Source organism: Elaeis guineensis, chromosome 5 (genome assembly GCF_000442705.2).
Source record: "Elaeis guineensis isolate ETL-2024a chromosome 5, EG11, whole genome shotgun sequence".
Lineage (NCBI taxonomy): Eukaryota > Viridiplantae > Streptophyta > Magnoliopsida > Arecales > Arecaceae > Elaeis > Elaeis guineensis.
The window spans coordinates 108,551,845-108,696,023 of NC_025997.2; the positions used below are offsets into that span (position 1 = coordinate 108,551,845).

Genomic DNA, 144,179 nt, shown 5'->3' on the forward strand with positions numbered 1-144,179 from the left:
TACCATAATATCAAAAAAAGCAAGAGAGAATATTCTAAATATGTTGAAAGATATTACCGTAATATCATTGAAAATCTAAAACTCGCACAACTTTAGAGCACAACACTTTAAAGAATCTACATAGCTCTATTAAGACTGAGCTAAAATTTTTTGGCAATGATACACATAGAGCTAACGTACAGAAGTAGTTGCTGCATCATAATATGACAATCATGGCTCTTAAGTTCAGTTATTTTACACTTATTAAGATACACATGCCTTGATATATGAGATACATGCCCATCTTGCATCTTTATCCACTTCAACACTTTACAAAAAAAATTCTTTCTCCTTTGTGTTCATAATGTAGTATGCGGGAGGCAAAGAGAATTTTTTACCATCTTCAATTTGTTGTGGCTAAAGTGATCTATGTATATGATAAGTGGTATATTTTTATATTTATTTTAGATATTTTTGATAATTTATGGTGCTAACATCTTCTAAAAAACTTAATTTCATGAATAAATTAGATTTTCTCACAAAAATAAATAATTTTAAAAAATATGAAATTAGAACATATTTATAGAAAATAGATGTTGATCTAATTGAGCAATTTAAGTACCAAAATAATAAAAAAATTTTAAAAAATTTAATGCATATTTTTTTAAAAATTTTTCAGATAAAAATCAGAGCAAAAATTGAGTGAAGATACTTTTAAAAATAATTTTTATTACCTTCGATGCATGATGGACCGACCGCTCGATCCACAGAAGTAGGGGCACGGTGCATAAAACAATTTCATGGTCCACAGGTGCGGTTTACATGTGCGGTGGAAGAAATTTGTGCGATCCAACGGTCTAAATTCAAACTGAACCAGATTCGACGGTCCACATTCGTTGTCGGTTAAAAGAAGGAGATTTAAGCGCGATCTGATGGTCAAAAATCCATCTGATGGCTGATCCGATGGCTAGCATTCATCCTGACTTTGAATAAGAGATAAAAAATGCTGATCGACGGCCCAGATCTCATCTGAAGCACGATTGGATGGCTATGGTGGAATCCGACCCTGACAAGGAGATTAACATTGATTTTTGTGGTGATTTGGATGGTCCAAAGGCAATCCAACGGCCATAAATTAACATAACGATTATAATACATTTTCTAAGGGTTTTAAGACTCCTTTTGCTACCAAAAAAAGGTAAAAAATTCACCTATAAATAGTGGGTCCGAGAATAAGTCTTGAAAAGAGAAAAAAAATCAGTAGAAAGTTAAAAAAAATTAAAAAAAAATTAGATAGATTTAGAGATCCAAAAAAAAGAATAAGAGAAGTCGATTCGCTCTACGGAGTACGAAGAAAGAAGAAGAAGTCATCAACCATCTTTCCGACAAGACTGAGCTGATCAACTTCAGATTCTTATTGTAGTTTTATTTTTATTTTATTTTATCAAATTTTTTGTACTTGAATTTTAATTTCAATTAATGTAAATTTTATTTTCTTACACTTTAAATTTCTGTCTTTTATTTTTTACAAGTAGATGCTAGGATCTAGTTAGTAGATCTTAGTATCAATTTATTTTATATATTTTATATTTTTATTATTTATTTTTATTATAAGTAGGTGCTAGAATCTAAATAGTAGATCTTAGTACCGGATTTATTTTTTATATTTTTAATTTCTATTTTTTTGACTTAAATTACTTTCTTCAAAATTTTATTTTTTTTATAAAATCAAAGATTTTAAATCAAAATCTTACTTTCTCTGTGGATTTGACCCGACTGACTACTTTCTATATATTTTTAATTTTTCTTGAAGTTGAAATTAGATTGATAATCATGGTGTCCTAACGATAACATTATGATAATATCAATTTTTAGCGTCGTTACCGGGGAGGGCATCAATTTTAATATTTGATTTTTTTAATTTTTTTATGAATATAGCTTACTAACTTTTCTTATTTTTTTATCTTTTTGTAGAAAAAAGAGAAAAATTCAAAAAAAAGGAGATAGAAAGCTTCAAATTTTGCTTAATGAAATCAATCCTAATCCTAATTATTTTTTTGTATTAATTATTTTTTTTCAAATTAACCTAAAATTCATCCACATAAATCTAATAAAAATTGCATAACAAGAGTAGAAACTTAATTGTTAGAAGTATTCATCATCTTAGATTTTTTTTTGGTGATCACTGGAGACAAGATAAACTTTCAAGTTTGATTAATTTTATGCATCTAATTTAATTGCATAGAACTCCTTGTTTGAAATTGGTTGTGCATATTCATCTCAAATCAACTTAAGGACAACACTCATAAACAAGATAAGGTGGAAATTTTATCATCCTTTTTTAGTCCAAAAATAACCAACCAGCATCCCGCATTAACCCTAACCTAATTAAAATTCAGTAGACATTGGCCCTTAGGATCAATTGAATTCAGTTTGAGTATTGAGGTGAAGTCAAGTGCAAAGTAAGTTTGGACTCACCCCTAAAATTGATGTCTAAAGCAAGAGGTTACAAGGACTCAGCCTAAGTGGACAAGTGGTTATTTAATTAATTCCATTAGCTTATCTGACCGATCCAATTGGTGTCTAAAGTAAGCAACGGGGGGACCCCCACGACCCCACCTCTTACCTAGCTAGTTGAAGGAAGTGAGAACAAACCTAATTTGCATTTAGGCTAAGCCACTCTACATAAAATTGTTAGGTCTAAGAAATCCGTAGGTGTCTAGGTTTAATTATCTGCTAACTTGATTACAATTAACACTCAACTATAACTAATTCTTCTCACCTTTCATCTTTAGGTCTAAGATTTTTTTAAGGATCTCACCTTTAGAACTTCTCTCTTTCTTTCTCTTCTCTTTTTCTTTCTCCCTCTTCTTAAAAATAAAATTTAAAAAAAAACTAAACCACACATATTAGAGTTTGCACTGGTACATACATGGTATAATTTTTTCTGATCTAGTTGAACCTAATCTTGAAATTGAATGACTGATCCATATTAAACATGATAATCAAATGGCTAGAAATTCTAAAAACCAGCTAGGCAGATGAAGAAATATTTTATTCCTTCCACCTATAATCTATCGATATTTTCATCATTCTATGGGATTAAATATTCAGACTTTAGTCCTAAGATCGATTTGAACCTGATTGTCCAAAAATTTGATAAAGTCGACCTTCTTATAAATAAATGTCTAGCTCTAGATGTACAATCTCCTGCGCAATACACACCATCTCCCAATTATCAGGAGATTTGTTCTATCTGTGCTAGGCCAGCCCATCATGTGAGTGAATATCCTACGACTGCACAGTTTCCATCTTTAATCCAAGAACAAGTTCAAGCTGTTTAAAGTTACTCCAATCATGTCAATGACCCATTCTTAAATACATATAACCAAGATTGGAAGAACCATCCTAATTTTTCTTGAAGACTCCAATAGACTCAGGCTCAGACCCAAATTTTTTCTTTACAGAACTTTCAGAATAGACCCCAATACTAAAATTATGCTTATAATAGAGGTCAGTCTAGTCAGCTTACCTAGCCATCCTAATACAATCAGCCTCCATACCCACCTCCTCAACAAACCCCTCAAGCCGACGATAGGTTTAGCCAACTTTAACAAATGATTATGACCCAACAGTAATCTCTCACCAGGTTAAAAGCACAAATAGGTCAATTAGCTGAGTCTACCATAAGGAGAGAACTAGATCAATTGCCGAGCCAATCAATATCGAATTTTGAAAATAACCCACCCATCCACCAACCACCTGGATCTAGTCATCAATCCAATGTCTCATCTAAGAATCTTCAATTTGAAAATGATAATGTAATCTCTGAGCTTAGAAGTGATAGGATTCTTAAGGATCCATACTAAGATCAGGTGAAAGAGGCTAGTACTGATGCTAGTCAAAGTGTGAATTTAGAAGAGGAGGTTAGTATTGAGGCTAACCCAATAGAAGAATCTGAGTCCGAAATTGTTACTGATCTAAGTGATAAAGAAAAAAGAGCGGATGAGTTACCCAAGATATATAAACCAAGAATCTCATTTTCTTTAGTCCTAAAGGCTGATTCTTCCACTTTAAAATTATCACCTCCTCCATAACTGAAGTCATCTTTGATCACACCTAAGTATACATATTTAGAATCAGATGACATCCTTTCAGTGCCCATTGCATCAAACTCAACTTCTAATCCAAAAATTTAATTCACGAGCATTTTAGAAAAATAAATAGAAGAAATTCTCAACAAATAAGGATCTGTGAATGGATTTGTGATTATCTTCTTTATATTAGTAAGATGAAACTGACAAAAAAATAAAATTATGAAATATTTTTTGAAGATTGACAATAAAATATTAAAATTTATTGGAGGCCATTTTCATAAGATTGGCAATCCAAAATTATTAAAATTTGTCAATCCAATATTTGACATAGGATAGGTGAGAGAATTGGTATGGTCTGACTGAAGACAGTAAACTTAGCACTTTCTGAGAGGTAACCCAGCTTTAGCTTTTGCTTTCTTTTGCATTTTGTTAATCGAATCTTACTTAGTATCTTTTGTAAGGATCTGAAGACAATATTGACTAAGTTGGAGGAAGAACCAATTTTGAAAAGAATTTTAAATCAGGTGGTATCTCTTTTTTTTTTTTTTTTGCATACACCCTTCATTTTTTCTACTCTATTGAGGACAATGTCGATTAAGTTGGAGGAGAGAATAAAAATTTTTAAGTCCTCAAGTAAGTTAGCATTTATGCATCTAATTACACTTAAGAATCGAGTTAAACCAAATATTTTTTAAAAAAAATTGATATATAGACTAGAGAGTTTGTGAGATATTGAGGGATCAAATATTAAGAAAATCTAATAAAAAGTTAAGTTTAAAACTTAAATAATTTTTTTTGAGCATTTCTAGATTTTTTTACTAGTATTGCAGAAGAGTTTACTTCTTATAGGTTTGTGTAAGATAACTATATATTTCTTTTTATATATATATATATATATAAGAGTTTTCAAGTACTTCATACTGAGTAACTGGGCCTCTTTGCCTAAGCAAGCATTGAATTTTGCATCAAAAGATATGAAGGGCAAAGAAGCTTGTTGTAAAGCTAGTTTTAACTTATAGCCTATTTGATTCGAGCAAGTAGGTCTGAAGGGTATTCTATACCTAGTGCCCTAAAGCTATCTGATTTGAGAGTTATTAATTGAAAACTCGCTACATGGGTTAAACAGAAAGTTTAAAGGGTTAAGACACTTAATAGTAGTATAACTTAAAAAAAAAGAAATAAAGAGAGAGCAAAGTCTAAACATTGATCTCCTACTGAGTAACTGGGCCCCTTCGCCTAAGGAAGCATCATGGTTCACGTCAAAAAGTAGACAATGTGAAGATATTTTTTTTATAATAAATGAAGGATGGAAGTAACAATATACTTGTCCATATGAAGGTTAATGATTTAGAGATAAAGGTAGGAATAATTTAAAAAAATTTAGAAAATATTTAGTGTTCTTAGTTTAACTCTTATATTGATTAGTATTAATACCTCAATGATATACCTCACTCATACTCTACTGGATATTAGTGGCTCTTTTTAAAAATTATTTGATGAAATTCGAAATTTTAAGTTAAACGGTACTTAATTCTAAATTCTTTTTTTACTCGAAGACGAGCAAAGTTTAAGTTGGAGAGTATGATAAGTGGCATATTTTTATATTTATTTTGGATATTTTTAGTAATTTATGATATTAACAGCTTCTAAATAATCTAATTTCATGAATAAACTAGATTTTCTTATAAAAATAAATAATTTTAAAAAAATATAAAATTAAAATATATTTATAGAAAATAGATGTTGATCTAATTGAGTAATTTAAGTACCAAAATAATGAAATTTTTTTGAAAAATTTAATACATATTTTTTTTAAATTTTTTAGATAAAAATTAGAGTGAAAATTGAGTGAAAACACTCTTAAAAATAATTTTTATTACCTTCAGTGCACGATGGACCGATCGCTCGATCCACAGAAGCTGGGGCACGATCCACAGAATAGTTTTGCGATCCACAGGTGCGGTTCATAGGTGAGGTGGAAGAAATTTGTGTGATCCAATGGTCTAAATTTAAACTGAACCAAATCTGACGGTCCACATTCATTGCTGGTTAAAAGAAGGAGATTTGGGCATGATTCAATGGCCAAAAATCCATCCGATGGCTGATCCGACAGCTAGCATTCATCCCAACTTTGAATAGGAGATAAAGGATACTGATCGATGGCCCAAATCTCATTCGAAGCATGATCGGATGGCTGTGGTGGAATTCGACCCTGACAAGAAGATTAACGTTAATTTTTGGAGCGATCTGGACGGTCCAAAGGCAATCTGATGGTCAGAAATTAATGTAACGGTTATAATACATTTTCTAAGGGTTTTAGGACTCCTTTTGCTACCAAAAAAGGGTAAAAAATTCACTTATAAATAGAGAGTCCAGAAATAAGTCTTGAAAGAAGAAAAAATTAGTAGAAAGTCAAAAAAAATTAGAAAAAAAAATTAGATAAGTTTAGGGACCCAAGGGAAAGAAGAAGAGAAGTCAGTTCGCTCTACGGAGTACGATGGAAGGAGAGGTCATCAACCATCTTTCCAACGAAACTGGACTGATCAACTTTAGATCTTTATTATAGTTTTATTTTTATTTTATTTTATTAAATTTCTTGTACTTGAATTTTAATTTTAATTAATGCAAATTTTACTTTCTTACATTTGAAATTTCTATCTTTTATTTTTTACAAGTAGATGCTAGGATCTAGTTAGTAGATCTTAATACCAATTTATTTTATATACTTTAAATTTTTATTATTTATTTTTATTATAAGTAGATGCTTTGATCTAAATAGTAGATTTTAGTATCAGATTTATTTTTTGTACTTTTAATTTATATTTTCTGACTTAAATTACTTTCCTTAAAATTTTATTTTTTTTATAAAATTAAAGATTTTAAATCAAAATCCTGTCTTCTCTGTGAATTTGATCAGACTAACTATTTTTTATATATTTTTAATTTTTATTAAAATTGAAATTAGATTGATAATCACGATGTCCTAATGATAACATCACGATAATATTAATTTTTGACGTCGTTATTGGAGAGGGCATCAATTTTAATATTTGATTTCTTTGATTTTTTTATAAATATAGTTTACTGATTTTTTTATTTTTTTATCTTTTTATAAAAAAAATAAAAAAAAGAGATAGAAAGCTTCAAATTTTGCTTAGTGAGATCAATCATAACCCTAATTTTAACAATTTTTTTAATTTTAATTACTTTTTTTAAAATTAACCTAAAATTCATCCACATAAATTTAATAAAAATTGTATGACAAGAGTAGAAACTTAATTGTTAGAAGCATTCATCATCTTAGATTTTCTTTTGGTGATCGCTGGAGACAAGATAAACTTTCAAGTTTGATTAATTTCATGCATCTAATTTAGTTGCATAGAACTTTTTGTTTGAAATTGGTTGTGATTATTCATCTCAAATCAACTTAAGAGTAACACTCATAAATAAAATAAGGTAGAGATTTCATTACCCTTCCTTAGCCTAAAAACAACCAACCAGCATCCCGCATTAATCCTAACCTAATTAAAATTCAGTAAACACTAGCCCTTAGGATCAATTGAGTTCAGTTTGAGTATTGTGGTGAAGTCAAGTGCAAAGTAAGTTTAGACTCACCTCTAAAACTGGTGTCTAAGGTAAGAGGTTACAAAAGCTCAGCTTAAGTGGACTCATGGTTATTTAATTCGTTCCGTTAGCTTACCTGACCAATCCAATTGATGTCTAAGGCAAGCAGTGGAAGGACCCCCACGACCCCACCTCTTACCTGGCTAGTTGAAGGAAGTGAGAACAAACTCATTTTGCATTTAGGCTAATAAGCCACTCTACATAAAATTGTTAGGTCTAAGAAATCCGTAGGTGTCTAGATTTAATTATCTGCTAACTTGATTACAATTAGCACTCAACCATAACTAATTCTTCTCACCTTTCGTCTTTAGGTCTAGGGCTTTCTTAAGGATCTCACATTTAGAACTTTTCTCTTTCTTTCTCTACTCTTTTTCTTTCTCCCTCTTCTTAAAAATAAAATTTAAAAAAAAAACTGAACCACACATATTAGGGTTTGCACTGGGACATGCACGTTATAATTTTTTCTGATCTAGTTGAACCTAATCTTGAAATTGAACGATTGATCCATGTTAAACATGATAATCAAATGGCTAGAAATTCTAAAAACTATCTAGGCAGATGAAGAAATATTTTATTCCTTCCACCTATAATCTATCGATATTTTCATCATTCTGTGAAATCAAACATTCAGACTCTAGCCCTAAGATCGATTTGAACCTGATTGCCTAAAAATTAGATAAAGTCGATCTTCTTAATAGATAAATGCCTAGCCCTAGATCTACAATCTCTTGTACAATACACACCATCTCTCAATTATCAGGAGATTTATTCTATCTGTGCTAGCCCAGTCCATCATATAAGTGAATGTCCTATGACTGCATAGTTTCATCTTTCATTCAAGAACAAATTCAAGCTGCTCAAGGTTACTCCAATCCTGTCAATGACCCATTCTTAAATGCATATAACCAAGATTGAAAGAACCACCCCAATTTTTCTTGGAGACTTCAACAGACTCAGGCTCAGACCTAAATTTTTTCTATGCAGAACTTTTAGAATAGGTCCCAATATCAAAATTGTGCTTATAATAGAGGTCAGTCTAGTTAGCCTACTCAGCCATCCTATTACAATCAGCCTCCATACCCACCTCCTCAACAGACCCATCTAACCGACGATAGATTTAGCCAACTTCAACAAATGATTATAACCTAACAGTAATCTCTTGTCAGGCTAGAAGCACAAATAGGTCAATTAGCTGAGTCTATCATGAGGAGAGAACTAGGTCAATTCATGAACTAATCAATATCGAATTTTAAAAATAACCCACCCATCCACCAACCACCTAGACCTAGTCATCAATCCAATATCCCATCTAAGAATCTTTAATTTAAAAATGACAAAGTAATCTTTGAGCTTAGAAGTGATAGGATTCTTAAGGACCCATACCAAGACCAGGTGAAAGAGGCTAGTACTGATGCTAGCCAAAGTATGAATTTAAAAGAAGAGGTTAGTATTGAGGCTAACTCAATAGAAGAATCTGAGTTCAAAATTATTACTGATCTAAGTGATAAAGAGCAGAGAGTGGATGAGTTATCCGAGATATATGTTAGCCTATTTCGCAAGTGCACAAAATCACTCAAGTAATATAATGATAAATAAGAGATCATTTCCACGAGGACTGAGTTTAATTATCAAAAATGAATGCTAATTTTACTAATATCTAAACGATCGAAATTGAATGACAGTAGAAAATAAAATTAACTCTAAAGAACTCAATGAAAGCTGAATCAAAATTTGATTGATAAAGCACTAGGGTATATCTGATTTCACTTGGACCAATTATCAATTCCAGCTATTTCGATTAATAATCCAAATTTAATTATTAATGAAAGGATAAATAATCTTAAATTATTTAATAATCTCTTTCGAGTCTTATTAAATATACTAATTAAAATATATAATCTATCTTCTAATAGTAAAATAGATTTCAATTAGTTCAATAAGCACAGTGATTATTTTCAAGATCCCACAGGTCAAATCTTCTCCTTCCGCTCCAATTATTATTCCTATGATGTTTGTTATTAACTCCAATTTATAATCTTCTTTCTCAGTACCAATTATAAATTGAAATCAATCAAGTATCAAAGATAATAATACTTAAAAGCATTAAGTGCAAATAACAAACAGTTGCATTAACAAAGAAAATTAATACAAGATTCTGGAATTGAAATTGAATCCAAGCTACATCAGGTACCCTAGCTAGAAATTTAGCTTTTCATCATATCAAAATCAAACTCAAGTATACTTGAATAAAACTCTAAAATTATCCTAACAATGAGTTCTAGAAAATAAATTCAAAGTAAACAAGAGAAAGAATTAAAAATTCTGAAGAAATTGCAGAGCCGAATGAATTCTCTCTTTAAATCTTCCAGATACTCCAAACTCTCCTTGCTTGATTTCTAGCTTTCAAAGATGATTCTCTTCTCCTCTCTTGCTGGTGTTTTAGGATCCTTAAATAGGGCTAAGGCTAGGGTTAAGGTGGTATTTTTCCCATGATTTTATTCTATATATCATTCTTTCTATTTGGTATAGAATCTCTCCTCCTTTGGATAGGCTTTAAGCAACCACCAGCCATCTACTCCTTATGCTGCCCAAATTTTCTGATTTTATTCTGATTTCTATAGTAAAAGAAGGAAAGGAGGCATGGTTAATTAGAGGAGAAAAATTTCTTCCTTCTTCAACCTTCCTGGGTCCACAAAATCTGCAAAACAAAGTAAGGTTTCGGCTGCCCAAATAAAGTTTTTCAAGAATTGGTTCCAATTCTTTCTAAGTTTGCTCCTCATGCAGAATTAGTTTAGACTCTGATTTTTTTTCATTTAATTCTTTCCAAGATAGCTCTTTGTCACCTAAAATTGGTTGCCATATCAGATCTTTGTGCCAAGAAACACTAAGAAGAATCTGGGTGTATCGGGTGTTTCTTGTTGTGTCCAACATTGTTACCAACTTCAACCTACTGTAGCCACCTTATCTGGAATCCAAATTTAATTCTGTAAATTATGTTCCTTTTTTTCTTCTCTCAAAATTCTGTAGGATCTAATCTTGCTCAATTTGGAGTCCTGTAGCTTGCCTTTTAGGGGTCCTCACACCAAAATATCCAGAATTTAGATTGGTTGACTAGATGGGAGAGATTAACTGCTTGATTTATTTTCTGCACCTCTAATTTCTTTCCTGGCTGATGATACCAAAAAGGATAAGGTGTGGGGTCCATTGATATCTTGATTTGATTATTCTATTTTGAGATGGACTCTGATTTTGATGCATGACTTGATGACTCCGGATGACAAACCCTGCTGAATCGGACTCAACCAATTTCACTTAATTTGACCTTTAAAACATGGTTAAGCCCAATTAGGTGTGACCTGGCTCAATTACCTACAATTGACATAAAACATATCAAGTTCTTATATTTATTTAGTTAATTATTGTACCAATTTCATCAAAATCACTAAAAACTAATAATAATAATTACTATAAAAATACAATACATCAAATACCCCCAAACCTAAGTTTTTGGTTGTCCCCAAGCAAAAAAAAAATTCAAATAAAAAATGGAGAATCTAAAACAAAAATTAATCCTAAAAATTTTATTTAACATTAATATACTCAAAATCCATCTAGACACAAAGGAGTAATACCCAAATACCATGGCTTAACCACCTCAACCCAAAACCGAAAGGCAAACCCACAAGCTAACTATTCCAAACTCATTCATACTCAAACAAAATTACGCACAATCAATAGCTACCCTGCTTTCTTTAGGTTTTAATAAAATAATTTGGTTCAAACATCCAATCCTGAATGCAAAATCCTATCAGCCCATCTTCACTAGTGCAAACAACGTACTCAAGAGATCAATAGGATTTTTTCGGGTAAAAAAAATAGAAAGCAAGCAACAAGAATGATGGTTATGGTCACATAAGTGAAAATAAATTAACCACAATAAATCAGAGCATACTCAATTACTTATGCTTTACATCCCTTCCTTTATTTATTTTATTTTATACTTTTAGAACAGCCTATACACTTTGGCACTCTTCCTTAAGTCATCATTTGCCTTTTTATGTGAATACCGACATTGGCGATGAAGGCACCCGATTACTCAGTAAGTCATATACTCAAAGTACTTTGCATACTCATAATTCAAGTCACTGTTTGACGTAAAAGTAAACATGGGGCTCATGAATGCTCTTAGTTACTAGGCAACTTGAAACAGCGGAGTAGATCGTGCTTTTTTTTTTTTTGAATGAAAGAAAAACTAAAAATTTAGTATGCTCCAACCATTATAATCAATTTATTCTCAAAAAATATGAACAGTAGATATGAGATAGGTGTTGGGAATAGTATCCCAAAGTCAATTGTCAGCCTGTTGATGGTTGTACTCATTTTTTGTATTTGTACATAAATTATGAATTAATAAAAATTATTTTGACATTTTCAATCACAAAATGTTTCATCTTCTAATGAACTCCTATGTTGTGGTGAAGTCCTTAGGACTATTTAGACTCAACAAAAGAGGATTTATCATTTAGTCCTTAAATCTGTTCGCGACCAAATGCTACGTTGTTACTAAGGACGACAATGTTTATCAAGCATAGGTCGTTGTGTGCCATATAGGTTGGTTGTCTTCTTAACCAATGAGTGTGGAGATACTGGTATGGCATACAGGTGAGATGTAAGGGTACATCTGCACTGAACGTGACCAACTCTGGAGCTATTTTTGCTGTCAAAATTTGCTCCGATGGAATATGGGTATAAATATCCCTCTGACCTGAGACCGCCACGGTGACTTGCAAGCAACTCACTGCACTTAGGCACTGGACTACCTGAATTTTTAATTCAGTGACGGAAGGCTGTTGGATGTAGTCAAGTACTTGACTTATCAGTGCGTGTGTCAAGATGGGATTGACCACTTTAGTTTAGGAACTGTGTACAGTCGTATTTCAATTTTGTAAAATTTTGATCAGGATAGTCCTTGTGAGGAGTCACAGGACTGTTTGAGTTGAGCACGATTCGGATGATCTAATCAGGGTTGACAGTTTAACCCTGAGTCGTCCTAAACACAGGGGTCAAAAGGATGAATTATATAGTAACCATATTCATGTAGGTTCTGAGTGTTGTGATTGTGACTCTTCGATCTATCCAGACGTCGGGTACCATTGCTAGATGGTCACTTCGATTAGTACAGAAATTGGTTCCTGTGCTACCGGCTTAGGTTCGAACCTGCGAGGTCACACATATTAGAGATTCCTATCTGATCTGATGGCTGGTGTAGAATCCTATATGTTTGAGACTCAGTGATCAAGTCCAATTTGATCACTAATTAACTCAATTTGATTGAGTAATTATTTTTGGATCAAGTTCAATTGAATTGGATTCAGTTGGGTTTGACCCGATTAGGTTAAGAGTTGACCTAATCGTCGAGATGGTTTGGTCCCTGATTTGATCAAGGGTTGGGCTTAGTCAATTTTTGATTTGATTAAGATTTTATTGAGTCTAATTAAGCCTAATTAAGTTGGGTTTAAATTAGTCTAATTATACCTAACTTATTTGGTTCAATTAGGTTGGTTTAAATAATTAAATCACCTTGACCCAATCTCCATGCGCCACCTCACTTCCATTGCACCCATTTGAATTCATGAGAAGAAACTTCTTATAAATTTTTTCCTCACGCCAAGCCCTCTCCATGTCCCACTTTAATGTGCCATATGAATGTATAAGGATGATTGGTTGGCCATTCAAATTCAAAATAAAATTTGAATTTGAATGGGCAATCAATCTTTGCACCTTATCTCTTTTTTTACACCCGATTTATACATGAGAAAAGGTTTCTCATGAAATCACTTCATGCATAATTTAAGCCATGCCTCACACCTTTAGTGGATAAGGGATGAGTTGGTATCCATTTGAATTCAAAAATTTGATTTGAATTCAAATGTGCAATTACTCATCTTTATCCTTTCTTTTGGATAAGACGTTTGACGTTGTTATAAAAGGAGGTGAAGAGTGGGGTGTGCAAGAAGAAGAAGAAGAAGATTTTTTTGGAGAAAAATTTTGGGATGTGAGGAAGTCTTGTGTGTGAGAAGGAAGTCCATATCCTTCCAAGAGAAAAAGAAAAAAAAGAAAGAAAAGTGGGTGCAAGGTTTCCGGTGAGTTTCCTAGAGTTTTAGCCTGGGGTTCGGAAAGTGAAAAAGTGAGCTACGAATGTCGTGAGCCCATAAAATCTCAGAGAGATCTTCAACATCCTTTCAAGCACATCTGGTGATAATCCAGAATATTTGAAGAATCGACAGACATCGATCGAAGGAGTTCGATCAGCATCGACCGTCAAAAGGGCTCTACAACGAGCTAGCACTCGTGAAGAGTCGATTAGACCGGGAGCTTCGTGTGGATGATCTGCAGAGACCAGATACACTGTGTGACTACGTCGTTATGATCAGACTCTCTCGATGGTGATCAGATTGCGGCGATCTACTACCCGCACGAAGGTATTGTGTTCTGAACACATTACAGCAAAGTGTTTACTGTTCGAATTTGAATTTTAAATTTAAATGAATGCATGCTATATATCATATTTAGATCCTAATGTAGGATAAATTCATGTTAATTAATTAGATTAATTAATATTTTTCTACTGTAAAATTATAATTTTGAAAAAATTTTAAAATTACCATTTTACCCCTGCATTGAATTTACCCACAAATGGTATCAGAGCGGGTTTTTAGATATGATATATATATTTGCATGCATAGATTAAGTTATAATCTAAAAGTTTAAATTTGAAATTTGAAACTCAAAATTTGAAATTTGAATTTTGAAAGTTGTTCGAAATTCAAAATTTAAAAATTTAAAATTTGAATTTTGAATTTTGAATTTTGAAAGTTGTTCAAAATTCAAAAATTCAAAATTCAAAATTTAAAATTTGAATTTTAAAATTTGTAATTCGAAATTCAAAATTCAAAAATTTGAAATTTAAAATTTGGGTGAAATTTTAAATTTGAAATTCAAAAATTTGAAATTCAAAAATTTAAAATTTGAAATTTATTTAAAATTTGAAATTCAAAATTTAAAATTTGAAATTTAAATTTTGAAATTGATATATTTAGATATACTTGATCCAAGTAGCAAGTAATCGAATTGGGTTGGTTACCGTAGCCGTCCGGTCATAGGAGAAAAGTAGGGTTTAAGACCCTCTCCTTCCATTCGATGGGGTCTCCTATGGCGGTAGGGGTGCCGCTGCAATTATATCCCATGCAGATGAAGCAGCGAAAGGAATTAATTGTATAAGTTCCATTGTGAAATTTATCATGAATGTGTTAGATTAGATCTAAAGGAATATTCATGATTTATTTTGATTGAGTTATTTTCTGTTATGTAATTAGCAATAGGATTGCTATTTATGAAATATGCTGATCTATTTGTGAAATGAATCAACATATTTGGTGAACAGAAAATAAAACCTTTCAAATTTGAAAATTATTTTCGAAATGCCAAACCCTGACCCATCAGCCCAAATACTTAATTAAAAGAATTAAATATTGTCTAGTAGGTCTAGAATTGTGAATTAAAACCTAAGACAATTGCATAAACTTGTGGATCAATTGGTTAGATGGATTAGGTCCATAATTGGGTTAGACCTAAGGTTAGCTTAAAGAAATGGACTAAATTAGAGTAATTGATCAAATCTAATCAAAAGTTGAATTAGATTAGGTCAAGGATACTTTAGACTCAACTCCAATAGTTGTAGTTGAATGGGTCCATATCTTTAACTAGACCAAGATAGACTTAATTCATGGCTACGCGGTGGAACCCTATTTACTAAGTTGATCAAATTAAAACTAATAAACTGGTTGGTGTCTAAGGTAAGTTTGGCATTTTGATCAGTGATTTTTAAGCGGGAGCTACTCGCAGTGATTCGATCTCTGACGAGTTAATAGCTTATCCCCACCACTGATCTCACTTATCTGGCCAATCTGGTGAATTAGGTTTTGATTAGATCACTTGATGATTAGGGCTCACCCATGTCATTAGGTAAATCAGTTTGACTGATTTAGGTGCTCCTAATGCCAGCTTTAATTAATTTTTTTTTTAATCTGACTTGGTGAAGTCAGTGGGAGGATTGAAATTGGCTGGATATTTTCTTCTCATCTATTCTTTAATAAAATCCTCAAAAATTATTAGGTCCCTAAAAATGATTAAGTTATATTGATAACTAAGTCATAGCCTCCCTTTAAGTGAGTGATAATGAGTCCATTAGTTTAATAATCATTGGAGGCCCAAAGGCCTGGTGCTTATTGACTAATGGAATTATCATTCATAATATGATAATTTGATTTGAGTCTTTCTGATGGTGGTCAGGTTGGCCGGCCAAAGTCGGGCCTGATCATTTATTGGTCCGATTCACCAAATCAAATCATGTTAATGGTTGGACCTAACCAGATCTTTCCAGTAGAGGCCAAAGCCTACTGATTAGGTTCTGGGGCAAAATCAATTACTAGAAGTTGTTTAGAGAAACAACTGATTATGAACCTACCCATAGATGCACATAGGTTGACCAACCAAAGTTAGGCTCGTGTGTAGTCTGTGTGGATTCTAGTACCCACTAAGGAATTAAAGTAATTCCTCGAATTTGAGGTTGAGGCTACCAGTTCGTAAAAATACTGAGAGAAACTTTAGACTAAAGTCCAAGTCTTTAGTATTTATAATTTATGTACTAATAGAGGTCTGGTTTTTCTTTATGCAGCTATGGCCACTATCCTGTCGCTCCGATCATTATTAGATAATGACAAGCTCATGAGACCTAATTTCGACAGCTGGTATCGAAAATTAAAAATCATCCTTGAGCATGAGCGGATCCTCTATATAGTAACGGATCCGACACCTGAGGAGCCAGCCCCGAACGTTAGAGGGACGGTCCGAGACACTTATCAGAAGTGGTTCAATGATCGCACCACTATTCGGTGCATTATGCTGGCGGCAATGAATGATGAGTTCAGCCGTAGGTTCGAGAACGCCCAGCCACAGGAGATGCTTCAAATGTTGAACAACTTTTTTGGCACGCCTGACGATGTTGAAAGGCACAAAACTAGTTGTGCCATTTTCAATGCTCGGATGAGGGATGGAGCCTCAGTCACTGATCATGTACTGTACATGATCGAAATGATTGAGCGCCTAAGTAAACTGGACTTTCTCCTACACGAGCAGCTCGGTAAGGATGCGATCCTTAATTCATTACCCAAGTCCTTCCACCCCTTTCTTACTCATTTTTGGATGACAAAGCCTGCAGTGAACTACCACGGCTTGTTGGGATTGCTACAGAACTTTGAGAAGGATCACCAGCTCCATAAGGAGTTGGTGAATGTTGTGGGAGGGTCTTCTTCTAGTCGTCGATCCTTTAAGAAAGGGAAGAAGAAGAACAAGAAGAAGAAGAATAAGAAGGTGCAGCTGCATGCTGGGACGTCTGCACAAGGTCAGACCAAGAAGCACAAGCTCGACCAGAGCCAAGTGGAGTGCTTCTTTTGCAAGAAGCAGGGGCACTGGAAGAGGAACTATCCTCTATACTTTGCCTCTCTGGACCCAAACAGGCTGAAGAAGAAGCAAGGTACTTATATTATAACATCTTGCAACTTTTCTACTGTCTGGGTATTGGATACCGGAAGCCCTTATCATATTTGCAATTCGATGTAGGGTCTACAGGTCAGTAGGAGATTTGATGAAGGCGAGAGATTTCTGAACGTTGGAGATGGAAGCAAAGTTCCAGTTCTAGCATTAAGAATCATGAACCTTGTAATCAATTCTCAAAACGTAATTCTGAGTGAATGTCACTATTGTCCAAGTTTTTTATTAAATATTATTTTTGTAGGCCTTTTGGCTATGAACGGTTATCAATTTTTAATAAAAGAAAATGTTTGCAATATCATTTTGAATGGTGTTACAATGTTTGTTGGACAACTTAATAATGGAATTTACTTTCTATCACAACCTGTTAATGTGGTTCAAACCTCCGGTTAACGTCCTAGAATAGATAATGTGTCAGAAGTCTACCTTTAGCACTGTAGGCTAGGTCATATCAATAAGAACAGGATAAACAGATTGGCTTAAGAAAGAATTCTTGAAGTAGGTGATTGTGAATCACTTCCAACCTGTGAGTCCTGTCTTCTTGGTAAAATGACCAAATCACCTTTTACTGGAAAAGGTGAGTGAGCCCGTGAACTCTTGGGTCTGGTACATTCTGATGTATGTGGACCCATGAGCTCAAGTGCAAGAGGTGGATATTTATACTTCATAACCTTCACAGACGACCTATCGAGGTATGGGTATGTCTATTTAATGAAGCATAAGTCGGAGTCATTTGAAATGTTCAAACTATTCCGAAATGAGGTAGAAAAATAAACTGAAAAGTGTATTAAAACTCTTCGATCTGATCGAGGAGGTGAATTCCTTTTCAATGATTTTCTAACATATCTTGGGGAGAATGAGATTCTCTCTCAGTGGACTCCTCCTGGAACACCACAACATAATGGTGTATCTGAAAGGAGGAATTGGACCTTATTGGACATGGTTCGATCCATGATGGGGTTTGCTGGTCTGTCGATCTTCCTCTGGGGATATGCACTCGAATCGGCTTGTTACCTTCTAAATAGAGTTTCGAGTAAATCTGTAACCAAAATGCTATATGAGATATGGATAGGACGTAAGCCAGTACTCTCGCACCTTAGGGTTTGGGGGTGTCTAGCTTATGTTAAATATTTAATTACGGACAAGCTTGGACCTAGGTCTGACAAGTATAATTTTATAGGGTACCCAAAAGAGACCAAAGGGTATTACTTCCACCTAGCTGATGAGCAAAAAGTATTGGTCAGCCTTAAGGCAATCTTTTTGGAAAAAGAGTTCCTTGGTGAAGGGACTGTTGCCTCTAAGGTCAAACTTGACGAACTTCGGTAGATGGAAAAATCGACACAAGTTACTGAACCTGAATCGGATTTGGTTAGATCAGATCCGGAGCCCATTGTTCAAGCACCCTTAAGGCGATCTGATAGAGTACCACGTCAACCAGATAGATACTATGATTTCTTGGTCCGGGACGGCGATCCTATCGAACTTGATGAAAATGATGAGGATCCAATCACCTACATGGATGCAATGCAGAGACCTGACTCTGAGAAATGGCTAGAGGCCATGAAATTTGAAATAGAGTCCATGAAGGTCAACGATGTGTGGATATTGGTTGACCCACCCGAAGGAGTAAAATGCATAGGGTGTAAGTGGGTCTTTAAGAGGAAGAGGGGCGCAGACGGAAAGGTGAAAACCTATAAAGCCCGTCTGGTTGCCACGGGATATCGTCAATGTTATGGTATAGACTATGACGAGACATTTTCTCCTGTGGCAATGCTCAAATCTATTCGGATTATGCTTGCAATAGCTATCCATCTGGACTATGAAATCTGGCAGATGGATGTGAAGACAGCTTTCCTAAATGGAGAACTGGACGAAGAGGTGTATATGATAAAAACTGAAGGATTCACATCCACAGATGAGTCTAAGGTGTGCAGACTACAGAGGTCCATTTATGGACTTAAGCAGGCATCCCGGAGTTGGAACATACATTTTGATAGGACGATCAAGACGTATGGCTTCGTTAAGAACAGAGAAGAGCTCTACATTTATAAGTGGGCTAATGGTCCAGTAGTGGTATTTCTTGTATTGTATGTGGATGATATTCTATTAATCGAAAATGATGTCCCTACATCACAGGAAATAAAGATTTGGCTGTCGTCACAGTTCTCCATGAAGGATTTGGGAGAAGCTTCCTACATCCTAGGGATGAGGATCTATAGGGATAGATCTAAACGATTGCTTGGTTTATCTCAGTCCACGTACATTGATACTATGCTGAAGAGGTTCAGCATGGAGAATTTCAAGAAAGGCTATCTTCCGATAGGCCATGGAATTTCTCTCTCGAAGAGGGATTGTCCGACAACACCTCAAGAGAGAGAGCGTATGGGTAGGATTCCATATGCTTCGACAATGGGATCTATCATGTATGCCATGACATGTACACGATCAGATGTGGCATACTCACTAGGGGTAGTGAGTAGATACCAATCTGATCCAGGGGCGAATCACTGAAAGGTTGTTAAAACCATCCTGAAGTATTTAAGAAATACTAAGGACCAGTGGCTTGTTTATGATGAATCGGACTTGAGACTTATAGGATTTACAGACTCTAGTTTTCAGTCTGATCACGATGACAGCAAAAGTGTATCGGGATTTATTTTTATCCTTAACGGTGGAGCTATATGCTGGAAGAGTTCCAAGCAACACACAGTGGCTGATTCAGTTTAGGAGGCGGAGTATGTTGCTGCATCAGATGCTGCCAAAGAAGCGGTGTGGCTGAGGAAATTCATCACTAAGCTCGGAGTAGCACCCTCCCTTGTTGGTTCAGTTCTGCTCTATTGTGACAGCTCTGAAGCCATTGCCCAGGTGAAAGAACCCAAGGCACACCAGCGGACGAAGCATATTCTGTGCTGCTACCATCTCATCCGAAAAATTTTGGATCGAGGTGACGTCGACCTTCAGAAGATTGACGGAAAGTAGAACTTGGCTGACCCATTCACTAAAGCCATTGCAGTGAAGGAGTTCAACAACTACAAGTCGAAGATGGGTATTAGATACTGCACTGATTGGCTTTAGGCCAAGTGAGAGATTGTTGGGAATAGTGTCCCAAAGCCAATCATCAGCCTGTTGACGGTTGTGCTCATTTTTTATATTTATACATGAATTATGAATTAATAAAAATTATTTTGATATTTTTCATCATAAAATATTTCATCTTCTAATGAACTCCTATGTTGTGGTGAAGTCCTTAGGACTATTTAGACTCGACAAAGGAGGATTTGTCGTTTAGTCCTTAAATCTGTTCACGATCAAATGATACGTTGTTACTAAGGACGACAACGTTTATCAAGCATAGGTCGTTGTGTGCCATATAGGTTGGTTGTCCTCTTAATCAATGAGTGTGGAGACACTGGTATGGCATACAGGTGAGATGTAAGGGTACATCTGCACTGAATGTGACCAACTTCGGAGCTATTTATGCTGTCAAGATTTGCTCCGATGGAATATGGGTATAAATATTCCTCCGATCTGAGACCGCCACAGTGACTTGCAAGCAACTCATTGCACTTAGGCACTGGACTACCTGAATTTTTAATTCAGTGACGGAAGGCTGCTGGGTGTAGTTAAGTACTTGACTTATCGGTGCGTGTGTCAAGATGGGATTGACCACTCAATTTAGGAGCTGTGTACAGTCGTGTTTCAATTTAGCAAAACTTTGGCCAGGGTAGTCTTTGTGAGGAGTCACAGGACTGTTTGAGTTGAGCATGATTCGGATGATCTGATCAGGGTTGACAGTTTAACCTTGAGTCGTCCTAAACACAAGGGTCAAAAGGATGAATTATACAGTAACCATATTCATGTAGGTTTTGAGTGTTGCGATTGCGACTCTTCGACCTATCCGGACGTCGAGTACCATTACTAGATGGTCACTTCGATTAGTACAGAAATTGGTTCCTGTGCTATCGGCTTAGGTTCGAACCTGCGGAGTCACACACATTAGAGGTTCCTATCTGATCTGATGGCTGGTGTAGAATCCTACATGTTTGGAACTCAGTGATCAAGAATCAGGATTCTCTGATCACGAGTTCCACACATTATGGATATCGGGGTCAAGAGTCCCACTGGTTGGGACTTTTCGATCAGAGTTACATATCGATGAATTCTGATGCCCGATTGCCCATCGAATTTGCACAAAGTATTTATGAGAGGTTTTATTAGTGATTTGATCACTAATTAACTCAATTTGATTGAGTAATTATTTTTGGATCAAGTCCAATTGAATTGGATTCAGTTGGGTTTGACCCGATTAGGTTAAGAGTTGACCTAATCGTCGAGATGGTTTGGTCCCTGATTTGATCAAGGGTTGGGCTTAGTCAATTTCTGATTTGATTAAGATTTTATTGAGCCTAATTAGGTCTAATTAAGTTGGATTTAAATTAGTCTAATTGGACCTAACTTATTTGGTTCAATTAGGTTGGTTTAAATAATTAAACCACCTTGACCTAATCTCCATGCGCCACCTCACTTCCATTGCACCCATTTGAATTCATGAGAAGGAACTTCTCATGAATTTTTTTCTCACGCCAAGCCCTCTCCATGCCCCACTTTAATGTGCCATATGAATGGATAAGGATGATTGGTTGGCCATTCAAATTCAAAATAAAGTTTGAATTTGAATGGGCAATCAATCTTTGCACCTTATCCCTTTTTTTACGCCCCATTTATTATATAAGAAAAAGTTTCTCATGAAATTACTTCATGCACAATTTAAGCCATGCCTCACACCTTTAGTAGATAAGGGATGAGTTGGTATCCATTTGAATTCAAAAATTTGATTTGAATTCAAATGTGCAATTACTCATCTTTATCCTTTCTTTTGGATAAGACGTTTGACGTTGTTATAAAAGGAGGTGAAGAGTGGGGCGTGCAAGAAGAAGAAGAAGAAGATTTTTTTGGAGAAAAATTTTTGGGATGTGAGGAAGTCTTGTGCGTGAGAAGGAAGTCCATATCCTTCCAAGAGAAAAAGAAAAAAAAGAAAGAAAAGTGGGTGCAAGGTTTTCGATGAGTTCCCTAGAGTTTTAGCCTGGGGTTCGGGAAGTGAGAAAGTGAGCTACGAATGTCGTGAGCCCATAAAATCTCAGAGAGATCTTCAACATCCTCTCAAACACATCTGGTGATGATCCAGAATGTTTGAAGAATTGACAGACATCGATTGAAGGAGTTCGATCAGCATCGACCGTCAAAAGGGCTCTACAACGAGCTAGCACTCGTGAAGAGTCGATTAGATCGGGAGCTTCGTGTGGATGATCCGCAGAGACCAGATACACTGTGTGACTACGTTGCTATGATCAGACTCTCTCGATGGTGATCAGATTGCGATGATCTACTACCCGCACAAAGGTATTGTGTTCTGAACACATTACAGTAAAGTGTTTACTGTTCGAATTTGAATTTTAAATTTAAATGAATGCATACTATATATCATATTTAGATCCTAGTGTAGGATAAATTTATGTTAATTAATTAAATTAATTAATATTTTTTTGTTGTAAAATCATAATTTTGAAAAAGTTTTAAAATTATCATTTTACCCCTGCACTGAATTTACCCACAATAGGATGAAAAGAAAATACAAGGGATCAAAAAGGGTATGCCAAAGGAATGCCTATATCATTTCTCTCAAATAAATTATCTACATTTTATTTCAACAAATACAACAAAGCTCACAAATAGGATTGGCGAAGCAAAATAACTATCTCCTATACGAGATTTTATTTAAGTATTTACAAGTTTAAAACAGTCAATCCCTGAATTTGACTTCCAAATTTAAAGCTAAGATAGCCAAACAATAATACAAAGGTAAAATTATCTCCCTCTATATCCTTACAAGTGATCAATGAATCATCATTCTATTTTTTTTTTTTAATAAAGATAAAGATGCAAATATAATGGCAATCCTATGTTATTAATACGAAATGCTCATGCAAATGCACCCCCAAACCTGAATTGGATATTGTGCTCAATGATAAGATCATCATCACAATACATATTATAGCAAGGCATTCTTAAAGGTTAGGAGTACTCCCTTTTGTAGCATACCTATACACTTGTGCGAGTTTGCAACTCATCCTCAGTCATTTTATCTCTCTTGTCTTCTTCAATGTGCCTATAAAAAGTGAACAACGTCCATTCAAACCTTGAAAATATAGTGAGGATTAAAATTGACTCAAAAATAAAGAAAATAAAAAGAATTTTGCTTGGGTTGCCTCCCAAGAAGCGCTAGTTTATAATCGTTAGCTTGACTATCCCAATGCATTTTGTCAGTGATATGGAGGTTTTCGGTTGCTCAAATCCTCCATCTATGTATTCCTTCAACCTTTTCCCATTGACCTTGAAGGTCCTATCACCACTCTTTAGCTCAATAGCTCCATGTGGAAAAACTTGTATAATCTTAAATGGACCTGACAACCTAGACCGGAGCTTGCCTGAAAATAGCTTTAGGTGGGAGTTATACAGCAACACCTTTTGTCTTCCTTAGAATTCACGCCTCACAATATGCTTGTCATGCCATCTTTTCGTTCTCTCCTTGTAAATTCTTGCATTTTTATATGCATGGAGGCGGAACTCATCAAGTTCATTAAGCTGTAATGATCTTTTCTCCCCAGCAGCTTTCATATTGAAATTTAGCAACCTAGTTGCCCAGTAAGCTCGATGCTCTAGCTCCACAGGTAAATGGCATGCTTTTCCATAAACTAGATGATACGAGGACATCCCAATTGGCATTTTGAATGCTGTTCTATATGCCCATAATGCATCATCTAATTTTAGGGACCAGTCCTTTCTTGATGAGTTGACAGTAGTCTCCAATATTCTTTTAATTTCATGATTGGAGATCTCTACTTGTCCACTTGTTTGGGGATGATATGGTGTTCCTACACGATGAGTAACACCATATTTTGTCAATAGAAAATCCAAATAATGATTACAAAAATGCTTACCTCCATCCATGATGATAGCCTTTGGAATACCAAAGTGTGTGAATATGTATTTCTTTAAGAACTTGAGCATACTTTTGGCATCATTAGAGGGAAGTGCTACTGCTTCAATCCATTTGGATACATAATCCACCACCACCATGATGTATTGATTTGAATGAGAAGGTGGAAAAGGCCCCATGAAATCTAATCCCCACACATCGAACAGTTCTACTTCAAGGATATTGGTTAGTGGCATTTTCTGTCTAAAAAAAATATTTTCAGTTCTTTGACATCGGTCACAAGAAGAAACAAAAGCAATAGCATCTTTAAATATGTTAGGCCAATAAAAACCATACTGTAATACTTTTGCAGCTGTTTTGTTGGATCCAAAATGGCCTCCACACTCTAATGAATGGCAATGTTTTAAAATATTTTTAATTTCATCATCAGGCACATATTTCCTAATAAGCTGATCTAGACAATACTTATATAAATATGGATCCTCCCAAAAATAATATTTTGCATCATATAAATTTTTTTTTGCTGGTAATTAAATTCAGGAGGAATAATATCACATGTCTTAAAATTAACAATATCAGCATACCAGGGTGTACTAGATGTGAGTAATGCAAATAATTGCTCATCAGGGAATGACTTATTAATGGGTACCTCAGTGTTCTCAATTTCTTTACTTAACTCTAACCGAGACAAGTGATCTGCTACAAGATTTTCTGCTCCTTTCTTGTCGCTAATCTCCAAGTCAAATTCCTGCAATAAGAGCACCCAACGAATTAGTCTCGGTTTCGCATCCTTCTTTTCAAGTAAATATTTAATTGCTAAGTGATCAGTATAAACTATTATTTTTGCTCCTATAAGATATGGCCTAAATTTATCAAAAGCAAAAATAATAGTGAGCAACTCTTTCTCTATGGTGGCATAATTTAACTGTGCATCATTCAGTGTTCGACTCGTATAGTACACCACATGAAGTCTATTCTCCTTTCTTTGTCCCAAGACTGCTCCTATAGCATAGTCGCTTGCATCACACATGAGTTCAAATGGTAGATTCCAGTTAGGTGTAGTGATGATAGGAGCTGAGATTAATTCTCTCTTTAACCTGTTAAAAGTAACTAAACACTCATCAGTAAATTTAAAAGGCGCATCCTTGATCAATAATTTACAAAGAGGTTTGGTAATTTTAGAGAAGTCTTTTATAAATCTTCTATAGAAGCCAGCATGCCCTAAAAAACTCCTCACTCCTTTAACAGATGTTGGTGGTGGTAATTTCTCAATGACCTCCACCTTTGCTTTGTCTACTTCTATCCCTCTAGATGAAATCTTATGGCCTAAAACTACTCCTTCCTACACCATAAAATGACATTTCTCCCAGTTCAATACAAGATTAGTTTCTTCACAATGCTGTAGAACTTGGGAGAGGTTAGTCAAACACATATCAAAAGAAGGACCAAAAATTAAAAAATTATCCATAAAGATTTTAATGAATTTTTCAACCATATCAGAGAATATAGACATCATACATCTTTGAAAAGTTGTAGGTGCATTACATAACCCAAATGGCATTCTCCTATATGCAAATGTTCTATATGGACAAGTAAATATAGTTTTTTCTTGATCCTCAGGTACAATAGAAATTTGAAAATATCCTGAATAACCATCTAAAAAATAGTAGAAGGGATATCCAGACAATCTCTTAAGCATCTGGTCAATAAAAGGCAAAGAAAAATGGTCCTTTCGTGTGGCTTTGTTTAACTTCCTATAATCAATACACACACGCCAACCAGTGACTATTCTAGTGAGTATCAGCTCATTTTTATTATTTGTAATAACAGTCATCCCCCCTTTCTTAGGAACTACTTGAACAGGACTCATCCAATTACTATCAGAAATAGGATAGATAATTCCTGCATCAAGTAATTTCATTACTTCAGCTCTAACTACTTCCTTCATATTAGGATTTAACCTACGTTGATGCTCAATTGAAGCTTTGTAGTTTTCTTCCATTAAAATTTTATGCATGCATATACTGGGACTAATTCCCTTAATATCATCAATAGACCAGCCTAGTGCTTTCTTATGCTTTTTCAACACATGCAACAATTTTTTCTCTTGTTCAGCAGACAAATGAGCAGATATAATGACAGAAAAAATAGATGAGTCTCTCAAGAATGCATATCTTAAGTGAGAAGGGAGCTACTTAAGCTCAAGCTTGGGGTTTGGCTTAGCCTCTACTGAATCCTGTATTTTCTCAACATCATTTAATACATCAACATGCTCAATTAACTGTTCAAATTTATTTTTAACACCATCAATCAAGTCATATTCAGAATTGTCAGTTATTTCACTAACAAATTTATTAATCACATCTAATCTAAAATATTCATCATTCTCAAGAGGATATTTAGAAGAATTAAGCACGTTAAAAATTACCTCTTCTTGTCCCACTCTTAAAGTAAGCCTACCCTCATGGACATTTATAAGTGCCTTGCCTGTTGCAAGGAATGGACACCCCAATATCAACGGAACCTCTCTATCTTCCTCCATATCTAAGACAATGAAATCCACTGGAAAGATAAATTTATCCACCTTGACTAATACATCCTCCACTATGCCTTTAGGATATGTCACCGATCGATCAGCTAGTTGTAATGAAACACTGGTCGGTTTCACATCCCCTAGTCCAAGCTTCCTGAAAACAGATAAAGGCATTAAGTTAATGCTAGCACCTAAATCGCACAATACTTTAGTGAATTCAATATTGCCAATATTGCATGAAATTGTAAAGCTCCCTAGATCCTTTAATTTTGATGGCAACTTGTTCTGAATGATTGCACTGCACTCTTCGGTGAGCATGACTGTCTCATGGTCCTCTAGCCTTCTCTTTTTGGAAAGGATGTCCTTCAAGAATTTGGCATAGCTAGACATCTGAGCTAATGCCTCCGCAAATGAAATATTTATGTGTAGTTTCTTGAAGACCTCCAAAAACTTCAGAAAGTTCTTGTCATCCTTACTTTGCTTGAGCCTTTGAGGAAAAGGAACTGGTGGATTGTAGGGCTTTACTGGCTCTTCTTTTTTCTCTTTTAGCTTCTCTTTGACCGCAGTCTCTTCTTGAGTTTGTTCCTTTACTTGTTCTTTAACAGGCTCTTTCCCTTGTTGTTCTCCTAGTTGTTTTCCACTCCTCAAGATAATTGTCTTCATATGCTCCTTCGGGTTCGTTTCAGTATTGCTAGGAAATGACCCTTGAGTTCTGTTAGCTACCATGTTGGCCAACTGTCCCATTTGTATTTTCAAGTTTTTAATGGCAGCTTGCTGGTTTTGAAAGTTTGCCTTAGTTTCACCCATGAAATCAGTAGTGGCCTTGGTGAAAGTTGCAACCAATTCTTCCAGGTTAGACTTCTTTTCTTGCTGTGGAAAACTAGGTAGTCCTCTATTCTGATAATTCTGTTGTTGCTGTTGATTTTCTCAGAAAAAATTTGGATGGTTCTTCCAGGCAGGCGTGTAGGTGTTTGAGTATGGATTGTTCTGTTGTCTTTTTTGGTTTGCCACATATTGCACTTGTTCTTGTACTGGAGGCATGAATGAGCTGTCAATCGGGCAATCTCGAGTAGCATGTTGCCCAGTACACATCTCACAGGTCTGCACACGAGTATTAACAGCATTAATAGACAAATGATCTAATTTTTTGAAAAGAGTATCTACCTTTGCATTGAGTGCAGTAATAGCGTCTATCTCATGAACCCCAGCAGGTCTCCTCGCCATGTTTCTCTCATTGGGCCATTGGTAATTGTTGTTGGCCATTTCCTCCAAAAGATCATAGACCTCATCAAGCGACTTCTCCATCAATGAACCTCCAGCAGCAGCATCAATATTAATTCTGGTATGGTTGTTCAGCCCATTGTAGAAGGTTTGCACAACCAACCATTTAGGCAGCCCATGGTGTGGACACCTCCTAAGCAGATCCTTGAACCTTTCCCAGGCTTCATATAAGGTCTCCATGTCGAATTGCACGAAGGTTTGGATGTCAGTCCTCAACTTGGCAGTCTTAGTAGGTGGAAAGAATTTTGCCAAAAATTTTTGTGCTAAGTCATTCCAAGTGGTGATCGAGTCAGCAGGAAGAGACTGTAACCATGCTTTAGCCTTGTCTCTAAGTGAAAACAGGAACAATCTTAGCCGAATTGCATCATCTGACACTCCATTATGCTTAAGGGTATCACATATCTTCAAGAAGTTTGCAATGTGCGCATTAGGGTCATCATTAGGCAATCCTCCAAACTGAACTGCTGTTTGGATCATTTGGATCAAAGCAGGCTTGATCTCAAAGTTGTTTGCTTGCACAGGTGGTCTTGTGATGCTAGATGAAGCTCCATTCATGGTAGGCATGGCATAATCTCGCAGTGCCCTGGGGTTTGCCTCTCTAGCAACCTCATTATTTCCTACTAGGATTACTTCTCTCCTTGGATCTTCAGTCATTTCTGGATCTACTTTTGCCTCAGATTTCTTCCTTTCTCTGACAGCTTTAATGTTTTGTTTACAAGTGCGTTCAATTTCTTGACTTGAAATGGGGTTTGATTCAATTCTCACAAGTCGACCCAATTCTCTTTTTCAAGTTATAATTTTGAAAGATTATTATCCTCTTTTTTTTTTTTTTTTAAGAGAAGAGAGAAGAGGAAAGAGAGAGAAAAGAGTTCTAGAGATGAGTCCTAAAGAGTCCTAAATCTAGAGATGAAAGAGAAGAGTATTTTAATTAGGTTTAAATTTTAATGGCAATCAAGTTAGCACAAAATGGATTTTCTATCCTAGGATTAACCTAGATCTAGACAGCTCCTAACTGTTCCAAGATCGCCTTCAAGCACTCCAAGCCCAAAACTGACTAACTATCTCGGCCAGGTAAGTGTAAGATGTGGGAGGTCCCCTGCTTGTTGCTTTCCTTAGACACCAACTGAGTTGGTCAGGTCAGACAATGGAACCAATTGAAAACCACCTTCTTAAACCACTTGCCTTAGACACCGAGCAATTAATCAATTCAAATCCGGTCTAACTTTAGGGCTTTCTTGTCCTATTGAGCTCGAATATCCTAGGGCCAACGTTTAATTGATTTTAGATTAAGGTCTAGGTTATGCAGGATGAAGGATGTGATTTTTGGGCTAAGGAAGGATGATCAAATCCCCACCTTATCCGATTAATGGGTTAAGTGCCCTTAAAGTTAATTATGAAGATGCAATGCAAAGAAACAAGATGTCCAATCAAGTTTGAAATATATTTTTTTTATTTTTTTTAAATATCCAAGAAATAAAATATCTAGATTACTAGTAAAATCAACTATTCTTGATATTAAAGCACCGGTCCCCGGCAACGGCACCAAAAACTTGTTAGCCTATTTCGCAAGTGCACGAAATCGCTCAAGTAATATAATGATAAATAAGAGATCGTTCCCATGAGGACTGAGTTTAATTACCAAAAATGAATCATAATATCTTAGATCTTATTGGAAGAGCTATATTCAATGAATCATAATATCTTAGATATATTTAGGAGTACAACATTTAAGATTAGTGTTTGATTTGTAATGATATTAGGCTCTCTTGTGAAGTTCATAAACTAGAGATTAGTGCTTGATTTGTAAACCTTTTCACAAAAAAAAATATAATTTGTGATAGTACTATTGAACTAGAAGTTAAGGTGTCCCTCTGCATTATTGGGAATTTAGTCCATTTTTTTGGAACCAAAATATGAGGATGGTGATGGGCTGTAAGTAATATCACTATTCATCATTCTTATTAAAAGTATTGGTACAACATCTTAATTTGATTATATATAATAAAGTAATGCATAAAAAATAGACACTCTAGACTAACTATTATTATTCATCTACTTAAATATTAAAAGCTAATACGAGATTTCTTGATCCTCTGGCTCCACATCGTCAATACGTGAGTGTTAATACTTATTGGCTGGCTTTCAAGATATGCAGTAGGCCTTATTTATTCATTTAAGTATTGATATATACATATTCATACATATGTGCATGTGCATACATATGTATGTATGTGTATGCCTATCTATAAATAGGTGATTGGCACTTGCACATTCACACATGCACACACGAGTAATCTTTAAAGCTTATGCAAAATTTCTATCACAGATTGCCTATTGCAAGATCGAAATAAAACTCTTTGTAAAGATTATAGTTCTTATACATATAGTCTCTTCTTTTATTAGAGACTAAAGAACCTTTCATCTTCCATAAAATTTGAGCCACTCATAAGATTATTGGATGCTAATTTTGTTTTTATACAAGCATTTGCTATCCTAGGTTGCAGGCTCATCACAAGAATTTGGCATTGTGACTTCTGTCATAGCTCAATAATTTAGCCTAGAATATATATGAATCCTCTTGTATGTCAATGTTCATATATTCACTCTCTGCATATCTATTGTAGTTCCTTTTGAAGGTATTCTTAGAATTAATTTATCCATATCCATCATTAGTTCTTTTTTCCAGTCTTGTACAAGGTGTAAATCAAGTAAGATGCTTTTTTTTCCATCCTCTATTTTAATTTTTTTATAAATAAATATGAAAAGTTCATTGAGAGATGAAAGGAAGAATATGAGATCACTTATCAAGATTCAACATAATTTAGATGCTACTAATAGAAAATTAGCAATGATCCGTTGCCATAATGGTATAGTTATAGCCAAAAAAACCTCTCTACATGAAGTTGTATTATATGTAAATAAAAGTATTTTTTTTTCCTGACTAGAGTTTGCCTAGAATATGTCTGATTTTGCTTTATTCGATCTAATAAAGAACAAAATTATGAGCCTTCCATAAAAGTAAACTTTGATACCCAATTGACTTCAAATGTTACTTTTCTTGATAATCCATTATAAATTCCTAAGCACCCTCTATAGCTAACCATTATAGTGGTGATAGCGTTAGCCTCCCGTAAATTGAATATTTGATTACTTAACCCTTCTTGCTATAATTTATTGATCATCATTGCTTGAGTCACCCTCTTTCCGCACATCTCCAAAGTGTCTTACTAATTTTTATGTATTAGACCCATCTACGACCTTCTTCTTTATAAAATTCATATATATACCCAATCCATACACATGCAATGTGCAATCAACTCATCTATTTATCTGACTTGCTGATATACAGTAATAGAAGGAAATTAAGTTGAATTATAAAAATAATGAAGTTTTTTATCAAAAGGAAGGATAAATAGAGGTAGACAATATTCATGAACTGATTTATTTTATTTTTAAAAAATAATATAGGGAGCAAATATCATCAAGATTCTAATTACGAAAATCATTGTCAAAGATTTAAATTTTGACTATAGGGAGTATATTCTTTACCAAAACTCTATCCCAAACCAAACACTATTCAAATAATAAGATAGGAAATACTTAGATAACAATACAATTTTTAGGATCCGAGATGCTTTTAAGATCCATGCCTCCTAGGGTATTCCTTTTGTTTCTGAGCAATCAAACCTATATTTTATAGTAATTAAGTATATTTTACAAAGCCAAGGTCGATCATTAAAAATTAGATCAAAAGTTACCAATCAAATGATCTATCAACAAGAACCAAAATATAAAATGGCAAACAAACTAAGAAGTAGAACTCAATTTTTCCAATAAACTGAACACAGAAACTTGACAAAGATTATCTTTAGCTCTAAAAGTAATGGATAGCATTGACGGAGTTACAGCTTGAATGGTTTGATCTCCAGATATTATTATAAATACATTAAAAAAAAATGTAGAAATGGATTTAGAAAAGATATTATCTTGGAAAAATATTTTCCATGGTGGGCCATGCAACTTCACCGTCTATGTATCTATATTTTAAACCATATGCAAATTAAACATTCAAGTAGTCCACATAAATTGCAACCATATCTTTAGCTAAATATTTGATCATTTAAAATATTATGAAATCACAATGATTATCCTCTCTTAAATATTTGGATGTTATATATAGATATCATAAAGATTTTAGATCATTTATAATGACTCGTTGATTAAATGTTTTATCGTATCAGTCAGTCTTTTCTTTTTTTGGCAGGGAGAAAAACCTCCAAAAGAATGAAGTTCTTTGAGTGAAGCTACACTATAGAAATAGGTGGCATGTATTTTCCTCTATTTCTCCACATAAAATACAAGAGGATGGTGTTGCGAAGTGTTTGTTTCTGAGTATCCATATAATGAGAATTTGATTGCTGTAGATGAGGCAGCTGAAGATCTTGATTTTCTCTGGGAGGAAAAGGTGCCAATTCAGCTTTATGAAGTCAGAGTTAATCCCTCCATAGGCGAAGAAATGATAAGCTTCTCAAACAATGAAACATCTTCCATAGTCCCATTTCCTTCCACTCTATCACGATCATTAGAGATTCACTGTGGCTACTAAGTATGAAAGTTTTTGAAACTCCTCTTGTCCTTTTACACTGATAGGTTCTTTGTATATGCTCCTTTGGTCTTCAGCACTTATGTAATCTGCAATTGATTTCTCAGACATGGATGTTAGATCAAAAAGAGTTGGATAAGATTATTTAAAGGGCTATTCATCAATCCAATGATCGTGCCTGAAAGTCAATTGATTTTCATCTTTGACTCTAAAGGTGATAGGCTCACGACGTTGTCGTTGGGATATCATGATTATTAAATTAATTTTAATTTTTAAAAAAATTAAAAATACGTAGAAAGTAGTGAGTCAAATCGAATCTACAGAGAAGACGGTACTTTGATTTGAAATCTTTGATTTTATAAAAAAATAAAATTTTGAAAAAAATAAATTAAGTCGAAAAATAGAAATTAAAAGTGTAAAAAATAAATCAGGTACTAAAATCTACTATTTAGATCCGAACTTCTACTTGTAATAAAAATAAATTACAAAACTTCAAAGGGCATAAAAATAAATTGGTACTAAGATTTACTAACTGGATTTTAGTATTTACTTGCAATAAAAATAAAAGATAGAAATTTAAAGGTACAATAAAATATATTTTATATTAATTAAAATTAAAATTTAATTATAAAAAAATTAAAAAAAATAATAAATTAAAATAAAACTGTAACAAAAATCTAAAGTTGATCGGGACAGTCTCGTCAGGAAGATGGTTGACAACCTCTCTTTTTTTTTCGTATTGATTTCTCTTCTTCTTTCTCTCTGGATCGGATCTTTGAGATGGTGTAGGTGTCGAGATAGCGCAGGAATAAAACTCTCTTCTAAGCGCTTGCTGCCCCCTCTCTATGCCTCTCCCATTCTTGGATATATATATATATTTTTATGCTTAGGCCTCTTTTTATAGCCATCGGAGTCTCAATAGTCCCAAATGTAATCTATTTCTTAACTCCTCCCAAATTGGGGCTTCTATTTATTTTGAAACTCAAAGATTCTATTCTGTTGCATCGCGCGTCTCAGGCGCGTCAAGTCTCAGGCCGTTCTCAACGCTCGTTTGCCTCACATGAGGCTCGCCGAAGACCCATTTTCTTGTGTTCAAACCACATCACGCTCAGGCCGTGAAGACCACCTCTCGCTCGAACCTGGTTGCTCACGTCCCAGGTGCTCGGACCCACATGCATGAAGCCCATATTCAAATCAATTCCCAGTTTCCGCCTTCAAACACTCCCACGCCCACTTGCCTGAACCACTTTATTTCATTTAATCACTTGGATCACACCGCTTTTAATTCTCATACCTTTCTCTTTCTTTTTTATTTTTTTATTTTTTTTATTCATTGAATCCCTATCAGACACCCATAAATTATTACGTATTGTGCACCCAACAGATCTGAATTTGGATATGAGCTTCATCTGTATGTGTTGAAAGACTGTTGCTTGTTAATTTATGATTAATTTTTTATAATTAATTATTTATAAAAAATATAAAAAATATCAAATATAAAATAATATGACTTAAATATCAAAGATTTTAATATTTTTTATATTACATTTGATGTACTGATCATATCTTTCAATTTAAACTTTGCTCATCATCGAGTAAAGAAAGAATTTAGAGTTAAGTATCATTTAACTTAGAGTTTCAAATTTGAACAGGCAATTTTCAAAAAGACCACTGATATTTAGTAAAGCATGAGTAAGATATGTCATTGGAGTATTAGTACTAATCAATATGCGAGTTAAGTGAAGAATATTAAATCTTTTTAAAATTTTTTATAAATTATCCCTACCTTTATATCCAAATCATGAACTTTCATATGGGCAAGTGTATTGTCACTTCAATTCTTCATTTATTTAAAAAAAAATCTTCACATTGTCTACTTTTTAATGCAAACCACAATGCTTACTTAGGCAAAGGGATCCGGTTACTCAGTGAGAGACCAATATTTAGACTTTGTTATTTTTTTTTAATGTTGTATCGCTATAGAGTGTCTTAACCCCTTAAGCTTTTTGTCTGATTTATATAACGAGTTTTCTATCAATGACACCCGAACTAGATGACTTTAGGACACTAAGTATAGAATACCCCTCAGACTTACTTGCTCGAATCAAACAGGCTACAAGTTAAAACTGCCCTTCATACCTTTTGATGTGAAACTCAATACTTGCTTGGATAAAGAGGCCCGATTACTCAGCATGAAGTACTTAAAAACTTTTTTCTCTCTCTCTCTCTCTCTTTTTATATAAAGAAAAGTATAGTTATCCTGTATAAGCCCATAGGAAGTAAACTCTTCTTTGATGTTGGTCGAAAAATTTAAAAATGTTCAAAAAAAATTGTTTAAGTTCTAAACTTAATTTTTTATTGAGTTTTCTTAATACTTGATCTCTCGATATCTCACAAACTCTTTGGTTTGTGCATCAATTTTCTTTTTAAAAATACTTGGTTTAACTCAATTCTTAAGTGTAATCGATACTTAAATGCTAAATACTAACTTACTTGAGGATTTAATTTTTTTTATTATTATTTTCTTCCCCAACTGAATCGACATTGTCCTCAATAGAGTAAGAAAAATAAAGAGTACATCGAAACGAAAGAAAAGGAGAGATGTCACCTGAGCTAAAAGTTTTTTCAAAATTACTTCTGCCCCCAACTTAGCTTACATTATCTTCAAAATCCCTATAAAAGATACTAAGTAAGACTCGATTAACCTAAATAAAATATAAAAATATTAAAAAATAGAAGCTGGGTTGCCTCTCAGAAAGTACTAAGTTTACTGTCTTCAGTCAGATTAATACAGATTCTACCTCATCTACCTCGTATCGAATATTAGATTGATAAATTTGAATGATTTTGGATTACCAATCTCAGGAAGATGGCTTACAATTATTTTATTGATAAATTTTAATATTTTGTTGTTAATCTCCAGAAAGTAGTTCATGATCTTATTCTTAATTTTAGGAAGATAATTTACAAACCCATTCATAGATCCTTGTTTGTTGAGAATTTTTCTTATTTGTTCTTCTAAAATGCTCATAAATTGAGTTTTTGGATTAGGAGTTGAGTTCGATGCAATGGGTACCGAAAGGATATCACGTGATTCTAAATATATGTACTCAGATATGACCAAGGATGATTTCAGTTCTGGAGGAGATGATAATTTTAGAGTGGAAGAATTGACTTCTAGGGCTAAAGAAAATGAGACTCTTGATTTATATGTCTTGGATAACTCATCCGCTTTCTTCTTTCCTTTGTCTTTCTCACTTAGATTAGAACCAGCATCAGTATCAATTTCTGACTTAGGTTCTTCTACATGATTACTTTTAGTACTAACCTCTTCTTTTAAATTCATAATTTGGCTAGCATCAGTACTAGCCTCTCTCACATGATCTTGATATGGGTCTTTAAGAATTCTACCACTTCTAAGCTTAGAGATTATTTTGCCATTTTTAAATTAAGAATTTTTAGGTGGGATATTAGATTGATGACTAGATCCAGATGGTTGGTGGATGGATGGGTTATTTTTGAAATTTAGTATTAGTTAGCTCGATAATCGACCTAGTTTTCTCTTCATAGTAGACTCAGCTAACTGATCTATTTGTGCTTCTAGCTCGACGATGGATTGTTGTTGGATAATAATCATTTGTTGAATTTGGTTAAATCTATCGTCAGTTAGAGAGGTCTATTGAGGAGGTGGATATGAAAGCTAATTGTAATAGGATGGCTGGGTAGGCTGAGTAGGCTGACCTCTATTATAAGCATAGTTTTGGTATTGCGGCTTATTTTAAAAGTTATGTATAGATGGCATTTAGGTCTGAGCCTGAGTTTGTTAAGGTCTCTAAGAAAAATTATGACGATTCCTCCAATCTTGATTATATGTGTTTAAGAATAGGTCATTGATAGGTTTGGAGTAACCTTGAGCAGTTTGCACTTATTCTTGGATGAAAGGTGAAAACTGTGCAGCCATAGGATATTCACTCACATGATGGGCTGGGCTAGCACAACTAGAACAGATCTCGTGATAATTGAGAGGTGTTGTGTATTGCGCAGGAGATTGTTAATCTATGGCTAGGAATTTATCTATAAGGAGGTTGACTTTATCTAATTTTTGAGCTATCAGGTTCAAATCGTCCTTAAGACTGGAGTCTGAATATTTGATCTCATAGAATGATGAAAATATCGATGGGTTATAGGTAGAAGAAATAAAATATTTTTTTATTTGCCTAAGTGGTTCTCCTGGATTTTCAGCCATTTGATTATTAGTTTTAACATGGATCAGTTGTTCAATTTTAGAATTGAGTTCAACTAGGTCAGAAAAAAATCTTCTATTGTGCATAAACTAGTGCAAACTCTAATGTGTGTGGTTCAAATTTTTTTTTTTAAAAAAAAAAAGAGAAAAAGAAAAGAGAAGAGGAAGAGGAAGTAAGAAAAAGTTCTAAATGTGAGAACCTTACGAAAGCCCTGGATCTGAAGATGATAGATGAGAAGAATTAGTTGCGATTAATTGTTAATTGCAATCAAGTTAGCAAGTAATTAAACCTAGGATACCTACGGATTTCTTAGATCTAACAGTTCGATGTAGAGTGGCTTAGCTTAGATGTAAGTTGGGTATGTTTTCACTTCCTTCAACTAGCCAGGTAAGAGGTGGGGTTGTGGGGATCCCTCCATTGCTTGCCTTAAACACCAATTGGATTGATCAGGTAAGCTAATGGAACCAATTAAATAATCATGAGACAACTTAGACTTAGCCTTTGTAACTTCGTATTGAAGAAAAAATCGACTTTTTCCTTGTAGGATCTTCCAGATCTAATGAGATCTGGGACGAAATATTTCAAAAAAAAATTATCTTACAATATTTCAGATCTAAGATTTATTAGATCTAATTCCTGTTATCTGATATTAAATCTAAAATTAAATCTAAAGACATGAGGAATAGAGAAATACCTCTAGGATAACTAGATTACCATGCAGATGATCGCAGCAATGTCCGAGGTTCTAAAATAGCCATGCAGTCACCTGGCCTCTACTGGTATCCACTCGAGCAGGATCTGGATTATCTTCTTCTTGCAAATTTTTGCTCCAAAAATCAGATCTGGATCTGATCTGGAAGATCTTCTGAAGCTGGAGCAGCAGCTTCTCGACAAATCTCTGTAGCCTTCTAATCAGGAAGCCACCACGTCTTGGACAAGCACCAGATGGATGCCCAACCTCTTGAACGTGAAGAGGGGAAGGAAAGGAGCAGAGGGGGCATGGAGAAGTGGAGAGGATTTAGGCTTTTGCTGGTTATTGCACAGAGTCTCTCAACCCTAGGTGCAGACAGGGTTTAAATAGACCCTACTGCGCCACGCAGTGCCACATCATTCGATCAATCAAAAAATTTTATTTAATTTTGAAAAAATTTTGATTGATGGAGTGATGTCATCTGATCATATCAGATAAGAATCTCCACAATCCCTCCTACTGTTGGCACCAACACTGGATAAGCACAGTGAGATTTGCGCCCCACAGTCCAAGTTAATCAAGGGATCAGAGTCCTCATCTCATGGGACTCTATCCTTATTCACTTGGGGCGCATGTCCAATCTGAATATAGCACCCACTTTGAGGCCCAATTTAGCAGGTGGACACTCCATAAAAAATCTTCAATGACCTCTTGCCAAGTGGCTTTCAGTCCAAGGTCCATGGGTCAACGTTTGACCAATGTCCTAAAACGGAAATGGCAGGTGACAGGAATTAGCAGGTGTTATCTTAAATTCATCTTATGAATTAAGACAAATCTTTTCTGAGCTGGATTGACTCCAGTCAGACTATGAGAAACCTTCTCAAGGTTCTCTGGGTGAGTCAAATCATATTTGGCTCAGTCGAGATAGAAAAGATTACATGAGGAGAAAGTTAGGCTCAATCGTGTGCTAGCACGATTTTCTTGAACCTAATTGGATCTAATCCAAATCAATCGAACTGGACTAGCTTAATTGATGACATTCAGACCCTAACTCTTGTTTGTGTGACCCAGTTAGGTTCATTTCCGTATGGTAATAAGACATGTCGTGATCTCATCATCGACATCATCGAAACTCTTTTCGATGGACCAGAACTCTTCTGATTCAGATAATTAGAATGATCGATCATCAAGATCATTCTAATTGCTCTCAAAATTTATCAGTGATACCTAGCAGTATATGGTGGCAATCCATCAGAAATGAAGACGAACCTCTCGGTGCAGCTACCTGTGTGATTGAGTTCTTCTATCATGAGTCCTGACTGAATTAGGGTTAAGGTGAACTCATCAAACCCAACATCAGTCATATGAATCAATCGATTGATCTGAGTCTGATGTGAAATCCTAATAAAAAACTCTTTTCCATTATTTCACTCTGTCATGGCTATGGGCTTAAGGACTCGATCGTTTGATCATCATAGGACTACTCCTCTCATCTACCGAGGTTGATAGATCCCTTCTTGGTGCGATCTGGTTCCTACAATGAATATGCTACAGGCAACATACACCTCAGGATTTCGAATGGCTAGGAGATCGAGTTATGGTGTAGTCAAACTATAACACACTCAAGGTGAACTGTCAATGTACCTCAGGTCAAAGAACTAGACACACAGCTGCAGCATCGAGCTAGTCATCGACGAGGAGGTAGACTTCCTTATGACTGCTCGAGGTGGTCACGCTCAGTACTCTCGTTCTCAACGAATATCTGTACTCTCGCTCCGATGTCTCTACACCGTAGACTCAAGATACATCTACCTTAAGGAAGCGATTGTACACCAACCTTCCAGATCGATCACCATCCTCGTGATGATCCTATGGTCAGGAGCTGTTTATGAGTTAGTTATGTAAATTCATGCCTTAAATTTTCAACTCTTGAAAATATGAATTAACATTCCTACTAACTCAAAGGATGTATTACAGACATAATGTACATAATGTGATAGTAGAATAACCCTTTTATTCATTTATAGTCAAAAATATAAATTTGTCCTTATATTTGTACAGAAATGTGTCAGCCAATCTGGCATCTAGGGCACACAAGCAATGTGCGGATGAATTTTAGCATGGCTACGGACGAAAAGGTATCCTGATAGTCAATGTCTTCGTGCTGACTATAACCTTTCGCTATGAGCCTAGCTTTGAATGTCTCCACATTCCCATTTGGCACCTATCTTTCTCTTAAAGATCCATTTACATCTAATAGGTATAATATCTTCAGGTGGATCTACTAAGGTCCAGACTTGGTTTGAGTGCATCGAGTCAATTTCTGATCTCATTGCCTCTAACCATTTCTCGAAGTCGATATCTGATATCACTTCGTCATAGGTCTTGGGGTCATCACCATGAGTCCCATTTTTCGTGAGGAATATTTTCTCTACTTCCTCTTGTATAGTACCTAAGTACCTTTCAGGAGGATAAAAAATTCTAGTCGATCTACGAGGTGGAAGAGGTTGTGTTAGGACTGGTTCTAATTGATTTGGTTCCTCAGATTCTTTAGCTCGTTGCTCTTGTGAGATATTTTCCTTGAGCTTAATTATTCTTTCGATATCACCATCTTGAATAAACTATTTTTCAAAAAAAATTGTATGTCGATTCACAATCACATTGTGATCTTTCGGAATATAGAAATAGTATTCTAATGACTCTTTAGGATATCCTATGAACCGAGCTCTAAAAAACCTGAACTCTAACTTGTCTGCCTGCTGTCTTTTGATATTTGCTGGACAACCCCAAATTCTGAGATGACTCAGACTTAGCTTCTTACCATGCCATATTTCATACGGTGTGGTAGGAATGGTTTTAGAGGAAACCCTATTCAATACATATATTGCTGTCATGAGACAATATCCTCAAAAAAACTCAGGAAGCCGTGAAGATCATCATGGAACGGACCATATCTAATAGGGTCCGGTTCCTCCGTTCTGAAACTCCATTGAGTTATAGCGTTCCAGATGGAGTCCATTGAGAGACTATGCCATTATTCTTAAGATAGTCTAGAAACTCTTGACTAAGGTATTCACCTCCTCGATCTGATCGAAGAATCTTAATAGGCTTTCCTGTTTGTTTTTCTAACTCATGTCTGAATTCTTTGAACTTTTCAAAGACTTTAGACTTGTGTTTCATTAGAAACACATATCCGTACCTAGACATATCATCGGTGAAGGTAATGAAGTAGACATAGTTGTCTCTAGCCGGCACATCAAATGGGCCGCACACATCTGTATGTACTAGGGCAAGTAGGTCTGGGGCCCTTTTCCTATATCCTGTAAAAGGGAGCTTGATCATTTTGCCTTGAAGGCATGATTCATAAACTGAATATGACTCGAAAGTCAACAGACTCAATAGTCCAGATTTCTCCAATTTGTTAACTCTGTCTTCCGCTATATGACCTAGCCTTAGGTGCCACAGATACCTATCATTTAGACTATCTCTAGGCCTTTTAATTTTCATGGCATTCACATTTTGCTCGATATTAAATACAGATACATCAATATGTTGCTGATAGAAATCGTTAATGAGAAAATCATTTATAACTTTATTATTTTCATAAAATATGTTACAATGATCCTTATGAAAGCTAATCACATAGCCTTCTTGTGCTAAACATGAAACAGAAATCAAATTTCTGCTTGCTGCAGGCACATAATAACAATCTCTAAGAACTAAATTTAATCTTAATGGTAATCACAGAGGATAGGTTCTCACGACCACAGCAGCAACTCTTGCTCCATTCCCGATGTGTAGAATCATATCCCCATCCCTCAGCTTCCTGCTCTCCTCAAGACCCTGCATAAAAGTATATAAATGAGCACTAGAACCAGAGTCAAGTACCCAACTGGATGCAGAGAAAATCGTAAGATTAGATTTTATAATGAGCATTCCTCTAGAAGGACTATCCTTCTTGTTCTTCAGGGTGGCCAGGTACTGAGGACAGTTTTACTTCCAATGACCGTCTGAATTGCAGTGAAAATATTTTTTTTTTCAGCAGCCTTCTTCTTCGGTTCCATCTTCTTCTTCTTTCCATCTACCTTCTGCTTCTTCGCAGACTTCTTCTTCTTTCCAAAAGACTTTCTCTTGAAAGAAGTCCGCTCTACAATAAGGACTGAACTTTTTGAACCCTTCAAAGAAAGCTCAGCTGTAACCAATATATTCATTAACTCAGCCAAGGTACACTGCATCTTATGCATATGAAAGTTCATGATGAACTGACCATATGCATCAGATAAGGATTGAAGGATCACATCAATCTGAAAATCCCTATCTAAGATGACACCGAGCTTCTCAAGCTCCTCAAGGTCCTTGATCATTGACAAACAATGATCTTGAACTGACTGCCCATCACGCATTTTAGTTTTAAAAGGTCTTTGGCAGACTTGATACTTGGCTGCGTGACTTTGTTCACCAAACAACTCTTGTAGATGAGCCAACATTTGGCGGATAGTCATAATATTCTCATGCTGGCACTGCAAGCCATCAGATATGGCACCCAACATATAGTACCTAGCTTTGTTATCGTCATCCATCCACTTTTCCAGAGACGTTCTCTGTTCAGCAGTCGAATATGCTGGTATGGCAGGTGGGTCCGGGTCTAAGACATGAGTCAGTTTCTCAAAATTCAGAATAATTTTGTAGTTTCTCAATCAGTCCTTGAAATTAGGTCCAGTCAATCTGTGGGTGTCTAGTATTTTGGTCAGGAGGTTGGACGCAGACATGTTTCCTGTAGAGAGTCAAAAGTTTCTAGCTAGATTTTGTAATCAGACTTAACCAATTTATTTAGGAGTTTCATTTTTAAACAAATTAGACTCCCACTATTTTCTCAGATCCCTACACTCCCTAGGTAGAGATGTGAAAATCTTCATGATTAGTGATTTCTAATGGGTGGTGCGGTCTCACCGACTAGCTCACCACCTCACCTAACAGTAATTGGTGATGGGTCAACTGATAAGTAGACAACTCTTGTCCAATGATTCTCTAATCATGGTGCACCCAAAACTTGATCTCTAATTTATGAAGCTCACCGTGCCCGAAATATTGCTCCAATCCTTAGTTAAGTCAGACCCACCATTTGCACGAATTAGATTCTTGATTGGATCCCTCACCGTATCCGGAATATTGAGCACAACCCATCCTTTAATCCGTAGCATCCAATGCCTAATGGACATGGTTGCGTCTTTCCGGTGCAACTGAGCCACTATAACCAGCCGAGAACAATCAACCCCGGAAAGGGCCCGCACATCCACAATGGTGGAAGACCTTAGACTTAATATTTTCTTAGGAAGATTTGATTTAGGTTTCATTAAACTTGACTTGATATAGTCATAACAATTATGACTAACCTAGTGGCATGGGTTAGCTCAAATTGTTAGTCATCTCAAATTAGAACTGGGTCGACACATATGACCAGGTAAGTGAGACCGGTGGGAGGGATATGCCATTAACTTGACAAGAATGCATTCGAGTCGAGTAGCTCCCAATTAAAAACCAGTCGGTCGCATCTGTCTAACTTACCTTAGACACCAAATTATCAAACTAGAATCAATTGAGTTAGTCTATAATCTAGGCTCTAACCACTGAGCCAAATTAGGTCTTAACTTGATCGAGTCACATCTAAACGTGATTCGACCTTGACCTAGACTTAATTCTATTAGGCTGATCAATTATTAGCTTTCATGATCCCACCTAACCAACTTTTGATTCGGTTTGATCAACTGCTAGACCTAATTGAGCTACCCAAGCCCGAACTCAATTTTATGAAAATGGCTTAGATCTGAAATTCTCAATTTTAGATCTAATTTAATTTCATAAGCTTAATTCATTAATTAAGTCTTGGGTTCATAAACAAAATATATAAATAAATCTTAGAATTTCAGGATCTAGGGTTTTGCAGAAAAGTAAATTTTGATTTCTGAGTAAGGATGAATGCGCGGCACCCCTACACGCCATAAGAACACCCCATTTAATGAGAGGAGAGGGTCTTAAACCCTACTTTGTTCTTATGACCGGACGGCTATGAGGAATATCTTAATTAGAAATATTAATTTAACTATAAAACTAGTTAGATCTAAGTTACATATCACATATATAATTTTAGATCTAACTTATACATGCTTTGCATACATCTCATGTATTAAAATCTGATCTAATTAGCATGCTTTCAGATATGATACATCATATCTAACATCTAAAAAATAAAATTTAAATTAAACTATTCAATATAAAATCTATTCTAGACAGTTACTAGAACAATTCTACAACTAGTCTAGGCATGCAACAGATCAATCTTATATATTAATTAAAATTTTTATTTTTATTTTTTGATCTGAATATAATATTTATAATATCAAAAAAATAAAAAATAAATTAGATCTAATTTATATTTTAATCATATTAAAACATAAAACTATAAGACTGTTCATAGATCAAACTACTCCTAGTCTAGTCATGTATCTCATACATGTTAGATCTACTTAGATTTAATTTTAATTTTTTTTGATTTTAGATCCTATCATATCTAATGTGACATCTAAAATTTATTAATATCAGATAAATAAAAATAAAAATTAGATCTAAATTAGATCTGAAATAGAGCCATCAACCTGGCTCTGATACCAGTTGAAGGAAAAATCAGCTTTTTTCTTGTAGGATCTTTCAGATCTAATGAGATCTGAGGTAGAATATTTTAGATCTAAGATCTATTAGATCTAATTTCTGTTATCTCATATTAAATCTAAAATTAAATTTGAAAATATGAAGAATAGAGAAATACCTTTAGGGTAACTAGATTACTCTGTAGATGATCACAGCAATGCCTGAGGTTCTAAAATAGCCACACAGTCGTCTGGCCTCTATCGATATCCACTCGAGCAGGATCTGGATCGTCTTCTCCTCATGAATCTTTGCTCTAAAAATCAAATTTGGATCTGATCTGGAAGATCTTCAAAAAATTTTCTGAAGCTGGAGTAGCAGCTTCTCGATAAATCTCTGCAGCCTTCTAATCAGGAAGCCACCATGTCTTGGACAAGCACCAGATGGACGCCCAACCTCTTGGATGTTAAGAGGGGAGGGAAAGGAGCAGAGGGGGCATGGAGAAGTGAAGAGAATTTAGGCTTTTGCTGGTTATTTCACAGAGTCTCTCAACCCTAGGCGCAGACAGGGTTTAAATAGACCCTGCTGTGCCATGCAGTGCCACATCATTCAACCAATCAAAAAATTCTAATTAATTCTAAAAAAATTTTGATTGGTGGAGTGATATCATCTGATCATATCAGATAAAAATTTCTACAATCTCTCCTACTGTTGGTGCCAACACTGGATAAGCACAATGAGATTTGCGCCCCACAGTCCAAGTTAATCAAGGGATCAGAGTCCTTATCTCATGGGACTCTATCCTTATCCACTTGGGGTGCACGCCCAATTTGAATATGGCACCCACTTTGAGGCCCAATTAGGCAGGTGGACACTCCACAAAAAATCTCCAATGACCTCTTGCCAAGTGGCCTTCAGTCCAAGGTCCATGGGTCAACATTTGACCAATGTCCTAAAACAGAAATGGCAGGTGACAGGAATTAGCAGGTATTATCTTAAATTCATCTCATGAATTAAGATAAATTCTTTCTGAGTTGGATTGGCTCCAGTCAGACTGTGAGAAACCTTCTCAAAGTTCTCTGGGTGAGTCAAATCATATTTGGCTCAGTCGAGATAGAAAAAATTATACGAGGAGAAAGTTAGGCTCAATCGTGTGCTAGCACGATTTCTTTAAACCTAATTGGATCTAATCCAAATCAATCGAACTGGACTAGCTCAATTGATGACATTCAGACCCTAACTCTTATTTGTGTGATCCAGTTAGGTTCATTTCCGTATGGTAATGAGACATGTCGTGATCTCATCATCGACATCATCGAAATTTCTTTCGATGGATCAAAACTCTTCTGATTCAGATAATTAGAATGATCGATCATCAAGATCATTCTAATTGCTCTCAAAATCCATCAGTGATACCTAGCAGTATATGGTGGCAACCCATCAAAAATGAAGACGAACCTCTCGGTGCAGCTACCTGTGTGATTGAGTTCTTCTATCATGAGTCCCGACTGAATTAGGGTTAAGGTGAACTCATCAAACCCAACATCAGTCATATGAATCAATCGATTGATCCGAGTCCGATGTGAAACCTCAATGGAAAACTCTTTTCTATTATTTCACTCTGCCATGGCCATGGGCTTAAGGACTCGATCTTTCGATCATCATAGGACTACTCCTCTCATCTACCGAGGTTGATAGATCCCTTCTTGGTGTGATCTGGTTCCTACAATGAATATGCTACAGGCAACATACACCTCAGGGTTTCGAATGGCTAGGAGATCGAGTTATAATGTAGTCAAACTATAACACACTCAAGGTGAACTGTCGATATACCTTAGGTCGAAGAACTAGACACATAGCTGCAACATCGAACTAGTCATCGATGAGAAGGTAGACTTCCTTATGACTGCTTGAGGTGGTCACGCTCAGTACTCTCATTCTCAATGAATATCTGTACTCTCGCTCCAGTATCTCTACACCGTAGACTGAAGACACATTTAGCTTAAGGAAGCGATCGTACACCAACCTTTCGGATCGATCACCATCCTCATAATGATCCTATGATCAGGAGCTGTTTATGAGTTAATTATGTAAATTCATGCCTTAAATTTTCAACTCTTGAAAATATGAGTTAACATTCCTACTAACTCAAAGGATGTATCACAGACATAATGTATACAATGTGATAGTAGAATAACATTTTTATTCATTTATAGTCAAAATTACAAATTTGCCCTTACATTTGTACAGGAATGTGTCAGCCAATCTGGTATTTAGGGCACACATCTAACACTTATCTCAGACACCAGTTTTAGGGGTGAGTCTAAACTTATTTTGCACTTGAGTTTACCACAATACTCAAATTGAACTCAATTGATCCTAAGAGCCAACGTCTACTCAATTTTAATTAGGTTTGGATTTATGTAGAATGCTGGTTGGTTGTTTTTTGTGCTAAAGAAAGGTGATGAAATCTCCACCTTATCTTATTATTTGGTATTGTCTTAAGTTGTTTTGATATGAATACACACAACCAATTTCAAATAGAGAATTCTATGCAATTAAAGTAGATGCATGAAATTAATCAAACTTGAAAGCTTACTTTATCTCCAACGATCACCAAAAATAAATCTAAGATGATGAATGCTTCTAAATAATTAAGTTTCTACTCTTGTCATATGATTTTTATTAGGTTTATGTAGGTGAATTTAATGTTAATTTGAAAAAAATAGTAATTAATACTAAAAAAAAAGAAAGCAATTTAAGGTTAGGATTAATCTTATCAACTTGAAGCATTTTATCCTTCTTTTCTTCTCTTTTTCTTTTTATTTTTTCTATAAAAAAGATAAAAAAATCAAAAAAAGTTAGTAAACTATATTCACAAGAAAATTAAAGAAATTAAATGTTAAAATTGGTACATTCTCTGTTAATGACGCCAAAAATTGATAGATTTGTGATGTTGTCATTAGGACACCGTAATTATTAAATTAATTTTAATTTTTAAAAATTAAAAATATGTAAAAAGTAGTGAGTTGGATCGAATCCACAGAGAAGGCAGTACTTTGATTTGAAATCTTTAATTTTATAAAAAAATAAAATTAAAAAAAAATAATTTAAGTCAAAAAATAGAAATTAAAAGTGTAAAAAATAAATTAGGTACTAAGATCTACTATTTAGATCCTAGCTTCTACTTGCAATAAAAATAAATAACAGAAATTTAAAAAGCATAAAAATAAATTGATACTAAGATCTACTAACTAGATCTTAGCATCTACTTGCAATAAAAATAAAAGATAGAAATTTAAAAGTGCAATAAAATAAATTTTACATTAATTAAAATTAAAATTTAATTTCAAAAAATTTAAAAGAACAATAAATTAAAATAAAACTGTAACAAAGATCTAAAGTTAATCAATGCAGCTTCGTCGGAAAGATGGTTGACGATCTCTCCTTCTTTCTTCATACTTCATAGAGCGAACTGGCTTCTCTTCTTTTTCTTCTTTGGATCTGATCTTCGAGATGGTATAGATGTGGAGATGACATAGGAACAAAACTCACTTCTAAGCTCTTCTTTCTTGGAAGACTTCTTTGCAAGCCAAAGCTATACTTGCTGCCCCCTCTCTATGTCTCTTCTATTTTTGAATATTTTTTCTGTTATGCTTAGACCACTTTTTGTAGGCCTCGTAGTCCCTGTAGTCCCAAACATAACCTATTTCTTAACTCCTCACAGATTGGGACTTCTATTTGTTTTAAGACTCAGACTCTATTCCGTTGCATCGCACGTCTCAGGCGCATCAAATCTGAGGCCGTTCTCTATGCTCGTTTGCCTCGCATGAAGCCCGCCAAAGACCCATTTTCTCGTGTTCAAATCACATCGCTCTCAAGCCGTGAAGACCACCTCTCGCTCGAACCCAGTTGCTCACGTCCCAGGTGCTCGGACCCACATGCATGAAGCCCATATTCAAATCAATTCCCAGTTCCCACCTTCAAATACTCCCATGCCTACTTGCCTGAATCACTTTATTTCATTTAATCCCTTGAGTCCCACCACTATTAATTCTCATACTTTTTTCTTTCTCTATTTTTTTTTAAATTTTCTTTCATTCATTGAATTTTTTTCGGACACCCATGAATTATTGTGTCGTATATCTAATAGGTCTGAATTTGGACTTGAACTCAAGCTATATGTATTGAAGGATCATTGCTTAATGATTTATGATTAATTTTTTATAATTAATTATTTCAAAAAAATATAAAAAATATTAAATGTAAAATAATATGATTTAAATATTATGGATTTTAATATTTTTTATATTACATTTGATATACTGACCAAAAGACTACACCAGAAGAAAAAAAGGATTTCTTGCTTTGAAGATATTTCCCTAAGGGTGTGATGCATACCGCAGCTTCTCTTTGTGGTTGCCATTGGGACCTTGGTGGAGTAGTGGATTTTTTATATAAAAGTTCTCCATAGTTTGTTTGGTTTCATAAGAAAGTATTTCCACCGTCACCTCATCAGAAGGCGTTGGTTGAATCTTTTAAGATCAATTACACCCAGGCCTTCTAAGCTCTTAGGTCGACATACCTGTTCCCAGCTCAGTAAACAATATCCTCCATTGTAATTTTTTCCTCCTCTCCAGAGGAAGTCTTGTCATTCTTTTTAATCAATTTTTCCAATGACCTCCGAAGGCAACAGAAATGTGGACATCCAATAGATAGGTATTGATCCAAGAATAGCATTCACCTTAGCGTCCTATTATTGTTAGAATCTTACCCTTCCAAGTAGCTAGTATCTTTTAAATTTTCTTAATCAAAAAATTCTAGCATGTTACTCTTGGCTTACCTATATGGAGTGGAAGTCCTAGATAGGTGGTGTGTAGCTTTAAGTTGGTATATCCCAAAATCTTTACAAAGAGGCTGCACTCTACTTCAGATAATCCTAATCCATAAAGCAAACTTTTGTCAAAATTAATCTTCAAACTAGTGAGGAGTTCAAAGGAATATAGTAGAAGCTTAAGGTGGGTGGCTTGCTTTGGGTCAACTTTTCACAGAACAATAGTATTGTCTGTATATTGCAGACAGTGGATGCTTCTGGTGTTCTCAATTGCACCGATTCTCTTGATAAGATTATTCTTTGCTACCAACTTAAGGATTCATTCTAAAGTGTTCGTATGTGAATGAAGCGCAAAGGAGATGTTGGATCTCTCGCTTGAGTCCTCTTTTGGCTAGGATCCACTTGATTGGTTCTCCATTAAAAAGCAAGCAAATTTGGCCATGCTTAAAATATCATGGATTCAAGAACATCATTCGGCGCCAAAACCTCTATTGTTCATTAATGCTAGAAGAAAGTTTCCATCAACAGTGTCAGAGGCCTTTTCCTGTCAATCTTCAACAATAATCCCTTTTAATTCAATCTTTTGCTATGTGAAATGATTTTAGAGATACTAAGAAAGCAATCCAAAATTTGCCTACCCTTGCCAAATGCTGATGTGTCTCTGATATCGGTGTGTCCATGTACTTGGTTAATCTGATGCTAGGCACTTCAGGAAAAAAAATTCAAGATTCCATGAATTAGGATGATAGGCATATAATCACGAACATTCTTGCTTCCATGCTTTTTTTGGCACTAATGTTATGAAGTACAATTCAGCTTAGTGATTTTTGCTGAGTTTGGGTATTTCTGGAAGAAGAGCTCGACATCCTTTTTAATCTTTTTGATTGTCTCTCAATAGCATTGGTAGAAAGAAGTCGAAAAGCCATCGGACCCCGACGTTTTGTCCAGCCACACTTATTCACTGCATCTTTGATCTCCTTTGAATCAAACGATCTCTTCAGGTTTGATAGATCAGTGTTATTTGGATACAGGTTGTTCCAGTTTGTAGTTAGACATGGATTACCTGGGGTGCCAAAGATACCTTTGTGGTGTTGGATGAAGCTATTCTTTATCTATTCCAAATCATCTAGCATTTTTCCTTGGTGTTCTAGGATGGAGATAAGATTTTTCCTTCTTCATGCAGATGCCACTATATGAAAGTATCTAGTGTTTCTATCTCTAGATTTGATCCATTTAGTTTGTGATCATTATTTCTATATTTCCTTTTCTTGTCCAAGAAGTTTTCAAGTTCTTGTTTCAACTTATGGCTTTCATTGCTCTCATGCGATTTTAGAACCCTTGTCTCCTTAAGTGAATCAATATCTAGAATCTTTTGTTTAATGTTGCTCTTCTTTTGAAAGAAAGTACCGTTCTTCTGATGGTTCTACTCTTTTAGTTTGGAGAGAAGAAACCTCAAATTTCTAAGCAAATTTTAACTGGATCATTTGGGTAAGGGGCTGTATTCCAGTATTTTGTAACTTGTTCATCAAAACTTGGAATACCATACCAAAATTTTTCATCTTGAAAAGTTTCCAAGTTGATTGGTGTTCTTTGTACTTTAATACAATTGGAAAATGATCTAACATAGTTTTCAATAGAGGGGTGAGAGTAGATAATGGGTGCAGTTGCATCCACTCTAAGGAGACGAGAAATCGATAGAGCTTTTTTCCCTTTTTGATAAGATGGAGCATTCATACAATTCTAGTGCTAACATATCTAAAAAGATTAAAAAAACAAAATATCCCAGAGTGGTTCAGGAGCCACCCGCATATCCATCCAAAAAATATCCCTAGCTAGGATGCTCCACAACAAATGTTACCATTAATCAGCTACAATATTTGCCTCCTAGAAGCCATGCCTAATGTCGAGAGTTGTGCACCCTGTCAACAGCCTCAAGATATCCTATAGCAAAGAATGAGTGGTATTCCCCTTCGCATACCTCTTGATCTAAGTCACCACCATGGCTAAGTCTCTCTGAAGGACCAGGTTATTGGCTTGGAATGTCTGCTGTGCGTATGCAATCCTAGCCCAAGTTGCATAAAGCTCCAATTCTAATACCATGGGCTCAAAGAGGCGGCTTCCCCCAGCAGCACTAGTCTAGAATCAGACACACAGATCATAAAACTAGCATCTTCTCTCTCATCTCTATTGCCGCCATTGAAGTTGACCTTGAGGTAGATTGATTATGGGGGCTCATATGAAATAAAAATCATGCGGATAGCTGCATGAGCTAGGGGAGAGTTCAAGGTATTCAAGGTCCTTGAGATCATCTTTGTGATCATCGTTATCTGAATGAAGGCTCTCTCCAAAATGATCTCGCTGGGCACCTCTTGGACTCGAGCATTAGACTGTTCCTAAACAGCCAGATGTGGTAGGCGATATAAACAACTCAAATACTTGTCACTCTAGTCTCTTCAACCCCGGCACTCCACCTCAGAAACTCTACATAGGACTGCATTAGTACCTCGACTTGGGTGATCAGTCGAAGGGGCCCCATAAGCTACTAGACCTGTTTGGCTCTCGAATACAAGAAGAGGACATGCTCTATTATCTCATCTCTTAATTCACAACACGGGCTAATGGATTGAAGGTCCGTGCCTCTATTCCTCATAATAGACCTAGTGGGAAGGTGAGCCCAAGTGAACTTCTACAAAAATAGGCTCATCCTTAGGTGAACATCAGTCCAACAAATCCACCTAGCATCCAATTGCTTAGTGGGCTCTCCCCAAAACAAATGGTAGAGGTCGGCAGTCACCACTTTTTGGATGTAAGATAATGTCTAGACCCTTACATCATGACTGCTATGGATGGAAACCGTCAGAGAACGCGTATGCTCTCCAAGTTGCTCCCTGAAGAGGTGAGTCACTGTTGAGGGGCTCCAACCGCTACCGTTTAGATGAAATAAGTCACAAATCCTCATGGAGTCACCAACCTCAATACTGACAAAGGTCAGCCACTGACTTAGAAGAAGGTCAGCAATCCATGGATGCTGCAGGAGGTCCGCAGATTGAGTATCCCTCATGAGCCATTTCATCTAAACAATCACATCTAGGGCCTGCGCATAGATCTCTCTCCATGAGAAGAAGCAGCTTCGGCCAACTAAAATGTCGCTGCCCACAGACTGTGAGCTGTGCTTGACCCTTATCATCAAGCTCCATAGGCTATCAGGATGGAGAAGGAACCATGCTAAGCAATGCCTCTCATCTCACAACCAAAGACCGTATGTCGAGACCTCCATCCCTTATTGGCTAGCATGCCACGTCACAATCCATCAAGTGCACACCACCTCCTTACACAAATCGAGCTTTGTCAGAGAAGGTATTTCTCTATGATTCGACCATGTATATTATAGATGATTTAGCCTCATTTCTAGTAACTGCATCCTATCAAAGAATACGTTAAATTCCTTCGTCATTAAGGTGTTATTTGATAAACTTTTTCTATCTGATGGGGTCCGAATGAGGTTGAAATCCTGCGAACTACCCAAAAACTCCGCACTGATACCACTTCTTCTAAAAAGGATTCCTTTAGATGTGAGTATACTATTGATAAATGCATTAATTAGGATATAGAAGCATTAAATTTTTTAGTAATTGATCCATATTATGTTAAATTTGATACTTCTAATCTTCTTTTACAAAAATTATTATATATAGAAAAATATTTATAACTCAATTCATCTAGTTCAAAAATGCGCATGCGATATAGATTTAGAATGGTTCATAAATTTTTAGAACAAAGCAAGTGGAATCCATGAGGTGCACCAAAAACATGAAGCGGGACATGCATGACGATAATATAAAAATGAAGATCTTTTTTGGCATGGGCTTTGGCATGAATATTTAAAGAGAAGGGGAGCCCATGGTGCATTTAATGCATAAGGATGGCTTGGGCTTTTAAATGAATGGTTTTGGAGTTTTCTCCCAGGATATGGCACGACTTTTGGCATGGGACCTAGCAGCCTTTTGGCTGGTCTAAGCACAGGCAGGAAGACACACTTCATGCACTAGTTGGGCTTCTTCATGTGGAACCAAGAAGGGCTCCTAAGACACCAACGAGATGTGTTCTTCATGTGATGTGGGTGTAGGTGACCTGGATGCAGATAGATAGAAGGGTTAAGAGTTTTAAGAAGAAATAAAAAAAAAAAAAGAAAGAGAAAGGAATGGCTAGGATTATGGGTATTAAAATTTAAAAAGGAAAGAAAGAAATATGATAAAAATCTAGCAATCCATCCATCTCCTAGTCCTTATTCTTTTCATTAGTCTCACATCGAAAAAATATAAAAAATTGCTCCTTCCTAGCACCTATAAAAGGATCTCTATACCTCTCTATTGAAGACATATCTCTATCCACACCATAGCCCTTATAGAGGTCTGCATGACAAGCAGGAATACCCACCTTTTAGATTCTTTAGCCATCTTATTTTCATTTTCTTCCATCCTTCCAACACACGAGAAGGAGAGTTAGCTAAGGAGAGGTGTAAGAATTAGAAGAAGAGAAAGCTCTGCAGAGGAAGGCTGTAAGAGGATGTCCTAGTTTAGGTGATTCTTTTCTTTTGTTTATTTTTTATTTTGAATTAAACTCCAAGTCTCTTTAATGGCTTAGGAGTTGGGAGTTTATTGTAATCAAGATTTTAATATTTCAGTAATAAATCTTTTTTTTTAATTGAGTTAAATTTTATAATATTTAATTTCAGTATTAGGATAGTTTCATTTCCTTATATATTTTTTTTAATTTTTGTAATTACTTTTCAGCACTAGAACGCTTTTGATTTTGATATCTATGTGGATGGTTTTTATTTCTTAAAGAGATCACCCTTTTCATGAATCTCAACTTTTCCTCCTCTTTTGATTAATTTTGATGGGTTATAGTTGAGTTAAATCCTTTTATAGCTCATGCTGGAATCAATGATCAAAGATAGGTGGCTAAAGTAGAGAATCATCATCACCCTTTTCTTTGTGCAATAGGGGTTTGATAGATCATAGTTAGATTAAGTTCTTTCATGATCTATGCTTATTCTAGTACAAAGAAAGGTATGTAATTTAATTAGTGTATGGGAACAAATTTGATAGGCTATTATTTTCTAGCTATTCATAGCTTATGCTTAGTTGTATCATATACTAAGAAGGAAAGTTGAGTAAAAAAGAAAAATAAACCGAGTAGATACCTTAATCAAGGATCTAGTAGATTCAAAAATCTTAGATTTCTAGATATTGCCTTTTTACATTTTTTTTTTCTGTATCTTTAGTTTTTAATATAATTCATCACCTTCTTGTCAAAGCTTGCTTGAGCAACAATCTAACACAAACAAAAAAACATCCAATTCCTTATGGGATCGACCCGTACTCGTCGGAATGTGCTATATTGCACACCATGCGCTTGCGGTTATAATTTAAAATACATCAAATTTTTGTTACCATTGCGAAGAATTGGCATATTTTTAATTTATGTCTAAATTTTTGCTCTTCATGCTTTTTAGTTTTTAGTGTTTTTTATCTGTCTTCTCTATCTTGCTTTACATTAAGTTTTTGGTGTTTGAATCTCATTGAAATTTTTTTTCTATTTTTTTAAATACAAATTTAAAAAAAGGAGGAAACTAACACATCATAATACTTAACTAATATAGAGAAATAAATTAAAATTTAAAAAAAAATTCACTTTTGTTTGAACATCTTGCTTTATTTGTATTGCATATTCATAAAATACCTTAAGGGCACAATCCACTAACTAAAATAAGATAGAGATTTGATCACCCTTTCTTAGCCCAAAAACCACCACCCTTTATATTGCAATGACCTATGCCTTTAATTTAAAATCAATTAGACATCAGCCCTAAGGAACTCGAGCTTAATAGGATAAGGAAACCAAAAGGCTGGATCAGATTTGACTTTGACTAACTAATTAGTGTTTAGAAAAGTGGTTCAGGGACTCAATCTTGAAGAATGGTGGTTACTTAATTAGATACATTGTGAAAGTACGGAGAGCCTCTCACCAATCTTACATTTATCTGGCCAACTTAGTTTATGGATTTCAAAGTAGAAGTGCTTGAAGACAACCCTAACAGTTAGGAGCTATCTAGATCAAGGTGAAACCCTAGTTAAAATTTGCTTTTGTGTAACACTTGTTTGCACTTAACAATAAAATAATATATTCTTCACACCTATCTCTTAGATCAAGGATCCTCTAGGCTCTTATCTTTAGAATTCTCTCTCCTCATCCCTCTTTTCATTCTTTAAAATAAATAAATAAATAAAATAATCTGAAGAGAATTATTCTGATCTAGAACCCTTGATTGCATATCTGAATAATCAGAACAATCCGAGATGGATTTCGATAGTAGATTGGATGAGCTGTCTTATAGGTTAGATCATCTAACGATTATTAGACACTCTTTCTCTTCATTTTTTCTTCCTACACAATAAGTTTGCATGATATGTTTGAGCCCCACTCACTTTGTGAGTGAATGCCCAGCCGCACACCAATTTTATGAGTTTATTCATCAAGATCAAACCCAAATGGCCTATAGATCAGGAAAAGACCCATACTTTAACGCCTACAATCTAGGCTGGGGGGTTCAACCAAATTTTTCATGAAAACCACAATCAATAGTTACTCTGGTGACATAAGGACCAACATTCATGGATGCACCTTATTGTGATATACCTTATCCATAATATCAATTTTCTCCAACTAACTATGACCCAGCTTTTGAAGAGGTTTCAGCAAGCATTAGATAAGCTAGAACTCAGCTATCAGATCCTTCACTTCTTTATGCAATCCTTAAAAGAACTAGAGCAAATCAGGCAGCTAGCGATTGCATTAAATAAGAAGGAGAGAAGAGAGTTGCCTAGTCAGCTTGAGAGTGATCTTGAGGGACAGTACCAAGCTAGAAGTTTCAATGTCCCTATAATTTTTTTCTAAACAATCGATTATGACTCTCGAAAATGAAATGATCATAGAACAACCCTGCACAACCAAAAAGATCAACACAGATAATTTGATAAGATAGAAATATTTAGGAAAGAATCAAAATAGTGAGACGAACCAATTCCATCATCATCTTACCTACCTATGGTCTCATTCTTAAGTGCCCTAGAATCACCCATTCTTTTTAATGGGAAGGGAGGAGAAATTGATGAAATGATAGAATTAACTGAGACTTCCTAAGGACCACAAATAAATAACATAATAGAAGAAATTACACCCATAATTCTTCTTCAGGATTCTTTAAATCCTTATCTGGCTTATTTTAGGATGGACGATTTTGATGAAGATGGGTATATTACAGAAGTAAATGACCTAGTGGATATGTCCTATCTCAAAACCACCCCACTTGGGATTGAAAAATATAAGCCACCATCGAGCCCCCCAATAGCTTTCTTGTTAGAATCACCAACTACTCTAAAATTAAAGTCACTTCCTAACGCATCCACTGACACCCTTTCAGTGATTCCTAATCGGAAGCCCAACTTATAGGTGTTCTAAAAGTATATAAAAAAGCTAGCGAATGGGATATCTCTAAAATAAGGGATAATAATTTTAAGATTTTTATGACTCATTTCTTTATATTCGGCACTACTTTCGAGGACTACCTCCAAAATCTATCTATAGCATTAAAATGATGTATGGAGATAGACTTGATATTAATTTGGAAAAAGTGCCAGACTTTAGATCAAGAAGGGATTATGCCGTGACATAATATATCCGAGACAGGGATTGGGGTAGATCAGGCTATAGTTGAAGTAATTTCTAAACCACCACCCCAAATCTCGGCCCAATAAATATCATCCCTTCTTGACTTTAATATTTTTAGACCTTGATATATTGTGCTTGCCCAGTACACTCTATTGGTCCAGACTAATCATCGTAGAGCATTCCATGGATGTTTCACTACCATGATGACAAAGCCTCTTGATTGACCTTATCCTTTTGAAACCCTGAGGGGCATACCCAAGCTAGTTATAGGTGAGACTCCCTCATAGCATCCAGCTGAAGATGTTAAACTTAGCGCTTGTTGAGAGGCAATCCAATTTCTTAAGAGTAGTCTTGATAAAAATCTGGCTGAAGACGTTAAACTTAGCACTTATTAAGAGACAATCTAATTCACTATATTTTAATTTCTCTTTTCAGTTTATTTAGGTCTTACTTCAGTGAGGCTTATGTTGAATAAGTTGGAGGGGGAAAGAGCCAAATATGCATCCTCAAGGATATCTGAAGGACCCTGCTGAACCAAAAACACATAGAATCCGGTGTATTCTTTCCTTTTTATCTATTACATCTTTTATTTTCCTTACTCCATTGAGAATAATGTAGAATAAGTTAGGAGATGAGGGATAAACTTTGAACTTTACTTTGAACCTTTGAACTCATAAATATATTGATACCCATATACCTGACTATGCTTCAGATTTGAGTAACATTAGATATTTTAGCAGCATTTGATGCACACTTTAGATAGGTGGTGGAGTATCGAGGGACTGCATGTTAATAAAATTCTATAATGGGTTGAGTCTAGAATAAAATGAATTTCTAAGCATTTTTAACCTTCCCTATTAATATCTAAAGAGAGTCGACCTCTTATGGGTATGAGTGAGATATGTTGATGCATACAGATTCTTCTATATATTATAAAAAAATATCAATAAAATTGAAAAAAAAATTAAACATTGGTTTTCCATCGAGTAACTGGGTCTTGTTGCCTAAGTAAGCAATGATATACACATCAAAAAGTGGGCAATATGAAAAAAAAAAAACTTATTATACAGCCAAGTTGCAACCCATAGTTTATTTAACTCGAGTCAGTAAACCCGAGGGGTGTTTTACACCTAATACCCTAAAGCTAATTGATTTGAGAGTCATTGGCCTAACACTCATTGCAAGGGTTAAATAGAAAGCTTAAGTGGTGAAGGCATTGCATGGACTGTATTTTATAAAAAAAAATAATAAGTGAAGGAATGGATGTGCGAATGCAAAACCACTAGCCCATCTTAGAGTTAGACAATCCAAGGATAAAGGTAGAAGTAGGTCAAGAAAAAATTTTGAAAAATTTTATATTCTTTACTCAACTATTCTATCGGATAGCCTTAATATCCTAATGTCATTCTATGATAATTTTCTTGATGGATATCATTTACTTCTAAAATTATTTAAATAAATACTCATGTTGAAGAAAGCCAGTATTGGATATCAATATTTATTTTACTCGAGGATGAGTAAAGTTCAAGTTGGAAGGTGTGATAAATGTATTAATTAGGATATAGAAGCATTAAATAAATACTCATATCGAAAGAAATTGGTATTAGATATCAATATTTATTTTACTCGAGAATAAGTAAAGTTCAAGTTAGAGGGTGTGATAAATGTATTAATTAGGATATAGAAGCATTAAATTTCTTAGTAATTGATGTTGAAATTTTGTGTAGGGGCATGCATGTATGTTTTAATTTTTTTTTTTTAAACAATGCATCTTTTAATCTAAATCATGCATGCATGAAATATAGAATACAAAGATCTACTTCATATACTGAAATTCAACATATGTTGAATTTTATGCTGAAATTAAATATGTGATCAAATCACATATCTGTTTCACAATTTCTTTCTTTGAATCTAGATATGAAAGAGAGTAGGTTCTTCTTAGCCACAAAAGTATCCGACTTCTACATGTATCCACTCAGGATCAGTCTGGAATAGTTTTTTTTGGTATTGATCTTTATTCTACAAAAACAGTCACCCTACGAATGTAAACGAAGTCTGGATCGTGATCAACTCTTTAATCTTTTTCTTGATCTTTTTCTTATCTTCTTTTCTTGCTCTTTTTTTCTTGATTATGAAGCAACCAAGATCTAAAAATAAGCAAGTAAGGAGAGATGCCCAAACACCTTTTGGGCGTGGAGATGGAGGACGTCCAAGATCTTTGGGCATTAGAACCAAAGAGGAGAAGAGAGGGAGGCGTGGGACTTTGTGAGAGGCATGGGGTTTGCTAAAAATTTGATCATAAGAGCCTTAGAGAAGGCCCTTTTCAATAGGCAAAAGATTTGAATCCTATTCAAAATCAAATAACCCCTTAATACAAGTCCTACTTATATTAAGAATTCTTATAGCCTTAGATATTTGACCCCCTTTAGGAGATCCATTAGGCACCAACTATTGGAGCCTTTTCACTCACTTTTTCACATACCACATAGGGCTTAGAGGATGCCCCATACTGATCCTTCACATCCTCTTTTAAGTGGACACATCCAATTTGATCAAATCAAATGGCGCTCCAATGCAAACAATCAAGAAAATTGATTAAGGATTTGAATCCTTAATGCATATGATCAAAAATCCTAGGCACCCAATAATTAGAGCTTAATAAATCTAATTTATTATCGTTATTGATAAGTAATTAACTCGAATTAATCTTATCAAAATAAGTAATTTAAGTACAAAGAGAAAAATGAGTTCAACCATGTGCTAGCAAGGTTATCTTGAACCCAATAGGGTTTCTCTGAACCAATTGAGACTTCGTAAGTCCAATTACTTATTCCAGATATAATCCCTTTATTGTGTGATCTCATAGATTTAATTCTATCTGATAGTGAGATATACCATGATCTCTATCATAGTATTATGGAAATTTTTTTTAATGGGTCGGAACGATTTTATTCTAACTCATTAAGGATTGTCGACCCTGAGCAACCCTAGTGAGCTCTCATAATTTATCAGTGACACCTAGCAGTATGTAGTGACAACCCGATAGAACTAAAATAGAACCTCAAGATATAGTTCACATATAATTCAGTCCCTCTATCGTGAGTCCCAACTTGATGGCAGGTCATGGATAAATCGTCAAACCTCATCAGTAGTCATATAATAGATTCGATTTGCTGAAGTCCAATTATAATCTTCATGAAAACTCTTTTCCATCAATCACACTATTATGGCTACAGACTCTTAGACTGTCTCTTAAATTTTATAGGACTACTTCTCTCTATCAAAATCGATAGATTTTATCTAGATGCGCATCCTACTCCTACAGTAGACCAATTATCATCAACATCCACTACAAGATCTCAATAAAATCATATTTATGTGTCAGTCAAACTCCAACAGCCTCACTGTGAACAATCGTGCCATCATAAATTAAAAGACCAATCATACAATTATAGCATCATGATGATCACTGACGATCGAGTAAAAATCTAAGTGATCTCTTATATGGTCATGCTCAGTACTAGTTGTTCTCTAACAATTATCCATACTTGTTACTCAGTGTCTCTACACTGTAAATCAGAGACTCATCTACCTCGAAGAAAATGATCTGTACGTCGGTCTATCCAGATCGATCACCATCCTCATGATGATACTATGACTGGGAGCATTTAGAAATTAATTATATATGCTTCTAATTCTCAACACCTTGAGAATATGTATCGAAGTATTAGTTCCATGGATGATTCAAGGATATCACTCTTGAATGAACATCAAACTTTTTGTTTTATTGATCAAATCAATATATTAAGTATAAAATTATGTTTTAGACTTATTACAATGTGTCACCTATATTGACTTGTAGGACATACATCTAACAATCTCTCATTTGGACTAAAACTATTTGGCCACCAATTTAAGTTCTATCTTCTCAAGATGGGCTTCCATCTTTGGCTGGCTCAATTGCTTTGTTAGTGGGTCTGTCACATTATTTGTGAGGTCTACTCTTTGTACCTCAATATATTTTTTTCGAGATAGTCGCATATGATATGGAATTATCGCTCGATGTACTTTGATTTTTGATGAGATCTTGGTTCCTTAATAAGTGCTATGGCTCCATCATTGTCGCAATAAAGTGGTATGACATCCGATATCATAACCCCAAGCTACACGATAAACTTTTTGAACCAGAAGCCTTCTTTTGCAACATATGAAGCAGTGACATATTCAGCTTTTATGGTCGAATCCGCTATAACTGGTTGTTTGGAACTCTTCCAGTAGACTATGCCACCATTACATGCGAACATATATCCTGATGTAGACTTTCTATTATCAGGATCATACATAAAGTCTAAATCAATATATCCCTCGATTCACAACTTAGAATCTCCTCCAAAGATCAAGAACAAATTCTTAGTTCTTCTTAAATACTTAAGGATGTTCTTCACAGCTATCCAATACTCCTCATCTGGATTGGACTGATACCTGCTTGTGACACTCACAGTAAGGACAATATTAGGTTGTGTACATAGTATGTCATACATGAGGCTCCCTATAGCGAGGCATAAAGAATCCTACTCATGCTCTAAATTTTCTCAGAGTGGTCGTACACATTGTCTTGAAAAGATGAATACCATGCCTAAGAGGTAAGAGTCCTCTTTGAGATTTTTTCATGCTGAACCTCTTTAGTACTTTTTTTATGTACAACTTTTGTGATAGGCCTAGCATCCTTTTAGATCTATCCCTATAGATTTTTATTCTAAGAATATAGGATGTTTCTCCTGGATTTTTTATGGAGAATTTTTTGGATAACTATCTTTTGACTGAGGTCAGTATGAGAATATCATTTTCAATGAGAAGAATATCATCCACATATAATACGAAAAATATTATTGCACTCCTACTAACCCTTTTGTATACACAAATTTCTTCTTCATTGATAAAATCAAACGATTTGATCACTTCATCAAAATGAAGATTCTAATTCTGAGAAGCTTGCTTTAATCTGTATATAGATCTTTGCAGCTTGCAGACTCGATGATCATTATCATCAGATATGAAATTCAAAGGCTACTCCATATAGATATCTTCCTCAAGATATCCATTCAGAAAGATAATTTTTACATCCATCTGTTGGATTCTATAATCATAATAAGCTGTAATAGCAAGCAGAGTGTGGATGGATTTCAGCATGACAATGAGTGAGAAAGTTTTTTGATAGTCAATGCCTTCACACTGATTATAACTTTTTATCATAAGCCTTGTTTTATAGATCTCTACCTTACTATTGATACTTATTTTTTTTTATAAATCTATTTACACCCAATGAGTACTATATCCTCAGATGGATCCACTAAGGTCCATACTTGATTCGAGTGCATTGAGTCAATTTCTAACTTCATTGCATCTAATTATTTCTTGAAATCGATATCAGATATCATCTCATTAAAGATATTAAGATCATCACCATGATCCTTATCTCTCATAAAGAATTTTTTTTACTCCTCCGTAAGCATACCCATGTACCTTTCAGGAGGATGAGAGATTCTGCTAGATCTATGAGGTGGTGGAGAAACATCAACTGCTGGCTCATAAATAATGAGTTTCTAAGGATTTATAGCTCTTTGCTTTTTAAAGACCTTCTCTTTAAGCTCAACTAACCTCCCACTGCCACCATCCTGGATAAACTAGGATAAACTATTTTTTTAGAAATATGGCATTCCGACTCACAATCACATTGTGATCTTGTAGAAAGTAGTAGTATCCCATTGACTCTTTTGGATACCTAATAAAATAAGCTATTATAGATCTATCCTCTAATTTATCAGCCATCTGTCTCTTGATATTGGTCGGATATCCTCAAGTCTTAAGATAACCTAGACTCGACTTTTCACCATGTCATATCTCATACAGTGTGGTAGAAACAGATTTTGATAGAATCTTATTCAATAAATGAATTACAGTTAATAAGGCATGTCTCTAATGATATAAAGATAAATTAGTGAAGCTCATCATGGACTTGACCATATCTAATAGGATCCTATTCCTCCTTTCAGATATCCTGTTGAGCTGAGATATTCTAGGAGGAGTCCATTAAGAGACTATGCTGTTGTCCTTAAGATATCCTAAAAATTTTTTATTAAGCTATTCACCTCCTCGATTAGATCGAAGAATCTTAATGAGTTTGCCTATTCGTTTCTCTACTTCATTTATGAATTTCTTAAACTTTTCAAAGACTTCAGACTTGTATTTCATCAGATACACATATCGATAAAGGTGATGAAATAGCTAACTACCCCTGACCTGTACATCAAATAGCCCACACATGTCGATCTGTACAAGAACAAGTAACTCGATGGCTCTTTTCTCATGTCCCATAAAGGATAACTTGATCATTTTTTTCGAAGACAAGATTCACAAGTTGAGTATGACTTTAAATCGAAAGAGCCACGAATCCTATCCTTTTCTAATTTGTTTATCCCATCCTCTTCAGTATGGCCTAGTCTATGATGCCACAAGTACTTTTGGTTAATTTCATCTTTGAGTCTCATTTAACCTACGGCACTCACTACTTGCTTGTTTAGATTCACATGCACATCAATACGCAAGTGATAAAGACTATCAATTAAAAGATCATGTGCAACCAATTTATTTCACAAAAAAATAGAATAAAAAATTTGTTGAAATTAAAATCAAAACCATCTTGTATTAGCACAGACATAAAAATCAAATTTTGACTAGCTACAGAAATAAAATAATAGTATTTTAAATCTAATCTAAATTTTTATGATAATTGAAGAGGATAAGTGCCAACGATTTCTGCAGCAATTTTTACTCCATTGTCGATCCGAAGGATCATGTCATCTTTTCTTAACCTTCTACTTTCTGTTAGATCCTGTATTGAAGTACATATATGAGCACTCGAATCAGAGTCCAATACTCAACTAGAAGTAGAAGAAATCATAAGGTTAAATTCAACTACGAGCATACCTTCTGAAGGTTTGTCATCCTTTTTAGTCTTTAGACTCTCCAGGTAGAGTGGATAATTCATGTTTCAATGACCTTCAGCATCACAGTGAAAATATTTTTTCTTTGCTACAGCCTTCTTCAAAACATCCTTCTTTGGCTTGCTCTCTTTCTTTTGCTTCTTTGTGGATTTACTCTTCTTCTACAAAGTAGACTTTCTCTTGAATGAAGAAGTCTGCTCCACAGCGAGAATAGTATCCTTTGAAATCTTCAAGGTTCCCTCAGTAGTGACCAACATGTTGACCAGTTCGGATATAGTGCAATCTAGTTTGTTCATATAAAAATTTATAATAAATTTACTATATGAACTTGTAAGGGATTAAAAGATCAAATCCATCGGTAATTCCTTTTGCATATCAAGTTCGAGCTTCTTAAGTTCCTCAATGTCCTTAATCACTGTCATATAGTACTTATGGACTGACTATCCTTCGCGCATCGTCAGATTAAAGAGTCTCTTCGATACTTCGAAGCATACCGTGTGGCTCTACTCACCATATAACTCTTGTAGATGTGTGATCATAGCCCTGATAATGGGCATATGCTCATACTGGCTCTGTAACTTGTTTGACATAGAATCCAGCATATAGCACTTAATCCAACTGTCTTCATCCATCCACTTTTCATATGCTATTCTTTGCTCAGCAATAAGATGGTTTGCTGACATTAGTGGTTCCTGATCAAGTACATGATCTAATTTTTTTAGAAATTAGGATAATTTTGAGATTTTTAAGCCAGTTTTTATAATTAGTTTTGATCAAACGATTGGACTCAAGGATGCAGACTAGAAGATTTGAAGCTGATATGATTTAATTGTGAGAGTAGAGATTCAAGTTAGATTTTTATATTTTAAATTTATATTTATTTTAAAAATTTTAAGAAGCAAATAATAGCTCTCACTATTTTTTTTTATCTCTCCACTCTTCGGATGGAAAACAAAAATCCTAACGCGACAACTGGATTTTTAGTGGGTGCTGCAATCCCACTGATGCCATGTACCTCACCTAATAATTATTGGTAACATGCATACCAATGCAAGGATAAATCTTTATCCAGATACTTCTTTAAGCATATTACAATGACTTGATCTCTAAGTTATGTGGGCTCACCTAACAATTATTGACCACACTCCTTAGTTAAGTCCGACTCACCGTTCATAAGCAGGTGCAAAGCCATCGTTGGATCCCTCACTTAATAGTTATTGGGCCCAATCTCATCTTTATCTTAGAGCAACTCTTTGTTAATAGAATGGATACGTGTTCCTAGTGTAACTGAACCACTGTGATCAATCGAGAATAATCAACACCAGTACCATGCCCGCACATCTACAACGGTGGAAGATCTATAGACTTAATATTTATGGAGAGATTTAGATTTAGATCTCATCTAATCAGTCATCATATAATCGATCTAATTAACATGGACTAAATCAAACCATCAAGTAACCTTATTTAAGACTCAATTTTTCAAATTGATCAGATAAGTAAAGATTGGTGGGGGTCCCCCGTTGCTTTTTTTAGATATTAATAAATTAGCCAAATCAACAAACAGAATCAATTAAATAATCATCTTTCAATTACTTACTTTAGACACCAATAGGTTAATTGATCCAAATAGGTTAGTTTAAATGAATCAAGCTCAAATTATCGAGCTGAATTAGATCCTTAGATTAATCGATTCTACATATGAGATTTAATTGATTTGATCAACAATAATTATATGATCTTTAACTTAATTGATCTTAATCTTAATTAATATTTAACTCGATTTGATCAATTACTTAATCAAATTAGACTCATTATGTTCAAATCAAAAATCCTAGATGCAATCTAATTGTATGACCTAATTTTTGATTTATCCATGACCCAAATCGTCAAGCACAAACATAAATTTCAGATTTTAAAATTAAATTTTAGATCTAAATTCTTTGTATGATAGATAAGTTTTAAATCATGAAATTAATTTTTAAATTTAACATGCAAGCATATGTCTCATATATGTATATAAATTCAGATCTAAATAAAAATTCAGATCATAACATGATATCATATATCTCATATATAAATTATAAAATATATTAAAATTAATTTTTAGATCTAAATATATAATCATACATCTCATATATGAATCATAAATTAGATCAAATAATTTTTAAATTTATGCATGCATCTATATATCACATATACATGAACTAAAAATCGATCTAGAATAAATTTTAGATCTATGCATGTCTTCACATATCGAATATATGAATTAAAAAATAAATCTAAAATAAATTTTAAATTTAAATCAATCATCTATACATCTCATGTATCAAGAAAAATTAGATTTTAAAATTTTTTTTAAAAACATATATATCAATTTCATGTATATGAAACCCGTGACTTTGATATCACTGTTGAAATTTTGTGTAGGAGCATACATATATATTTTAAAAAAAAATTTTAAATAATATAGTAGAATAGATGATTAAAATATCTTTTCACCTAAATCTTGCATACATAAAATATAGAACATAAGGATCTACTTCATATGTTGAAATTGAAAACATGCTGAATTTTATGCTGAAATTAAATATGTGATCGAATCACAGATCTGTTTTATAATTTCTTTCTTCAAATTTAGATCTGAATGTTGCCCATATATGGAGCCCAAGAGAGGGGGGTGAATTGGTCTTTTTCTAAAAATTTTGTGATTAGTGCTCACAAGCAATCTGCTATACTTATAGAGTGAGATGAATTGATTATTAAAGAATAGAAAATCAACCATAATTAACTAATAAACAAGTATAGAGCACAAAGAAGAAAAAAAAAAATATGCAAACACCATAAACACAAGAGGTTTATAGTGGTTCGGTGCTAATCTTGCATCTACATCCACTCTCCAAATTCTTACTTGAAAATTTCAATCCACTAAAATGATCTCCAAAATACAACTTGTCGGATAACATCGACCTTTGCTATCTTAGTAAGAATACTTATTTCTCGGGTATAAACCAACTTACAAATACTCTGATTTCAAGTTTGGATCAACCTATCCAAGTTTTGGAATCCCTCCCCAAAACTCAAACTTAATGTACAACAATAAAAGATGGGTGTGCAGGAATTTCAACACAAACAGCTCCTTAAATGAGCACAATAAAAATAATAAAAGTATAATACTTAAGGAGTAGAAGCTTTTGCTGAACACTCTCAAATGATTGAAACTCTTGAATGCAACTGGAGAGTGGTTGGTGAGCTGATTGAATGCTTCTTTCCTCTCTTTTTAGGATTTTCTTTCTCTTTCACGGATTTGAACTTGCATGCTTGTTTCTTACTTGATTTCTCATCTCTAGAGAGCATTTATAGTCCTCATTTAGTCTTGAGAGTCTCTTAGTATCAGTTAAGAGCCATTGGAGTGGGTTTAATGTGTATTAAATGTATCAAAAATGGACTGAAAACTAGCTGTTACCAGTGTTCACCCAGAATGGATCGACCCATGGGATGCCTCACTGAAAATGGGTAGACCCATGAGTCATCTTATTTGGCCAGACAGAAAATCAGGCTCTCTGTTTTGATCTCAGGGTCTCAAGGGTTGACCCATGAGTCATCTCACTGCATGTCACAAGCCAAAATAAGTGTGTGCCGGCTACCCAATAAAAGGGGATGACCAGTTAGGTTGCCCCATTTTATTCCAACCTAATTTTTATGCATTTAAGATTCGAAACTTACCAGAACATTATCAAATACTCCTAAATAGATTTGAATGAATTTGATATTTTCAAGACTTCAAAAATATCTCCAACTTGTAGAAACTTCAACTTTGATACTCTTGAAGGAGCTTTACAAACTCAACATTTTTGGATTATCTAAAATAACACTAAAGTATCTTTCAAGGATAACAAACTCATTAGTAGTCTCCTCAAATAGTTTGTGACCATCAAAATCAATTCTTGAGATAATAATCTCTTTCTTTTTGGTGATGACAAAATATTTGAGTGTTCACAAAGAGAGATCTATAAAATTCAAAAGGTTGAGTTTTTAAAGTACTTGTGAGTTAAGAAAATCATGCCAAAGGTTAAACACAAGTTATAGAGTGTCATGAGTTTTACATTATCAGCAAGTTGTGATGTTTTAAATCATACGTTCTCATTTTTGCTGAAAATTGCTTGTGACATATTAAAGTTTTGCTAAAAATTATTTCTAACAGTAAAATTCTCTCATTTCTTATATGAAAATAACTATTTTAACTATTTTGAAAAAAATCTTCCCCTTTCTTATAAAAAGTAGCCATATTGAGAAAACTGTAAAAACTACTTCTTTCTTTTTTTTATTTTTGGTATCAAAGCAAAAATGATTTATAAAAAAAATTTTTCTTTCTCTCTTTCTTAGTTTTGGTATTAGAGCAAAAATGGACTACCTTCTCTTCCTTTTTGACATCATCAAAAATGGACTAGAGAGAGTTTATAAATAGTAAAAACTGAGAGAAGTAGGTTATGAGCTACGGTCCTAGAGCAGGTATCAGAGTAACTTTTCGTGTAATAGACATTCATTCACATATATTTGAGAAGTAATAAACATAAGTTAACCATTCAGATGATGATAATGGATCACCTTATACATTAAGTACAACAAAATAAGAGGTTACAAAAGTCAAGTGCATTCATACATTACAATGATCAAGTCACAATACATATCTATGATCATAAGATTCTTATACATTTAACCAAATACAACAACTAAAATAAAATACAACAACTGAGTAATATGAAAACTAAAACAGCTAATACAAAAGAAACTCGAGATCAGGGAGAATAGGCATCGAGCTCGAGATCAAAAGAAACTAAGGGAATAGAATCAGCCTCGGCCTTGACTGGATGGTCTGATCTGAGTAGAAGAGGTCAGAGGATGAAAGGCGATAGGCTGAATAAAGGTAGGCTCAGTGGATACGGATGATCGGGATTGAAGCTAAGTCATAATAGCATCTAACTGAGACAGGACTCCTCTCACTAAAACTCTGAGCCCCTTAAGATCAGAAGAAATAAAATTTCTTGAGTCTCTGATATCAACCCAGATCAGCTCAAGTGACGATCGGAGCAGGCCATGAAGTCTCTCTACCTCTCGAGTAAGATCAGCTAACTGAGGTGAAAAGCTGCTCAATGTGCTCGCTCCTATTGACAGCGAGTACAGGATCAGTCTGATCTTTCTCTCTATATCAAAGAGTCTGCCATTAAACCTAAGCATAGAGCTCTCCACACTCTTCAATCTGGAGCTCAAGTCAGTCAATAGTTGTACCAAGAAAGAAATGTGCGACACAACTGAGAGATCTGATGAGGAAGTAGAAAAGGAGCTCGACTGAAGAGGGTGATACTGCTGTTACTGCATCTGCTGAAGGATCTACTGCTGACACTGCTGAAGCTGCTGAAGGATCTGCTCCTGAAACTGCTGCTGCTGGATGGAAAGAATGTCTACTACCTGCTCAGCTAGCAATCCCATCTCGTCCTCTCCCAATCTAAGTGATGATAGCACGGCATGGCTCATAGACGGGGGTGCACTAACTGAAGGTCCTGCCTCAGGCTCCGATACAAAATGAACATCATGACTTGGCCCGGGCTCAGGTGGTGATGAGGGATCCTCCCCCTCAGTACGCTCCTCCTCTTTGACTGTAGCATCTGGACCCTTGGTCCAACGACCATCCACTCTAGTGAATCCCATACGTCAAAGAGAATAGTCATTGTAGGTGTCAGTGTTCAGCATCCGGCATATAGCCTCCCCCTCAAAGCTTACACCAGACTGTCTAAATATAACTGTCAGGGCCATTCTATAAGGCAAGGGAGCCTTGGATCTATTCAAGGCTTCCCTCATGGCATCAATTGTCATGAATAGGAGATTCAGAGGAGACTCAGAAACTACATGATGCATCAAACAAATATCCTGACCAGTCATCAAGCTATATCTTTTTCCTTTGGAGAAGAAAGTCCTAAAAATCATATGGTGGAGTAGTCTCATCTCCACACTCAAATTCTTAGCCTCAATTTTTTTGAATCCCTCAACATCATCTCTCCCTAAATTGGTCCTGAGCCCATCCTCTTTCTTTGGAAGCTCATCAAGATAACTTCCTTCACAGGGCATTTGAAGTAGTCTACCCAACCTAGGAGTATTTAGGATAATCTCAACATCCTTTACTACTGATCTTAGAATTCTATCAATAAATACTAGGTTTAAATAAAACTCCTTAATCAGATCAATGTATACAGGCTCAGACAGATTACAGAAGAATTTTCACTCTTGTTTGATTAATTTTTCACCAATTGAAAAACCATCTCTTCTCAAGAACTAAAAATCTACATTTCTCCTCAAGGCAACCTTTCTTGCAGAGAGAGGAATCTTACTTGGAGTCCTGGGAGGAGAGGCTGGAGCAGAAACTTGAGCCGTCCTCTTTCTTCTTTCTTCAGCTTCTAATAGCCTCGCAGACTTTCTTCTTTGGGGCAACCGCATCGGGAGCCATTGTTCCATTGAGGGCCAGAGAACCATTCAAGAGAGCAGTGGAGGGTGAAAGATAGATGGGAATGAAGAGGAGTAAGGAGTTTGTTTGGGATTTTTGAGATGAGGATTTAAGAGTTTGGTAGAGATCAAGAAAAAAAGAGAAGAATTTGGTCAAAGATAGATCGAGAGGAAGTATCTATCCAAGATTTTAAGGTAGAAACAAAAGACTTTTGGGTGGATAAAGGGTTGGATTTAGGAGAATGTGGTCGGTGGAGAGCTTGGAGTAAGATTTTGGTTTGGGAGGATGAGAGGAGGAAGAAGAATAGTGAATGAGTCAGCCCTTTTGGGTTTTAAGCAAAGAGCATGAAACCCATTTACCCGATCAATTGGGACGTCCCATGGATCATCCCATCCAGGATAGGTTCAGACAATGAGAAAGATAATTCAAAAAAAAATCCAAAGAAAAAATTTGGAAAGACTTGTATCGACTTGAGATGAACATGTAGAGTTCAGATAAATTTTGGTATGATTTTTGATGGAGGATTTCAACAAAAAAAAATTTGAGATCATATCTGAATAACTCTAATGATTTTTAATTGACTTGAAATTGATCAAAAAAAAGCAGATGCCATCCAAAATTAAGATGATGAAGTAAACAAATTTTGGATGGATTTTGAGAGAAGAATTATGATGAGAGATCAAGCAAAAAGATCTAAGATGTCAATTTTCTTCTAATTGCATAAAATCTATCTTCATTTAAAGCTTTAGTGAATATGTTAGCTAATTATTTTTTAATATTTATATATTCAAATGTTACATCATTGTTTTGAATATGTTCTCTTATAAAGTGATGTCTAATTTCAATATGTTTAGACCTAGAGTGTTGGATTGGGTTCTTAGTCAAATTAATGGTATTAGTATTATCACATCTTATGGGAATGTCTTTAAGTTTAATTTCAAAATCTATGAGCTGTTGCTTAATCCACAAGATTTTAGCACAGCAACTTCTGACTATAATGTACTCGACCTTGGCCGTAGACAATGCCATTGAATTTTGCTTATTGCTAAACCAAGAGATTAAGTTCACTCCTAGAAATTGACATGTTCCACTAGTACTTTTTCTATCTAATCTACATCCAATGAAATCTACATCTGAGTAACCTATTAAATCAATAGAAGATTACTTAAAAAATCAAAGTTCTAGATTTTGTATTCCTTTTAGATATTTAAAAATTCTTTTAATAGCATTTAAGTGAGATTTCTTAGGATTTGACTGAAATCTAGCACACATACATGCGCTGAATATTATATCAGGTCTACTGACAGTAAGATATAACAAAGAACCTATCATGCCTCTATAAAATTTTGAATCAACAATCTTGCCATGTTCATCCTTATCTAATTTAGAGAAAGGGATCATAAGAGTACTTATACTTTTGGAGCTCTCCATACCAAATATCTTTAGTAGTTCTCTTGTGTACTCACTTTGAGTGATAGAGATCCCTTCCTTCATTTGCTTGATCTGGAGTCTGAGAAAGAAAATGAGTTCTCCCATCATGCTCATCTCGAACTCCTTCTGTATAAGCTTGATAAATTTTTGACACAAAGCTTCATTAGTAGACCCAAATATAATGTCATTAACATATATTTATATAACTAGTATCTTTTCATCTTTTCTTTTTATAAAAAAAGTTGTATCTACTTTTTCTCTTAAAAAATTATTTTTTAATAAAAATTTATTTAATCTTTCATACTAAGCCTTAGGGACTTGTTCAAACTATACAAGGCTTTGTTTAATTTAAAGACATGATCTGGATATTTATGATTTTCAAAGTCTGGGGGTTACTCTACATATACCTCTTCAGCAATATAACTATTTAGAAAAGTACTCTTAACATCCATTTGAAATAATTTAAAATTTATGAAACATACATAAGCAAGTAGCATTCTTATAGCTTCTAATCTAGCAACAGATGCAAATATTTTATCAAAATCAATTTTTTCTTGTTGATTATATCCTTTAGCAACTAATCTTGCCTTATTTCTAATAACATTACAATCTTCATCTAATTTATTCCTATATACTCATTTTGTTTCGATTATTGGATGGTTTTTAGGTCTACAATAAGAGTCCATACATTGTTTTTTTCAAACTGGTTGAACTCTTTTTGCATAGCATTTATACAATTATGATCTAATTCAGCTTCTTCTATTGTCTAAGGTTCTAAGTGAGAGATAAAAGCTACATAATTACATACATCTCTAAGAGAGGATCGAGTTCTTAGTCCTTATGTCGGATCACCAATGATTAATTTCTTGAGATAATTATGGACATAGCTCTATTCTTTTGGAAGATTACTTGTACCTTGAGATTGTTCTTGAACGTTGTTGGGTATAAAATACCCACAGCCAAAACCCCCCGCGGAGTCGACGACGGAACAGCTCGGCTCCGCCTGGACTCCTACGGGAGCCGGGCTCCGCCTTCGACATCAACAGCAGCTCGGCTCCGCCCGGACTCCTACGGGAGCCGGGCTCCGCCTTCGACATCAACAGCAGCTCGGCTCCGCCCGGACTCCTACGGGAGCCGGGCTCCGCCTTCGACATCAACAGCAGCTCGGCTCTGCCCGGACTCCTACGGGAGTCGGGCTCCGCCTTCGACATCAACAGCAGCTCGACTCCGCCCGGACTCCTACGGGAGCCGGGCTCCGCCTTCGACATCAACAGCAGCTCGGCTCCGCCCAGACTCCTACGGGAGTCGGGCTCCGCCTTCGACATCAACAGCAGCACAGCTCCGCCCGGACTCCTACGGGAGCCGGGCTCCGCCTCCGACATCAGCTGCAGCACAGCTCCGCCCGGACTCCTACGGGAGCCAGGCTCCGCTCTCGATATCAACTGCTGGTAAGCTCCGTCCGGACTCCTACGGGAGTCGGACTTCACCTCTACCTTTGACTGCTGGTAAGCTCCGTCCGGACTCCTGCGGGAGCCGGACTTCACCTCTAACTTTGATTGCAGAGGGCTCCGCCCGAACTCCTATGAGAGCCGGGTTCCGCCCGCAACTTCAACTTCGAGACAGCTCCGCCCGGACTCCTACGGGAGCCGGGCTCCGCCTCCGACAACAGCTGCAGCACAGCTCCGCCCGGACTCCTACGGGAGCCGAGCTCTGCCTCCGACATCGACTGCAGCACAGCTCCACCCGGACTCCTACGGGAGCCGGGCTCCGCCTCCGACATCAGCTGCAGCACAGATCCGCCCGGACTCCTACGGGAGCCAGGCTCCGCTCTCGGTATCAACTGCTGGTAAGCTCCGTCTGGACTCCTACGGGAGCCGGACTTCACCTCTACCTTTGACTGCTGGTAAGCTCCGTCCGGACTCCTGCGGGAGCCGGACTTCACCTCTAACTTTGATTACAGAGGACTCCGCCCGAACTCCTACGGGAGCCGGGTTCCGCCCGCAACTTCAACTCCGAGACAGCTCCGCCCGGACTCCTACGGGAGCCGGGCTCCGCCTCCGACAACAGCTGCAGCACAGCTCCGCCCGGACTCCTACGGGAGCCGGGCTCCGCCTCCGACATCGACTTAGCTCCACCCGGACTCCTACGGGAGCCGGGCTCCGCCTCCGACATCGACTGCAGCACAGCTCCGCCCGGACTCCTACGGGAGCCGGGCTCCGCCTCCGACATCAGCTGTAGCACAGCTCCGCCCGGACTCCTACGGGAGCCAGGCTCCGCTCTCGGTATCAACTGCTGGTAAGCTCCGTCCGGACTCCTACGGGAGCCGGACTTCACCTCTACCTTTGACTGCTGGTAAGCTCCGTCCGGACTCCTGCGGGAGCCGGACTTCACCTCTAACTTTGATTGCAGAGAACTCCGCCCGGACTCCTACGGGAGCCGGGTTCTGCCCGCAACTTCAACTCCGAGAGGGCTCCGCCCGGACTCCTATGGGAGCCGGGCTCCGCCTCCGACATCAGCTGCAGCACAGCTCCGCCCGGACTCCTACGGGAGCCGGGCTCCGCCTCCGGCATCCCCTACAGCACGGCTCCGCCCGGGCTCTCACGGAAGTCAGACTCCGCCCACGACCCCGGCCGCCAGGAGGACCCCTCCCGGACCTCTACAGAGGCCGGGCTCTGACCGTCGTCGAGCTTCAATCAACAGATCCGCACCCCCTGGCAGGCCACGATGACGGCCACGACCCTGCTCCACTTCCTGCGACGGATTCCGCGCAGCTCCATCATTCCCTGACAAGCCGCAGTAACCGTCGCCGCCCTGCCCCACTTCCTGTGGTGGATTCCGCACAGCTCCACTACCCCCTGGCAGGCCACGATAACGGCCACAAACCTGCTCCACCTCCTGCGACGGATACCGGGCGATTCTCCCATCCGCTGGCAAGTCACGACAACGGGTGCTGCTCCACTCCCTGCAACTGATTCCATATGGCGAGCTGCGGTGATGGCCATGATTCCGCTCCACTACCACTCGCAATAAATTCCCCTGACCACGGGCGGCCCACGACCAGACGGTTACAGGTGTCGCCATCAATCCATTGCCCCCTCCGCCTATAAAAAGGGGACTCAGATACGTTATTCTTTAAGCTCATTTTTTCTATCTCAAAACTCTGCCAAATTCTCCGTTCGAGCACTCCATTCTTGTTGAGGTAGAGAACTGACTTGAGCATCGGAGGGTCTTGCCGGAGCAACCCCACCTCTGGTTTAGACTTCCATTGCAGGTCCCGGCGGCGACCGTGGCTTCCCCGACTCCAGTTTCTCCGGCGCAAGCAGATTTTTGCACCGTTCGAGCACTCCATTCTTGTTGAGGCAGAGAACTGACTTGAGCGTCGGAGGGTCTTGCCGGAGCAACCCCACCTCCGGTTTAGACTTCCCTTGCAGGTCCCGACGGCGACCGTGGCTTCCCCGACTCCAGTTTCTCCGGCGCAAGTAGATTTTTGCACCAACAGGATTGGCGCTAGAGGAAGGGCCTGTGTCTTCGCAGCACCCTTGTTCTTGAAGGAGTGTTCAACGGAGCCGCCTCCGACCGTCTCTCCGTCACCCACTCCTAATCTTCCCCCGCGAGATCAGCACTCGATGCCTCCACGCAAGGCGTCCACCCGGCGGTCCACGGCCTTCGCGGCCAGATCTCAGGCTCCAGCCTCCCCTCCAGTTTCTCAGCCTCCTCCTCCTCCCCCTCCGACGGCGGCAGTCGGCACGGAGCAATTTGACTTGCTGGTGCAGCAGGTCAAGGGCCTCGTCGAAGCCGTACAAGCGATGCAGCAGCAGCAACCGCAGGCGTCGACGCATCCGGAGGGGGCGTCTCCGAAATGCCAGAACCCGACGGCGGGGCGGGCCACCTGGGCCAGCCGCCCCGTCCTTCCCAGGAAGGCGAATCCGAGGGTAGAGAGCCCTCAGTCGGATCACGACTCCATCTCTGAAAGATCCCTACCCCCGTTCTGCCAAAGGACCCTCGAGACTCGAAGTCGAGAGGATTTCCTGGACCGGAGGCTCCAAGAGATGAATCGGTGGATCGAAGAACTCCGCCACGCGCCTCCCGCTTATGGTGAGGATATTTGCACTGACCCTCCCTTCTCCCAAATGATTATGCAGGAACCGATCCCGCCAAACTTCAAGCTTCCCCAGTTCGAAAGCTACGACGGGACGTCGGACCCGGTTGATCATCTGGAGGCCTTCCGAACGATGATGCTGCTTCACGGCGCTCCTGACGCCATCTTGTGTCGGGCTTTCCCGTCTACTTTGAAGGGAGCAGCAAGGAACTGGTACTCGGCTCTGAAGCCGGGTACCATATTTTCCTTCAATCAAATGAGCCACCAATTTGTGGCCCATTTTGTCAGCAGCCGGCATCTCCGGAAGGGTTCGGAGTCCCTCATCAACATCAAGCAGAGGGAGGGGGAGTCCATACGGGCCTACGTCAACCGCTTCAACATCACGACGTTGGAGGTCCGGAACTTGGACCAGTCAGTTGCCATGGCCGCCCTGAAAGGTGGCCTTCAGAAGAATGATCTTTTGTACTCCCTGGAGAAGAAGTACCCCAGGGATTTTGCTGATTTACTGGCTCGGGCTGAAGGATACGCCCGAGCGGAAGAAGCCTTCAGAATGAAGGACGAAGAGACGGCAAGGGAGCGTCAGGCGGGAGATTCGAGTAAGCCCGCAGTTGAGAAGAGGCCAAAGGAAGCCCGGCCTCGCTCCCGATCCCCTCCTGGACATAAGCGCGCCCATACTCCACCCCGGGCACGCAGGCAGAGAAGCCCGGACGGCAGGCTCCGGAGGGGTTCCCCACCAGGGAAATTCCGCAACTACGCCCTCCTCAACGCCTCGAAGGCCCAGGTACTGATGGAGGTCAGGGAGCAGCTCCCTAGGCCGGAGAGGATGCGCACACACCCCGGGAAGCGCAACCCCAACAAGTTCTGCCTCTACCACTGCGACCACGGCCACGACACCGAAGAATGCATCCAGCTCCAGGACGAGATCGAGGAGCTCATCCGGCGAGGTCGACTCGACAGATTCATCCGCCGCAGGCCTGAGGGTAGAGGAGACCGGCCAAGAGCCCTCCCACCGCCTGAACCGCAGAAAAGGGAGGAGCAGCCCGGGGACCGGCCTCCCATCGGGACCATCGACTCCATCGCCGGAGGACCTCAAGGAGGAGCGAGAAAACTGTAAATGTATCACTTACTATTTTGCCTTAAATCTTCTTTTCTTTCTGCCTAACGTGCCCCTCCCACCTAGCGTGGATGTATTATGACTAGACATGATCCCTCCAAAAATGCAGCCATGCCAGGAACAGGAGGAGAACCTCGTCCTGGCATGAGCAAAGTCAAAGGCCCGATTCTTTTAGACCGGATGGGGGGAGAGGCCTTACAACGCCCTAATGTGCCCCCACGGCCATGCCAGGAGCAGGAGGAGAACCTCGTCCTGGCATGAGCAAAGTCAAAGGCCCGGTTCTTTTAGATCGGATGGGGGGAGAGGCCTTACAACGCCCTAATGTGCCCCCACAGCCCTGTTAGGGACAGGAGGAAAACCTCGCCCTAACTTGAGCAAAGTCAAAGGCCCGATTCTTTTAGATCGGATGGGGGGAGAGGCCTTACAACACCCTAATGTACCCCCACAGCCCTGTTAGGGACAGGAGGAAAACCTCGCCCTAACTTGAGCAAAGTCAAAGGCCCGGTTCTTTTAGACCGGATGGGGGGAGAGGCCTTGCAACGTCCTAATGTGCCCCCACAGCCATGTCAGGAACAGGAGGAGAACCTCGTCCTGACATGAGCAAAGTTGAAGATCCGGTTCTTGTAGACCGGATGGGGGAGAGGCCTCACAGTGCCCTAACGTGCCCCCACAAGCCAAGCTGGTAACGAGGAGGACCTCACACCGGCCCGAGCAAAATGAAAGGCCCGGACTCCTACGGGAGCCGGGTCCCAGCGACAAAGAAGGCTCCACCCGGACTCCTACGGGAGCCGGGTCCCAGCGACAAAGAAGACTTTCGCCCGGACTCCTATGGGAGCCGGGTTCCAACGACAAAAAAGATTTCGCCCGGACTCCTACGGGGGCCGGGTTCCGTTTGCGACGCCAAGGAAGACTTCACCCGGACTCCTACGGGAGCCGGACTCCATCGCCGACATCAGCTACAGGACAACCCCGCCCGGACTTCTACGGAAGCCGGACTTTGCCTAGGACTTTGATTGCAGGAAAATGAAAGCTTTGCCCTGGCCCCTACGAGAACCAAGCTACTCCAACTTCAGGAGGACTTCTCCGCTCGGACTCCCAAGGGAGCCGGACTCAGCTCCGACTTCAACAGAGAAAAAAAAACCCAAGCAAAAAGGAAAGCAAACAGTGCCCGAAGGCAACGGAACCCTGGACCCCCAAATTCAAGCCCCAGGGGGAACTTCGGGCCCGAAGGGCCCCAAGCGAGCCTGCAGCCGTCGACGGAACGACAATTGGATATCTTCGAACGGCGTAAAAGCCAAAAAGTAGCTCGGCAAACGACAACCCCACATGAACTGAAGAGGTCGCCGACGACCTTGGGACGACGTTATACAGACGAAGAGAAGGAAAGGAAGATAAAGAAATTCGACAGACAATTACTTAATGCGAGATGCAGACGAGGTACCAAAATCTCTTTTCATTTAACAAGAGTATACGTTACAGGATCCGGTGGGTCAGGGAAAAAGAAAAAGAAGATACACATCATCGCAAGTCTTGCAAGCACGGTTCGGGCAGGACGAACCGGAGGCCGCTCCGAGCTACGAACTCCTCTCTCCGTCTCTATCCTTCTCAGTCGCGTTCTCCAGTGCGTGTAGCAGCTCTCGCCCCATCTCGCCTCATTCTGTTTCCGAAGTCCCAACCTTAGCAGGAAAGGGGTGGGATAGATCTCCGGAGGTGGTAAGGGCAACGGCGGCAGTAGCGAAGACCTGTTTCAAGAAGAACCGGAGTCACCTCGGAAGCGGTAGCGACGCCAGAGATGTGCCTCATCTCCGAATGCACCACGACAGCCGCCCCCCAAGATGCTCCGGCAAGGTCGGCATGCGCTACTTCCACCGTCCCCGCAACAAGTTCTACTGCCCCGCCATCGACGCCGACCGCCTCTGGTCTCTCGGCCCCGACGGCGTCAAGGATCCCGTCATGGCTTATGACGACTGCTCTACCGTTATCACCCCACCTTGCTACTTCGAAATTCGTGGGCAGAATAGCTTCACCAACAGCCCCCGTTATTAAACCCCTGTTGTTGAAGGAATTCTTCCTTGGGCCCCCTTTAAAACGACAGAGATTCTCACTGGCAGCCATTCTCCTCCTCGCCTTCCTCCAAGCCCTAAACATTCCCTCAAGAACAGCTTCCGGGGTAGAGGACATGGCGTGGAGACCCTCAGAGAAGAATTGGGGGGCTGAAGGAGGCAAGGAATGGTGCGAGGGAAACAAGACTCTCAGACGAAAGAAAAGCGCCAGGATGAAGCCATGAAAGGACTGAGGGGTTTAAATAGCCGACGGATCCTGGTGCAGTTATGGCGACGAGTATTCCTGGGCCAGCTGGTGTGTGCCGCGTGTCGCGCTTATCCGCTTCATTGCTATCGAGGGTTGACCGCTCGCAAATTCCCGCGGCATGGCGCTTGGGATCGCGGTTCAACGGGGGTTTCGAAAAGACTCTTCGTCGAGAAGCGGGCTATGACGTACACGCATTAAATGCCAAAATATCTGGAGGCGGCGGTGCACTGGAATCGAAGGGACGGTTTCGGCTGTACCCACCTCGCTCTCTGTACTTCCTTCGTTTGAAATTCAAACTAGGAAGTAGGGGGACTAGTGTTGGATATAAAATACCCACAGCCGAAACCCCCCGCGGAGTCGACGACGGAACAGCTCGGCTCCGCCCGGACTCCTATGGGAGTCGGGCTCCACCTTCGACATCAACAGCAGCTCGGCTCCGCTCGGACTCCTACGGGAGCCGGGCTCCGCCTTCGACATCAACAGCAGCTCGGCTCCGCCCGGACTCCTACGGGAGCCGGGCTCCGCCTTCGACATCAACAGCAGCTCGGCTCCGCTCGGCTCCGCCCGGACTCCTACGGGAGCCGGGCTCCACCTTCGACATCAACAGCAGCTCGGCTCCACCCGAACTCCTACGGGAGCCGGGCTCCGCCTTCGACATCAACAGCAGCTCGGCTCCGCCCGGACTCCTACGGGAGCCAGGCTCCGCCTTCGACATCAACAGCAGCACAGCTCCGCCCGGACTCCTACGGGAGCCGGGCTCCGCCTCCGACATCAGCTGCAGCACAGCTCCGCCCGGACTCCTACGGGAGCCAGGCTCCGCTCTCGGTATCAACTGCTGGTAAGCTCCGTCCGGACTCCTACGGGAGCCGGACTTCACCTCTACCTTTGACTGCTGGTAAGCTCCGTCTGGACTCCTGCGGGAGCCGGACTTCACCTCTAACTTTGATTGCAGAGAACTCCGCCCGGACTCCTACGGGAGCCGGGTTCCGCCCGCAACTTCAACTCCGAGAGGGCTCCGCCCGGACTCCTACGGGAGCCGGGCTCCGCCTCCGACATCAGTTGCAGCACAGCTCCGCCCGGACTCCTACGGGAGCCGGGCTCCGCCTCCGGCATCCCCTACAGCACGGCTCCGCCCGGGCTCCCACGGAAGTCAGACTCCGCCCACGACCCCGGCCGCCAGGAGGACCCCTCCCGGACCTCTACAGAGGCCGGGCTCCGACCGTCGCCGAGCTTCAATCAACAGATCCGCACCCCCTGGCAGGCCACGATGACGGCCACGACCCTGCTCCACTTCCTGCGACGGATTCCGCGTAGCTCCATCATTCCCTGACAAGCCGCAGTAACCATCGCCGCCCTGCCCCACTTCCTGTGGTGAATTTCGCACAGCTCCACTACCCCCTGGCAGGCCACGATAACGGCCACGAACCTGCTCCACCTCCTGCGACGGATACCGGGCGATTCTCCCATCCGCTGGCAAGTCACGACAACGGGTGCTGCTCCACTCCCTGCAACTGATTCCACGTGGCGAGCTGCGGTGATGGCCACGATTCCGCTCCACTACCACTCACAATAAATTCTCCTGACCACGGGCGGCCCACGACCAGACGGTTACAGGTGTCGCCATCAATCCGTTGCCCCCTCCGTCTATAAAAGGGGGACTCAGATACGTTATTCTTTAAGCTCATTTTTCCTATCTCAAAACTCTGTCAAATTCTTCGTTCGAGCACTCCATTCTTGTTGAGGTAGAGAACTGACTTGAGCGTCGGAGGGTCTTGCCGGAGCAACCCCACCTCCGGTTTAGACTTCCCTTACAGGTCCCGGCGGCGACCGTGGCTTCCCCGACTCCAGTTTCTCCGGCGCAAGCAGATTTTTGCACCGTTCGAGCACTCCATTCTTGTTGAGGCAGAGAACTGACTTGAGCGTCGGAGGGTCTTGCCGGAGCAACCCCACCTCCGGTTTAGACTTCCCTTGCAGGTCCCGACGGCGACCGTGGCTTCCCCGACTCCAGTTTCTCCGGCGCAAGCAGATTTTTGCACCAACAAACATTTTGATCATTGATGCTCTCATCCTCATATTTTTCTTTCAACTAATTTTTGTTTTGCTCATTTGATTCATTGATGGTGAGCTCTTTCATTCTTTTTTCTATGATACCTGCATCATCAACATCCTCTCTCTTTTTTGATAAAAAATTATTAGTTTCATCAAAAACTACATAAATTGATTCTTTCACTACTAGTATTTTTTTATTGAAAACTCTAAAAGCTTTGCTTGAAGTGGAATAGCCAAGAAAGATAGCTTCATCAAATTTAGCATCAAATTTATCTAAGCGATCTTTGTCATTATTTAAAACAAAGCAACGGCAACCAAAAATATGAAAGTATCCTATATTAGATTTTCTACCTTTTCATAATTCATAAGGTATTTTCTTTAAAATTGATCTTATTAAAGCATGGTTTAAGATGTAACATGCTGTGTTGATTGCTTCTGTTTAAAAATATTTTGGGAGCTTGCTCTCACATAGTATGGTACTGGCCATTTCTTCAAGAATTTTATTTTTTTCTTTCTACTACCTCATTTTGTTGAAGTATTCTAGGTGCTAAAAAATTATGATCTATACCTTTTTCATCACAAAATTTTTCAAAATCTTTATTTTCAAATTCGGTGCCATGATTACTATGAATTGAAACAATTAGTAAATCTTTTTCATTTGAAATTTTTCTACAAAACTTAGAAAATATTGAAAATACTTCATCTTTAGATGCTAAAAAAAGATTCAAGTGAATCATGATAAATCATCGATAATCATAAAACTGTATCTTTTATCTCCTAGGCTAGTTTTCCTTATCAGATCAAACAAATCCATATGTAAAAGTTCTAATGGTTTAGAGGTTGAAACAATATTCTTAGGTTTGAAAGAAACTCTTATTTGTTTACCTGATTGGTATGCATCACAAATTTTATCTTTGTCAAAACTTATTTTTGGCAAGCCATAAACCAAATCTTTTTTAATAATTTTAGATAGTGTATGCATACTAATATACGTAAGCCTACGATACCAAAGCCAACTAGTCTCATTGATTTTAGCATTCATGGCCATAAAATATTGCATATTTTATATAGAAAGATTATCCAAATCTACCATGTAAACATTGCCATGTCTATGTCCAATGAACCTAGAGCTATCATCAAAAGGACTACTTATAATACACATAGATGATTCAAAAACTATTTTATAACCTTTATCACATAATTGACTAATACTTAAAAGGTTATGCTTAAGACCATCTGCAAGCAAAATATTTTCAATACAAGTGAAGGGAGTGATACTAATATTACCTATGTCGATGATCTTTTTTTTGTCATTATCTCCAAAGATGACTATCCCTCCATTTTTAGCTTCCAATGTGATGAATTGAGACTCATCACTGGTCATGTATCTTGAGCATCCACTATCAAGATACCATTTTTACTTTGTTGCTTAGGATGCAAGACATACCTACATACATAAAATCAAGTTTTAACTTTAGGTACCCAAGCTAACTTGGATCCTTTAGGGTTAGTCACAATGGTTCCTTTTGGAATTCATATTTTCTTAACATTTGTATCAGTAAATTTGTTTGACAAGCATGCATAAGCTTTATGACCTACCATGCTGATAAGTGACATATTTTTGCATTTATTATAGGTATTTTTAGTAATTTATGGTGCTAACATCTTCTAAAAAATCTAATTTCATAAATAAATTAGATTTTCTTACAAAATAGATAATTTTAAAAAAATATAAAATTAAAGTATATTTATAAAAAAATAGATGTTGATTTAATTGAGAATTTAAGCACCAAAATAATGAAGAATTTTTGAAAAATTTAATACATATATTTTTTTTATTTTTTTGGATAAAAATCAGAGTGAAAATCAAGTGAAAATATCTTAAAAAATAATTTTTATTACCTTCGGTGCATGGTGGACTGGCCGCTCTGTCCACAGAGTCAGGGGTGCGGTCTACAGAACAGTTTCGCGGTCCACAGGTGTGGTTCATAGGTGAGGTGGAAGAAATTTGCATGATCCAACAGTCCAAATTCAAACTGAACCAAATCCGATAGTCCACATTAGTTGTCAATTAAAAGGAGATTTGAGCACGATCCGACAGTCAAAAATTCATCCGATGGCTAATCCGACGGCTAGCATTCATCCTGACTTTGAATAGAAGATAAAGGGTGCTGATCGACAGCCCAGATCTCATTCGAAGCATGATCGGATGGTCAGAATCATATCCGAACATAATAAGGAGAAAACAACTGTCTTTTGGACTGATCTGGATGGTCCAAATGCAATCCGACGGTCAGAAATTAATTCTAAGGGTATATTATGATTTCTAAGGATTTTAGAACTCTTTTTGTGATCAGAAAAAGGTGAAAAATCCACCTATAAATAGGAGATCTGGAAATAAGTCTCAAGGAGAAGAAAAAATCAACAGAAACTTAAGAAAAAATTAAAAAAAATTAGATAGTTTTAAGGACCCAAGGAGAAGAAGAAGAGAAGCCAGTTTGCTCTACGGAGTAAGAAAGAAGAAGAAGAGACCATTAACCATCTTTCCGATGAGACTAGATTGATCAACTTCAGATCTTTATTACAGTTTTATTTTTATTTTATTATTCTTTTAAATTTTTTATACTTGAATTTTAATTTCAATTAATACAAAATTTATTTTTTTGCACTTTAAATTTTTGTTATTTATTTTTTTACAAGTAGATACTAGGATCTAGTTAGTAGATCTTAGTACTAATTTATTTTTTATATTTTAAATTTTTATTATTTATTTTTATTATAAGTAGAAGCTAGGATCTAAATAGTAGATCTTAGTATTCAATTTATTTTTTATACTTTTAATTTCTATTTTTTGACTTAAATTACTTTCTTCAAAATTTTATTTTTTTTATAAAATTAAAGATTTCAAATTAAAATTCTGTCTTCTCTATGGATTTGATCCAACTCGCTACTTTCTATGTATTTTTAATTTTTATTGAAGTCAAAATTAAATTGATAATCACGGTGTCCTAACGACAACATCATGATCATATCAATTTTTGACGTCGTTGTCAGGGAAGGCATTAATTTTTATGTTTGATTTTTTTGATTTTCTTGTGAATATAACTTACTAACTTTTTTAATTTTTTTTATCTTTTTATAAAAAAAATTAAAAAGAGATAGAAAGCTTCCAATTTGGTGAGATCATTCCTAACCCTAACTATTTTTTTTAGTATTAATTATTTTTTTTAAATTAACCTAAAATTTACCCACATAAACTTAATAAAAATTGCATGACAAAAATAGAAACTTAATTGTTAGAAGTATTCATCATCTTAGATTTTCTTTTGGTGATCGCTGGAGACAAGGTAAGCTTTCAAGTTGGATTAATTTCATGCATCTAATTTAGCTACATAGAATCCCTTGTTTGAAATTGATGGTGCATATTCATCTCAAATAAATTTAAGGGCAACACCCATAATAAGATAAGGTCAAAATTTTATCACCCTTTTTTAGCCCAAAGACAACCAACCAGCATCCCGCATTAACCCAAACCTAACTAAAATCAAGTAAACATTGGCCCCTAGGATCAATTGAGTTTAGCTTGAGATTGTGGTGAAGTCAAGCGCAAAGTAAGTTTGGACTTATCCCTAAAACTAGTATCTAAGGCAAGAGGTTACAAAGGCTCAGCCTAAGTGGACTCGTGGTTATTTAATTGATTCCGTTAGCTTACCTGGCCAATCTAATTAGTGTCTAAGACAAGCAATGGAGGGACCCCCACGACCCTACTTCTTATCTGGCTAGTTGAAAGAAGTGCGAACATACCCAATTTGCATCTAAGCTAAGCCACTCTACATCAAACTATTAGGTCTAAGAAATTCGTAGATATCTAGGTTTAATTGTTTGCTAACTTGATTATAATTAACACTCAACCATAACTAATTCTTCTCATCTTTCATCTTTAGGTCTAGGTTTTTCTTAAGGATCTCACCTTTAGAACTTTTCTCCTTCTTTCTTTTTCTTCATTAAAAAAAAAAACTCAATCACATATTAGGGTTTGCACTGATACATGCATGGTATAATTTTTTTTATTCTGACATAGTTGAACTCAATTCTGAAATTGAACGGCTGATCCATGTTACACCTAATAATCAATTGACTGAAAATTCTGAGAACCACCTAGGCAGATGAAAAAATATTTTATTCCTTCCATCTATAACCCATCGATGTTTTCATCATTCTATGGGATCAAATATTCAAATTCTAGTCTTAAGGTTGATTTGAACTTGTTAGCCTAAAAATTAGATAAGTCGATCTTCTTATAAATAAATACCTAGTCCTAGGTCTACAATCTCCTATGCAATACACACCACCTCCCAATTATCAGGAGATTTATTCTATCTGTGCTAGCCCAGCCCATCATGTTAGTGAATGTCCTACGGTTGCACAATTTTCACTTTTCATCTAAGAACAAGTTCAAGCTGCTCAAGGTTACTCTAATCCTGTCAATGACCCATTTTTAAATGTATATAACTAAGCTTGGAGGAACCACTCTAATTTTTCTTGGAGACCCCAACAGACTCAGGCGAAGATCCAAATTTTTTCTATGCAAAACTTTTAGAATAGGCCTCAATATCAAAATTATGCTTATAATAGAGGTCAGTCTAGTCAACCTACTCAACCATCCTATTACAATCAACCGTCATACCCACCTCCTTAATAGACCAATCTAACCGACGATAGATTCAACCAACTCCAACAAATGATTATGATCTAACAGCAATCTCTCATCAGGCTAGAAATACAAATAAGTCAATTAGCTGAATCTTCTATGAGGAGAGAACTAGGTCAATTATCGAGCCAACAAATATCAAATTTTGAAAACAACCCAACCACCTAGACCTAGTCAACAATTCAATGTCTCATTTAAGAATCTCCAATTTAAAAATGATAAAGTAATCTCTGAGCTTAAAAGTGATAGGATTCTTAAGGACCCATATCAAGTCCAGGTGAGTGAGGCTAGTACTGATGCTAGTCAAAGTGTGAATTTAGAAGAGGAGGTTAGTACTGAGGCTAACCCAATAGAAGAACCTGAGCTCAAAATTGTTATTCATCTAAGTGAAAAGGATAAAGAAAAGAAGAGAGCAGATGAGTTATCCGAGATATATTCACCAAAAGTCCCATTCCCTTCAGCCCTGAAGCCGATTCTTCTACTCTAGAATCATCACCTCCTTCAGAATTGAAGTCATCTTTGATTACACCTGAGTACATATGTTTAGAATCAACTGACACCCTTTCAGCACCCATTACTTCAAACTCAACTCCTAACCCAAAAATTCAATTCATGAGCATTTTAGAAGAACAAATAGGAGAAATTCTCAACAAACAAAGATCTTTGAATGGGTTTGTGAATTATCTTACTACAATTAAGAATAGGGATGTGCAATACGTTCTGAAGATTGCAACAAAATATTGAAATTTATTATATGCCATCTTCCTGAGATTGGCAATCCAAAACTATTAAAATTTGTCAATCCACTATTTGATACAGGGTAGGTGAAAGAATCGACATAGTCTGACTGAAGATAGTAAACTTAACGCTTTCTGAGAGGCAATCCAATTTCTAGTTTTTGCTTTTTTTAATATTTTTTTAGGTTAGTCAAGTCTTACTTTGTATCTTTTGTAGAGATCTGAAGATAATTTTGACTAAATTGGGGGAGAATCAATTTTGAAAAGACTTCTGGATCAGATGACATCTCTTCTTTTCTTTCTCTTTACATACACCCTTCATTTTTTTTACTCTATTGAGGACCATGTCGATTAAGTTGGGGGGAGAATAAAAATTTTTATTTAAGTCCTTAAGTAAGTTAGTATTTAGCGTTTAAGCACCTGATTACTTAAGAATCGAGTTAAACTAAATTTTTTTAAAAGAAAATTGATGCACAGATCAGAGAGTTTGTGAGATATTGAGGGATCAAGTATTAAGAAAACTCAATAAAGAGATAAGTTTAGAACTTAAATAATTTTCTTTGAGTATTTTTAAATTTTTCTACCAACATCAAAGAAGAGTTTACTTCTTATGGACTTGTGTAGAGTAACTATATATTTCTTCATATATATATATATAAAATTTTCAAGTACTTCATACTAAGTAACCGGGCTTTTTTGTCTAAGCAAGCAATGAGTTTCCCATCAAAAGGTATGAAGGGCAAGGAAGCTTGTTGTAAAGCTAGTTTTAACTCATATTCTGTTTGATTCGAGCAAGTAAATCTGAGGGGTATTCTATATCTAATGTCCTAGAGCCATCTGGTTTGGGAGTCATTGATTGAAAACTCGTTACATGGATCAAACAGAAAGCTTAAGAGGCTAAGATATTCAATAGCAGTACTACGTTAAAAAAAAATCAATAAATAAAGGATGAAAGTAACAATATACTTGTCCATATGAAGGTTAATGATTTGAAGATAAAGGTAGAAATAATTTAAAAAAATTTAGAAAAGATTTAGTATTCTTAGTTTAATTCTCATATTGATTAGTATTAATACTCCAACAACATACCTCACTCACGCTTTACTGAATATCAATAGTTTTTTTAAAAATTATTTGATAAAATTCAAAATTTTAAGTTAAATGGTACTTAATTCTAAATTTTTTCTTTACTCGAGGATGAGCAAAGTTCAAATTAAAAGGTATGATAAGTGACATATTTTTGTATTTATTATAGATATTTTTGATAATTTATGGTGCTAACATCTTTTAAAAAAATTAATTTCATAAATAAATTAGATTTTCTTACAAAAAATAGATAATTTTAAAAAAATATAAAATTAGAGCATATTTATAAAAAATAAATATTAATTTAATTGAGAATTTAAGCACCAAAATAATAAAAAAAATTTAAAAAATTTAATACATAATTTTTCTTATTTTTCAGACAAAAATCAAAGTGAAAATCAAGTGAAAATATCCTAAAAAATAATTTTTATTACTTTCGATGCATGGTGGACCGACCGCTCAGTCCACAGAGTCAGGGGCATGGTCTATAGAATAGTTTCACGATCCACAGGTGCAGTTCACAAGCATGACAGAAGAAATTTGCATGATCCAACGATCCAAATTCAAACTGAACCAAATCTGACAGTCTACATTCGTTACCGATTAAAAGAAAAAGATTTGAGCATGATCCGACGGTCAAAAATCCATTCAATGGCTGATCCGACGGCTAGCATTCATCTCGACTTTGAATAAGAGATAAATGATGCTGATCGACGGCCTAGATCTCATCCAAAGTGCAATCGGATGGTCAGAATCGTATCCGAACATAATAAGGAGAAAACAGCTGTCTTTTGGGCTGATCTGGGTGGTCCAAAGGCAATCCGATGGTCAGAAATTAATTCTAAGGGTATATTATGATTTCTAAGGGTTTTAGGACTCCTTTTGTGATCAGAAAAAGATGAAAAATCCATCTATAAATAGGAGATCCGGGAATAAGTTTTGAAGAGATGAAAAAATCAGTAGAAATTTAAGAAAAAATTAGAAAAAAATTAGATAATTTTAGGGACCCAAGGGAGAGAAGAAGAGGAGCCGGTTTGCTCTATAGAGTACGAAGGAAAAAGAAGAGATCATCAACCATCTTTTTGATGAGACTGGATCGATCAACTTCAGATCTTTATTATAATTCTATTTTTATTTTATTATTATTTTAATTTTTTTATACTTGAATTTTAATTTTAATTAATATAAAATTTATTTTTTTTTGCACTTTAAATTTTTGTTATTTATTTTTTTTGTAAGTAAATGTTAGGATCTAGTTAGTAGATCTTAGTATCAATTTATTTTCTATACTTTAAATTCTTGTTATTTATTTTTATTGTAAGTAAAATCTAGGATCTAAATAGTAGATCTTAGTATCCGATTTATTTTTTACACTTTTAATTTCTATTTTCTGACTTAAATTGCTTTCTTCAAAATTTTATTTTTTTATAAAATCAAAGATTTCAAATCAAAATTCTACCTTCTCTGTGGATTCAACCTGAGTCGTTACTTTCTATGTATTTTTAATTTTTATTGAAGTCAAAATTAGATTGATAATCACGATGTCCTAATGACAACATCACGATCATATCAATTTTTGCTCCCATGCCACATGTAAAACAAGTAACATTTGTTAATTTGTTCATAGATGCATTTACAAAAATATTTTACAGAAATTTTTATTTTCTAAGAGTATTATAGCCAAGTCCAGCTTTATCATATACTGCCCTTTGCTTGTCAGTAATCATTTGTAGTTTATTTGAGCTTAGGATAAATTTATCAACTATTGATTTCAATTTGGTTACTTCTTCTTTGAGATTCTGATTTTTCTTTACAAGAATTTTACTTATGCTTGAAATTTCTTCTTTTTCTTTTAATAGAGTTTGATATGTTATTTCTAATTCTTTATTTTTGTTAGATATTTCTTTCTTTTCTTTAAATAATACTTGATTTTTTAAATTCAGATCTTTATTTTTCTATCCTAATTTTCTTAAATCATTCAATAGTTCATGAAATGCTTCTTGCAGTTCATCAGAAAAAAATTTATTTAGAGTTTTAGGGGTTACTTCATTTTCATGTGTCATAAGATATAGGTTGGCTTCTTCATGGGATTCTTCTTCTAAAGTGGAGTTATCACTGTCGCTTCACATAGCCATCATTGCCTTTTTCTTCTTGAACTTCTTTGAACCCTTCTTGAGCTGGAGACAGTCCGATCTAAAATGGTACAGCTTCTTACATTCATAACAGATGACGAACTGTTCTTTCTTATTTTTTTTTATTGACTCTCCCTTAACTGGTAGTCTTCTCTTGATCTCTTGTCTTCTTTTCTTCATAAATCATCTGAATTTTCTTGTGATTAATGCTAAGTCCTCATCATCTTCACTAAATTTTGATTTTTCTGAGTCTTCTTCTTCTTGAGCTATTGATTTGAGAGCAATTATCTTCTTTCTTCTGGTTTCTTCTTCAGAATGTTGCTTCATGGTCAGCTCGTGGGTCATGAGAGATCCAAGTAGCTCCTCCAAAAGTAAAATATTTAAGTTCTTGGCTTCTTGAATCGTCGTGATCTTTACCTCCCACGATCTTGGTAGAGACCTAAGCACTTTTCTTACAAGATCACCATTAGAATAATATTTTTTAAAATTTTTTAGATCATTTATGATATCAGTGAAATGAGTAAATATTTGTGTTATAGACTTATCAGGTTTCATTTTAAATAATTCATAATTATACACAAGCATGTTAATTTTAGACTCCTTTACTTGATTTGTACCCTCATGAGTAACTTCTAATCTATCTCAAATTTCTTTGGCTGAATTACAAGTAAAAATATGGTTAAATTCATTTGCATCTAAGGCACAATATAAGATATTTATGGTTTTAGCATTGAACTGAGCCATTTTCTTATCAAATTTATCCCATTCACCTTTCGACTTAGGAAGGAACACACCATCAATCAACTTTGTGAGTGTGTGAGGTCCATTTACTATGATACTTAACATATCATAATCAAGTACTTAGATAAATATTTTCATCCGAGCTTTTCAATAGGTGCAGTTGGATCCATTGAAAAATGGAGGTCGGTTTGTGGATTGTCCCTCGGCTAGAGATGTGCCAAATTGGGCTGCCATAGATCTTTGGCTCTTGGGGGTTAAATCAAAAAAGAGTTAGAGCACTGGACTCTGATACTATTTGTTGCCCAGATATGGAGCCCAAGAGAGGAGGTGAATTGGCTTTTTTTTAAAAGTTTGGTAATTAGTGTTCACAAGCAATGTGTTATGCTTGTAGAGTGAGATGAATTGATTATCAAAGAAAAAAAATCAACCATAATTAACTAATAAACAAGTATAGAGCACAAAGAAGAAAAGAAAATATGTAAGTACAACAAACACAAGAGATTTATAGTGGTTCGGTGCTAACCTTGCACCTACATCCACTCCCCAGGTCTCTACTTGAAAATTTCAATCCACTAAAAGGATCTTCAAAATATAACTCATCGGATAATACCGATCCTTGCTATCCTAGCAAGAACATTTATTTTTTGGGTACAAGCCAACCCACAAATACTTCGATTTCAAGTTCGGATCAACCTATTCAAGTTTTGGAATCCTCCCAAAATTCAAACTTAATGTACAACAGTAAAAGATGAGTGTACTGAAATTTTAGCACAAACAGCTGCTTAAATGAGCACAATAAAAATAATAAAAGTATAATACTCAAGGAGTAGAAGCCTTTGCTAAATACTCTCAAATGATTGAAATACTTGAATGCTGCTGGAGAGTAGTTGGTGAGCTGATTGAATACTTCTTTCCTCTCTTTCTAGGATTTTCTTTCTCTTTCACGGATTTGAACTTGAATGCTTATTTCTTACTTGATTTTTCACCTCTAGAGAGTATTTATAGTCCTCATTTAGTCTTAAGAGTGTCTTAGTATCGGTTAAGAGCCATTGGAGTATGTTTAATATGCATTAAATGCATCAAAAATAGGCTGAAAACTAGCTGTTACGAGTATTCATCCAAAATGGGTCGATCCATAGGACGTCTCACTGAGAATGGATAGACCCATGAGTCACCTCATTTGGCCAAACAGAAAATCAAGCTCTCTATTTGTGTCTTAAGGTCTCAGGGGTCGACCCATGGATCGTCCCACTGCGTGCCACAAGCTAAAACAGGCACGTGCCGGCTACCCAATAAAAGGAGATGACCCAGTTGGATCGTCCCATTTTGTTTCAACCCAATTTTTCATATATTTAAGGTCTGAAACTTATCAGAACACTACCAAATACTCTTAAATAGATTTGAATGAATTTGACACTTCTAAAAGGCTTCAAAAATATCTTCAACTTGCAGAAACTTTAACTTTGGCACTCTTGAAGGAGCTTTACAAATTCAACATTTTTGGATTATCTGAAATAATACCAAAGTATCTTCCAAGGATAATACACTCATTAGTAGTCCCCTCAAATAATTTGTGACCATCAAAATCAATTCTTGGGATAACACTGAAAGAGAGTAGGTTCTTTCTTAGCTATACAAGTATCCAATCTCTACAGATATCCATTCAGGATCAATCTGAAATAGTCTTCTTTGGTGTTGATCTTTCTTCTTTAAAAATAATCACCGTATGAATTTGAACGAAGTCTGGATCGTGATTAACTCTTTGATTTTTTTTTTTTTTTTGCTCGCTTTTTCTTGATTATGAAGCAACTAAGATCTAAAAATCAGCAAGCAAGGAGGGATGCCCAAATACCTTTTGGGCATGGAGATGGAGGACGTCGAAAATCTTTGGGCATTGGAACCAAAGAGGAGAAGAGAGGGAGGCATGGGGACTTTGTCAGAGGTATGAGATTTGCTGAACATCTGATCATAAGAGCCTTAGAGAAGAGTCCTTTAAATAGGCAAAAAGCTTGAATTCTATTGAAAATCAAATAGCCCTTTAATATATGTCCTACTTGCATTAGAAATTCTTATAGCCTTAGATATTTGATCCTCTTTAGGAGATCCATTAGGCGCCAACTATTGAAGCCTTTTCACCTATTTTTTCACATGCTACAATGGGGCTTAGGGGATGCCCCATGCTGGTCCTTCATGTCCTCTTTCAAATGGGCATGCCCAACTTGATCAAATCAAGTGGTGCCCCAATGCAAATAATTAAGAAAATTGACTAAGGATTTGAACCCTTAATGCATATGATCCAAAATCTTAGGCACCCAACAATTGGAGCTCAATAAATCTAATTTATTAAGATTATTAGTAGGTAATTAACTTGAATTAATCTTATCAAAATAAATAATTCAAGTATAAAGAGCAAAATATGTTCAATCATGTGCTAGCAAGGTTATCCTGAATCCAATAGGATTTTTCTAAATCCAATTGAGAATTCATAAGCTTAATTACTTATTCTAGATATAATCTCTTTGTTGTATGATCTCATAGGTTCAATTCTATCTGGTAGTGAGATACAACATAATCTCTATCATAGTATCATTAAAACTCTTTTCAATAGGTCTGAACGATTTCACTCTAACTAATCAAAGATTGTCGATCCTGAGCAATCCTAGTGAGCTCTCACAATCCACCAGTGACACCTAGCAGTATGTAATGGCAATTCAGTAGAACCGAAATAGAACCTCAAGGTGTAGTTCATATATGATTTATTCCATCAATCGTGAGTTCTGACTTGATGGCAGATTATGGATAAATCATCAAACCTCATCATCTATTACATGATAGATTCAATTAGCTCAAGTCTAATTATGATCTTCATGTAAATTCTTTTCTATCAATCATATTGCTGTGGCCATAGACTCTCGAATTTAGTCTTTTAAATACCATAGAACTACTCTCTATCAAGGTCGATAGAGTCCATCTAGATGTGTATTCTACTCCTACAGTGGACCAACTATTACTAACATCTACTATAAGATCTTAATGAAACTATGTTTATGTGTCAGTCAAACTTCAGTAACTTTACTGCGAGCGATCATACCATTTCACGTCAAAAGATCAGTTACATAACTATAGCATCGAGATAATCACTGACGATCGAGTAAAAATTCAAGTGATCTCTCATATGGCCATGCTCAGTACTAGTTATTCTTTAATAACTTTTCATACTTGTTGCTCAATCTCTATACTATAGATCAGAAACTCATCTACCCCGAAGGAAGTGATCTATATGTCGGTCTATCCGAATCGATCACTATCCTTATGATGATACTATAATTAAAAATATTTAAGAATTAATTATACATACCTCTAATTCTCAATATTTTGAGAATATGTATCGAAGTATTAATTTTATGGATGATTCAAGTACACATCACTCTTGAATAAAAATCAAACTTACTCTTTTATTGATCAAATCAATGTATTAAGTATAAAATTATGTCCAAGATTTATTACAATGTGTCAGCCATATTACCTTCTAGGACATACATCTAACAATTGATCCACATTATGTTGAATTTGATACTTCTTATCTTATTTTGTAAAAATTATTATATATAAAAAAATATTCATAAATTAATTCATCTAGTCTAAAGATGCGCATATGATGCAAGTTCAAAGTGGTTCATAGATTTTTAAAATAAAGCAAGTGGAATCCACGAGGTGCACTAAAAGCATGAAGTGGGACATGCATGGTGATTATATAAAGATGAAGGTCTTCTTTGGCATGGTTTTGGCATGAATATTTAAAGAGAAGGGGGGCCATGGTGTATTTAATGCATAAGGATGGCTTGGACTTTTAAACAAATGGGTTTCGGAGTTTTCTTCCAAAAGATAGAATGATTTTTGGCATGGAACCCAATGGCCTTTTGGCTGGTCTACATGCGAGCAGGAAGACGTGCTTCATGCATTGGCCGGGCTTCTTCACGCAGAACCAAGAAAGGCTCCTGAGATGCGGACGAGATGCATTTCTTCACACGATGTGGGTGAAAGTGACCTAGATGTGGATAGACAGAAGGTTAAGAGTTTTAAAAAGAAATAAAAAAAGAGAAAGAGAAAGGAATGAGTGAGATTTTGGGTATTAAATTTAAAAAGAAAAGAAAAAAATGTTAGAAAAATCTAGCCATCCATCCATCTCCTAACCTTTATTCTTTTTATTAGTCCCACATCAAAAAAATATGAAAAACTCCTCCCTCTTAACACCTATAAAATAATCCTATACCTCTCTATTGAAGACATATCTCTCTCCACACCATAGCTCTTATAGAGATCTATGTGACAGACGAAAATACCCATCTTTTAGGTTCTTTAGCCACTTTATTTTCACTTTCTTCCATCCTTCCAATACATGAGAAGGAGAGTCAGCTAGGGGGAGGTGCAAAAATCAGAAAGAGAGAAAGCTCTACAGAGGAAGGCTATAAGAGAAGGTCCTAGTTTAGATTTCTTTTGTTTATTTTAAGTTTTGAAACCAACTCCAAGTCTCTTTAATGACTTAGGAGTTGAAAGTTTATTGTAATCAGGATTTTAATATTTCAGCAAATTTTTTTTTCTTTTATACGAGTTAAATTCTGCAATATTTAATTTCAGCATTAGGATAGTTTTATTTTTTTATATTTTTATATTTTTGTAATTACTTTTCAGTACTAGAATCTTTTTGATTTTGATAACTATGTGGATGATTTTTATTTCTTAAAGAGATCACCTCTTCCATGAATCTCAACTTTTCCTCCTCTTTTGATCAATCTTAATGGATTATAGTTGAGTTAAATCCCTTCATAATCCATGCTTGAATCAATGATCAAATATAGGTAGCTAAAGTAGAGAATCATCATCACCCTTTCTTTTGTACAACAAGAATTTAATAGATCATAGTTAGGTTAAGTCCTTTCATGATCTATGCTTATTCTAGTACAAGAAAAAGTATGTAATTTAATTAGTGTATGAGAATAAATTTGATAGGCTATTATTTTTTAGTTACTCATAGCCTATGCTTGGTTATGTCATGTACTAAGAAGGGAGGTTGAGTAAAAAAAAAAATCAACCCAGTAGATATCTAAATCAAGGATCTAGTGGATTCAAATACTCTAAATTTCTAGATATTATCTTTCTATATTTATTTTCTTTTTTGTATCTTTAGTTTTTAATATAAATCATCACCTTCTTGTTAAAGATCGTCTGAGGAACAATCTAACACAAATAAAAAAGTTTTCAATTCTTCGTGAGATCGATCTGTACTCGTCAGAACGTGCTACATTGCATACCGTGCGCTTGCAGTTATAATTTAAAATACATCAACTATCAGGCCATAAACATTTGTAGGTAGCTAGGCTTGCTTCCTTCGGTCTTGGATGAGAGAATGAAGGGTGCAGGCGGAGAAAGTGCCTTTATGAAATCAAGATTCTGTTATCATCAAAGAGCTCCACTCAGTGAAAAGTCCTCCAATAGATCCAATAGCTTCCACCTTTAGCCAGAAGTAAATGTATTTTCTGCAAGATGATGTGATGATTTATTATAAATTTGCCTTACTTTGGTTTCTTGGAAACCGACTACATCACACCTTGCATGGCGTACTCTGTGGCGTATGATCCACCTTTTGGATGCTCTTCCTATACCTTTAGCATTCTAAGTCAATATTGAGATTGTTTTTCATAGCACCTCAAAATCCAATATGGGATAAAGAAGACACGCAAGCTCTCTTTTTTATTAAGAACTAAGGTAGCGATTACACTAATAGTTATAAGTTCCAATTTTTCCATAAGTGATAGAAAAATATTAACATTAAGCCAAAATGGGACCATGATAACATCCAAAATGCATTGTGGTCCCAACTTCAAATGGTCAACTGCTGTCCCAGCATCCCAAACAATATTACAATGGAAATATAGCTGGTTCCTCATCATTTCGATAGTCAAAATGGAGCCTTGTGCTTGTACCATGTTATCTCTTCACTTTATGAGGTAGTGGTAGTGGGTCGTGCCATGCATTTGCTTAGTTTAAGACCCCTTAGCTTAAGTATTGCAATCTTGTTAGTAGGATTGAATAGAATTCCACATTTTTATCTAATGCTCCATATTTCTTTAGCTTTTATTGCATTGATCAAAAGGGCATCATCATGGTAGAGTGTCTCTTTTCCTAGGCCAAGGGGCTTTAGCTTCTTTAATCAGAGCCTAGCATTTCATTTGGTATTTGAAGGAGAGCTACCAAGCAGTTGGGATCTTGGGTAGGTCGTCGTTGTTGCTCGGGCATTGAGTAGTTAGAGAGCCATTGGCCATAGTCTTCTATTTCATTTTGTTAGTCACTTGCATTAGTAGGCAAAGGAGCAGGAAGATGAGAAAGGATGGATTTAAAGTCCTTATTGATCGAGATCAGATGATGTGATTGAGACTCAGAGCGACCCATGAGTATAAGTGTAGTCTTTGCCAATGACTTTACCTCAAAAGGTAAATAGTTGACGGTGAATGGAAGAAGTTTGACTTTTAAATTCAAAAGTAGGATAAGTTGGATTATGTGAGCCAAGAAAGCATTCAAGATGTAGTGGTTGTGAGGCTGTTTAATCTAGTCGAGTAAGATCTTGGTTGGGTTTGGGTCAATCACTTCAGACACGAGTGGAACAAGCTGGTCAGTGCTTCAGACTAGAGTGGTTGAGCGCACCTAAGTGTGGTTCCTTCTCCTTCCCTCATCATTAGGGTTCCACCGATTCATGGATTGACTATCTTTCGATCCAGCTAGGCAATGTTCCCAGGCATCATTGGAAGGGAGTGTCTTCCTTGATCATTTTAGAATTTTCATTCATCATTGTCATCTTCCAAGTCATCTTGGGATTCTGACTTCATCAAAATATGATATTTGCTCTACAACAAAGTTCACAATGATAGGAACAGTATAAGTGTAAGGCCCAACCGTTACCTCAACCTTCTTCGGTATGTGATCGAATTCTTCACAATAGAACATGACATCAAACCCCATCAACTCCTCCCACCGAAGACTAGTTCGACTTGCTCTATGGAGTGTGCCGAAACTAGATATAACATGGCCACAGCATCTACCATCCCACAAAATAATGAGAGGTCTTTGAGTGTAGCATCGATCTTATATTTGAGCTCAGGTTGCACCCTTCCCTTGTTTTGATTCCGATGATTCACAATCATCATGTAACCATCTCCTCGGATGTGCCTTTAAGCCATAAGAGCTTGAACTATCTGATGATCTGGACAAGAGATGAAGAACTCACTTTGAGAGAGTTGCCTTGCCATCCATGAGCTGATATTTTTTTTTGATATTGCAAACAAGTGTAATAGAAACATCATCCACCTTAATGTGTTTGCTGAATGTCTCGATGTAGGCAGCATGATTTATGTACTTGGAGATGCTAACCATCTCTTCTGTGTAGGCCAAGAAAACTTCTGATGCTGGGTTGGATGCTGTGGAGGGGTGTTGTGAGTTAGATTTTGCATGTTTATGGTTAGCAATTTTTGAGTCATTTTCTAGTGAGATTTAGGGTGGTGGGGAGTTTTACAAGTCTTTATATTGTGACCAAAATGCAGACAATAAAAGCAACAAATGGGATTATGATAGTCTCATTTGAAATATCCGATTGACTCGAATAGGAAGGAAGTGTCCTTTTTAAAGGCCTTCGAGGAATAAGAGGAGCATTGAAGGGCATTGGCATGAGACAACTTAAGCTACTTGTATTATACATCCCATCTGAGAGGGATAGAGTGGCCTAGCTATATTTTCTGTGACAATAATGAAGTTTGTGGTATGGATCATCTGGCGATATCGATGTATGATGATTTTTTATTACAATCTACTTCTACCAAAATGTACCATCAGTGAGGTCACTGGCTACTTGCAGTGACTTTTATCCACTCCACACCACTTATTGGACAAGATGGTTTCAAAAAATGAAGATGGGGAGTGGATATCTAGGCACCTTAGAGGAATGGGTTAAAAATTTTGTAGATCGTGGACTCAGTTATTCAGTAAGTAGGAGTCGCTGACGGTGCAATGGGTATAGTCAGGATGGTTGTTGATGTCTATAAGGAAGTTGCACTTTCTATATGTGGGGTGGTGGCTAGATAGGAATGGGCAAGGTGGGGTAGAGGTTGTGGGATCTGATTAGGGGAGGTGGCATAGAGAGGGGTTGCTAAAGGAGGTTTTCTTCGACAAGCACCGTTTGCATCTATCTCAAGGATGGTAGGAGGTTTGCCAAGGCCTCCAATCGGAATGGCATTAGTTTTGGTCAGTGGTGATTGCTGATGAGGGTAGGAAGGGTTAGGCTCTTAGGAAGGAGGGGCTCTCATAGGAGGAAGGGTGATAAGAGGGGCTCTTATGGGATAGGTTAATGGGCAAGCTTAAAAGCTTTTAATAAGTTTGAAATCAATTTAAGCTTGAAACAAGCTTGGTTCTAGCTTGGACTATAAGTTAATTCAAGCATTGTTCAAGCACCAATTAATATTTAACTAATTCAAGAACTTAAGTTAATTCAAGCATTGTTCAAGCTCGAATTAATATTTAACTAATTTAAGATAAATAAAACATATCAATTATAATTTTTAATTTAATAATCCATGATCTATTATATGTATTGCTGCTTCTCTGACTGCGGTGATGTGGCATGGGTGGTGCGATGAGGCAGCAGCCAAGCTAGAGTAGGGGATGCCAGATGTAACATTCGGATATCTACAAGAAGAATCTATATGTCGGAGAGATCGATGGGGGTTTCTCTAGTGGAGGATCCTTCGATGTTTAAATCAGTACAGTCAGAGAGAGAGAATAGTAGGAGGTGAGTGGTGAAAGTGAGTGAGAGAGGAAACCCCCTGTGATGTTGGCTTTGGCCCCCTTTTATAAGGGAAGGCCTATTAGGTGCCAGGTTGTCACTCACCAGAGAAGTGGCCGTCGAAGGACCAGAGATAGTAGATGTTAGCCAATTTTGACAAGATCAATCTTTCACTAATGAAAAAGGCTACCAACACCGTTAGTCGTTAGATCGGTATGCCCCACATGCAAAAGGACTGGGATGGAGATCGAGTAGGGTTGGTGGTCACTTAACGATGCTAATCTCGCTGAGCTATCAATCTCATCTAAGTGGTTGGATCGGAGGCGAAGATGGGTATTTGATATCGATCTGATTGACTTTAGTCCAAGTAGGAGTTGTTGAAAAATATATCCTAAAACTAATCATTTAGATTGTAGATGATTGTACTCCATACATATATATAAATTATAAATTGATAAATATTATCTGACAGATTCATCATAAGAAATATATCTTCCTAAACAGAACTCATATATTATGATAAATTCCTTAGAGCTACTTTCAAAATGATAAAGGAAGATTTATCGTGTGGTTCTTAAATCCAGCTCACGACCAAATGATATAATTGTTACAAGGACGATAATTGTATCGAGTGTAGATCATTGTATGCCATATTAGTTGGTTGTCCTCTTAACCAAGACATGTGGTGACAAGGGTATGGCATACAGATAAAATATAGAAGTACATTTCATAGCGTGACCACCTCCGAAGCACTCTACTGTCAAAGATTGCTCTGATGGGATATGGGTATAAGTGTTCCTCTGACTTGAGGCTGCCTCGGTGACTTGCAAGCAACTCACTGTGCTTTGGTGCCAGACTATCCAAATTTTTAATTTGATAATAGAAGATTTTTGGATACAGTCAAGTACTCGTGAAGTCTGAGTGCGAGTCAAGATGAGATTGATCGCTTCAAGTAAAATTGAAGATGATGCATCACTATGTTTCAATTCAGCAAAATTTTGACCAAAGTAGTCCTAGTGAGGAGTCACAAAATTTTTGAGGTTGAGACACAATATGGACCACTCATCTTGGATTGATAGTTTAACCCTTAGTTGTCTTTGAGCATCGAGTGTCAAAGAGATGAATTATACGATAACTATATCCACGTAGGTTTTAGAGTGTTGGTGGACATACATTTAGCCTATTCGGATGTCGGATCCCATTGCTAGATGGTTATATTGATTGATACAGAAATTATTCTTATGCTATCGATTTAGGTTCGAACCTATGGGGTCACACACATAGAAGTACTTGTTTGATCAAATGATTGATCGATAATTATGAATCGTTGAAGGGTCTAATTATCAATATGATTGATAATTAATCTCGTGTAAATATTATAATAAATTATTTACTAATGGTTGGTAAATTAGAAGAATAATTAATTAATAATTTGATTGTTATTGATTCAATCTGATTGAGCAATGAAGATTGGATTAGATGTAATTAAATTGGATTCAGTTAGGTTTGCTTTAGATTGATTGGATGCAGTCTTATTGGATAACAGAACTTGTTTCAATTGATCTTAGAGATAAAAAATTAAATTTTAAGTTGAATAGGATTTAATTTAATTTGATTTGAATTTGATTGGATCAAATCCTATTGGATAATAGGTTTGATAGTCAAGTCCTATTATCAAAAGCTTCCCTGATATCTATTAAGATGAGAACAATCGATCTCTAGATTTATGAGGTCTTAATCTAACTAATTCTCTAATTAGATTGGAGTCTAATTGGTTACATAATTGAGCTAGGACCTAATTAGTTAGTTTTTTATAACTAATTTCTAAATTAGTTAGGATTGGGTCCAAGAATTAGTTAGAGTTAGAACAAGATTAATGAATCCTATTTGGACCAGGACTGAACCAACCCAAAACCCATCTATTTAAGAGATCCCATGCCCCACCTCTTCCCAACATGAAATCTCATACTCCATCTAATATATGCCGTGCCTCTCTCCTCTCTTGCTTGAAATAAGAGGGCATTCCCCTTCTTCATGTTGCCAAAAGAAAAGAGGGGGCGTCCAAGAGTTGGACGCCCTAGAAGCTCCACACACCAAGCCCCTCTTCTCCTCTCTTCTTGAAGAAATTTTAGGAGACTTGATCACTGATTCTTAGGTATCAAAGAGAGGCTCCTCTGCTAATTTTATAGTAGTAAACTAGAAAAGAAAAATTTTTTCTAATGAGATGAAGAGAAGGAAGAAGAAAGATCTTCTTTCTAGTGCGCAGCTTTGGAGAAGGAGTTCTTCTGCTGAATTTTTTTTATTTTTTTAAGACTAAAATTAAATTGGATCTGATTTTTAATATTAGAATTTAGATAAAAAAATATCAAAAAAATTTGGTTGGGCATTGGAGATTCCTAGGGCTCTAGATCAAAGAGAAAAAATGGGAAGAAGAGAGAAGAACGGTTCTTCTCTTGGGTCTCTTTTTTGGGTTCTTCTAAAGCTTAAAATTTTATATAATTTTCTATATGAAAAATCAGATTAGATCTAATTTTTATCATAACAAATTAGAAAAAAAAAGTTCTTCTTAAAGGTGTGAAAGAAAAAGAGAAAGATTCTCTCTTATGCGTAGGAGAATTGAGAAGAAAAGATTTTTCTCTTAATCTCTATCATAGAGATTTGATGCGTGGATCCAGAAAAAAAAGAAGAGGATCACCTTATTCTTCATTTTTTTCATGTTTCTCTTGGATCAGTCAATAGCATGGTATCTTTACAAGCTAGCACTTCCAGAGAGATCGATCAGCACAAGAATTTTATATAGATATCCTTAGAGATCGGACGTATATGCAGCTACTGAGCATCATGAAGAATCAACTATTATGAATTTTGGATGAGGTGATTTGCTATCCGCACTTAGGTATGAAATTTTGAACTCAATTCATATTTAGATATGATCTAAATATAATTTAGATATTATCTAATTTGATATAGATGTGATCTATGTTTGCTAAATTTTAGATTTTAAATTTACATACATGCATGTTAATTCATATCATAGATCCAGTTTGATTATTTTAGATTTAATTTATACATATATTATAGATTAAATATTTAATCTATGTATATTTTACTATAAAATTTTAAAAATACATACACAAAACTACCACGCTTCCCTTCAGAAGGATGATAAGAGGGGCTCTTATGGGATAGGTTGATGGAGAAGCTTAGAAGCTTTTAAAAAGCTTGAAATCAATTTAAGCTTGAAACAAGCTTGGTTCTAGCTTGAACTATAAGTTAATTCAAGCATTGTTCAAGCTCAAATTAATATTTAACTAATTCAAGAACTTAAGTTAATTCAAGCATTGTTCAAGCTCGAATTAATATTTAACTAATTCAAGATAAATAAAGCATACCAATTATAATTTTTAATTTAACAATCCATGATCTATTGTATGTGTTGCTGCTTCTCTCTGACTGTGATGATATGGCATGGGTGGTGCGATGAGGCGGCTGTCAGGCTAGAGCAGAGGATGTTGGATGTGACCTCTGGATATCTGCAAGAAAAGTCTACATGCTGGAGAGATCGATGGACGGTTCTCTGATGGAGGATCCTTCGATGCTTAAGTCAGCACAGTCGGAGAGAAAAAATACTAGAAGGTGAGTGGCGAAAGCGAGTGAGAGAGGAAACCTCCTGTGATGTTGGCTTTGGCCTCCTTTTATAAAGGAAGGCCTGTTAGGTGCCAGGTCACCACTTACCAGAGAAGTGGCCGTCGAAGGACCAGAGATAGTGGATGTTAGTCAGTTCTGACAAGATCTGTCTTTCACTAATGGAAAAAGACTATCAACACCATCAGTCGTTAGATCGGTATGCCCCACATGCAAGAAGACTGGGGTGGGGACCGAGTAGGGTTGGTGGTCACCCGACGATGTTAATCTTGCTGAGCTGTTGATCTCATCCAAGTGGTCAGATCGGAGGCGAAGCTTATGGGGCTGCCGAAGGGGCTGCATGATGTCACTCGGGCTATGCGATCTCTATGGCCAGGTTATGTTGCCATACATTTGCCATATCATTGAGAAATTGCCATGTCATCGGATGGATGAAATGTGGTTCAACACTTGTCCCCCACTTTTCTGTTTGATGGATTCATTCTTGAAAGTAGTTCATTGATCGATCTTTGAGGCGGTGTGTCGAAGCATGGCTCCCTATCGTTGGGATGGCCTTTTGGTCAATGCTTGTGGTCGTCGGATGCTCATGGGTCTGACAACCATTCATCACTCACAGTGGTGCCCTCGAGGTTGAATTAGGGTTGGACTATCCCTTCGATCACTATCTTGAGGGTGGCTGTGGAGCACATCATGACTGGTTGTTGTCAGCACCGAGCTGGATTCTTCCACCTTGGATCTTGTCGAGGTGATCTCAGATTTTGTCAAAAATTTTTCAAGAGACATCGGGGTCATCGGGTGACGCCCCAAACTCTTTGAAGTTGGCTTCCAAAAATCCTCTGATGTGAGTCATTGTTGTCTTAGTTGAGGTCCATCTAATCTGAAGGCTTTCAGTAGGTGGACTTGAGATATCCTTAGGATAAGTTTGGGGGATCCTAACAGTTGGCATCATCTCGATCAAGGTCAGCTCATGAGTTCGCTCATCAGGAACCCAAGTGCCAGTCCACAGGGCACCTCAAAACTTTATCTATCATAATGGCAAATGGAACTTTTCGAGCGAATAAGCTTGTTCCAGATCAACCCTGCATTGCCATCTGGTAGATCGAAGCAGGTCTCGAAGCATTTTGTAGTCATTGGATTTTCGTTAAGGTTATCATACTCTGCATTGATAGTTGTCTAATGTTTTCGGAGCATTCCTGATGGGTGAAGTCCTTTGTCTCATCTTTCGACTAGTGACACCCCTTGGTGTTGCAGCCATGATCGTGGTGGAAGTGGTAGGACTTTTGGATCCTCCCAGCTCGCAAGCACCCTCACTCATATATGTGAAACTTTGCATTCGAATCTCTTGAGGGTTCGGGCGCATGAAGCTGGAAGAAGCTTGGTCATCGAAATTATGTGGAGGATTCTTCTCCCTCCTTTATTTGAGGGCGATCTTCTCCTCCTTTCGGAGCTCCGTGATTATGGTTGCGGGACCATTCTTCCTCCCTTCCTCTTCCTTATGATATATTTTGCCTTCCTCGACCTGGGCATTCTTTTGAGCTCGGGCTAAGAGGTTGGTTTAATCTTTCAAGAAGTTCTCATTGGGGGAGAAAACTAGGTGCTCATCTTCAAGTCCTAGCTGCTCTATCACCATGGCGATGGACTCATCATGGTTTGGGACCTCAAGTGCGGCATTGTTAAAATACACAACGTGGTCTCTTGACGGCTCGCCTTCTCTCTATCATATAGAGGGGAGGGGCCATCATCAATCTTTGGTTGCGATCTCTGACAGATAAAGCGTGTGACATCAATGGCTTCGTCGGAGCTTCGGTAACTCCCATCATGCTGTATAGGTCAGTCACTTCACGGGCATTGACTTGAACTGTCTGACCTCCCGGATGAGCCCCAAGAGTCTCGAAAAGTCATTTCTGAAAAGCTATTTTCGTCGAATCCCAAGGACATTAAGCATTCACTACTGTGTGCCTTGGAAATGATGGTCCTATAGTGGCGTACGATTCAGATTTCTGGTTGGCAATCGAGGCAATCTCTGCGATCATTTCCTTCTTGACACCTACTGCTAATTGACAAGAGTTGTTGGGGAGTGCTCAATCTCAGCCCCCTTTATATAGGGGATGCTTTGCCGCCTTGGGATGAAGATTTGTGTGTGGTCCTCCATGGTGTGATAAAGCGGTCCCTCCCATCATTAGCGAGTAGCGGACGTCTCCTTCTTAATCAGGGGAGCCAGTTCTTTTGGTCAGGCTGCCGCCAGTTGGTTCAAGAGAAGGACATTGTTACACGGACTTTAGCTTAACTTGAGAGGTATTGAAAATTTTTTATCGCACTAGAGAAGGACTCAGACCTATGATTATCAGGGGTTGCTCCTACGCAGCACTCGAAGGAGAGGTCTTTGGCCTTTCTATAGGGCCACTCCTCTCTCATCGTAAAGATGGCCTCTTCCATAGTCTCGATGGGGCATCCAATGGACAAACATGTCTCTCTGAGCTTGTCCCAGAGGATGATTGAAAGATATATGCTCCCAAGAAGGATGGCCATCCGACTGCTGAAGCGCCCTTTTTAGATCAGATCTAAACTGCTATTAAGGATCTATGACATAAAAAATTTATATATAAAGTATGATATAAAATAGAAAAGTGCATCGATCACATCGATACCCTGAATTTGATCTAACCTTTAGATCATATTGGATGAGTTCAAAACTCATCACTTTTTCACGGATCTCCACTACTAGTAGGTGTGGTACGAAGCTCTCGCTGATGTCGAGCAGTCGCATAGATCATCAGCCTCTATAGATTGTCCACTCAAAGTTCTGATCGGATCTTCCTTTGTGGGAGTGCTAGCTCGCGTCGAAGGCTCTGGATGGCTGATCTAAGCTCCTTTCTTTAGATCTTCCAGACTCTTTCGAATCAGAAGATAAAATTTTATGAGGAGATGGTGGTGTGGAAGATTGGACAAGACTCACTCTTGTATTTTCTTCTCATAAAATCTAAAGTTGAAATCCTAAAACCCACAGCTCACGCCCGAGAGGAAGAATACTTCCTCTGTTTTGCACGCACAGAAGCCCAACCCACTCTCGACTTTTCACATCTCCACTCTCAAATTTCTCATGCCAAAAATCACTCTTAATCTCACACAAAACTAATCTTCTTTTAAGGTTGGCGTCCCATGGAAGATAAGGATAAGAAAGAGGTAGTTTCGGTTCAAATTCAAACATTGGTTGATCCTTATCACCAATTCAAATCAAATTTGAATTAAATTTTGAATCAAACTTTATCTTTTTCTTATAAACTCAGAGAGAGGTCAATCAATATCAAAATAGTATAAAAAATCTCACACAAAAATACTTTATGCGTGGAGAAAGGTGGTGGCATGAAGAGGAGAGTCCAACTCAATTTGGACTCTCAGTTTTCATTCAAATTCAAACCCATTTGAACTCAAATTTAAACTAACCAATTTTTAATTCAAAAAGAATCAGATGAAAATATAGAAAAAGCTTCTATATATGAGAAAAATTACATAAAAATATTTCTCACGTGAAGAATAAGAGGATGCAAAGAATGAAGGTATAGGAGATTTAAATTTGAATTATTTTCTCATCCAATTAGATTCTTAACCCAACTAAATTAGGTTAAACTCAATTGTACCACTAAATCTAATCTAATTAGATAGTAAATAATTTTAATTAAATTTTAATCAAATAAAAAATTAATCAAGCTCAAGTCCTGGTCATATCAAGAATCGAACATCTTTAGCGATTTGATCATCTTATAACCTAATTTGGTCAAACCAAATTGAAGCCAATTCAATTAGATTTGATCTAAAACTCAATGCTCAATCAAATTAAGTTAATTAGTAATCTAATTACTAATCAATCTTTTTATAATTCATCAATAATTAGTGAATTGATTTATTATAATTTTTGCATAGGGTTAATCATCAATCGAATTGACTATTTTATCTTATAACGATTCTTAATCAACTATATGATTAGTCAGAAATTTTTTTTGAGTGTGATCTTATAGGTTCGAATCTAAGTCGGTAGTATAAGAATAATCTTTTTATACCAATCAAAGTGACCACCTAGCAATGATACCCGACATCCAGATAGATCAAAAGATTGCAAAGCATTATTCAAGAATCTATTGGCATATGGTTACCGTATAATTTATCCCTTTGATCTAAATGCTCAAGGTGACCTAGAGTTTAACTGTCAACCCTGGTATGGTCATTTATATTGTATTTTAATTTTTAAAATTTTTTACATGGATTACTCCGATCAAGATTTTACTGAATTGAAATACACTGATACATTAACTCCTACTTATTCAGAGGGATTAATTCCATCTTGACTTACACACCGACTTCGCAAGTACTTGACTGTGCTAAAAAATCTTTCATCACTGAATTAAAAATTCAGATAGTCCAGCATCAAAGCACAGTAAGTTGCTTGTAAGTCACCATGATGATCTCAGATCGAAGGGACACTTATACCCATATCCTTTGTGAGCTCTCTTGACAGTAGAGTGCTCAATAATTGATCACGTTAAGTGAGATATACTCTTATGTCTCACTTGCATGTCATGCCGGTGTCTCCATACTCTTTAGTTAAGAGGATAACCAACATACATGGCACACAATGATCTATACTTGATATGGCTATTGTCCTAATAATAGTATATCATTTAGTCATGAACTTAAGATTTAAGGATTAAACGATATATCCTCCTATATCGAATCAAATAGTCCTAAGGACTCATCACATAACAGGAGTTCAAAATAAGATGTACACAGTGATAAAAAAAAATTAAATAATATTTATTAATTAAACTATTCATATATAATTACAATAATAAGCTCAACCATCAACAGACTGACAATTGATTTTGGAACACAATTTCCAACAACTCTCACTTAGACTAAAGCCAATCGATATAGTATCGTATACCCATCTTTGATTTATAGTTTTCGAACTTCTTGACATCGAGAACTTTAGTAAATGGATCGGTCAGATTTTTCTTTCCATCGATCTTTTGAAACTCGACATCACCTCGATCCATGATCTCCCAGACCAGATGATAGCAGCACAGAATGTGCTTGATCTGCTGATATGACTTCGATCCCTTTGCTTGAGCAATGGCGCTAGTATTGTCGCAGTACAATAAGACGGAGCCATTAAGAGAGGGTGCCACTTTGAACTCATTGATGAATTTTTGTAACTACATAGCTTCCTTTGCAACATCGGATGCCGCGATATATTTCACCTCGCAAGTAGAGTCGGCCATAGTGTGTTGCTTAAAATTTTTTCAGCAGATTACTCCATCATTTAGGATATAAATATATCCCGACATGCTCTTGCTATCATCATGATCCGACTGAAAACTGAAGACTGTAAACTCCATAAATTTTAAGTCAGATTCTCCATAGATAAGCCACTCATCCTTAGTATTTCTCAAATACTTAAGGATGGTCTTTACGACCTTCCAGTGATTCTTACCTGGATCGGACTGATATCTACTCACTACTCCTAGTGAGTATGTCACGTCTGGTCGCGTACATGTCATGACGTACATAATAGATCCCACTATCGAAGTATATAAAATTCTACTCATACATTCTCTCTCTTGAAGAGTTGTCGGACAATCACTCTTCGAGAGAAAATTTTTTTGGCCTATCAGAAGATAGCCTTTCTTAAAATTTTTCATGCTGAACCTTTTCAGCACAGTATCAATGTATGTCGATTGAGATAATTCAAGCAACCTTTTAGATCTATCTCTATAGATCTTCATCCTAAGGATGAAGGATGCTTCTCCCAAGTCTTTCATGAAGAACTATGATGACAACCAAACTTTTATTTCCTGTAATGCAGGGATGTCATTCTCGATTAAGAGCATATCATCGATATACAAAACAAAAAAATACTATCACAAAGTTATTAACCCACTTGTATATGCAGGATTTTTCTTCATTCTTAATGAAGCCATACGTTTTGATCACTTTATCAAAATACATGTTCCAACTCCGAGATGACTGCTTAAATCTATAGATGGACCTTTGAAGCTTGCACACCTTAGACTCATCTGTAGATATGAAACCTTCAAGTTATATCATATACACCTCTTCTTCTAGCTCTCCATTTAGAAAGACTGTTTTCACATCCATTTATCAGATTTTATAGTCCAGATGTGCTACTATCGCAAGCATGATCTGAATGGACTTGAGCATTGCCATAGGAAAAAACATCTTGTCATAGTCCATAATATATTGTTGACGGTAACCCTTGACAACCAGACAAACTTTATAAGTCTCCACCTTTCCGTCTGTGTCCTTCTTTCTTTTGAAGATCTACTTACACCCTATGGATTTTATTCCTTCAGGTGGGTCAACCAATATCCATACATTATTGACTTTCATGGACTCCATTTTGGATTTCATAGCTTTCAGTCACTTATCAGAGTCAGATCTCTGCATCGCATCTATATAGGTGATCGGATCCTCATTGTTCTCATCGAGTTCAATTGGATCTCCATTCTGAATTAAGAAACTATAGTATCTATCTGGTTGACGCGGTACTCTACCGGATCTTCTTAAAGATGTTCCTATAATAGATTTCAAATTTGATTTAATCAAGTCCGACTCTATGAGTTTACTAGATTGTGTCGGTTCTTCTACCAATCAAACTTCATCAAGTTCAATCTTTGAGGCATTAGTTCCTTCACCAAGGAACTCTTTTTTTAAAAAGACTGTTCTATACTGTTCGTCAGCAAGGTAGAAGTAATATCCCTTGATCTTTTTTGGATATCCTACAAATAGATATTTGTCAGACCTAGGTCCAAGCTTGTCAGTTTTCAAATATTTGACATAAGCCGAACATCTCCAAATCCTAAGGTGAGAGAGTGTTGGCTTACGTCCTGTCCATATCTCATATGGTGTTTTACTTACAAACTTACTCAGAACTTTATTTAAAATATAACAAGCTGACTCGAGTGCATATTTTCAAAAGAAGATTGGCAGACTTGTAAAGTCCATCATGGACCGAACCATGTCTAACAGGATTCGATTTTTTCTTTTCGATACACCATTATACTGTGGTGTTCCAGGAGGAGTCTATTATGAGAGAATTTCTTTCTTTTCTAAGTATGTCAGAAATTCACTGGAGAGGTATTCTCCTCTTTGATCGGATCGAAGAGTTTTAATACTCTTTTTAGTTTATTTTTTTACTTCATTATGAAATCGTTTGAATATTTCAAATGATTTTGATTTATGTGTCATTAAGTAGACGTGCCCATACCTCGATAGATCATCTGTAAATGTAATGAAATAATAATATCTATCTCTGACACTAGTATTCATTGATCCACATACATCAGTATGTATCAGACCTAGAACTTCACTGGCTCGCTCACCTTTTCCAATAAAAGGTGACTTGATTATTTTTTTCAAGAAGACAAGACTCACAGGTTGGGAGTAATTCACAATCACTGATTTCGAAGATTCTCTCTTGTGTCAACCTGTTTATTCTGTTCTTGTTAACATGACCTAACCTACAATGCCAAAGATAGATATCGGAGACATCACTAATTCTAGAGTATTTGCTAGACGTGTACATTACACTAACAGATTGTGACAATATGTAAATATCATTGTTCAGCTATCCATTCATCATATTAATATCATTCATAATGATATTAAAATTATTTTTTTTATTGAAATTTCATAACCGTACATGGTCAAAAGACCTACAGAAATAATATTCAATAAAAAAGAAGGATAAAAGTGACATTCATTTAGAATAATTACATTAGACTTGAATACAAGCTTAATAGTCCCTATGCTAGAACTGGAACTGATCTTCCATCTCCAACATTAAGAAACCTTTCACCTTCTTCCTATTGACTTGCCGATCCTACAACGAATTATAAATATTAAAAAGACTTTCAATATCTAATACCCAGATAATAGAATCATAAATTGAGAAATTACAAGGTGTTATCATATAATTACCTTATCCAGCAACAACTTGCTTCTTTCTTGACTTGTTCGGATCCAGGGAGGCAATGTATTGAGGACAATTCCTCTTCCAGTTCTCCTACTTCTTGCAGTAGAAGTATTTTACTTGACTCTAGTTGGATTTGGGTTTCTTGGTCTGATAGGGCTTGGCTTCCCCAGCACTTTGTACTTTTTTTTTGTTCTTCTTGTTCTTCTTCTCTTTCTTAAAGGATCGATGTTTAGAAGAAGACCCTCTAACAATATTCACCGACTCCTTGTGGAGCTGGTGATCCTTCTCAAAGTACTGCAGCAAACCATGGTAGTTAACTGCAGATTTTGTTATTCAAAAATGAGTAAGAAAAGGAAGGTAAGACTTGGGCAAAGAGTTCAGAATAGCATCTTTTCCTAACTGCTCATGCAAGAAAAAGCTGAGCTTGTTTAGGTGCTCAATCATCTCGATCATGTATAATACATGATTAGTGACTGATGTTCCTTTTCTCATTCGAGCGTTGAAGATGGCACAACTAGTCTTATACCTCTCAACGTCATCGGGTGTGCCAAAGGACTCGTTCAATATTTGCAACATATTCTATGGCAGAGCATTCTCAAAATAATAGCTGAACTCATCATTCATTGCCGCTAGCATAATATAACGAACCATAGTTCGATCGTTGAGCCACTTCTGATAAGTGTCTTTGACCGTGCTACGTGCATTCAAAGCTGGCTCCTCGGGTACCGGATCTGTCAATACATATAAGATTCGTTCGTGCTCTAGAATAATTTTGAGCTTTCGATACTAGCTATCGAAATTTGGTCTCATCAATTTATCACTATCTAATAGTGATCGGAGTGACAAAGTGATGGCTATAACTACAAAAAAAAAACCAGAACCCAATTAGTATATAAATTGATTAAGCCTAAAGATATGGATTTTAGTCTAAAAATTCTTTCACTATTTTATTCGAAATAATAGTCTCTACCTTCAATTTGAAAAATTACACTAATTTTTTAGTGGATACTAGAATCTACATGGACTGTACATGGGTCTGAGTGTGGCTCGACCAACCCTTGTGCACCCATGGATAGGTTCTTAATTAATTATTTCATCAAATAATTTTTAGTATTCAATTTTGCCCTAAACACCTCTTCAGTAGGCGTGTGGCGCCTCCACTGAAAGTTCTGGTTAGATCCAACCATTAACATGCTAGAATTTAGTACATTTAACAAACAAGTAACCAGACATGTGACATCTCCAATGATCATCTAAACTATTGAACTCATTATCATCCAACTTAATGGGAGGCTGTGATCTAGTTATCACCATAAATATTTTATTTTTAGGGACCTAACAATTTTAGAGAATTTAATTAGTTGAATTGAGAGAAGAGAAAAGACTTGACCAGTTAATCTTAAACCTCCCACTGACTTCACCAAGTCAGATTAAAGAAAATTAGGCAAAAGCTGGTCCAGCCAACCAGTCATAAATCCTCCCACTAACTTTACCAAGTCATGAAGAGGACTCAAGACAAGTTGAACTAAGGGCACCAAAATTAGTCATACTGATTTCTTAGTTAGTATGGGTCAATTTCAATCATTAAGTAATCTAACCAAAACATGATTTACCATGTTGGCCAGGTAAGTAAGATCAATAGGAGGGATATGCCATTAACTCGACATAGACTCAATCTATGCGAGTAGCTCCCAATTAATGACCATCGATCAAAGATGCCATACTTACTTTAGACACTAACTGGTTAGTCATTTTCAATTTGATCAACTTATAGATTTGGATTCGACCACAGAGCTATGATCAAAGTCTATATTGGTCTAATCAAAGATAGAGACTTGACCAACTACAACTATTGAAATTGATCAAGAGAAAAAATTGATCGATTCAGAATTAACTTTTAATTAGATTTGATAAATTACTAACATGATCCATTATCAATGATTTTTAACCCTAGGTCTAATTCAGTTAAATGGACTTGACTCGAGCTAACCCATTAACCCATGAATTATGAAATTAATGCCTTAGATATTTGATTCTCAAATCTAGATCGCTTAATTCTCAATTAAGTTTTGGACTGATATGGGTTCGAATTCAGTGTTTGAAAATAATTTTTAATTTTATAAAATATTTTTTACAATCAATCATCTAATGATCAAGATTCTAATTTTAGATCTAATATATATTATTTCAGATCTAAAATAAAATTTTAAATTTTTTTTTATTGTTTATCATCATGAAAAAGATCGTGCAGCACCCTATCGCCATAGGAGATCCCATCGAATTGATAAATAGGATTGTGAAATCCTGATTTCTTCTATGATTGGACGGCTATGAGGATCTATCCAATCAGATTACTATACTACTTAGATTTAAAATTAATTATTTAGATCTAATCTAAATAATTAAAATCAGATTATATATAAAAAGTTCATGTCATAAGAAATCTGACTCTGATACCATCTGAAGGAAAAATGGATAGTTCAAAGCATATATTTTTAAAATTTTATCACAGAATAATAAAAGATTAAATATTTTAATCTTTTAAATATATCTTAGATCAAATCTAAACTATCATTAAAGATCTATGATATAAAAAATTTATATATAAAATATGATATAAAATAAAAAACTACATCGATCACATCAATATCCTGAATCTGATCTAACCTTTAAATCATATTGGTTGAGTTCAGAACTCATCACTTTTTTATGGATCGATGATCTTCACTGCTGGTAAGTATGGTACAAAGCTCTCACTGATGCCGAGCAGTCGCACAGATCGTCCGACCTCTACAGATCATCCACTCAAAGCCCTGATCAGATCTTCCTTCGTGGGAGTGCTAGCTCACGTCGAGGGCTCTGGATGGCTGATCCAAGCTCCTTTCTTTGGATCTCCTGAACTTTTTTAGATCAGAAGATGAAGCTTTACAAGGAGGTGATGGTGTGAAAGATTGGACAAGACTCACTCTTGTATTTTCTTCTCACAAAATCCAGAGTTGAAACTCTAGAACCCATAGCTCACACCTGAGAGGAAGAACACTTCCTCCGTTTCTCATGCACGAAAGCCCAACCCACTCTCAACTTTTCACATCTTTACTCTTAGGTTTCTCATGCCAAAAATTATTCTTAATCTTACACAAAATTGATCCCCTTTTAAGGTTGGCATCCCATGGAAGATAAGGATAAGAAAGAGGTAGTTTCGGTTCAAATTCAAACATTGGTTGATCCTTATCACCGATTCAAACCAAATTTAAATTAAATTTTGAACCAAACTTTATCTTCATCTTATAAACTCAAAGAGAGATTGACCAACATCAGAATGGTGCAAAAAATCTCACACAAAAATACTTTATGCATGGAAAAAAATGGTAGCGTGAAGAGGAGAGTCCAACTCAATTTGGACTCTAGATTTTTATTCAAATTCAAATCCATTTGAACTCAAATTTAAACTAACTAATTTATAATTAAAAAAAAATTAGATGAAGATGTAAAAAAAGCTTTTGAGTATGAAAAAAATTATATAAAAATATTTTTCACGTGAAGAATAAGAGGGTGCAGAGAAAGGAGGTGCAAGAGATTCGAATTCGAATTATTTTTTCATTCAATTAGATTCTTAACCCAATTAAATTAGGATAAACCCAATTGAACCACTAAATTTAATCTAATTAAATAATAAATAATTTTAATTAAATTTTAATTAAATCAAAAATTAATCGAGCTTAAATCCTGATCATATCAGGAATTGAACATCCTTAGCGATTTGATCATCTCATAACCTAATCGGATCAAACCAAATTGAATCCAATTCAATTAGATTTGATCCAAAACTCAATTCTCAATCAAATTGAGTTAATTAATAATCTAATTACTAATCAATCCTCTTATAATTCATCAATAATTAGTGAATTAATTTATTATAATTTTTGTATGGGGTTAATCATCAATCGAATTGATTGTTTTATCCTAGAACGATTCTTAATCATTGATCAGCTATATGATCAGTCAGAAATTTTTTTTGAGTGTGACCCCATAGGTTTAAACCTAAGATGATAGTATAAGAATAATCTTTCTATACCAATCAAAGTGACTATCTAGCAATGATACCCGATGTCTGGATAGACCGAAAGATTGTAAAGTATCATTCAAGAACCTATTGACATATGGTTATCGTATAATTCATCCTTTTGACTCAAATGCTCAAGGTGACCTAAGATTTAACTGTCAACTTTGATATGGTCATCCATATTATATTTTAATTTTTAAAATCCATCATATGGATTATCCCGATCAAAGTTTTACTGAATTAAAATATACTGATATATTAACTCCTACTTATTCGAAGAGATTAATTTCATCTTGACTCACACACCGACTTCGTAAGTACTTAACTGTACCCAAAAAGTTTTCATCATTGAATTAAAAATTCAGATAGTCCGACATCAAAGCACAGTGAGTGCTTGCAAGTCATCGTGTTGATCTCAGATCGGAGGAACACTTATACCCATATCCTTCGTGAGCTACTCTTAACAGTAAAGTGCTCAGTTATTGATCACGTTCAATGAGATGTACTCCTACGTCTCATTTGCATACCATGCCAGTATCTTCACACTCCTTGGTTAAAAGAACAACCAACGTACATGGCACACAATGACCTATACTTGATATAGCTATCATCCTAATAATAGTATATCATTTGATCGTGAACTTAAGGTTTAAGAACTAAATGATATATCCTCTTATATCGAATCAAATAGTCCTAAAGACTTTATTGCATACAGGAGTTCAAAATAAGATATATATAATGATAAAAAAATTAAATAATATTTATTAATTTAATAATTCATATACAATTATAATAATAAGCTCAACCGTCAACAGGCTGACGATTGATTTTGGGACATAATTCCCGACACGATCTTCATTGATGGGAGGATCCTCACACGGGAACCCTTACTGGCCTATTGGCATGGCTCGAACTAGTCGATGTGATTTGCCAACAAAGTTATCGGTGTTGCTCCTCTTTATGGTTTCCTTTTTATTATCATTTTTGTAATAGAAATCTAGCTTGCAAGGAATGAAGATTCTTTTCTCTTCTTCCCTTCATCTTGTGTCTTCCTTTTGACTCTCACGTGGTTGCGATCGTTATGCCTTGCTCGGTGTTTGGGAGGTCCTCAACTAGCTTATCTGTGGGTGGCTTGCTCGTGTGTAAGCTTAGGATGATATTGTTTCATGTTGGTGATGTATTTTTTTGACTTGCCTACCGACGAGGGGTTGCATCAGACTTAGATTGGGGATGACCTTTACCGTTGACGATGCTCTCTCTCAACTCACCCCCAGACGAGCAGGAGCATCGGACTAAAGTCAAAGACGGTCCTTGCTATCAATGATGCTCTCACTTCACTCACCTATGGGCGAGTAGGGGCATCGAACTGAAGTCGGAGATGATCTTCACGGTCGATGATGTTCTCACTTCACTCACCCATAAACAAGTAGGGGCATCAGATCGAAGTCAGAGATAATTTTTGCGATCGACGATGTTCTCGCTTCACTCACCTGTGGATGAGTTGGGCCATCAGATCAAAGTTGAAGATGATCTTTAAGATCGATGATGCTCTCACTTCACTCGACTACGGGCGAGCAGGGGCATCAGACCGAAGTCGAAGATGATCCTTGCGGTTGAAGATGCTCTCACTTCACTCACTTACAGATGAGTAGGGACATCGAATCGAAGTTAGAGACAATCCTCATGATCGCCAATGTTCTTGCTTCACTCATCTGCAGGTGAGTAGGGGCATCAGATCAAAGTCGGAGACAATCCTCGCTATCGACGATGCTCTCACTTCACTTGTCTGTGGGCAAGTAGGGGCATCAGACTGAAGTCGAAGATGATCCTCACAGTCTATGATGCTCTCACTTCACTCATCTATGGGTGAACAGGGGCATCGGATTGAAGTCGGAGACGATCCTCGCAGTCGACGATGCTCTCACTTCACTTGTCTGTGGGCAAGCAAGGGCATCAGACTGAAGTCGAAGATGATCCTCACAGTCAATGATGCTCTCACTTCACTCATCTGTGGACGAATAGGGGCATCGGACCAAAATCGAAGACTATCCTTGCGGTCGATGATGCTCTTGCTTCACTCTACTATAGGTAAGTAAGGGCATCAGACTGAAGTTGGAGGTAATCCTCATGGTCGATGATGCTCTTGCTTCACTTGCTTATTGACGAGTAGGAGTATCAGACTTGGGGCATCGTCAGTGTGGCATAGTCATTGGAGTGTCGACATGGGCTTTGGATCTTGGATGCTTGTGGTGGCCAGGAGGACTTCATTTGGATAGGGGTCATGCGCTCATGCTCCTGCGTGCATCTTTGCCTGCTTGAGAGTCCTACCTCTTTCCCACTGACATGCCACTCCACCTTCTTCGATTCTCTTGGTTGCCTAAGAGGTTGATGGATATGCCAGATAGTTCATCCGATGGCATTTTGAATCGATTCAGATTCAGCTCACTCGAGATTTCTTGGGAGAGTAAAGGCCGATTGTGAAGCCAAAGCCATCTTTCTACCGATGGTTGGCCCCTTGAAACTCGTCGATTCAATGCTCTAGTTCCTAAACCTTCATCTCAGGTCTACTCTCATGTTGGGAGCAACATCATCGTGGGGAGAGGATTGGAGTGGGGTCTCTCTTGGAGAACTCCAGTGATTGATCTTGCCGATAGTCTCCCCAAGAGCTTTGAGGGTGTCAGGGCGAAAGGCACGAAGCCGGTTCAGCTGATAGTGATCTTCAGTATGAAGCTTGGGCTGCATTCGTGAGCTTGCGCCATCGCTCGGATTGCTCTACGTAAATCCGATGATTTCGCTAGGATGGAGTCGCCAGTGGAGCTTGCATTGCTTTTGCATCGTGGGGGCATGATGATTGTGTAGCAGCCGTGAGCACTTGGGCTTGCTCCATTGGATTAGCGATTGGGTCCGAACAGATGGTAGCGGTTTGTCAGGGAGCCTGCCCCCGATGCTCTATCTGCTGGGATTGCTGTGCGGCGAGAACTACCGATGCGATATGGTGAGGTGGTTCCATCACTAGACTCTCACTGCCTCCTTTCAAAAAATGGGATAGTGCCCCCTTCCTTTAGTGCTAAGTTGTTACTGCTTCTATCCGACCGGGGTAATGTGGCACGGGCGGTGCGATGGGGTGGCCGCCAGGTTGGAGTCGGGGATGTCGGACATGGCCTCCAAGTATATGTAAGGAAAGTCTCCGCACCAGGAAGACCGATGGGTGGTTCTCCAGTAGAGGATCCTTTGACGCTCAAGTCAGTCACAGTCGGAGAGAAAAAATAATAGGAGATGAGTGGTGAGAGCAAGTGAGAGAGGGAACCCTCTGTGATATTGGCTTTGGCCCCTTTTTATGAGAAGGGATCCGTTAGGTAATAGGTTGCCACTCATCAGAGAAATGGCCGTTAGAGGGCCAGAGGTAGTGGGTGTCAGCTGGTCCTGACGGGATCAGTCTTCCACTAGTGGGAAAAGATTGGCAATATTATTGACCGTTAGATCAAGATGCCCCACGTGCCAGGGGATTGGAGCGAAGACTGAGTAGGGTTAGTGGTTGCCCAATGATGTGAATCTCGTCGAGCTTCGATCTTATCTAGATGGTTGGATTGAAGGTGAAGTCTGTGAGACTATCGAAGGGGCCGCATGATGTCGCTCGGGCTGTGTGGTCTCTATGACCAGGTCATATTGCCATATGTTTGCCACATTATCAAAGAATCATCACATCATCGAATGGATGAAATACGGTCCAACAATATGAATATAAATATAAATATATGTGAGCCTTATCAAGTTGAGCCTAATCAAGTTTGGTTACCTTTTAGCTCAATTTGAAATTAATTTTGAACTCATTTTGTTGCTATCAATCACCTGAGGATTGGAGCAGTACATTGCAAGATTGATGACATCAATTAGGCCTTGCCTAATGCCCTCATAATTACCGCAATGGGTTGGTGAATTGATGGTAGTCACCAAGCAGATAGCCTTCAAAACTATTAATAATTTTTTTTAAAAAACTAGTTACGGTGCATGTGCAAGTCACCTGATAGACTAATATGCATCACGATTGTGACTGCGGAGGTCCCGAGAGGTAGACCTGTCAACGGATCTGATTCGGATCGAAATCTGGATATTCAGATCTGGATCTAATCTTAGTTATTGGTATCGGATCCAGATCCGGAGCCGAATACTTGATGGGTCTGGCCTTGAAATACTCGATCCGGACTCTAATGGATCTCGGATATCCGAATCCAGTTTCAAAATCCGAAACTCATATTCAAAGTCTCAAAAAAATACCTAAAAATTATACAATAATCTAAAAAAATATCCAAAAATTATACAATCATATGATCATACAAATAAAAATATAAAAGTTGTTCAAATTCAACAAGTAAAACTTCAATTAAAATATCCAAAAAACCAACATTCCAATTATAAAGTATTCAATACATTGTTCAAATTTTAATAACAACATCATACTGTCCAATCCCAATTTGTTCCAACATTCCTCACAACTCTAAATCAACTTCCTCCATACCATGGGATAATAATAAAAGCCTAATCAAAGAAATATAAAACATTACTTATTAAATATAAAAATAAAAACTACGCAAATAAATTTCTTTGTTAATAAAAATCATTAGATTGACAATTCTCTTAATTCAGATGTTCGATCCCTTGAAGCAATCTATCTGATCTATGTATTGATTCAACGGGATGAGAAAGATCAACAAAAGGAAACGTCCAAGACCCAAGAATAAAGAGTCGAGCGGGGGAAAGGAGGGGGTGGACCCAGGAGATAGACTGGCTGAGGACGGTGAAGGCGAAGCGGTAGTCGGGGTTGATGGAGAGCTTGGCATTGACTAAAAGGAGGAGGGCTTGCTTGATGGAGTCGAGGTAGGTGATGGGGCAACCCTTGGGTCTCGATAGCTTTATCTCCGTCCGTGACTCCACGTCAACATCCATGCAGAATAGTATGTCCTTACCGTAGAATCAGTTTGGCGGCAGCGAGTACTCTCTGGCCGACTGCCCTCCATTAAAACCCCCAACTCTCTCTCTCTTTCTCTCTCTCTCATATTCGTCTTACTTTCTAGGTTGAGCGTTCGATCTGGTTGTTAGACTTTGTGCGAGGTAGGGATTTCCTACCAGAGCGGATCTCCTCCATCCACGGCTTTGGTGTTGGGGTCCGGTCGTCGGTGAGTGGATCTTGTGGTGGAGAGGGAGTGGTAGGACATTCGGAGCATGAGAGGAGAGGAGGGAGAGACACCGTCGGTTCAAAATATTTTTAGTATATATATAATATTATATATATATATTATTCAAATATCAAATTTATCATATATAAATATTTAATATATAGATTCTATCCGTTTATATGATAATTTATCAGATTTGAATCTAAATAAATGGATCCGATGCTAATATGTGATTCGAATTTATCGGATAAATATTTATAGATCTCGAGTTTGGATCCGGTCCGTTGAGAGCTCCACCTGTGGGTTACGAACCCTGCAGAGGCAAACCGCGGCCCCGTCCATCACCAAATTTTGTTTTTTTCCCAATCAATGATTATTTTAAGCCAGATCCGATTTCGATCTTTCATCTAGCCAATTGAAGAAACACGATATCTAGCCCAACCGCCACGCAAGAATGGCCGTCGATCCTCCTTTCCATCAATACTAATCCCTTCCCTCTCTCTAATCGCTTCTTCTTCATCTTCTCGCCTCCCACCCCCTCCTTGGAGACATGGACATGGCCGGCGAGTCGCCATCGTCGCTGGCCAACGGCGACTCCGCCGCATCCACCCCCACCGTGGCGGCGCCGCCCTCCTCGAGGATGCTTCAGCTCGCTGAGTCGCTCAAGCTCGAGCACCAGTTCCTTCGCGCCCCCCTGGAGCAATTCAAGAAGACGATCCGCTCCCACCACCGCTACGCCGAGAAGGAGATCTCCGCCGTGCTCTCCAGCGTCGCCGACGCTGCCGACCGCTCCGACGCTATGTCCAGGGAGGACGCCGCTGACCACCTCAGATCCCTCGTCTCCCGCCTCCAGGGCCTCAAGCGCAAGGTAACCCAATTTCTTCCATCTTCTTTCTTTCTTTCTTTATTTATTGCATTCTTGCATTGGATTTTTGAGTAATTTAGACTTTTTTTTTTTTTCAGTTGGAAGAAGGGAGTCAGACGCAGAAGTTGCAGGCCCAGAGATGCCGGGCTCGGCTGGACCACTTGGATTCAATTGATGTTGATAACGTGACGGAGTGGAAAAACACGAGGTTGAAGCGCATCCTTGTTGACTACATGCTGCGGATGTCGTACTATGATACCGCCAAGACGCTTGCAGAGACAAGCAACATTCAGGTATCATTTTGGGGCTAATGCTCCTCCTTTTGTAGCTTTGAGATTCTTGTTTCTTGAAGAATCCCGACCATTCTCTTCGCTTGTTATATATGTAGTTATTTACTTTCTTACAAATGTAGGATGGACATGGTTAATTTGCTAGTGTTTGTTATTTGGTTCCGTTTCTTGGATCTATAATGTAAAATCTTTATCTTGCCTATGCTGCTGATTCATTTTTCTCATTATTTGCAATTTAAAAGTTTGGATATAATCAGTGTCAAAAATAGACAGTTTGCTGTGTGCATATGTCGAGTGTTTTCAGTTATGAATGAATTTAGGTCCATAACTTAGAAGTAAACAGCTTCACCCTCACATTTCGAGGAAGGTTTTGTTAGAATTCAATATATTATAACAGGGGACCATTTTAGACACTTTTTGAAGAAAGCAGCAAAAATACTTGGAAGGAACTATGAAATATGTGTGTGCTATTAGAAAGGGAGGAAAGCTAGGGAACCATGCCTAGCTTTCCATGTGTTGGTACTGCACCTTAGAGACTGGCTGTCTCCAGTTCCTAAGGTGAAGCAGATTCATTTTCCTGAACTATTCCTCAAAACATCACCACTTTCCTTCGGCTTCTACCTCTCCATCTTGCTATCAACTGTGCTAGCTGCACCCTAGTCCTCCCAAACTCGGACTGTTGCCTTTTATTTACCTTCTACGGAGGAATAGGACTGCTGATCTCCCAAAAATATAGGATTCCTAGACCCCCATGTTGAGAGAGCATTTTACAACTTTGGTCTATTGAATTGTGGTAAATTGCTGAAGTGAAAAAGGTTGGATCTAGGTAGAATGGTAGGTCAGTTGAGTAGGTATCATTATGCAAAGTCTTTTTTTTTGTTACATGGCATTTTAGTTTTTTATACTTTTTTCTAATATAGCAAGGGCCTCTAACAAGGGGACTTTAAATATTTGTAGCAAAATCTGCCATATATGGATATTGCTCATCTAATTGGGCTTTAACATTCTTACATGTTTGTGTATCAGGTTCTCTGAAAAAAGGAAATTGCATGTCAGATCATATAAACATGATCTAAGTTAAAGACTAGTGATGGATCTTCAGTTTTCTTTAATTTAAGTTTTCAATTGATCACCCATTTTTTTAAACTTCTACTTTAGAAGTCTTAAAGGAGTCTAAATCAAACACTGGTTAGAGTTGATGTATTTTTTTAATTAATCACCCATTTTGGCAGTAACACTTGAGATAAAGATTCTTATCTTGAAATTGATACATCTTTTTTCAAAGTTAACTTGGAGCAGCACGACTTTTATCAGCTACCGTAACAAGAACGTTCATAAAATAATCATTTTTTCTTTGGATATGGCAATTCTGTCTCTAAGGTCTGATCCGAGAATGGACTTGCCTATGTTGATTTGACCACTATCTTCTCTTTACAATTGAATCATTGTTTCCATGATGACACTGTTACTGAAATGATCAAGAAGAGCGACAATGGACAACCTATGTATTCGAAGGTCTAAGGGAGGGCGACACTATGGAGAATGAGGTAAAAATGAGCATATAAGAAAAAGTGGGTGATTTTGCTATAGTTTTAGGTCTAGAAGGGTTTTGAAATGAATTCTCATTTTCTTAAACAGACTATTACACATGTCTTGGAGTTGAGCTTAGAAGTATTATATCCTAGAACTTTATCTTAGTTCACTATTTAAGTAGTGAGAGATCCTTGGTTTTATTCTTCATCATTATTGAGAAGGTGAAGGGCTTGGATTCGTGGTTTTTTGGTATCATCACTACTAAGAAGTGAAGGTATTACAATGCATGCTTGGAGGAAGCAGTGTAGGCATAGTTGGTATTTTATGTGGTGCTAAACCCTTCTCAAATGGACAAGGACAATTTGAATTGAAGATTATGTGCAGATGATCAATAGGTAAGGTGGGAAATATTGCCAGAAGTGGAGTTGGGTAGCAATGTTTTGGGGTAGACCAACTGCAAACAGGTCAATAAGAGATGGGTGAGCACTTCCATATTAGCGTATTTATGTTACCTTTTGGCCCTATCCTATCAAGGCTTCATTCTTTTCTTGCCTTTAGATCAAAATTCTGGGAGAAATCTTGTGTCAGATAATTTTTAAGGGGTAATAGGGTTTTGGGATGGATGATATGATGCTTCAACTTCAAAACGCATATGTAGAGATGAGTGCTCTTTTCATTCCTGTTCATTTCTTTTTCTTACTAATGATTTGTTCTTATGCTCTGAATACTGATTCTCTCCATATAGATTTTATAGTTGGGGATTTATCTACTGCAGAAATTTTTAACAGCTGTGATATTTTCATTTTTATGTCTGTCAAGCATGCAAGTAAGATTCCAATAAGATCTACATTGCCTTCTTTCATTCTGTTGCTCTTTCCCTTTGCTGTTCTCATCATGAAAACAGTTCCATTCTGTTTTCTACTTGTGGCTTTTCATTCCAGGTATTCCCTTCATGTGCTTTTCACTCACTCTAGCATGTGTTGAAACTTTAACTTTCTTCCCCTCTTCTACTTTCTGCTAGACTTGTATAACTAGAGATGGAAGTGGATGTAACTAGGAGAATGTATCGATTACCTTTGTTGTTAATGATGATATATATGGAGGCATAGTCTATCAACGTACAATCATAGGCGACATTGTTGTGGAAGCAACTCAATTGCTAGGAGATTTTAATTTTACAGGCTCCATAAGAGGGTTTTGGAATAATGGAGGGCTTTCAACCTTAATACACATGCGGACATAGATCCATACATAGATAGATAGATAGGTAGATAGATGGATAGATTGATATATAGCATTGTTTCATAGTCCCAAGACCATGGGTGATGTCATAGGTTATAGTAGTCTAGCCCACTTTTGCTTTTCTTTCTTCTTTTCTTGTCCATCTTCAGGTCAACAAGAAGTACATAGATAGATAGACATCATTGTTTCATATCCCAAGACCATGCATGATGTCATAGGTTACAGTAGTTGCACCTAGCTATTCATTCCTTGCTTCCGTTCTTGTCCCTCCTCGGGTCAATATGAAGAGGGTGAATTCTAAGTTCTTAGTGGGCTTCCCTTTGTAGTTTTATCAAATGCAAGATGTAGGTAACATAAAATTAAATTATGATGATGTACTTTGAAAATGAGGTCTTAGACAATATTGTGGCATGGTGGGGTGAAGGATATAGTGGTAGATCATAGCCCTTTATGGAGGAAGCTTTCTTTAAGTACTCATAGAAAATTAGAAGCCAAAACATGAAAAAGAATTCTTTACTCTAGTTGATTTTTCTTCGTGTTAGTGGTCATTGTAAGTGGTTACAATTAAGCATGCATTCAAAAATTGCTTGAATGGGATGGTACATAGATACCATACCATTCTGATGGGAAACCAATGCTAATATGGGTATTGGAATGCCAAGTCCTGCAATGTGCACCGATGACTAACACCGGTGTGCCCCAATAGTTTTTCATGTATTTTGAAGCTGCTAGTTTTAATATGCTCTGATATCATTCCATTCTGATAGAAAAATGGTCAAGGTTCAGTTTCATTGTTTAAAACCTTGCAATTATGTCACAAACATTATTCACTAGGTGTAGTTGGCACTCCTTAATAGGCTTCTTTTGATATAAGGTAATAGGAGATACTTTAGGACAATGTTCACATCTCATTATTGAACCCCATATCAGTACCGTCATTTTATTTTGTTGGTCTGTGGTTTGGTATGGTATAAGACAACTACGGACTGTCGGTATAGGACGAGATACCATACCAGTTGGTACGCCCCCGTATTGGGCGGTATGGCAGACCACGCTTTAGGAGGTTGACCAGTTGGTCTACGCATTCTTAAATGAGGAAATTACATGATATAGAATCATTGTGAAGGTCAACGATCTAGATGACATCTGAAGGAAGATGGATATTGTTGCATGTAATTTAAGCTGTGTAATCGATTACAATATCATGGAGAATGAGGTTTATTGTATATTTGCCTTTTGTAGATCATTTAAGTCCTTGCTTTGGTTTCTTCTAAGCATGCATCTAAATGCTGGTTAGAATACTTGGCATGGTATGTCTTATGCTAGTGCCTTGCCAGCATGTGGCACTAGGTTGGTGATGGATGGATGCCAGTACATGTGATTGTGCTAGTGTCTACCAAGTGTGCAAACACTAGCACAGCATGTCACGATAAGCACTATGTTAGTGCTAAGGTGGCACATCATTGGCACATGATATTTCATTCCTTGGATTTAAGTAATGCGAATCGCTTAAGAAGACATTGGTGCTTCCGTAGCTGAAAATCATGTATGAATGCTACGCACCATGTCCTTGTTTTGTATGTGGGCTCTCGAACACATGCAAGGCCCACCACGTAGGTGGTGCCATTAGCACAAAGCATGCACAGACAATTTTAGCTTATGTGCTCATCTAGGTAAAGCCTTTCCCACACTCAAATTATGTGATATATCTATAATAGGAAATGAAGTAGAACCCCTTGGCCATGAAATGAGAGGAAATTTTATCTTGCAAGTATTCATTCATGCATAGATATTTGCATCCTATTTAATAACTAAACCATGCATCTTTTATCCAAGTGAAATCTCATGCATAATCAGAACGTAACAAGGCCCATCATATCTGTGCCAGTAGTTCACCATGTGGGAACAATTCAGCTGGAGGTAAAAGTTTAATATTTGGAAAAATACAGAAAATTCACCAAAAGTTTGAAAAGATTTCTGGAAAAAATAAAACAATTAAGTAAATAAGAATGTAAGATAATCAAAATATTTATACATCCATTCATGTGCAAACAAGCTTGGGAGAGTTAAGAACAATAAACAATAGAAAAGTGACAACTCTAGACCAAATATATAACACCATTAATTGTAAGTCATAAATGTTTCTCAAATTAGTTGTGAGTAACCTGTGAATACATCACAAAGTTGTAGATTAATTGTGAATGACTTACAATTCTTGTTTATTTTTACTGAGGATAATTTTTTTTTTTTTTCAGTGCTTTGGAGGATATTGTCTTTGTGGTTCTATCACCAATGGTTGAAAACAACTCCATGACATTATCTCAAGTACTTCCAATTCCAAATACCCCTCACTATCTTGTGAGTTTTTAGGTGCAGCTATCAGATAAACCAATAAACTTTTTAGGCATCAAAGAGATGACTCAATCAATTCTTCTAGATGATTCCAATATTTTCTGGTAGGACTTGTCTAGATATAGCCAAGAGAAATAGTCACGTATGGGTTCTCCAATGTGAATACATGGTAGGTTGAAATTTGACATGCGGCCATCTTGTTGAGTTCCAAAATAAATGATGATCTGTAACTGGAAAGGACCTAGCTATACAAAAGAAAAGTTGAGTAATTTTTAGGGATTCTGAAACAAGAATATGTATAGCTCTCTCTCTCTCTCTCTCTTTCACTCACTCACTCACTCACTGACCCCGTAAGTTTAGATAATTGTAGCTTTAGAACTTAGAACTGCATAGATCTTTTTATTGTTTGATAATTTTGTTAATAGAATCTTGAGGATTCATGCCCATTAAATAGGTATGAGTGGATTATGGGTAATTTTTTGGGACGTGAGATGCGTAAGTTAGCAAACAAAAAACATCATATAAACATAATCTAAAGCACCGAAAGATTATATTTTCTCTCCTTTCCTTATTCTGGATTTCATTCTATTTTCCTTAATTGATTTGATTCAATCCATTTGAGTTGCGAGTTTACATATAACAATTCATAACTTTCTATACAAAAAAAAAAAAAAAATCAAAACTTTTTTCTTGTATTACACCGGCTGACCTTCTCAGAAACAAAATAAGAAGAATAGAGTTATTTCATTTCCCATTTTTATCCAGATAGAGGAACTTATAATCTAAAAGTTGGGCATCTTTTCTTTCCCCCTTTTTTCCCTTTCTTTGAGCAGGAATCAAGAGCCTGATTTACAAACTTTGCATTCAGATTTATGATTCTGGCTTTTCAAGCTTTCTAATCATTTTGAATTTCGAAAATTTATCGACTTTTGAGTTTATATAATTAGTTTTTAATATCATGCGAAATACTTTCTATTTTGGCCATGGTTTTAACGTTCCCTTTCTTTTGTCAACAGTTATAGTTGTTACACTTCAATCTTTCTTTACTAACATAGTATACCCATCAATTGCAGGATCTTGTTGATATTGATATCTTCCTTGATGCAAAAAGGGTAATTGATTCTCTCCAAAATAAGGAGGTAGGGCCTGCACTTGCCTGGTGTGCAGAGAACAAGTCCAGGTTGAAAAAATCTAAGGTATGTTGAACTTTATGCTGCTTAGTCATTCTTTTGGAATATAAAGCTGCTAGCATGGTGCTTTCTTAGATTTGACCAGAACAAAGAAAGCTTGGTATGGCTAGGGAATGTTCACACTATCAGAGAATCTTTTAAAGTTTTGAGTAAAATTTGACTAAAATGGACTTGGTTGGTAGTGTTCGGTTGAACTAGAACTATGAAAAAATTAGGAGAATCTATATGGTTGTTACACTTTACATAATCTCAGTATGCTACTACACCTTTTTCTTGTCTCTGTCTTTTCTTCTTGCCTCTATCACTATGTATCTTCTGCTTACCTTATTCAGGGGGAAGCCAGTTATTGGATCACAACAGAGGTCACAAGCCTATGATCCAGCTTACTGTGTGTCATATTATTATAATCACATGTCCTGCATGTTGCTTGTGTTACATTTGAATCATGATGTGGTATTGAGATATTCTCTCTCATGCTCTTAATTTGGCTAACAATTATTTTCTGGTCATGGTTATAAGATTTTTATTTTAGAGAATTCTAAGGGATCAGATATTGATATGCTTTTAAGGAGTTATTTTAATATTTAAATGCTGTTATTTTAGAGCATTCTAAGGGTTCATATATAATGAACTGCTTTTAAGGAGTCGTTTTAATATTTAAATGCCACCTTTGTTGCACCAGGCGACTGACCTAAAGGTAGGTCACTGCCTGTCTCCCATGAATTTCAGTTACAAGTCCTAGCTGTTGGACGTATGCCTTATTCTGAAAGTACTTAATTAGAGATGCCTAGTCGTTTGGACAATTTATCTGGATTGCGTGCCAACTCTGAGGTCATGCAGTTCTGAACCCCTGCCTGAATTTCTATTGGCCTGAATTGAATGTGTCTCTTGTCCTAAGTAGACCCACATGAACTCTTCTGTTGGATGACTTTGTTGCAACTTCATTTTTTTTAATATTAAAATTGAATATATTTTGCAATCTGATTATTGGAAATAGTTGATGCACGCTTGTTGCTTCGATTTTGCCAGCCTTTTTTGATTAGTCATGTGGAGCAAATAAAAATTGAAAGAAAGTGATTGTGGGGCAATGTGTTCGAATATCAGGAAGATTTATTAAAATAGAGGGATCATCTCTCAAGAGTCTTTGCTTTAATATGATCTCCTTGCTTAGCTTCTCACAATTAAATATCTCCATTTTGTTTTCTGTTAGTAGTTCCTCTAGTTGGCAGTCTGGCAAATTTGTGGATGGACTGCCTGCTTGCCATTTATGTAAATACACTAATATTATGAAGCCCAACCATACTAATATAATTTTATTGAATTGCAGAGCAAGCTTGAGTTTCAATTGAGGCTTCAGGAGTTCATAGAGTTGGTAAGAGCTGACAACTACTTGCGGGCCATACAATATGCTCGGAAGTATCTTGCACCCTGGGGAATGACTTATATGAAAGAATTGCAGCGTGTCATGGCAACCTTGGCCTTGAGGAGCAAAACCGAGTGTCCCACTTACAAGGTAGGTCCCCTCTCTCTGGTTTACATATAAGTTAAGCTCAATGCAGAAACCCTGGCTCAGTTGCTATGCTATGCTTTAAAAACCAATAATTCATATAGTATTTATTTTGGTTGTCTTGCTTTTTATTTTGCTGTATCAGATGTTTGAATTTCTTTATTTTTTTGTTTTTGTTCCATTTCAGTTTATTTATTAAATAAAAGGAAAATGTGGCTATTATATGCGGAGCTCCTGAGCTTGCTAACCTCTATGTATGTATCCCTGTGCATTGGTTTTGTTGCGGCTTTTCTCTAGTGGGTAGTCGGTAGTCGGCCTGGAGCCGACTAGGAGCTGCGCCTGTTGGTAGGCGGTGGGAGTGTCGGAAGATGATGTGTCGTTGTCAGAGGTGCACACAATCAAGGCCGAGATTGAGGGCGGTGAGGTTGATCGGAGAAAGGGTGGTGTTGGGCTCTGCTTGACGTTGGAGAAGAAGGGCCTGCAAAATAAGTCCCGTCGGAGGTGGTTTCGGTGAGAACCCTCCGACGCTCAAGTCAGTGAAGTGACTCGAGAGGAAAGAGCAACAGAGTCTCTGGATTGTAAATAGTGTGCATACTTGGAGGGATCCTTGTTTACCTCTATTTATAGAGGGAGTAGAATGAATGGTGAGAGGACATGTGATTATGTCGATCATGTCCTATCGTATGGTGCCATATGGTGCCGCATAGGTGGATTTAAATGATGACGGCGGATGTGCTCTTGGTGCGTTTGTGGCGGCGGATGCTATTAGACGTAGGGCATAATAAATGATCCTGTAGGTGTATTTAATGAATTCATAGCATCCCATCATGGCTTGCAGCTAGCCGATCAGAGTATGGTGTCTGAGTGATATGACCTTGATATGGCCTGTCAAAATGGCATGATGAAAATATTTTATACTCAGCTAGTTGGTAGAGGCCCGTGTTGTCGGAGTTGGCAAGATAAAGCCGTGGGGAAGGTAGTGCCCCACGATCCAATGGTGTAGTTGGCCGCAGATCGAATATGAAGTCGGTTATAGGTCGAGCGCTATTGAGTGTAAGTGATTGTGGGTGGCACGTAAAACCTAGTCGGCTTTGTGCCGACTAGGAGTATGCTATCCTTAGTCGGTCGGATGTCCACGATGGTGGCCGATGTCGATCCTGCTGAACGAGACTCGTGAATTCGAGTCGGGTTGAGTGGCAGTATCTTAATCGGTGTAGCTCCTCTAGTTGGTTTGGAGATGAGAAGGCGTGGTAGTCGACTAAGCGATGGGGATCAACCCCCACACCTGCCCCCTAACTCCCGAGTCCGATTGCATGGTTGTCGGACGAAGGGAGTTCATCTTTGAGCAGATCCGAGTTGCTTTTGCTGACTGCCACTCGTCTCGTCGCATTGCGTACTGAAACATCGTTTTGTCGCTTCGTGGGATGTGCGGCGGTGCTGTCCCATCACAAGTCGTGTGGTAATAAATGCCGCGGAGCTTGAGGTGATTTTTCATATTAATGACAAGAGATCGACTGATAGGATAATAATGAACACGCGTACCAAAATTGTCCGTGTCGGGCGTCTATTGGCTCGGCTTATTATCATGGGGATTCAGCTTATTCGGCGAGATCTGAGCGGTGGTGCGTCAAATGGGCACCGAGATCGTCGGTCGAGATTGCCGCCATATGTCAAGATCTCCGAGTAAGGCGTGGTACTCGGTGTCGATCCTGGTCGTCAAAGGGATTTATAAATAGGAGTTCCTTAGTTCTCATTTTCGATTTTATTGCCTTCGCCCTGCCTCAGATTTTGTCTGCTCCTTTCTTAGCAGAGAGCTTAGGTTCCACCGCCGAGAAGTCATTTCCTCCGGTGTCGGTCTTCTGTTGCTGTGGTCATCATCGTCGATCTTCTCCTTGAGAGATTTTTTTTCTCAATCTTTTTCTCCTCTTTTTGATCTTTCGTTTAAGTCCCTTCTTCTCTTCATGGCCTTTGTTGGTAGAGAGTCCGAAGAGGAGAACCCGGTTGGAGACCATGGTTCTCGAACTCCAACCACCCAGAGGGAGACCGAGGAAGTTCCTTGAGATGAGCCCGAAGAGGCGACTTCTTAGTAGGATCATTCAAACTCTGAGGAGTCGGGCGAACGACCTGCTGCCGAGAACCCCTCCGGGCCTCTCATTGAGAGGTCTGAGTTGTCGGAGGCAGCCATTGATCGACTAAGGAACATTATCATATTCCTAGTTGGTATCGGGTGATGGCACCTGGCGAAGGTTGGATTGTTTGTCCTTCTGATGGCTTCATTGCCATTTATGAGTTCCTTCGATCGAAACTCCAATTTTTCTTGCACCCCTTCTTTGCCAACATTCTTGACTTGTATGAGGTCGCCCTACATAGCTTGGCCCCAACTTCTTTAGGATCTTAGCTTGTTTTGTTGTTCTTTGTCACCTTTTTCGGGTTGAGCCCCAAGTTTTCTTGTCTCGGGCTATTTTTGTATTGAAGAAACATCCTCGCGAACGGAGATGGTGGTTCTTCTGTCCTCAGTCCTGTCAATAATTTTTCAAGAAACTTCATCCACGGGTGGAAAGGCAAATTTTTTTATATTGCCTCCGACCACCCGTAGGGCTTCGACTGGACCTGGACGACTCCCAATCTCTCTCTGAATAGAAATGAAACAGTCCTGGAGGCAGATCAGGAGATGTACGAGAAACTATTTGAAGTCTAGGTTCCTGCGCATCAGGAGCTGCTTAAGGAGTAGTCCCTTTACGACATCGGGATAAGTCCGACTAGCCATCTCGGTAGTCTTCTTTCTTGCAGACTTTTTGTAGCTTTTGCTTTATTTGTAGATTAATTTTTCTTTATCGTATTTGTATAGGCATGAGTGTTACAGTGGGATCCCTTAAGGAAGTGGTTCGCAAGAAGAAGACCAAGGTGGCATCAGGGCCTGGCGGTCCTTTTAGATCAGTAAAGAAGCTGAGAGAAGAGTCCCCTCCTTAGGCATCGGGTATGCAGCTGTCGTCGCCGCCCCAACCACCACCCTTGAAGCGTTCCTCTTCGTCAGGGGTCACGGTTGTAGTCCTCCCTTCTCCTCTTGCCGATGACGACGTCGTTGTCGTCGAGTCATCGGCGAGGTCAGCCGAAGCGGTACAAGCCCTTCCGATCCAAGTTGGGTCTGGAGGTCGGGCAGTTGGTCGGAAAGCTGCCGACAAGGGTACCGACAAATGTAAGGCATCAATGCACCCTGCTTTTACTGCGGGCTACGGTCCGGATATGCCTTCTGAGGAGCCGATTATCACGATTGAGATGTGCGCTTCAAAGCCACCAATTAGGCACTCCAAGACCGTCGACTCGTCGGGGGTTGGCGAGAATGGTGATGCTTCCCGTAGATTGGAAAGTCAAGAAGGCGCACCCCGTCTCAGAGATTCAGTCGAGCGCTTACATGTCGTTGATCGGGGTAAGTCTTCGATCTTTTTTATTCGGCTTCTTTTTGGATTGCTTTTGACTGAGTAGATGGCTTAATCGTCTTTTCTATTTTGCAGATGATCCACGACATTAGGATTTTATTGGAGGGGTTGATCAAATCTGTTCAGGTCAATCATGAGTTGGAGGATTAGGCCCAGACCGCTCGATGCGGGCCGAAGTCTTTGACGAGCTCCTCCGAGGTACCAAGGAGCGAGAGAGAAAAAGCAGAGAGAGAATAACTCTGTTGGAGGTCAAATTGATGAATTTGGCAACCTAGTAGAGAAAAGAAGAGTTCGAAAAATTAAAGACCGACTATTTGAAGGAGATGGAGTCAGCTGAGAGCACCCTCACCAAGGAGAAGGAAAAGGCACAGAAGGTTGAGAAGGTTGCCAAGGAGGTCGAGAACGCCACCATGGAAGCTGAGAAGACCGTCACTGAGCTAAAAGAGAAATTGATGGCGACTGAAACTCGAGCTTAGGAAGTCGCTTCTCGGGCACTGGCTGAGTTTCGAAATTCAAAGGAATATGAGGAGCTTGCCGATGTCGGCTTGGATGCGTACCGACTCGGGTTCGCGGAATGTAAGAAGCAGATCCGCTGTCTTGTGCCCAAGCTGGATCTAAGCTCGATACAAGCTGACAAGTTGGACGAGTCACGCAATGAGTTGGCGGAGGCCGAGGAGATCGAGGGGAATTGTTTCAAGCCTTTCGCTTATATTCTTTTTGTACTCCTTTTTCTTTCGATTTTTTGTCATGTACTTTCTTCTCATTTTGTACTGAACTCCTTTGAAATGAAATGAAATTATCTTCTCTTTTAACTTATGTATTGTCCGACTTGATCTTTATATGCTTTTCTTCTTTACCCACTTAGCAATCTTTCTATAAAATTGGCTTAGTTATGAAGTCAGTAGTAAAGCAAAGTAGTCGGTAGGAAGCAGCAAATTGAGTAGGTCGTAGCCGAATTAACGAACTTGAGAGGATTCTCTAAGTCATATAGTCGGTTTTCGTAGGCGAACTCGGTCAGACTGAAGTCATTATCGTAGATCGTTCACCGTAGATTGTTCCACTTAGTAGGAACTTAGAGGAGATTTTTGTTTAGGATCAGTGGATCCTTGGCCAATTGGTGTTGAGCCGACTTACCATAATTTATTTTCGTCGGATTGTATGATGAACTGTAGCTTACATGCTCGCGGCCCTTGGATAATTGCGAGTATGGTGGCGGTTGTCAGACCATATGGCTCCGATATCCAGTTATTTGTCGAACACCGTATTTATTCCGTCGGGTGTTATGGCTTCGCGGCTTACGGACCCTGTCGGGCTCGTTGGTGCTCGGATAGGTACGCCGTCGGATGTCGGACCTCACGATTCCGCTAATCGGGCATTAGCCGACTAACGCAATGATTTCACCCAGATCTTATGTTCAACCTGATGCTGCAGCTTTTGACAAGCGCACTTACGGTTGAGGGACCCATCCATTATTAGGAATGGTCCCACTCCCGGCTTCGTTAGTCGGGTATAAGTCGACTAGGCTTCGTCGGGTACAAGTCGACGAGGGAGTGGTTATGTTGTAGATCTCTGAGAACTTGATCCGTAAGGCATAGAATTTGTAGAAAGAAAGATCTTTTTATTGCCGAAGGCATTCTTATTGATAATACATCCGTAGGTTCTCGGCGTCTCAGGTCTGGGGGATCTCGGTGCCATCTAAGTTCTCAATTTTGTAGGCCTCCGGTCGCAGGACTGTTGAGATTTTGTAAGGACCTCAATTTGGAGACAGCTTCCCTTGCTCGGTGGGCTTGGAGATTTCTGCTCTTCTGAGGATTAAGTCTTCTACTCGGAAGATTTTTGGTTTGACTCGAGAGTTATAATACCGAGTTACCCTTTGTTGGTAGGTCATTTTTAGTCGAGCTCGTTTTCGGATTTTCTCGAGCAAATTCAAGTTTGCTCGTCTCTTGTCCGAATTGGTTGATTTATCATAGTGTTCCACCCGAGCTGAAGATAAGCCGATTTCAACTGGAATTATAGCTTCAGTCTCGAACGCTAACTTGAATGGAGTCTCTCCGGTCGGGATTCAAGTTGTTCGGTAAGATCATAAGACACTGTGAAGTTCGTCGGTTTAGCTACCTTTAGCTTGGCCAATTCTAGTTTTCAGATTTTGGAGAAGTGTCCTATTGGTCATCTCAGCTTGTCCGTTGGATTGAGGATGTCCGACTGAAGTGAGCTTGTGGATGATATGATACTTGGTACAGAACTCTTCGAACTTAACGTTGTTGAACTGTCAGCCATTGTCGGTGATGATCACTTAGGGTAGACTAAATCGGCAGATGATGAATTTTCATAAAAAATTGGTAGTCTTCTACTCCGATATCTGTGCCTGTGGTTTGGTTTCGATCCATTTACTGAAGTAGTCGATGGCTGCTATGAGAAACTTTCTTTGCCTACTAGCAGGTGGGAATGGACCGAGTATGTCGACAGTTCGTTGGTCGAATGGCCAGGGTGCCGAAATGATTGTAAGGTGATTGGATGGAAGCCTCTAGATGTTGGCGAACCTTTGACATTGGTCACATTTTTTCACCAAGTCGTAAGCATCCTTCTGTATAGTCGGCTAATAGTATCTTTGTTGGAGGATTTTGTAGGATAGGGACTTGCCCCCTAAGTGATTGCCGCAAATGCCTTAATGCACCTCCCGAAGAGTGAAGTCAGTCTCGGAAGGTCGAAGAGATGTTGATCTTCTGCGGAGTTGATCATCAATGATCATGTATCGAGTTGCCAATTTTTTTAGTCAACGTGCCTTAGCAGAATCAGTCGGTAAGGTTTCGTCCGTTAAGAAGTTGATGAACGGATTAATCCAACTTGGCTCATGTCTGACTTAGATCTAGTGAACTTCTTTCTCTGAGTTGATGTTCGGGCTCTCGAGATGCTCGATGAAGATTTTTTCAAGCTCGCCGTAATCGGAGGTAGCGAGACAAGACAGGGAGTCAGCTCGGACATTCTCGAAGCAAGGGATGTGGAAAATCTCGAAATAGTCAAAATGCGATTGTAGAGGCTTGAGCTTTTGTAGATACCTGGAAAGAATAGGATCTCAGGTCGTATATTCTCCTCGGGATTGTCCGACGATGAGTTGCAAGTCAGTGAATACCTGTAGGTGCTTCACATCGAGATCTTTAGCGATCTTCAGCCTGATTATTAGGGCTTCATACTCCGTTTGGTTGTTTGAAATCTTGAAACCAAATCAAAGAGTATGCTCGATCACCATCCCATGAACATTGATCAAAATTAGGCTCGCGCTGCACCTTTGAGCGTTTGAAGCTCCATCCACGTGAAGAATCCATGCGGGTTCTTGAGTGTTTTCCAGAGAGTCATCTTCGACTTGGTTGTTGTCGGTTGGGGTACACTCAACGATAAAGTTGGTGAAAATTTGGGCCTTCACCGAAGATCTCGAAACAAAAGAAAGGTCGAACTCGGTGAGCTCGACTACCCACTTGGCCATTTTCTTCGAGGTGTCTGGCCGTTGAAGTAGAGTCCTCAGGGGGAGGTTGGTTAGGACTTTTACTGAATGGGTTTGAAAGTAGGATCGTAGTCGGCGAATAGTTGTTATGATTGTGAGTATGACCTTTTCAATGCGAGAGTATCTTGTTGTGGCATCGCGCAGCATTCGACTGATGTAGTAAATGGGCTTCTGTGTTTTGCCTTCTTCTCGGACAGCATCAAGCTGATTGCTTCAGAAGTCGTCGCTACATACATGAGTAATTCGTCGCCAGTGTCTGACTTTGTCAGAAGCGAAGAAGAGTTAAGGTACTGCTTTAACTCATTGAAGGATTTTTGGTATTTCGTCTAGGTGAAGTCCTTCATTTGCTTGATGGTTTTGAAAAAGGGAAGGCATCACTCTGCGGACCTGGAGATGAATCGGCTTAAGGACGCGATGCGTCCTGCCAATTTTCGAATATCCTGTCGAGAAGTTGGAGGCTTCATGTCAAGGACCGCCTTGATTTTTTCAGGGTTGGCCTCAATGCCTCGCTTCATCACCATAAAGCCGAGAAACTTTCCCGACGTGACGTCGAAGGCGTATTTAGTCGGATTTAGCTTCATGTGATTCTTCCTCAGGATGTCGAAAGCTTTCGTCTAGTCGTCGATATGGAGGGCAGTTTCAATGCTTTTCACGAGCATGTCGTTGATATAAACCTCCATGTTGCATCTAATCTGATATTTAAAGATTTTGTTGACTAGCCTCCGATACGTTGCTGCGGTATTTTTGATGTCAAAGGGCATGACTTTGTAGCAGTATAGATCCTTGTCGGTGATAAACGCCGTCTTCTCTCATCCTCGGGCACTATTCGAATCTGGTTGAAGCTAGAAAAAGCGTCCATGAAGCTGAGTACCTGATGGTCGGATGTCGCATCGACTAGCTGATCAATCCATGAAAGTGGAAAGCTATCTTTGGAACAAGCTTTGTTCAAGTCAGTGTAGTCGATGCAGATATGTTATTTACCATTTGTCTTCTTGACCATCATGATATTCATGAGTCAATCCGGATAGGTTGCCTCGCGGATGTAGTCGGCTGCCAGTAATTTGTCAATCTCTTCGTCGATGGCCTTCTGTCGCTCAGAAGTGAAGCTTCTTTTCTTTTGTCTTACTGGCTTATATTCGGGATCGACATTAAGTCGATGGACAATGACTTCTGGAGGGATGCTTGGCATGTCGGAAGCAGATCAGGCAAAGACTTTGGCATTCTTTCTTAGAAAGTCGACGAGTTTCTCCCATAATTCATTGCTCAGCGAGGATCCGACTTGAATGATCTTAGTTGGATTGTCATCGTGGAGGGGCACAGAGATGAGTTGTTCCGTGGGCTCTCCATGGCTTTCTTCTTCTCTTTGATCCAGTTCGTTGTCGATGAGGAGAGTTTTGGCTGGCCTTGTTCCTCAGACGCTAGTTAAATAACATTGTCGGGCTAGTTGCTGATCTCCTTGCATCTCGTCCGTTCTTTTTTTTGTCGGGAAGCGCACGAGTAGATGGTAAGTTGAGATGACTTCTTGAAGCGCATTCAATTTGGGTCGCCCTAAGATGATGTTGTAGGTGGATAGGATCCGGGTTACGAGAAAGTTGAGGCAAACGGTCAACTGTTGAGGTGATTGCCCGATCGTGATGGGGAGTTCGATCTCGTCCTCCACTTTGATCGAGTCACCTATAAATCCGACTAGAGAAACATTGACTGGTTTAAGAAGTTTAATAGAAAGTCGTCGCATTCGGGAGAAGCAGTCGTAGAAAATCATGTCAGTAGAACTTTCATTATCAACAAGACATCTTTTTACATCATAGTTGGCAATTGTCATTGATACAACTACAGCATCATTGTGGGAAGACCGGACTCCTCGCAAATCTATTTCGATAAAGATGATGTCATTTTCGGCCCGCTGGCGCTTAGAAGTGCGTTTGCAGTCATCTGCCCCCCAGAGTCGTGGTCCCGTCGAGATCATGTTGATCATGCCTACTATCGGTTGGGCATGAATCTCTTTCTTGGGTATCGGACAGGGTGGATCAGAAGGTAGCTGCGTAGGTCGCTCCTGCGCATACTTCGCGAGATATCCTCGCCTTATCAGGTTCTTGATCTCGTTCTTCAGCTGGCGGCACTCCTTCGTGTCGTGTTCGTGATCGCGATGGAAGCGGTAGTAGCACTTTTGATCATGAGGTTTCGTCTTCATCGACGGGGGTCGGTGAAGGAAGTTCTCCCCCTCTATCTCTATAAGAATCTACGATCGAAAAGTAGCCAGAAGGGTGTAGGAGTCATATCTGCTCACAAAGTACTTGGGCTTCTGGCTTAATCGGGAAGGTGGAGCCTCCTTCTCGATGCGGGTCCGACTAGGCTCCTCGGAGACTTCTTTCCTTGCCTTCTTTGCTCTTTCCCTTGAACTAGCGCCGGTCAGTCGTAGTTTCCTCAGCACAGATGTACTTTTGCGTGCGCTCGAAGAGTTCGACATAGGATTGAGGAAGCATCTTCTCCAGAGAGTAGGTGAACTTGGAGTTTCGGAGTCGTTTCATTGCCGCGATGGTCGTTGTCTCATTGAGGTCCTTGACCTCCAGGGTGATGGTGTTGAAACGCACCACAAACTCCCGTAAAGACTCACTGTCCTGCTGTTAGACAGAGAAGAGGCTGTCAGTGGTTCTAGGCACTCTTCGGTTTGTACTCGAAAGAGTTGATGCTTCCTGGTTGTAACCTCGAGTACCATGCTTGCACATTTTTTCGAAGGATAATCGGAAAGGCAATGCAAAGGAGGGCGTCAGATGCCCCTTGTAGAAGCATGAGAGCTTTGTAGCTCTCAAGATGATCAAGTGGGTCAGTGGAGCCGTTGTACGGCTCGATTTGCGGCATTTTGAACCGATTAAAAATCGGTTCATCGAGGATCTATCTTGAGAAAGGCGGACTCGTACTGATGCCAAATTCGTTGGTTGGGTCTCGATGGTTGGTTTGGAGCCGTTCTAGACGGTGATCTATCTCTTTTAATTTTCGATTATACTCGTCCAGCTATTGTTGCGACATATCAGGATGCTGCGAGTAGCCTGTAGTAGAACCTTCTCCAAAAGAAGAAGATCTTGACGAAGATCACGGCCTCTTCCCTTTGTGTGAAGCTCGTCGAGCGAAATGAGGCCGGCGATCACCATAATTGGCATGCGAAGTGTGTCGAGAGTCTGGATGTGGTGACCATCGAGTGGGTCGAGAACTCACCTGACAGGAGTGTCGCATAGAGTGGCGGGTTGGAGATCACTGTCGGTGACTGCGTCTGGAAGGTGCATCATACGGTGCGATCTCTTCCAACCGCTATTGTTGTTGTTGGAGATCTTGGACAGCCTCCGTCAGATTTTTCTCCTGTTGCACGAGGGCAGCAAACCCAAGATCTACCGTCATCGGAGGTCGTGAAGCACTGGGCTCTCCACAGATCGTTGGAGGTGCGTCATGCTGTGACGAGCGTCGAACAGAGCCGCAGAAACATTCTACACCTTCATCTTGGCCATGGAGGTTCTTAAGGGAAGATTTTTTTCTGCTCGATGCCTCCTACTTGGCGCACCAAACTATTGCAGCCTTTCTCCAGTGGGTAGTCGGTAGTCGGCCTGGAGCCGACTAGGAGCCGCGTCTGTTGGTAGGCGGCGGGAGTGCCAGAAGATGATGTGCCATCGTTGGAGAAGGTGCACACAATCAAGGTCGAGATTGAGGGCGGTGAGGTTGATCGGAGAAGGGTAGTGCTGGGCTCCACTCAGCGTCGGAGAAGAAGAGTCTGCAAAATAAGTCCCGTCGGAGGTGGCTCCGGTGAGGACCCTCCGATGCTTGAGTCAGTGAAGTGGCTCGAGGAGAAAGAGCGATAGAGTCTTTGGGTTGCATATAGTGTGCATACTTGGAGGGGTCCTCGCTTATCTCTATTAATAGAGGGAGCAGAATGAATGGTGAGAGGACAGGTGATCATGTCGATCATGTCCTATCGTACAGTGCCGCCTGGTGCTGCGTGGGCATCTTTAAATGATGACGGCGGGTGTGCCTTCTACTCGGTGCACTTATGGCGGTGGATGCTACCGGGCGTGGGGCGTAATAAATGATCTTGTGGGTGTATATAATGAATTCGTAGCATCCCATCACGACACACAGCTAGTTGGCCAGAGTACGGTGTTTAAGTGACATAACCTTGATGTGGCCTGTTAGAATGGCATGGTGGCCATGTTCGATGCTCAACTAGTTGGCAGAGGCCCGTGTTGTAGGAGTTGGCAAGATAAAGTCGTAGGGAGATGGTGCCCCACGGTCCAATGGTGTAGTCGGCCGCACACCGAATATGAAGTCGGTTATAGGTCGAGCGCTGTTGAGTGTAAGTGGCCATGGGTGGCATGTAAAATCTAGTCGGTTTTGTGCCGACTGGGAGTATGTTTACCCTTAGTTGGGTGTCCATGATGGTGGCCGGCATCGATCCTGCCGGGTGGGTCTCATGAATTTGACTCGGATTGAGTGGCATTATCTTAGTCGGTGTAGCTTTTCTAATCGGCTCGGAGATGAGAAAGCTTAGTAGTCGGTTGAGCGACGGGATCAACCCCAACAGGTTTCTTTAATTTACCCATTGCATGGGAAATCTGGAAAACACTGTACATATTGTTCTTGACATTTAAAAAAGAGATAGAAAAAGGACGTATTTTTCTGACAGACATGAGGTATGAATGATGTTGTGCCCAAGGAGCTGAGATTTTCCTTGATGACCAGCAAAGAAATTGGAGCGAAATGAAGATAAATGTGGTAAATCTGGATGAACTAAATGGCCCAATGCATCTGACCATATCTATCTAGCCCTTTCCCAACTCTTTGGGGCCAGCTTTATGGATCCTTATTTGCCAAACATTTCTCCTGTATAAATTTGGATCAATTTCATAGTTCCTTTTTTTTTTAAAAAAAAAAAATTTATGGCTGGTTGTTCACCTAATGTCAACTCTTCAACTTTCCCAACCAGGCTTGGGACCGGCCATGGCAATATAGCAACCCATTCCAATATGAATAAAAAATTGGTCTGTCTGCATCAAATTGGAAGATTAAAGAACTAATATTCACTGAGATGTCACTATATCTAGGCAAAAATATAGCAATTGAAATATGAACATATCAGCTACCATATGAGAGGACTAACTATTGTTTTGTGCATTGCTTTTAATAATTAGTGATTTGGAAGAACATAATAAGATCGTGAAAATGATCTTGGTTTATATCATACTGCTTCATATCTTGGGACATATTAGTTTATATTGGCCAATATAATGAGAGTTGATATCTTGTTAGACATTTAGACAGTTGTTTTGAGACTGAAACATACCAATATGCCAGCTAACATCTTGGCTGGGATAAAAACCGTGCATCTAGGGAAGATGGTATTTGAAGGGCCTTTTTTTTGGGTGATAAAATCTCTAGTTTTAAGATTGTTTTTCTAGATAATATGGCTAATTGCTGTAACCCATTCATGGAATGTTTATCCGGAGAGGGGAAGGTTTCTATGCTACCATAATTTTGAACTTTTGAGGTCCAACTGTTTAGCAAGAGTGCTCATGGTTGCCATGAAATTGCTAATTGTTGGATCAAAGTTCTTTGGTAGCCCTTTCTTTTCTCTGATAGTCTTTCTTTTTGATTTAAGGTCATCTGTTTAACTGAACCAGAGCTCCTTTTAAGATGAAGTTAAATTGTTTTGGTTAGATCTAAATTCTATCTACCACCCAATAAAGGGTTGGGAATGAAGTTTTGTTTTGTTAAAACATAGATGGCAAGGAAGATTTGGGTTAAACAGTTCTGTTTGATAAATGTCTCTCATACATCATTGTATTACAGTCTAGTAGACATCCTTTTGGAATTTTCGGGTACTTTACCTTAATATGATGCTACTATAGGTTTTCTTTGAGCCAATGCAATGGGTCTATCTGGTGGAGCAGTTCAGGCAGGAATTCTGTAGATTGTTTGGGATGACCCTTGAACCCTTGCTGAATATCTATCTGCAAGCAGGATTGTCAGCCCTGAAGACTCCGTATCCTCAATATGTATGTGCTACATCGAGAAGAAAGTTTAGTTGAAATTTTGTTTTGTTCTTATTTTGTTAAGTTTTGCAAATTTGATCTGACATGGCATACTGTGTCATGGAAGACCAATTTTCTGCTGAATGTTGCTTTTTGCTTGACCTTGTTAAGATTTTGTTTTGAAGAGGGTTGTACCAAAGAAGACCCACTATCCCATGAGAGCTTCCGCAAATTAGCGGCACCATTGCCATTCTCAAAGCAGCACCATTCTAAGCTTGTTTGCTACATAACTAAAGAGCTGATGGACACAGAGAACCCACCACTTGTTTTGCCTAATGGCTATGTATATAGCACTAAAGTAAGAACTGCTTTGAGGGCATGAAATTCTGCAGAATGAAGCAATGGAACATTTGCCCAAAGATTGACAGTTGCTTATCTTTTGATTGTATGGCAGGCTCTTGAAGAAATGGCCACCAAAAATGATGGCAAAGTTACTTGTCCCAGAACTGGTGAAACTTTCAATTTCTCTGAGCTTGTCAAGGCCTACATTTCATAACTCAGCTTGCCATTGTACGGAGCATCTGAAGCTGGCATGTTCGGTGGCTCACAGGCACTGTAACTAAACACAAATGTGATTGTATGCACTCCATCCAAGTTGTGCAATATTGAGTTTCTGACTTGTCTCATGTTTAAGATGAGTCAAGCAGCTAGATGACTACCTTAGTGCATTTGGATGTATTCTTTGTTCGGAGAAAAACAAAAATGAGTGATTAAAAAATGGGAAGAAAAAAGAAAAGCTGAATGATTTATTTATTTATTTTAAATAATCTTTCAGAACATCTGGAATCTACCAGGCCTGAGGGATTTTTTTTTTTTTTTTTTTGTTTGGGTGGGGTGGGGGGGCCAGGGGTCATGTAATCCTGGCTTGTGGTTGGGTCTGGATCAAGCTTGAACTTTAAATGGGACACCTTTTAATCATGGCTTCAAACCATATCTGCATCCATATTTTTGAGGCCTGAATTAGGCAGGTTCTAGGCATCTGGATGAAAACCGTAATCTCGCAATAATTTTGATATCTGGGTCAGGTACATATGTTACAAACATTTCTGAAGGCACTGCTGGTGAAATCCTGGGCTTGAGACTGGTGTATCCTTGTTAATCTCGACTAACAGACAAGGTTTTATAGACCTACTAATTGGTTTGAGCCAGATATGTCTGACCAGCAGGCAGGTTGATTATGCTTGAGGTTAGACCTAAAGCCTCTTATAGCAGAGGGGTGAATCTGACTTGAACTCAGCATATTAAAATATCAAGGCAGAAATGAGGCGATTAAGGTGTGAACCTTGATGCTGTCGGAGGCATCACTTTTGCTTCTTGAGTTTATACAATTGTAATCTTGTTCACAAGATTTGTCTGTGTAGAAACCCATACTACTGTGCTAGATTGACTTTGCCGATCAAGGTGTATTGGCTGATTGATCAACTTATTGTTCCAGGTTGATGAGTCAGGCATTTAAGACAGTCCAAGAGGAAAGGAAGGGAAATTGAGTGACTGATATTTGATTAAAAGGTGCATGGGAAAACCCGAAAGCATTTTCGACGCAATTTCTCCACGAGATAACTGACCCCTTGAGGAAATATTACAAATTCTTTTCTTATAAGAGCACTTGTTTTTAGGTTTGGGAGTTAAAATTGATCTTGAGGAAAGGTGCATAATTTAAGGTAGAAAACACTCCCTACTCCTAAGCAGCAGCAGGAGCAG

General features: G+C 37.8%; 2 protein-coding genes and 1 pseudogene across 3 annotated transcripts; 2 read left to right on the forward strand and 1 right to left on the reverse strand.

The window, feature by feature from the left end:
- Positions 1–23,269: 23,269 nt before the first annotated feature.
- LOC140858024 (uncharacterized) lies at positions 23,270–69,587 on the reverse strand (annotated as a pseudogene).
- Positions 69,588–120,911: 51,324 nt separating this feature from the next.
- LOC105045399 (protein MAEA homolog) lies at positions 120,912–143,231 on the forward strand. Of its 2 annotated transcripts, none has more exons than XR_832047.4 (7): positions 120,912–121,357; positions 121,453–121,647; positions 127,845–127,967; positions 129,289–129,474; positions 142,296–142,442; positions 142,604–142,776; positions 142,873–143,231. XR_832047.4 is itself a non-coding variant. In XM_010923665.4 (7 exons), exons 1-7 carry the CDS (start codon positions 121,040–121,042, stop codon positions 142,972–142,974), a joined length of 1,245 nt encoding a protein of 414 aa, XP_010921967.1. In that variant the 5' UTR covers positions 120,915–121,039; the 3' UTR covers positions 142,975–143,231. The 2 variants fall into 2 exon arrangements, 1 of the variants encoding a protein (XP_010921967.1); XM_010923665.4 differs by having other exon boundaries at positions 120,915–121,357; positions 142,296–142,429; positions 142,590–142,776.
- Positions 129,484–137,721, forward strand: LOC140858175 (uncharacterized). The gene is made up of 2 exons (XM_073258061.1): positions 129,484–132,895; positions 132,981–137,721. The coding sequence occupies exons 1-2, from the start codon at positions 132,448–132,450 to the stop codon at positions 132,995–132,997; spliced, it is 465 nt and encodes a 154-aa protein (XP_073114162.1). The 5' UTR covers positions 129,484–132,447; the 3' UTR covers positions 132,998–137,721.
- Positions 143,232–144,179: the final 948 nt, after the last annotated feature.

Excerpts from the sequence above, each read along its gene's own strand:
- LOC105045399 (XM_010923665.4), top strand. The coding sequence starts at position 121,040 with ATGGACATGGCCGGCGAGTCGCCATCGTCGCTGGCCAACGGCGACTCC. Across the intron at positions 121,358-121,452 it reads TCCAGGGCCTCAAGCGCAAG|TTGGAAGAAGGGAGTCAGAC; the intron begins GTAACCCAATTT and ends TTTTTTTTTCAG. Across the intron at positions 127,968-129,288 it reads CCAGGTTGAAAAAATCTAAG|AGCAAGCTTGAGTTTCAATT; the intron begins GTATGTTGAACT and ends ATTGAATTGCAG.
- LOC140858175 (XM_073258061.1), top strand. The coding sequence starts at position 132,448 with ATGCAGCTGTCGTCGCCGCCCCAACCACCACCCTTGAAGCGTTCCTCT.